The 117,844-nt window shown below is 57.0% G+C and overlaps 5 protein-coding genes and 1 pseudogene across 12 annotated transcripts; 3 read left to right on the plus strand and 3 right to left on the minus strand.

Annotated features, from left to right (window-relative positions):
* The first annotated feature begins 6,302 nt into the window (after positions 1-6,302).
* Positions 6,303-22,596, plus strand: RTN4RL2 (reticulon 4 receptor like 2). The gene is made up of 3 exons (XM_061142130.1): positions 6,303-6,333; positions 11,984-12,462; positions 21,847-22,596. Exons 1-3 carry the CDS (start codon positions 6,303-6,305, stop codon positions 22,594-22,596), a joined length of 1,260 nt encoding a protein of 419 aa, XP_060998113.1.
* Positions 22,597-29,396: 6,800 nt separating this feature from the next.
* On the minus strand, positions 29,397-62,397 carry SLC43A1 (solute carrier family 43 member 1). 5 transcript variants are annotated; one of them, XM_061153924.1, is made up of 15 exons: positions 62,167-62,397; positions 60,715-60,783; positions 48,248-48,425; positions 48,081-48,136; positions 47,873-47,949; positions 44,528-44,620; positions 42,363-42,496; positions 39,297-39,472; positions 37,504-37,650; positions 37,376-37,411; positions 36,960-37,077; positions 35,794-35,935; positions 35,489-35,562; positions 31,609-31,732; positions 29,397-30,079 (listed from the first exon to the last, which is right to left on the minus strand). In XM_061153924.1, exons 2-15 carry the CDS (start codon positions 60,752-60,754, stop codon positions 29,873-29,875), a joined length of 1,602 nt encoding a protein of 533 aa, XP_061009907.1. In that variant the 5' UTR covers positions 60,755-60,783; positions 62,167-62,397; the 3' UTR covers positions 29,397-29,872. The 5 variants fall into 5 exon arrangements, with proteins under 5 accessions (XP_061009907.1, XP_061009899.1, XP_061009914.1 ...); XM_061153916.1 differs by having other exon boundaries at positions 60,715-60,881; XM_061153931.1 differs by lacking the exon at positions 62,167-62,397 and adding an exon at positions 61,536-61,742.
* A 14,947-nt stretch (positions 62,398-77,344) lies between these two features.
* TIMM10 (translocase of inner mitochondrial membrane 10) lies at positions 77,345-80,070 on the minus strand. 2 transcript variants are annotated; one of them, XM_061153963.1, is made up of 3 exons: positions 79,991-80,070; positions 79,380-79,496; positions 77,345-77,768 (listed from the first exon to the last, which is right to left on the minus strand). In XM_061153963.1, exons 2-3 carry the CDS (start codon positions 79,448-79,450, stop codon positions 77,567-77,569), a joined length of 273 nt encoding a protein of 90 aa, XP_061009946.1. In that variant the 5' UTR covers positions 79,451-79,496; positions 79,991-80,070; the 3' UTR covers positions 77,345-77,566. The 2 variants fall into 2 exon arrangements, with proteins under 2 accessions (XP_061009946.1, XP_061009938.1); XM_061153955.1 differs by lacking the exon at positions 79,991-80,070 and adding an exon at positions 79,615-79,889.
* Positions 80,071-82,829: 2,759 nt separating this feature from the next.
* On the plus strand, positions 82,830-84,595 carry LOC133073546 (large ribosomal subunit protein uL4-like; annotated as a pseudogene).
* Positions 84,596-91,346: 6,751 nt separating this feature from the next.
* On the plus strand, positions 91,347-99,925 carry SMTNL1 (smoothelin like 1). The gene is made up of 7 exons (XM_061167330.1): positions 91,347-92,119; positions 92,185-92,366; positions 92,582-92,633; positions 94,457-94,615; positions 94,838-94,952; positions 95,080-95,231; positions 99,741-99,925. Exons 1-7 carry the CDS (start codon positions 91,347-91,349, stop codon positions 99,883-99,885), a joined length of 1,578 nt encoding a protein of 525 aa, XP_061023313.1. The 3' UTR covers positions 99,886-99,925.
* A 2,146-nt stretch (positions 99,926-102,071) lies between these two features.
* On the minus strand, positions 102,072-114,521 carry UBE2L6 (ubiquitin conjugating enzyme E2 L6). 3 transcript variants are annotated; one of them, XM_061153970.1, is made up of 4 exons: positions 114,093-114,521; positions 109,237-109,332; positions 105,935-106,121; positions 102,072-102,802 (listed from the first exon to the last, which is right to left on the minus strand). In XM_061153970.1, exons 1-4 carry the CDS (start codon positions 114,504-114,506, stop codon positions 102,651-102,653), a joined length of 849 nt encoding a protein of 282 aa, XP_061009953.1. In that variant the 5' UTR covers positions 114,507-114,521; the 3' UTR covers positions 102,072-102,650. The 3 variants fall into 3 exon arrangements, with proteins under 3 accessions (XP_061009953.1, XP_061009959.1, XP_061009965.1); XM_061153976.1 differs by lacking the exon at positions 109,237-109,332; XM_061153982.1 differs by lacking the exons at positions 109,237-109,332; positions 114,093-114,521 and adding an exon at positions 108,651-108,840.
* Between the last annotated feature and the right edge of the window lie 3,323 nt (positions 114,522-117,844).

Below are 117,844 nucleotides of genomic sequence, written 5' to 3' on the forward strand. Positions count from 1 at the left end.
GGCAGATTCATTTTGGGACGAGTTGAGGAAAGTGAGCTGGGAGACCGAGACAGCCGCCCGCAGGTGGGCCGCCGGGGCTCGATCCCGGAGCAGGGGCCTGACCGCCACCGCGGGACGGGGACCCACACGAGGGTCTGCGTGCCGCGTCCTGGAGCTCGAGGTTCCCCGCATCGTCCCCCACGACGCCCGTCGTGCTCCCTGGCGAATTCGGGGGCTTCGGCGCCCGGAATGGCCGGGGAAAGGGCCGGTTTGTGCCGTGCAGACGAGCAGAGTGTGTGGTCCGCGGGGGAACTCGCGGTGAGGGCGTGCCACGAACACCTCCCTCCCCTGGGGTCTCCAAGGGCTGGGGGAGCGGTTGGAGAATTAGGGCACCTGGGAGAGGCGAGGCTGGAGACTCTTCTGTCCACAGCGCAGCCGCCCCGGCTAACGGCGTCTAGGGCAACTCGGCCGACAGCCACCGCCCGGCAAGGCCTCCCAGTCCTTGCCCACAGCCGCCGCCAGCCCAGCGCTCTCGCCCCCTGCTCGGCCTGACCCCGCAGCGCCCGGGCGCCACGAGGGCTGACGCGCGCCCTCCGCACCAGCGGCGGCCCGGCCGCTCAGCCGCCTCTGCCAGGGGCCTCCTCTGGGCCGAGCTGAGCCGGGCGCACGAAGCAGGCTCGGTCAAGGACACGGAGCTCACTCTCGCCGGAAAGGGAGGCTCGCTCCACCGGGAGGCGCGCTCCCGCAGACACAGCGGGACAGCCTGCTTTTTCTTTGAATAATTGTGTTCACTTTTTTGGCCGTGCTGGGCCTCCGTCGCTTTTCTGGCGTTGCAGGGGGCGGGGGGGGGCTCTCGGCCGAGTGGGCTTCAGTAGTTTCTGCACGCGGCCTCAGGCGTTGCGGCTCCCGGACTCTCAACACCGGCTCGAAGCTGCCAGGCTTAGCTGCCCTGGGGCCCGTGGATCTTCCCAGACCAGGGATCGAACCCGTGTCTCCTGCCTGACAGGCGGATTCTTTACCACTGAGCCAGCAGGGACGCGCGGGACTCAGCCTTCTAACGAGAGAACTGCAGGGAGCCCACACCCTGGCTGTTGCTCTGGAGTGGCCCGGAGCGTCATGAAGGAAAGTCAGACTCACACAGACCTGGATTCAGAGCCTGACTCCAGGCTTCTTTGTCATGACACCTCTGATGAAGCCATGTGACCGCTTGGTCCAGCGGCCCTTAATCCTTCTAAACAGAGGCTCTGGTACCATAGGCCGGCAGGGTCCACGCCAGGCAGCCCCTGCCCACGAGGTACCCCCAGCCTCCTACCACACCTGTATTGTTCTGTCGTGTTCTTCAAAAGAACCTGACATTGGACGCCAAGTTCAAGTTTAGAATGACCGACTTCTCGGAGGTCTATACAGAAATACAGCCAACTCCTCTTCTTCCCAAACACAGCTCCATCCCAGGCCAGGGGCCTCACCCAGATGCATGGGCATATTCCTCTTACATGTCCAAGCTCCACCCACAGCCCCTCCAAACAGCTGCCTCCTAGCCAACCTACGGGTACACACAGGGGTGTAAAGGTAGATGGGAGAAGCTGCCCACACAGGTACTGGAAGTAGGCTCGGGTCATTTGATCGGGAGATTCCAGGGCTCTGGATACCCAAAGCACGGTCTCAAAGGGGGATCCAGGCAGTTCTCTTGTGGCCCCGCGGTCAGGATTCCAGGCTTTCACTGCGATGACCTGGGTTCAATCCCTGGTTAGTGAACTGAGTTCCCTAAGTTCACACAACATAGCCAAATAAATAACTAATAAAAAATAAAAGGGGAACGCAGACTCTCTGAGGACACAACTGCTTAGTTTCTGGAACTTTTTCCCCCATGGAAGGATGCTGGCTGGAGGAGGACCACAGCAAAACACTCTAATGCATGAGACCCAGGGCAAGACCCTTCTCGCCCAGATCTAAAAGTAGTGCCACCTCTCCGAGTTTGTATCTCCATCTGTGTAAAGTGGGTATCAACAGACTCCCGTTCCATTGAGCTGCTCTGAATCTTAAATGAGCCAGTGCACATAAATTCATGACACGGAGCAAGTAGTTAGTAAAGGCCAGTTATCAGCACAAATGATGGAGATGAACAGAGACCCTAGAAACCAAGCGGGGGAGAAGGCGTCCTCTGACACCCTCGCCCTTAAGCGCGTCTCCTTTCGGTGTTCTCCCTGTTTGACTTGTTTTCTGTGTTTATTGGCTGCAGGGGGTCTTCGCTGAGGGGTGGGGCTTTCCCAGTTTCCGTGTGTGGACTCTAGCGTGCACATGCGCAGTAGCTGTGCGGCAACGTTGGGGATCTTGGTGCCCGCACTAGGGATGGAACCCACACCCCCTGCATTGAAAGGCAGATTCTTAACCACTGGACCACCAGGGAAGTTCCGGGAACTACCGTGGCTTGCTGCCGTCCTCCACCCCCATTGTTCGGAGGAGGAAATGGAAGCTTAGGAAATTTTAACTGCTAGCCTAAGGTCATCTAGCTGTGGCCACAGCAGAGCCAGGAGGTGAACCCAGCAAAGCTCTGCTCTTGACCACTGAGCCAGCCCACCCTGTAGGCCCACCAACCAACAAGCGTCCTACAGGGAGGTTGCCAGATAAGTGGAGAAGAAGAACCAGCGAAGTTCCGTGAACTCACCAGACGGAACTGCCCAGAAGGAAGAGGGGGCCCTGAGGCGGGGGTCACACTGAGAGTTGGGGCGATGTTGATAGGAGGGCACTCTTGATGAAGTCAGCACCCATCTAGTCTGTGTCCGTGTCCTGCTCCTTCTACGCGACCTCCCAGGTCTCCACCCAGGGAGCCCTCCTTCTCAGGGAAAACCCATCCATCAGCTGCTTTGCTTGAGCTCCTGGGCGTCCCTTGGGGCTGCAGATCCGCCTAAGGCCACCAGAGGGCGGGCCAGCCCTGTGCCAAGGCGCGGGGACACAGCACCCTGCAGAGCCCTGCCTGGTGCCGGTAAGACGCCCCCTTTTCACTTTGCCCCGAGGGCCATCAGCCTGGGCTTCCCCAGGGACTCAGTAGGCAAAGAATCCGCCTGCAAGGCGGGAGACACGGGTTCCATCCCAAGGTGGGGAAGACCCCCCTGGAGGAGGAAAATGGCAACACACTCCAGTATTCTTGCCTGAAAAATCCCATGGACAGAGGAGCCTGGTGGGCTACTCATCCAAAGGGTCGCCAAGAGTCAGACACCACTGAGAAACCAAGCATGCATACCTACATCAGCTTCCATCCCTTAGATCCCCAAACTTCTAACTGCAGAAGTTTAGTTCAATGAGACACGGTGTCTGATTCTACTGAGATAAAGACCTTAAGGATCACCACCCAAATAGTAATGACAACAGCTGCCACCCCCAACACTGGGCAGAACCTCATTTCACCTTGACTCGCTGTAGACTTCCTGGTAAACTGAAGCTTAACTGCGAGTGGTATAATCCCATTGTACAGACGAGGAAACTGAGGCCCCAGGAAAAGGAAGGCATTCCCTTTGGGTCACCCAGAGGACTCTGGTCTTCCGGAAGAGCTGTTTCCAATTTCCCGCCTGTCCGTAGGAGAGGCTGGGGGTTGGGGGGTAATGCCCAAGGGAAAGGAGGAACAAGGGGTGGAAAGCTTTCCTGGGAAGATGGTATTTCCTGTAAACTGAGACTCCCACCGCCCGCCCACGCGCCATTCATCCCCCCGACCTGTTCATTGAGCACCTGCTGGGGATGCAAAGATGGATGGGGCGAATTTCCTGCCCTCACAAAGCTGGCGGTCTAGTAGGGGAAAGTGGTGAGTCAGCAGGTAATTATAGACAACCGACGCCTGGGTAGTGGGGTGGTGAGCACAGGGGATGTGCACCGACTGGGGCACACCCAAGTTCGGGGTGTCTCTTGGGGCTCCCAGGCCGGGATCATTGGCAGGGGCGCCCCCTTTCCTGCGAGTCACCCTGAGATGGGGGCTCCCCTCCCAGCTCGGGGACCCGCCTGTGTCGGAGGTCCCAGGTCCCCCCCAAACACCCCCTCTCCAAGAGCGCTGAACCCGGGACCGATGACAGCGCACACCTGAGTCAGCCCGCCGCCCACCCGCCCCTCTGCGTCTGTCTCCGCCTCGTGTGATATTTCGCTCCCGGGAGCCAGCCCCACCGCGCTCCGGAGGCAGCTCGGCAAACAAACCCAGCGACAGATTGTGCCGCGGCTCATTCCGGGGAAGGCCGCCAAATCCCACCCTGCTACCCCCAACACTCCCTCCCCGCCGCCCCCTGCGGGTCCCGCTCCCGGGCGCGGGCGCTCCGCGGGGTGGGCCCCGGGACGCGCAGGGACCCTGCTTTCTAGAGATGGGCGGGGGGGAACAAGGCCCCGGGGCCGTCCCTCGGCACTCCCACCCCACCCGAAGGCTGAGACGCGGGGAGAGGGCATTTAGATGTTGGGAGCCCGGGAAGGGCAGACAATGGAGCCAACTGGGGGCGGGGGGGGGGGGGGGCGCCCGAGCGCAGAGAGGCAAGAGGGCTGGGAGCCCGCGACTGAAACCGGGCGGAAAGGGAGCTGGGAGACAGAGAGACACGAGACCCAGAGATGGAGAGACAGGGGGTCACGAGGACCGGAGGCGAGCGACAGACATACGGACAGAAAGAGGCAGACGCGGAAAGGGAGGGAGAGAGAAAGGAGACGGGGAAGGGTGGGAGGGGACGGAGTTTGGGACCGTGAAATGTGAGTAAGAGTCGGGGGAGACAGGAGAGGAATCGGACGGGAACGAGGGAAGGATGAGATTACGGGTGTAACAGAGTGCAAGGAAAGATGAGGTCACATTTATAGAGCGCCGACTGTATGCCAGGCGCTAAGCTGTTGTTCTGGCCCGGGAGGGAGGGGAGGAGCCCGGCGGACCGCCGAGGGCATCTGTCGCTTTGTCGCGGGCGGTGCTGTCCAGGACGCCTGCGGGTCCTGCGCCGCCCGCCCCGGGCGTACGCGCCGCGCTCACAGCCCCAGCCCGACCTGCGGCCCCGAAACGGCGACCCCGAGGCCCCCCACCCATCCCGTGCTGGGGCGCTCCCGAGTTCCGGGTGCCCTTCTCCCTGGAGCAGCTGAAGGCCAGGGTGAACCCCACCGCCGCCTTTATGAGAAGACGCTTCGGTGTCGGCCCCGCAGGGATCGCCCCGAACGAGGCCATGAGGGGCGCTCAGGGTCCAGAAGAGGTCGGAATGCACCCCTCTTGAGAAGGAAGTCCGCGCGAGGGTTCCATCGCCCTCGGGAAGGAGACCCGCGCGCACCCAAACTTGCCCCCGCTTGCGAGCGCATCAAGGGGCGTACACACGCCATGGCACACACACCCCTGCCACCCCGTCCTCAAGCTCGCTCGCGCCAAACTCCCTCGGCCCCAGGTTCCCCAGCCGCGCTCACCCGCACGCGGGCGGACACTCGGCGACCCATCGGTTCGCCCACTCAGGTGCCCGGGCCAGCCCCCGCCACCGGCCCGTATGGAAGATCACGTGCCAGCCCTAGCACACCTGCACAAGCATCCTGGCGCGCGCGCTCTCACGTGCCCCGGAGCTTGCACCCACTGACACTGTTCTTACACACTCAGGGCTCGGGGTCTGGAAACGGAAGCGAAGGTGGAATCTCGGAGCTCTCCCGGAGGGAGGAGCGTCCGAGGCCGGCGCTTAGGGGCCCGGGGCTGCGCGAGGAGGGGGGAGGTGACCCAGGAGCCCTTCGGGGGAGTTGGGGTGCGGGGGGGGGGGAACTGGGAGAGTCCACAGGGTTCCCGAACACGACCGCATCCCCTCAGGTTGGGATTCCTCCACCAGCGGGGCGCGGCGAGGGCGATCGAACACTGCCCTCCGGGCCCCCCAGGCAAGGAAGGGGGCCGGACTGCCGGGGGGCGGCGAGCCGCTCCGCCTCCCAGCGGCCAGGCAAGGGTTAAGCCGGCCAGCCGGGAGACGAGGGAGGAGCCAGCGAGCGCCGGGAGGAGGCGGTGGGAAGAGCAGCCTCGCCGTCCGCACTCTCGCTCGGCGAGCGGCCGGGGCGAACGGACTGACCGACGGACGGACGGACGGGCCCGCGCGCTGCCTGCACTCCCGGGGGCGCGGGCCCCGGGCGTCGACGGCCAGCCCCAGCCTTCCGCGCCCCGCCGCGCCCCGTCGGGGCCGATGGCTGCTCCCGAGGCTCGCAGCCCGGGGGGCGCGGGGTAGACCGCCGCGGCCCGGCCACGCCGCGCGGGGCCCTCCCGGAGCCCCGCGGGGTCCCCCACCGTCCGTCCGGCGGGCTCGGGGAGCCCGTGGAGGCGCCCTCCCCCCGCCGCCCCCTCCCCCGAGCGTCGCGACAAGATGCTGCCCGGGCTCGGGAGCCTGCTGCCAGGTAGGGACCCCCGCGGGTGGAGGGAAGCCGGGCGCCCTGGCCCCCAGGGCGCGCGGGTGGGGGGCGGCCTGGGGGGGGATGGGGGGAACACGCAGCCCCGGGCCCCGCCCCCGCCCCCGGAGCCCGCCGGGCTGGGCGGGCGGCTCGTGAGCGAGGGGGGACCCGGGCCGGGGCGGGGAGGTGCTCCGGTCCCGCCATCCCGGCCCCACCTGCTCCGGGCGATGCTGAGGACTCCGGGCGGCCGGGCAGCGCCGACTCAGCAACTTCTGGCGCCCGGTGCCTCAGCACTTTACAGTCGCCGGGGGGACGGGGGTGAGAGCGGGGCGCTGTCTGGGAGGGGCGGGGGCGCGGGGGGCGGGGAGACCCCGACGGCCCTCCCCGGCAGGACAGCGGAGAGCGCTACAAAGGGCATCGCTCCACGGACGGTGTGGCCGACCGACCAGGGTGTGGGCTGGGGTGGGAAGGGGCTGGCGGCGAGGGGCAGGCAAGGAGCAGCCAGAGATGGAGAGGGGTCCGCGGAGGGCGGCAGGGAGGAGGCGGAAGAAAGGTTAGACGGGGAAAGCTGGGAGGGAAGGGGGACCCGGGTGAGGACGAAGGGCGGGGCGGGAGAGGGGAGGGCGGGTCAGGGACGAGGGGGGCAGACCACTAGGGTCCGGGCCGGCTCCTGGGGGTGGGAGGGACGAGGATGCGCTGAGGACTGCGATCTAGGGATGCCGAGGGCGCGGGGAGTGAGCAGACAGCCCGCGAGCGGAGGAGGACTGGGTGGTGGACAGAGGTGCGGGGTCAGGGACTGTGAGCTCCAGGCTTGGGTTTGGGAAACCAGAGGGGAGAGGCGGTCGGGGTTCATCAGGACCGGGCCGAGGGCTGGGAAGGGCCGAAAGGAAGGCGGCAGAGGAACGGGAGAGAGAGACAAAGAGACTTCTGGTGAGCACGTCCACGTGGGGAGCCCTCCATTTCCAAAGCGCCTGCCCATCACACCGCTCCTCGCAGGGAGTGGCCGGCGGGGGGCTGGCCCGCCGGGCTCTGGGGGGGGGGGGGGGGCAGCTGTGAGGGGGATTTGGGGGAGACACCGGCGTGGGGTGGCAGCCTCCAGGGGTGGGCGCCCTGGCTGACCGCACGCTGCCATTTATATCTCTGGGCTCCGCCGGCCGCCGTCGGAGGAGGAGGATTCTGCCGTCTCCGCCACCACGGTGGCTGCTTATTTCGGGGTGTTACATTCTGGCGGGGTGAGAAGCTGTTTGCGGCGGCTCTAAACCTCCGGCACCCGCGCCTGTGCCTCCCGGGCCCCTACGTCACGCCATCGCCTCCCACTTCCTCGGCCCCTACCCCCTCAGTATCTGCCCGGCAGGCCCCAGCCCTTCCCAGCCTTTTCTGGTGTCAGAACCCCAGGCCTGGACTCCCTTCCCAGGGAGCATTTTCCCTGGGGCCACTCTTCCCCGCCTCCTCCTCCAGTTTGTTCTCTCCCAGCGATTTCTAGACCAAAGGGTGACTCCTGGGCTGAGAACTTTGGGAGCCTTGACGCCCCAGGGCGATGGCCTGGCGTCCTTGACGATGAATGGATCATTTCTGGCTCTGGGCCCCTCTGCCTTCCGGGATCAATGCCATGTTCCGATCTCTCTCCCTTCCCTCCCCGGGTCAGTTCTGGCCTCATCTTCTGGACACAGGGCCTCTCTTCCCGCCTCCTGGATGGGATGTCACCTCAAACAACCAGAGCCTGGAGCCCAGGGAGCCAAAGTTGCAGAGAGCCGGGTCCTCCCTTCGCCTCGACCCTGAACAGGCAAACAGAACAGGCGTCATTGCTGGCCCGGCCTTGTGCACCTGGGCGCAATTTCTATGCTCTCTTTCCCCCAAGCCCAGCAACTCTCACACACAGGGGTGGCTTCCGTGGCTGACATGGGGTCTCCCAGAGAAAGATCAGAGAGTCCCTTTAGACAGGAACTCGTGCCATCCAGGTTCTGCCTTGTACCAGCTGCATGACCCGAGGCAACTCATTTCACGTTTGAGAGCCTCCCTGTCCTCACTTGCAAATAGGGGCCCAGAATCTTGATCTCACGGCGGGGGGCGATGCTGTGTTGATTCTGTGCACAAAGATGTGTCCGAATGCTGTGGCTGGCACACAGTAGGTGTTCAGTCACAGATGGTTTCTGCCCATCTCTGCTCTACACTCCCCTGCAACTCAAGCATCACCTACCTACTGACTTCAGGGAAAAATGAAACAGAGAAAAGATAGGATGAGATGAACAGAGAGGGTGAGGGGAGCTGCTGGAATGGGCTTTCCTTGGGCCAGATAGTGGCGAGGGGTCAGATGGAGCTTTGGAGAAAGGGGCTGATGGCAGACTGAGATTCGGCTGCTGGCCTGGGCTGCTCACTGATGGCGTGGCCACTGAGATAAGGGATCAGCCCCTGATGGCTGACAAGGTGTCCGCCGTTCCTGCTCTGAGACTCTGCGCCTCTCACCGCGGTCCTCACCAGGGATTCACAGTGGGGCTGGAGTGGACCTGTGGTCCTCAGGGGGAGAAGGTGGGGCCTGGAGGGGAGAGGCAGGGGGCGGGGAGGGGGGTGGTGAGGAGACCTGCAGGCAGGGGCTGCAGGGGGCTGCGGGGGGCAGAGGAAGGAGGAAGGCAGCGCTCACCAGGCCCCGGGGGGCAGAGAAGCCCAGAGCCCCCAGCCTCCCCTGCGCCTGGCTTCCAGTGTGAGCCGCAGCCTGAATTATGGATGAGGCTCCTTGGGTTTCAGCTGCCTTGCATGGCGGCAGCCAGGGCCAGAAATGGCAACAGAGTCACTGTTGGGGCAGCTGTCACGGGGGCCCCCAGCCCAGGGCCCTGCATCAGAGAGGCCGCAGGGAGGTGGGCCAGGATGATGGGGGCGAAGGGGGCCGGCAGGGGGGCGGGGAAGTGTGGGCTAAAGGGACTGAGGGGGGCCCTGCTGACCCCGCCCCCCGCCCCACCCCAGGCTGGAGAGACCCTAGTGCCCTGGACCGCTCTGACTCTGGAGCACTCTGGAACCACGGGCCATCTCTCCTGGGGGTTCTCTGTTCCCTCTGTCCCCCCCCCCCACCCCCCGTTATCTGGGTGTTCTGGGGAAACAGTCGGCCTGGAGGCTGGGGAAAGAGCTCCTTAATCCTTGGGGATGGGGGGGTTGGGGGGATGGCGGCTTTCTGAACACACACGCTGCGAGGTGATGGATCAGCCGCAGGATTAAGGGCTCAGAGAGGGATTTGGCTTTCTCTGGTGTTGAGTCCTTGGGGAAGGGAGCTGGAGGGGGACCCCACCAGGAAGGGAGCGGCCCTGGCCGGCCACAGGGACCCTCCGCTCTGGTGCTCGCCGGCTGCTCTGCTGTGTGACCTTGGCCGAGTCACTGGGCCTCTCGGAGCCGTGGCAGGCAGGTCAGCAGAACCAGAACCTGAAACCGGATGAGCCTGGAGGGCTGCCCGGCTCTGAGCGCTGCTGTCTTGGGCCCCAAAACTCAGCCCTCCTGAAACCCTCCCCAGGGCTCCCACCCCTGCCTGGTGGGGCTGAGGGGCGAGAGACGCACCCCTGCAGCCCACGTGGCTCCCAGAAACCCCGGGAGGAGAGAGTGATCGTGAAACGCCGCTCGGGGGAGGGGTGAGAAGGGCCAGCAGCGCGGAGGCGGTGTGAACGAATGGAACAGCGGCGGCTGTGTCACTGAGTATTACATCACACCCGGCCCACACACGCACGGGGCCCGGCACTCACATACGCGGGGGGCCGCGGGCACACGCCTGCACGCTCACGGGGGGCCGGGCGCCGGGGACAACCGCGCCTTTGCGGTCCTCCAGGGAGGAGGTTCCTCCAAGCATCCTTGACGTTGGCGCCACGCACGCGGTCTGTGTGCCGCCCCGGGCGTGCACCGTGTGCCACCCCGAGTGTGCGCTGTGTGCACTCTGTGTGCGCGCTGTGTGCCACCTCGTGTGTGTGCACCGTGTGCGCGCCGTGTGCCACCCCGTGTGTGTGCGCCGTGTGCGATCCCGAGTGTGCACCGTGTGCCACCCCGTGTGCGTGCCGTGTACCACCTCGTGTGTGTGCTCCATGTGTGATCCCTAGTGCACGCCGTGTATGATCCCGAGTGCGCGCCGTGTGCGTTCCATGTGCGTGCCGTGTGCCACCTCGTGTGTGTGCACCGTGTGCCACCCCGAGTGCGTACCATGTGCATTCTGTGTGCGTGTACCGTGTGCCACCCCGAATGCACGCCATGTGCCACCCCGTGTGCGCACTGTGTGCCACCCCGGGCCCAGAAGTGCTCCATGTACAGAGCACCTGGCTCACACATGCATTCACACCTCTGACACCAGGGGTCACCGGCAGGCAGGGACCCCCTCAGGCTCTCCCCACGACCCCAGGGCCCAAGATCTCAGGTCCTTGGGTCCAAGGGAGTGGGTCTTTAGGCTTCCTAGCTCTAGCACACTGCCTGGAGCAGACGGTGCCCTTTCCCCATGTGCCCAGAGAATGAGCACTTGGCTTTTGGGGGCTGCAAAACCTGCCAGGAGAAAATCCCAAGAGTCATCGGGAAGCCAGGATCAAGGGTAGAGGTCAAAGTGGTTCCAGAACTTCCTCAGCTGCAGTGAGGGTCAGAAGGCCAGGGTCAGGATGGCAGAGGGGCCCACAGCCCCGCTGGCGCTCGAGGGTGTGGGGGTCTAGACGTGACTCTTTAGCCCCCAATCCCCTGGACCTGCCTCTCCATCTGAATCATAGCCAAGCTTCAAGAGTTACTTTGAAAAGAAAAAATTTTTAAGTGACTTTGAAGAAGAGCCTGGGGTGTAAAAAGTGAGTTTCCTGGGCTGTCCCCCTCGGGGCGCTGATTCTGCCCAGGCAGGGCCCAGAAGCGGCATTCCTTCAGGACACCCCACTCCCATTCTCCTGCAGATGGCTGCTGGCCCCAGGGAGAAACCCCCTGCCCCTGGTCCCTGAGAGCCCTTCCAGGGTGGAGAGGTGAGGGAGGAGGCCCACGGTCACCAGGGGGCCTTAGACTCACAGAGGGTCTCGGTTTAGCGCCAGCTGTTCCCCATGGGGTCAGTTTTTCTTCCCAGGTGATACTGGCAGTGATGTCTGGAGACCTTCTGGTTCTCATTAGAGGGGAGGAGTGTTACACGTCTAATGTGGAGAGGACAGGGATGCTGCTAAAGCCCCGTATAGCCGCCATCCCCAGCCTTTTTGGCACCAGGGACAGGTTTCGTGGAAGACGGTTTTTACGCGGACCAGGCGAGGGGGTGGTCCGGGGATGACTCAAGCACGTTAGGTTTGTCGTGCGCTTTATTTCTGTTATTGTTACATCAGCTCCACCTCAGATCATCAGGCATTAGGTCCTGGGGCGGGGAACCCATGCTGTATAGAACGTCATATAGGACCGCCCCCCACCCCCGGACCACAAAGCAGTGTGGTCAACACTGAGTCATCGTCAGACCCACCACAGTGAAAACCAGAATGGAAGTAGAGGGCCGCTCATCAAACAACTTTCAACCCATCAGAGTGTCCTCTGGGCATTTATTTTAATGTACCAGGAGGCTCCAAAAGCGGAAGTAGCCCAGAATCCGGGCCCCTCCAACCTGGGAAGGCAAGGCGCTCGGCCTAGGTCTCCTTAGGGGTAGGCGGGCGGGGTCTGCTAACCCCTCCGGCAACCCGTCTGCCCGCAGGTCCCCCGGCCTGCGTCCTGCTGCTCCTCCTGGCCGCAGCCCCCGTCGCCGCCCGCTGCCCCATGCTCTGCACCTGCTACCCGGCGCCGCCCACCGTGAGCTGCCAGGCCAACAACTTCTCGGCAGTGCCGCGGGCCCTGCCGCCCGGCACGCAGCGCCTCTTCCTGCAGAACAACCTCATCACCGCGCTGCGGCCCGGCTCCTTTGGGCCCAGCCTGCTCACCCTGTGGCTCTTCTCCAACAACCTCTCGGCCATCTACCCGGGCACCTTCCGCCACCTCCAGGCGCTCGAGGAGCTGGACCTGGGCGACAACCGGCACCTGCGCTCGCTGGAGCCCGACACCTTCCAGGGCCTGGAGCGGCTGCAGTCGCTGCACCTCTATCGCTGCCAGCTCAGCAGCCTGCCCGGCACCATCTTCCGCGGCCTGGTCAGCCTGCAGTACCTCTACCTCCAGGAGAACAGCCTGCTCCACCTACAGGTGAGTGCCCGGCTCTGCGGTCGCGGGCGTGGGAGTCCTCCCGCCTCGCCTCTCTCCCCGGGACCCTTCCTGCCTCGCGCCCAGCGCCTCCGTGTCTCCGCATCTCCGTCTCCGCCCCTCCCTCCGTGTCCCGGCCCCTCCCCCCGTGTCCCACCCCTCCCCATGTCTCACCCCTCCCCCTGTCTCACCCCCTCCCCCCGTGTCCCGGCCCCTCCCCCCGTGTCCCACCCACCTCCCCATGTCTCACCCCTCCCCCCGTGTCCCGGCCCCTCCCCCCGTGTCCCACCCACCTCCCCATGTCTCACCCCTCCCCCCGTGTCCCGGCCCCTCCCTCATGTCTCACCCCCTCCCCCCGTATCTCACCCCCTCCCCCCGTGTCCCACCCACCTCCCCATGTCTCACCCCTCCCCCCGTGTCCCGGCCCCTCCCTCATGTCTCACCCCCTCCCCCTGTCTCACCCCCTCCCCCCGTGTCTCACCCCCTCCCCCCGTGTCCCGGCCCCTCCCTCATGTCTCACCCCTCCCCCCGTGTCTCACCCCTCCCCCCGTGTCTCACACCCCTCCCCCCGTGTCTCACCCCTCCCCCCGTGTCTCACCCCCTCCCCCCGTGTCTCACCCCTCCCCCCGTGTCTCACACCGCTCCCCCCGTGTCTCACACCCCTCCCCCCGTGTCTCACCCCCTCCCCCCGTGTCTCACCCCCTCCCTCATGTCTCACCCCTCCCCCCGTGTCTCACCCCCCTCCCCCCGTGTCCCGGCCCCTCCCCCCGTCTCACCCCTCCCCCCCTGTCCCGGCCCCTCCCCCCGTGTCTCACCCCTCCCCCCGTGTCTCACCCCCTCCCTCATGTCTCACCCCCTCTCCCCGTGTCTCACCCCTCCCCCCGTGTCTCACACCCCTCCCCCCGTGTCTCACCCCCTCCCCCCCGTGTCCCACCCCCCTCCCCGTGTCTCACCCCTCCCCCCCTGTCCCGGCCCCTCCCCCCGTCTCACCCCTCCCCCCCTGTCCCGGCCCCTCCCCCCGTGTCTCACCCCTCCCCCCGTGTCTCACCCCCTCCCTCATGTCTCACCCCCTCTCCCCGTGTCTCACCCCCCTCTCCCCGTGTCTCACACCCCTCCCCCCGTGTCTCACCCCTCCCCCCGTGTCTCACCCCCTCCCCCCGTGTCTCACCCCTCCCCCCGTGTCTCACACCGCTCCCCCCGTGTCTCACACCCCTCCCCCCGTGTCTCACCCCCTCCCCCCGTGTCTCACCCCCTCCCTCATGTCTCACCCCTCCCCCCGTGTCTCACCCCCCTCCCCGTGTCTCACCCCTCCCCCCCTGTCCCGGCCCCTCCCCCCGTCTCACCCCTCCCCCCCTGTCCCGGCCCCTCCCCCCGTGTCTCACCCCTCCCCCCGTGTCTCACCCCCTCCCTCATGTCTCACCCCCCTCCCCCCGTGTCCCACCCCCTCTCCCCGTGTCTCACCCCTCCCCCCGTGTCCCGGCCCCTCCCTCATGTCTCACCCCTCCCGCCGTGTCTCACACCCCTCCCCCCGTGTCTCACACCGCTCCCCCCGTGTCTCACCCCCTCCCCCCGTGTCTCACCCCCTCCCTCATGTCTCACCCCTCCCCCCGTGTCTCACCCCTCCCCCCCCCGTCTCACCCCTCCCCCCCTGTCCCGGCCCCTCCCCCCGTGTCTCACACCCCTCCCCCCGTGTCCCACCCCCCTCCCCGTGTCTCACCCCTCCCCCCCTGTCCCGGCCCCTCCCCCCGTCTCACCCCTCCCCCCCTGTCCCGGCCCCTCCCTCCGTGTCTCAGCATCTCCCTCCCTCCTGCAGGCTTCTGCTCGTCCCACTTGGTCCCGGGCCTTCCTTTGCCCCTTCCGTCTTTCTCTGCGCCCCCACTGCCCCGTCTGACTCCTCTGTCTGTCTGTCCCTCGCGGCCCCTCTCCTCTTGCTCACGGACTCGCCGCCCCCGTCTGTCTGCCTCTGCCTCTTCTGTCTGTCTCCTTCACGCGCCCACTCCACACACACCCCCCACGTCTGTCTGGGTGGAGGTGTGTGTCTCTTCCCGTGATCTCTCCTCTCCCCCTTGCCTCCGGGGGACTCTGCCTTTTCGCGGGCACTGCAGCCCGAGGGGCGTCGTGGCGGCTTTCCTCGCCCACCCGCACGCCCTCCCACGTCACGGGCAGGGGGGCGCGGAGGGCGGAGCCGCTGCAGCTGCCTCCCCACAGGAGGCTCCGGCTCACTGGGTGCGGAGACCAGGGGAAACCCTACCCTGCCTAGATCCCATCCCCCCAAACCCACTGTCTCAGCGCAATGGGAGAAGGAGACAAGGAAGGGTAATGAGCTGTGAAGTAGCTGGGAAATGGATGCTCAGAAAAACGGAAGGAATAACAGTAATGGTTATTTATTGTTATTATTATTGATCTAAATATTGTTCACTGTGCTTATGCTGACTGTCTGACAGTCAAGTCCTCCCACTGTTTCCCCAGGAAGCAATAACAGACCCTCCAAACCATCCGAGGAGAAAATCCTCTCTTTCGGTTTCAGGCCTCTGGATTTCCAACTGCGACCCTCTCCCCCCACCCACCTGGACGGCCCTTCTCCCTCCCCACCCCCCGGCTGGGGCCTGATTGCTCAGCCTGTGTGCATCTGATGCTGATAATGACAGTAACGCTAGCACTAATAATCCAACATTTATTGAACACCCAGTAAGTGCCTGGTGGTGAAAAAAGGGCAGTGAACAAAACACAGGAAACCCCTGCCTTTGTGCAGAGCATCCTAGGGGCAGGGAGAGACAGGAAGTAAAATAGATAGTATGCTGGCAAAATATGTTGTGTTTTATTCTTACTATATGTACTGTGCTGAGTTGCTCAGTCCTGTCTGACTCTTTGTGACCTCATGGACTGTAGCCCGCCAGGCTCCTCTGTCCACAGGGATTCTCCAGGCAAGAATACTGGAGTGGGTTGCCATGCCTTCCTCCAGGGAATCTTCCCAACCCAGGGACTGAACCCAGGTCTCCCACACTGCAAGCATATTTATTGCATAAATAATGATAGTAATAGCCCACGAGCCCTCAGCCTAGTGGCTCAGCTGTAAAGAAAGCAGCTGCCATTGCAGGAGACTTGGGTTCAATCCCTGGGTGGGAGGATCCCCTGGAAAAGGAAATGACAACCCACTCCAGTATTCTTGCCTGGGAGACCCCGTGGACAGAGGAGCCTGGTGGGCTGTAGTCCACGGGGTCACGAAGAGTTGGACAGGACTTGGTGACTAAACAAGCCATTAGCAGGCACACGAAGTGTGGGGTGCTGTGCTGAGGACTTTACAAGTATCGGCTCTGTCATTTACAAGTGTGTGAAATGTATGACCTCCCTGAGCCTCAGTTTTCCCATCTGTAAAATTGGGGTAGTCATAGCATCCACCTCCTAGGGATTTGAGAAGCGTTAATTGCATGAATAATTTGTAAAGCACTTGAGATGGTGCTTGGCATACGGTAAGCATGCTATAAATGCTTGTTAAGATACTATTTTAAAAAGAGAAACCCGCCTCATTGAATGCTGGTCTTGGTGAAATGGCTCATCTTGGGCCCTATCCTGAAGATATGGGTCAACTTCAAGGATTCTGCTGAGACCACGGCGGGGTGCCAGAACACTCCTTTTTTTTTTCCTTCCTGACTTGGCAGCTCTTGGTTTCCAAAGTGTGCTCAGTCACCTCATCTCATTTCTGCAGCCCTGTTGGGGGACTGCTCACACCTCCTTAAGATAAGGAAGCTGAGACCGAGGGTCCCAAAGACTTTGTCCCAAAGTCTGGTAAACACTGTCCTTGTGCTTGGGGACTGACATGTTCTCAGCATCACAGGCCTCACAGCAAGAGGGCAGCGGGGACATAGAATGAAGCTTCTGAGGCTCCACCACCAGAAAGACCTGGTGGCACTTGAACCCTCGTGATCTGATGACATTTCAGGCCATTTTCATCACTCAGAACGCTCCACGGGGGTCTGACCAGGTGCGGGGGGCGGGGGGTGGCACTCATAAGAACAGCAGAGTGGGCTCATTTCTGAAAGCACCTGCTTTAGAAACTGCCAGACCAGAATTTAAATCCTGGCTCACATGTGACTTTCGACAAATTACTCAACCTGTCTTCACGTCCATGTCCATTTCCTCTCTGGCAATCATGGTAGTACTTAACCATATCAATACTGATCTAAGAAGTTTTATAAGGACTAAAATGTAGGGAATTCCTTGGCAGTCTAGTGCTTAAGACTTAGCGCTACCCTTCAAGGGGCACAGGTTCTCCCCCTGGTGGGGTATTAAGATCCCGCGTGACGTGCTGCAGCCAGTAAATAAGAGAAAATAAAATTTAGCACAGGGCCGCATCAGTGTATGGGCACAGTCATTATTATTGTTGTTAATTATTACTACTATGGCACCCCACTCCAGTGCTCTTGCCTGGAAAATCCCAGGGACGGAGGAGCCTGGTGGGCTGCAGTCCATGGGGTCTCGAAGAGTCAGACATGACTGAGCGACTTCACTTTCACTTTTCACTTTCATGCATTGGAGAAGGCAATGGCAACCCACTCCAGTGTTCTTGCCTGGAGAATCCCAGGGACGGGGTCGCACAGAGTCGGACACGACTGAAGTGACTTAGCAGTAGCAGTGTGACAATCACTATTACTGAGACTCTGACCTCCTTATCAACATATATCAGTTATGCTATGCAGGCTTTTTAAATGATCAAATCTTTTAATGATTAAATTTTTTTTAATGATTAAAAAAGAGCTGGGTGTCTCTACCATCCAGTTGCACTCCAGTAGGTTAGGGAATCTAGGGTCAGCAGACCTGAGTTTGAATCCTCACTCTGTTATTTTCTCACTTGATTCCGGCAAGTTGCTGCCCCCCACTCTGAACCTCAGTTTTCCCATCTTTAAGATGGGAATAGTAAAAAGAATACCTTCCATCGACAGCTGTAACGAGTCAATGAATCCGTATTTGTAAAGTCCAGTGCTGAATCAGTTTGGTTTAGAAATGCCAGTTGGCAGTTTAGAAACTGCCAGACCAGAATTTAAATCCTGGCTCACGTGTGCCATCACAAATGGCAGCCGGGTCAGAAGCGACCTGGGCAGAGGCACCTTGAGGGGTGCTGGGCTCTTCTGAAATGGGGCAGGCCGGTTCTGTACGCCCCTGGCATGAATGGCACAGGCGTCGTGGGAAGGAAACACCTGGCCCCTCACAGACGGGAAGGAGGCAGCCCCTGCCTGTGAACGGCCGGGAGAAGCTAGCCGGGGAAGAGGCCACAGGCAGGTGGGGCGCACGCGCGGGGTGAGGCGCCCGGGGCGCAGGAGTGACTCGCGATGGCGCGGGGCTTCCCGGGAGGGGCGCTCTGGTGGAGAGAAGAGGACCGCAGTGTCTCAGGAGGGCGGTGGAGGTGGAAACGGGGTGGGGGGCTCCCCCGCGGCAGGCGCTTGCCGCACGGATACTCACTGAGCACACGCCAGGCTGTGTCCTGGGTTCAGACGTGAGCAAGGACAGGGTCCCTGCTCTCCCGCAGCACCGCTCCGACTGGAGCCGAACTGGGTGATGGAGACACGGACCCTTTTTGGAATCATTAGGGCAGCCTGCGTGACACAAAAGAGCAGTCTTTCCATCAGGCAGATCTGATTTGCCCTGTGGCTTTGGGCAAGTTACTTAACCGCTCTGAGCCTCAACGGACCCATCCGTGAAATGGGGACAATGACCTAAACCCCAGGAGTCTGTTGTGAGGATTAAAGGGGGTGCTGCTTGAAAAGGGCTCCGCATGCCCAGTCCAGTGAAGTGAAGTGAAAGTCGCTCAGTTAGTCCGATTCTTTGTGATTCCATGAACTATACAGTCCGTGGAATTCTGGCCAGAATACTGGAGTGGCTAGCCTATTCCTTCTCCAGGGGGTCTTTCCAAACAAGGAATCGAACTCGGATCTCTCGCATTGCAGGCAGATTCTTTACCCGCAGGCAGATTCTTTGCCCGCTGAGCCATCAGGGACGCCCTGTCCAGAGTAAGCATCGTTTCCCCCATTCAACGGCTAAGGACACCGAGGCTCGGAAAAGTTAAGGCATCCCGTCCAAGGTCGCTCAACTCACGAGCAGCACAGCCTAGAATCACCCCAGGTCTGTCTCAGTCCAGAGTGCAGCTGTTCGGAGGCCTGGCTCCAGAGTTCACGTCTGCACTCCACTACCTCTTGGCTGCTGCACCCTAGGCCAGTCGCTTGCCTTCTCCGAGCCTCCCTCCCCTAATCTCTGAAAGGGGGAGGATAATATTTTCTGCCTCAGAGGGCTGTGAGGATCCGGTTACTACATGGGATCTGTGTAGCACAGAGCCTGGCACACGATAAGCGCTCAGTTACTCAGCTGCTGACGCAAATGATGGTGATGATAACCCGGCGTAGATGGGTGAAGCTGGCCGTGGGGGTGCCTGGCACAGGGCAGACACTCAGCGCAGCTTTGTTGAATGAATGAGGTACATTCCAGGACTCTCTTGCTCATTAATATCAGATGAGGATGGATCTTAATGATCAATGACCTCAAGTCCCCTGTTTCACCAATGAGGGTAAAAAAAAAAAGAACTGAGGCTCAGAGAGGTGCCTGCAGCTGCCCAAGGTCACACAGCCCAGCAGCTGATTGGAGGCTGGATGGGGAGAGGCAAGGTTAAGAACAGGATGCTGACCAGGGAAGGGGGCAGGGATGCTGCGTTGAGATTCCAAATGGATGCAGAGAGCTGTGAACCGGCCGGGGGGGAGGTGAGGGAAATGTGGTTTTTCCGAAATGGAAGAGGATGACTTTAGCAGATGCTCTCTGCCCAGAGGGAGGGGGTGAGAGGGAGGGTGGTGGGGGAGGGCGAGGGCTGTGAAAGTCAAGAGCTTATTAATGCACAGAGAACCGTTTTCACAGCGGGGAGGGGAAGGGCTGCATCTGAGAGCTGCAGCCTAGGATGTGGCAGTGGGATTTGGCAACAGCTTGGATGGGGTGGGGGGGTATGGACCTCCCCCCCCAGGCTGGGTCTCAGAAAGGGCAGGGGCAGGACTTTCGGGGGGGGGGGGGAGACAAAGAGACCGGATTCAGGGAATTCTGTAACGGAATTCTGGGGCTGCGGGTCAAGGGTGCCTGAGTTCCCTGGGGTCTCTGAATTTGGGTCGCCCCTTCTCGACCTCCGGAAGCCCCCGAAATGCCCATCACCTCCGCGCCCTCTGTACCCCTCCCTCCCATATCGATCCTCGGACCCGGCATCTCTGGGTGCATCTTACTCTTGCTGACGCTCCATTAAAAAGAGAAATGCTCATTAGGTGTTTGAGTGGAAGCCATGCAGCCCCCTCCCTGGGTGAGCCGAGAAGAGAAGAGAAGGACAAGGACGCCAGGCCCCGCTGGACTAGGCTCGTGGCCCCTGGAGGGAGACCTGAGCGGGGCGGGGGGCGGGGCGGCGGCGGCCGGGAGCCTCAAGGTGGAGGGGGGCGGATCTCGGTGAGGCCGGGAGGAGGGTTCTTGGCAGCCGCGGTTCCTGTAGCGGAGAGGGCGGAAGCCAGATGGGAGGGGGCGAGAGGACGCGGGAGCACAGGAAGGTGGAGGCGGGGGGGGGGGGGGGGGGGGGGGGGGTTGGGAGTCAGCGCCCGCCCCCCGCCCGAGAGCCTGAGACCGGGGGCCTGGCAGGGGGGCGGGGGGGGGGGGTGGAGCTGGGGGGTCATCTCAGTGGGAGAGCCACTGCCAGGAGCCCGGAATCCAGGGGGAGCTGGCCTGATGGTGGAGGAGGCTCCTGTCCCCCACAGCCAGACCCCTTGGGTCTGCGGACCACAGTGATGTCTTCCACAAGAAGGGGGAACCTCAGGACTGAGGCTCTGGTCCCCTCTCTGGCAAGCCCTTCATCTGTCTGGGTCTCAGAGCTCTCTGTAAAAAAAAAAAAAAAAAAGTAGGTTCGGCTGGTGCACCCAGAAGCTGTCACTCCCTAACCAGGTTGCCCATCACCAGTACCTCGGTCAACTGGCTAAAATATAGAGCCTGGCCCCCTGCTAGCTCCCCTCCATGGAGCATACCCACCCCTCCCCTCCTGGAACCACAGTTCAGGGCCCTTCCAGCACTAATACGATCTGATTCAGAGACTCCCCAGACTTGGGCAGGGGGCAGACTCTGTCCCTGGAGGGTGGAGCTGGCATGGTCCCCTTAATGTCCCAGCCTAGTAGCAGAACCTTCAGGCTCCGGGAAAGTCCTCTGTTAAAGGACGGGATGGAACCTAATTCTAACTAAGACCCTATTGTCATAATGTTCTTGTTTAGTAGCTAAAGTCTCGTCCAACTCTTCTATGACCCCATGGACTGTAACCCACCAGGCCGGGGTTCTCCAGGCAAGAATACTGGAGTGGGCTGCCATTTCCTTCTCCAGGGGATCTTCCTGACCAGGGATCCAACCCTTGTCTTCTGCGTTGGCAGGTGGATTCTTTATCACTGACCACCCAGGAAGCCCCCACTGTCATAATAACCATCATTTATTGATGGTGGTCTGTGTGCCGACTGGGTACCACATGGTTACCGGATTTCATCTAACCGCCCCCCCCCCCCCCCCCCAGTCTGCTGAGAGAGTTGTTCTCTTGAGTTACACACACTGAGGAAACAGGCTAAATAACTTGCTGAAGGTAATGCAGCTGCAAAGAGGGCAAAGCTGCATTGAACCCAGACTTCACCCATCTCATCTGCACATGGATTGTCTTCTTTAAGGCTCAGAACAAACCCAGGAGGAGGTACACTCACCCCCATTTTACGGATGAGGAGACAGATTGCTGGCCAAGTTCACAATAATGGCTAACTCAGGCAATGCCCGCCCCATGTATTAATATATTGATACCTGTCGTTTCATTTAACCTCACATCTTACAGATGAAGGACTGAGTCACAGGGATACTGAGCGACTTGCTCAAGGGTCAGCTAGTAGTAGGGTCAGGATTTGGAATCAGGACGTCTGTAAGATGTGCAGATGAAATGAAACATGGCAAATGCTCAACCAAATCGTAAGTTCCTCTCCAAGTGTGGCCCTCCCACCTGCAGCGTCTGTGTCACCTGGGAACTGGTGAAGGCATGCTGCATCTCAGCGCTCCCTGCCCCCACCACCCCTCCCCGACCCCAGACCTGCTGAATCGGAAACTCGGGGGAGGGGGGCAGGGCTCAGGGATCAGCAGGGGATTCTGATGCACCCCAAAGTTTTAAGAACGACATTGCTTTCCCCGCACAAGTAGGTTAAAGGAGGCAGGTTCGAAGCCAGGACTCTAGAAGGCGGCCCCTTATTGGTCTGCCACGCTGCTCCCCGCGCTTCCCCAGCGTCCTCCGAGGCCGTCTCAAGGGCACTCACCCTTCTTCTCCACCCCGCCCCCCCCCCCCCCCCCCCGCCCCTGCCCGCCCAGGATGACCTGTTCGCGGACCTGGCCAACCTGAGCCACCTCTTCTTGCACGGGAACCGCCTGCGGCTGCTCACGGAGCACGTGTTCCGCGGCCTGGGCAGCTTGGACCGGCTGCTGCTGCACGGGAACCGGCTGCAGGGCGTGCACCGCGCAGCCTTTCGCGGCCTCGGCCGCCTCACCATCCTCTACCTGTTCAACAACAGCCTGGCCTCGCTGCCCGGCGAGGCGCTGGCCGACCTGCCGGCGCTCGAGTTCCTGCGACTCAACGCCAACCCTTGGGCGTGCGACTGCCGCGCGCGGCCGCTCTGGGCCTGGTTCCAGCGCGCGCGCGTGTCCAGCTCCGACGTGACGTGCGCCTCGCCGCCCGAGCGCCGGGGCCGCGACCTGCGCGCGCTCCGCGAGGCCGACTTCCAGGCCTGCCCGCCCGCCGCGCCTACGCGGCCCGGGGGCCGCGCGCGCGCCAACAGCTCCTCCAACCACCTGTACGGGGTGGCCGAGGCCGGGGCGCCGCCGGCCGACCCCTCCACCCTCTACCGCGACCTGCCTGCCGAGGACGCGCGGGGGCGCCCGGGCGGCGACGCGCCCACCGAGGACGACTACTGGGGCGGCTACGGCGGCGAGGACCGGCGGGGCGAGCAGACGTGCCCCGGCGCCGCCTGCCAGGCTCCCGCGGACTCCCGCGGCCCCGCGCGCACGCCCGGGCTCGCCGCCCCGCTGCTTTGCCTGTTGATCCTGGCGCCCCACCACCTCTGACCGCGGTGCTGAGATTGAAGCGGCCGGAGTCTCCCGGCCCCCGACCCCCGCCCCTCACCCTCAGTCCCCAGTGCCCACTGCGGGCTGGCGGCCTGCCTTCTTCTCCTCCCAGCGCCTCGCATCCCCAGGGACGCGGCCACCTCCCGGGCCGCCGGCTGATGGCAGCCCCCGGAGCGCACGTCTGGTGGCCCAGCCACCCGAAGCCATGGCCGGGATCTTCTCCCCACCTCCGGCCGTCAACCCGTGCCCATCCCGAGGCTGAGTGGGCACCCCGGGCCGCCGCGGACCCCGTCCCCCAGCGCCCACGGTGGACTCGAAAGGGGCTTTGTCTGAGGAGCAGCGCCCACCAGCAGAGCCCTCGTATGCTCCGAGAAGGGCGCCGCTCTCGGGAGCCCTTTGGAGGGACGCCAGGCCAGCCCCAGGCCTCTGCTTATCCTCACCCCCCGCCTCAACTTCCCGACACTGGAGAAATACTTTTCTCCTAGGTCTACTCTGGACACTTTTGAGGGTGCCTGGAGAGAACGCTTCCTCTCCACCATGGCCCCTGTGTGGTGAAGATCAACAGACATTGTTTGGGGGGGGAAAAAAGTTTATTAAAAAATTCTATTATTTTATCTCCTGTAAAGTTTATTGGCTCAGGATCTCAAAAGTGGGAGAAGGGCTTAGAACCATCATGCTTTCAGGGGCCGGGAGAGTTAGAAAGCAATCGGGAGCCATTCCACAGCATCCAAGTGCTTCCTGCTGTTGCCCCTACCAGAAGAAAATGAAGGCAGAGGAGGAACGGGGTGACCCTGGGGTCCCGGGCAGGTCAGGTGAAATCCGAAAGCCAGGAGTGTGCTGATCCCACCTCGCCTCCTCATTGTCCAGGAGAAGCAGCTGCAGCCCACCCGAGTTGTCAGTGCGGGAGGAGCCAGGCCTGGCGAAGGCCTCCAGCCTGGCTCATGGTTCTCTCCCAGGTCCTGTTCCTTCAGAAAGGAAAAAGCAGCATCTCTCACTTCCCCCTGCAAGGAGGAGTAATAACATGGGCGGCCCAAACATGGCTTTGGGTAAACCTGAAAAAGACACCTCTTCCTTGGGGCACCACGGCTTCAAACTGCAGCAGACACTTTAGCAAACAGCATAAGGCTGGAGTTCGGCTCACACTCAGCTCTTGTGCAGGGTACAACCTGCACAGCTGTACACAGCAACCCTGTAGACCAATGGGCTCTTACCCTTGGCTCCTGTGAGGCAGAAGACGTTAGGGAGGAATCGGGTCAGAGAAGCAGTTCTCCAAGCGGGTTAGTGGAGAAGCCGAGAGATTTTTGGTGATCAGGGGGATGAGAATCCCAAGCTGGGGTGCCTTGCTCGCTTGAGGTATGATGAGAAGCTTCATCTTTCCAGTGTGTGGAGGAGAGGCTAGGGAAAGGGGAGAGCCTTGGCTGAGAAGGACTTGGGTGAGTCTCGTCTGCCAGAAGCAATTGGGGGAGACTTGGATGGTTCAAATTTAGGGTTAAGAATGTAACTGGGGAGCTGGGGATGGAAAGAGGACATCACGATGCCAGGGCTCAAGGATGCTGAGGGTCTGTGGCCTTGGCCAGGGGTGTCAGAAGGATGGTGGAGAGAGGAGGATGAGACTGGAAAGAGTTAACATCTAAGGCCTGAAGCAAGTGGACTTTGGATAAAGGTGTGAGGTTGGGGTGCAGTGGATAGTGCTGAGTCTGGGGTCTCACGGGGGCGCGTGTCACCCTGCCTTTGAGGAGGCTGATGAGTGGGCTTAGGGGGCCAGCCCTCAAGAGCTCTGAAGGAGGAGGGACTGCCGGAGCCTGGGCAGGGAGGGGGTGGGGGAAGGATGCTGGTAAATCAGAAGCAGGCGGTCCAGGTCACAGAACTATCGTCGTGAAATATTCATGGGCCTTTGGTCCAGATGCTATTTCAGAACGGTGAAAGCGAGGGGGGTGTGTGAGCCTCAGGAGGAAGCCGACAGCAAGGCCACTTTCCCCCACCTCCGCCCCCACCCGCCCAGACAGACCCATGGACGCCCATCACGTGCACACCCACGCTCACATGCTCCCTCACACACACTCGCACCAAAGCGGAGCAAGAGAGAGCACATGCAGGCACGCCAACACCCACGGGCCCCACAAACAGGCAGATGCACCCCAAATACCGACAGGCGTGCACAGCTGCTCCCCTGACGCCCCGCACAGAGACCGCCCCGAGATCTCACACGCCCAGACCCCAGACAACCCAGACGGATAAGCCTGAGCTTCACACCCTGAGACAGGAGGGCCTTGCACACCATCCAGTCCAACACCCAGGGACAGAGAGGGGAGGGGGTTTGTGCAAGACTGCCCAGCCGGAGAGGAACCTCCTGGACCCCCCTCCCCGCAGGCCCGCCCCCAGCCTGTGTTCCCTGCGTTCTGTGGTCTCTGGCTGCCGGATACCAGTGGCAGTGAGTTTCTTCCTTGAATCTCCCCTGGGCTCACCCACCCGGCCCCCACCTAGGGCCCGCCCAGCCCTTCCTTCCCATCCCCTCCCCGGCTGCATCTCCTCATTACCTCATGCCTAGAACGTGGAAGGAAATAGCAGTAACCTCCTCTCCCGTTTTCCTGCATTCGCTCTCACTGCCTCCCACTCCGCTGGCCCATGTTGCCCAGATCCATCAGACCAGAACTCGCATTATGTCATTCTGTTACTCAGGCACGCGCCGCGGGCTCCCCGTTCCCTTGCAAGTTAAAGATAAAACATCTCAGCAAAGCCTCGGAGGCCCTGCAGCGTCCGGGCCCCGCTGCCTTTCTATCTTTTTCTCTCCCGGCCTCCCCCCCACACCTTCACTCCAGCTGGAAAGACTGCACCATGTGGGCCTTCCGTTAGCATGAACGTGAACCCCACAAACCCACTTTGCACCTCTCCTAAAGTTCCTCAGTCTCCCCCAGACGTGGGACCCTCGCCCCCTGCTTCAGAAAACAGAGTCCAGAGCCCCTCCCAAAGGCCAAAGCTCCATCTTGCTGACCTTAACCGTGGGGTTCTGTTCCTTCAAAGCTGCTGGGAGCAGCTCAGGCTAGGGCCGGCTCCCGGGAGGTGGCTGCCCCTTGCCGGCCACCGTGGGTATCACAGTCAGGCGCGGGGATCCTAACCTGAGCATGAGCATCTCTCTGCCTGGGGAGAGGCAGAGAAGGATGCCAGATGACAAGGTCTATAAGCCCTTAAACCTCTAAGGTTCTTACACTCAGAGTGGGGGGAGGATTGTCATCCCTGGTTTTTGAGCTGCTGACTCCCGATGTTAGCTCCCAAATCCACGAGAGAACCCCTCTCCTAGGAAAGGCGAAGACTTGCAGGGTGAGGGTGGGAGGGGGCTCCCAGGACCCTGCGGAGGTGACATTTGCCCACCAGGCTCTGGGAGGCCGCCAGGCCCGGGACAGTCCAGGTGGCAGGCCCAAGGTCCAGCCAGGGTCAGGTTTCAAGATGAATTTTTAATGCTTCCAGCCAGACTTATCAGATGTTCCCCTTTCATCTCTGCACGGTCCCCTCTCCCGTCCCCACGACCCCCGGGGCTGGGGCCGGCAGGGCAGGCCTGGGGCAGCTCCCAGCAGCCTCCTGAGAAAGGCTCTGGAAGACGCAGAGGTGTGAATGACCGAGTTATTTTCCCACTTGCGATGTGACCTTGAGTAAGTCACTTAACTTCTCTGAGCATCCCTTGTTTGGTTTTGCATTTACAACCTGGGGGCGACAGCTCCTGCCTTAGGGAGTTGTCGTGGGGAGTAAGTGCTGGGCCCTTGGAAGGTGACCCATCTTTTGCTGTTATCTTTCCCTGAGCCCTGCCCCCCTCCTCTGGTTTTCTTTCAATCCCAGAGGTGCCTTTGCCTCTTTCTTGGGGAGGTGGGGACTCGGGCTCACCCGTTCCCTCCTAAGACCCAAATGGCCCACCCCAGGAGTCTTTGGCCTTCCTAGAAACTTCAGATGAGGTGAGGAAGGGAAGGGAGATAGTGAAGCAAAGCTGGCGGCCTGATTGACGACGGCTCCCCGCTGCAGCAGAGGGCCGGGAAGCCCGCTCAGAGGGAGAAAGGCTAGGGAAGGCCCAGCTCAGAGGGGCGCAGCAGGTGCAGACTCACTGGTTACTCCTGCCTCCTCCCTCTCTGCCTCCTTCCGTCCGTTCTGGCGCCTCCTCGACCCCTGGAAGCCGCGGTGGCCACACCGAGCCGGGAGGGCAGGACCGTGGAGAGGGGCTGGGAGCCGCCCTTGAGGAAGGCTTGTCCAGTCTTCCCAGCCCCTGCCCAGTGTTTCTGAAAGTGAGGGTCTTTCCCATCTGATTCGGTGGCAAACAGTTAGGACGCAGGTTCCCGAGCCCCTCAGACCCAGTGGACCAGTTTCCCCCTGAGTCCTGGAATCTACATTTTCACACGTGAGGGTGAGTTAGGAAGCTCTCTGAAGGCGGAGAAACAGCTCCTCGGCGGTGGTGTGGGCCCCAGGGGGGCAGACAGGAGAAAGCCAAGGGAGGGAAGTTAGATCCTGGCGGAAGCCACGGGCAGGACTCGTGCGTGAACAGGGTGATGCGGCTGATGGGGGCGGAGAAGGATTCAGGAGGCAGACCGGGCGCGGCCGCGGTGAGAGTCGCGCCCGAGGTGAGCCGCCACTGGCGGGGACACTCACTTGCACGCTGCCGGCCCCCTTCGTGGGGCCTCTGAGACCCCGACCGGAGGTTGAGAGAGCCGCGTCCTTCTGGGGCACAGGGTCGGGGGCCGGCCTCCTCTGCAAAGACCCCCGGACCTCCGCGGCGGTCCCCGTCGCTGCCCTGGCCGGAGCCCCCAGCCCACCCCTCGGGTCCCTCGGCCCGGCCCCCTCTCTGTGCCCTGCCCAACCCCCACCCCAGCTCATCTGCGTGAGGTTCCAATTAGCACGTTTTCCCCCAGAAGTCTCGCCCCGCTCACGCCTCCCCCTAGCCCCTCGGAGCGGGAGTGGGGACCCCCATTAACCCTTGCGTCCCGGCGGCCTGGACGCCGCCCGCTCTGGGGGGTCCTGGGGGCCCCTGGGGGGACGGCGGGGTCTGTGGGGGGGTTTTCGGGGTGGGGGGAGAAAGGGCAGGCGCTTGCCCGCCCCCTCTTTCTGGGAAGAGGTGGGGAGGGGCGCTTCTCCCGGGAGACTCGGGGCGTCGAAATCCCGCGTTCCTCAGCCCCCGGCCCCCGCAGCCTCCTCCTCCCCGCCACGTACCCTCTCCCCCTCTCCCAGCCATCTGTTCCACTCGGCGGCGCCGCGACAAACAGGCTCCAGCTCGCGGCCGCCCCCGCCAGCCCCCTCCCCAAGCGCCCCCGCCCCGGGGACGCCGGGCGAGAAGACACGCCGCCCCAAGGAGGCCGAGATCCCCGCCTGCGTCCCCCACTCGGTCCCACGCCCTCTGGGCAGGGGCGGGGGCGCGGTGGAGACCCCCTCCTTCAGCCTCGAGGGTCGGTGGCGCCGCGGTCGGGGGGCACGGGGCTATCTCAGGGGAGGGGTCTGGAGATGCGACCCAGGAGAGCCGGCAGGGGCTGTCGAGGGAGGGCGTGGGGTCCCCCCGTTCCCAGTCTCCCACCCCGTCCCAGCCGCAGCCACGCAGCGCCGCCTGCAGAGCAGTCGGGGGCGCACAGCCGGGCCGTCCCTCTCCCCTTCATCTTCTATGATCCGCTTCCACCGGACCGGACGGAAAGTCGAGGTCCCCGGGCACAGAGGGGAGCGAGACCCGGGCAAGGCCGCTGGGAGCCCGTCCAACCCGTTGGCGGATGCGGTCCAAATCTGGTTTCCTACTTTGCGAAAAGGACACCGTGGGAAGCCAGGAGCCTGGGCTGCGAGCAGCCCTGGATGCGCCGTGTGGCTTAGCCACGTCTCCAGACCTCGCTGGACATCAGTCAAACGGGGGGGTCAGCCTACTGAATCAGCTTCTAGAGAGAACTGCAGACAAAGGGAGGGCCTCTCTGTAATGCTGTCCTGCAGGGCCATTATTTCGGGGTTCTCCTAGGTTTTGGGGGAGTAGGGTGGTGCATAAGGCCGTTGTGGTTCCTTTCCACCCTGAGAGGGCAGCAGAGAGCTGGGCTGACAATCGCAGATCCTCCTTTCTGCCGCTGATTGGCTCGACAGACCTGAGCTTCTCACTCAGCGGCCACAACGCCCAGCCCCACCGCCTACCAGCTCTGTGTCCTTGTGCCTTAACCTGTCTGAGCCTTCCTCTCTCTACAAAGCGACCTGGAGACACCGACCTCTACGGTGAGGACGCAGTGAGGTACCTGTGTAGCTGGGCCCCTCCCTGCCGCGTCTCTCCCTTCTGTGAGTTTCAGGTTTATGTCCCAGGACAGAAAGAGAGGCAGGAGTGGGGTAAATGAGGTAGAGCTTCCTGGAAGGCCCCTTGCCCTCAAAGACGGTGTCTGCCCTTGATGCAGGTAACTTTTAAAGTCTCCCTTTATTCCTGAAAGTAAATATAAATATAGCACAAGATGAAGCTCGAAATTTGCATGAAGTTTTAAGTTAAACACGACCCCCCCCCCAAAAAAAAAAAAAAAGTGTTACTTTCAACAGACCGCCCCAGAGACGCCCGACAAGAAAGATTGAGAGGTGCGCCTTAGCATTGTTCCCAAAGTCTCCTGCCTTGATCATGGGTAGGCAGAAATGCCAACCTCCCTCCTGCTCCAGGGCACGGCTGAGAACAGGAGCTGAAACAGGCAGCTGGGGGTGGACAGGCTGGCACCTTAAGTGTCCTAGTTACTGCCCAGCTGAGCCCGGGTGAGGAAGGGGGATGGAGGTGTGGGAAGACACCGCCCCCCCACCCCCCTACAGACACAGGCAGGCACACCGCAGCCAGTCTCTCACTTCCCTTTTTATTTCCTCTGAGATCTGCAGGCAGCAGCGGCAGGGATAGAACCCGCCCTTCAGCCCCCAGGAGAGGTTTCCCTCCCACGCAGCAGCCTCAGGACGCGGCGGGCACACCTCTGGCCCCTTTCCCCGGAGGAGAAGGGAGTTCCACACGCGATCGCACATACCCTGGGCCCTGCGTAACTGAGGGGTCACCTGTTCGCTGACCCCACAGGCCCCCAGGGGGCAGCAGCGGGCAGGCCCCTTGGCGAGGCCCAGAGGAAGCCCAGGGCCGCACCCCAGGCCCTCCAACCCCAGGCTTGGGAAGGTTAGGTCCTGGCACGGGGGTGTCTTCGGTCAATGGAGCATGGCTTCAGGGATTTCTTTCTTTTTCCTTTTCACCTGTCCCCACAAAAATAGAACTTCTCCCGGTATTTATAAATCCACGGTCCCTGGCGCTGTGCGGAGGTCACAGGGAGAGTCATAGTCCCTCTGACCCGGCCACGGCCGCCTGTGGTCCAGGCTCCGGGACGCGGGGGGCTAGGCCGCCGCCTTGGGGCCGCTGGGCGCCTTCAGGGCCCCCCCCGCAGCGGGCGACATCTGCCCTCTGGAGCTGGGCACGGTAGTAGAAGAGGTAGGATGGTAGCAGGAACCCCAGGAGTGAGAAGAGCAGGAGGCCCAGATTCACCTGCAGAGTGAAGAGAGAGAAAGAGAAAAAAAGAGTCAAGCTGTCCACCCTCATCACCCTCAGGGGCCGCTCAGCCTCCCTCAGGGAGGAGAAGGCCGCTGTCTGCACCCCGGGTCTTGTTCATTGCAGTTCGATTCAGTCACTCAGTCGTGTCTGACTCTCTGCGACCCCATGGACCGCAGCATGCCAGGCCTCCCTGTCCATCACCAGCTCCCGGAGTTTACCCAAACCCATGTCCACTGAGTCGGTGATGCCATCCAGCTTCTGTCGTCCCCTTCTCCTCCCGCCCTCAATCTTTCCCAGCATCAGGGTCCTTTCCAATGAGTCAGCTCTTCGCATCAGGTGGCCAAAGGATTGGAGCTTTAGCTTCAGCACCAGTCCTTCCAATGAACACCCAGGGCTGATCTCCTTTAGGAGGGACTGGTTCTGGGCTGGAAGATACACAGAGCGAGCCCTGGCTGTGGGCAGTCGCTCTCTGCCAGCGTCTCACAGGATGCCCGTAAAGCTCCAGAGCCGGGTCTGAACCCCACCTGATGCCAGGGCCCAGATGACCCGGTGTCAGCTGGGAGCCTGGGCCTCTGAGGACGTGGGCGGTGGGGTCCTGTGGGGGGATGCTGGGGGGCGATCACGGGTGCCGTGTGCAGCAGGGCAGCAGGCCCAGGAGGCCCTGCTCAGACCCCGCACACAGCCTGCCCGGTTCCTCACGGGGTGGCTCACAGGCCAGTCACCTCGGGTCTCCACTTCTCCTCCTCTGGGCCGTGGTGGCCGCGATCAGTATAAATACACTAAGGACTGATGCTGAAGCTCCAGTGCTCTGACCACCTGATGCGAAGAACTGACTCACCGGAAAAGACCCTGATGCTGGGAAAGAGGTAAGGCGGGAGGAGAAGGGGACGACAGAGGGTGAGATGGCTGGACGGCATCACCGACTCGATGGACATGACTTTGAGTAAGCTCCCGGAGTTGGGGATGGACAGGGAGGCCTGGCGTGCTGCAGTCCGTGGGGTCCCGGAGAGCCGGACCCGACTGAGCGCCTGCCCTGCCCTGATGTGCTAACCGGCGCCTGGTGAGCGCTCGGGACACAGCGGCTGTCGTGGTCTGGTGAGAGGGTTTAGGGGAGTGCGTGGACCCCTGGGGCAGATGTCAGCTTTAGGGAGGTGAGGGCGGTTCAATGCGAGGAAAAGCCTTTCCAACAAGATCAAGGGCTGGTGCCCCAGTACAAGGGGTGTTTGAACTCGGAGGGTTTGGAGGAGCCCCTTTCTAGGAGAGAAGGTCCCTGCCTTGGATGAGGACTGGGCCAATCCCCAGGTCACCAGGGAGATTACAGCGTCCTGGGCCCAGGCTGGGGCATCTATAAGGAGGTCTGCCCCACCGCCAGTTGGGAACCCCCAGAGGAGAGACCTCCCAGGTGCCTCCTGCTGAGATAAGAATGAACGATTCCACCTCAGGTGAGAGCCCCCCGCCCCCAGCTCCTCAGCTGCACCCAGGCAGGGAGCGTCCCGTGGCCCCCACGCCCCACTGCGGCTCACCCAGAAGGGCTCTCCTTTCAGGGGCCCCACCATGGCCATGAAGAGCAGCTGCTGCAGCAGGGCAAACACGGCGCTGAGGAGCGACTGCAGGCCCGTCAGCGTCCCGAAGTGCTTGGAGGGGTACCTGCGGACGGGCAGGACCCCGCGTGAGGCGTGCGCCTCTCCAGCCCGGCGCCCTCCCCCCAGACGGCACGCTCTGTCCACCAGGCGAGGCAGAGGTTAAGAATTCAAGCTCAGGGTGAGCCTGACGGTCCAGTGCTGAAGACCGCGCTCCCAGTGCTGGAGGTGAGGGATCCATCCCTGGCTGGGGAGCTAACGTCCCAAGTGTCATGGCACAAACATTTAAAAAATCTCAGGCTCTCCGCATATGCCCTGGCCTCAGGGGTATATGCTATGACTTGAAGGCTCCAGAGCCGGTTTCTGGCACCTACTAGCTGTGTGATGCGCTTCCCTCCTAGCTCAGTTGGTAAAGACTCTGCCTGCAGTGCAGGAGACCTGGCTTCGATCCCTGGGTCGGGAAGATCCCCTGGAGAAGGAAATGGCAACCCACTCCAATATTCTTGCCTGGGAAATCCCATGGACAGAGGAGGCTGGCGGGCTACAGTCCATGTGGTCACAAGAGTGAGACACTGACTTAGCAACTAAACCACCACCACCACCAGCTGTGTGATAGCAGCAAGTAACTCAGCCTCTCTGAACTTCACTTCCTTCCCTAAAAACAGGGAGAGTGCTAACCTCACAGGGCTGATTTGCTTTTGACACATTATTTATTGAGCTCCTACCATGCGCCAGGCACTGTTGTAGGTGCGTGGAGAGAGAGCAAAGAACCACAGCTGGAGGTGGCATTCTGGGGGGCTGGGTAGTAATCACACCACAAGCAAAATAAACACATCGTTGGGACTTCCCTGGTGGTCCAGCGGTTAGGGCTCCGAGCTTCCACTTCAGGGGGACACAGGTGAGATCCCTGGTCAGGGAATTAAGATCGCGCGTGCCACTGGGTGCGGACAAAACCCAAGAAAGCACAGCGTGTTAGAAGGTGATAGCGCTGAGGAACGAAGCTAAGCAGAGCAGGGGGGTTTCTAGGGAGGTGGGGAGGGCTCAGAAGAGTCCCTCTGGGTAAAGCCCCAAGCAGCGTGTGACAGCTTGTGGACGTCTGGGGGGAGAATGAGCCAGGAAGAGGGGTGCTGGGGGGTGAGCACGTGAGGTTTCCGCAGCATGTGGCAGCTGCAGCGGGAGACGGGGGTGAGCGCGGTGGGGAAGGGAAGGGAGAGGCCCCCGGGGGCCAGACCCTGCAGGGCCTCTTTGTGTTCATGTATTTATGTTTGGCTACAGCGGGTCTCCGACACGGTACGAGGGCTCTCTGCTGTGTGTTTCACTGTGGCACACGGACTCTCCAGTCCGTGACAGCTGGGCTGAGCTGCTCCACAGCTTATGGGATCTTACTTCCTTGCCCTGGGATCAAATGCGCATCCCCTGCACCACAAGGCAGATTCTTAACCACTGGACCACCAGGGACGTCCCCCAGCATGACATTTGGAGCCATAACAGAGCTTTTGGCTTTCACTCTACGTGAGACGAGAGAGGCAGCCGTGGAGAGACGGGAAGAGACGTGTGTCCTAACGGGTGTCTCCAGCTCCTGTGTTAGAAATCCCAGAGGAGGCAAGGGCGGACTCGGGGAGACTGCTGGGAGGCAGCAGCCATTCAGGACGGGCGTGGCATCGCCAGAGGTGTTGAGTAGGGACGTGCGTGGCATCTGTGGAGTGTGGAGCGTGACTCAGGCTGTGAGCAATGCGCATCTGGAATCCAGGGTGACCCCCGGCCCAGGTGCAGCCTCCCCCCGGGGGTCGGGATAGGGGAGGGGGTCAACGTCTCACCGTGTAGATCACAGTAAACTGTGGGAAACTCTGAAAGAGATGGGAATACCAGACCATCTGACCTGCCTCCTGAGAAACCTGTATGCAGGTCAGGAAGCAACAGTTAGGACTGGACATGGAACAACAGACTGGTTCCAAATAGGAAAAGGGATCATCATAGGAAAAGGCTGTATATTGTCACCCTGCTTATTTAACTTATATGCAGAGCACATCATGAGAAATGCTGGGCTGGAGGAAGCACAAGCTGGAATCAAGATTGCCGGGAGAAATATCAATAACCTCAGATATGCAGATGAACCACCCTTATGGCAGAAAGTGAAGAGGAACTAAAGAGCCTCTTGATGAAAGTGAAAGAGGAGAGTGAAAAAGTTTGCTTAAAGATCAGCGTTCAGAAAACTAAGATCATGGCATCTGGTCCCATCACTTCATGGCAAATAGATGGGGAAACAGTGGAAACAGTGGCTGACTTTATTTTTCTGGGCTCCAAAATCACTGCAGATGGTGACTGCGGCCATGAAATTAAAAGACACTCACTCCTTGGAAGGAAAGTTATGACCCACCTGGATAGCATATTAAAAAGCAGAGACATTACTTTGCCAAGAAAGGTCCGTCTGGTCAAGGTTATGGTTTTTCCAGTGGTCATGTATGGATGTGAGAGCTGGACTGTGAAGAAAGCTGAGCGCCGAAGAATTGATGCTTTTGAACTGTGGTGTTGGAGAAGCTCTTGAGAGTCCCTTGGACTGCAAGGAGATCCAACCAGTCCATCCTAAAGGAGATCAGTCCTGGGTGTTCATTGGAAGGACTGATGCTGAAGCTGAAACTCCAATACTTTGGCCACCTCATGCGAAGAGTTGGCTGATTGGAAAAGACCCTGATGCTTGGAGGGATTGGGGGCAGGAGGAGGAGGGGATGAGAGAGGATGGCATCACCGACTCGATGGATGTGAGTTTGAGTAAGCTCAGGGAGCTGGTGATGGACAGGGAGGCCTGGTGTGCTGCGATTCATGGGGTCACAAAGAGTCGGACACGACTGAGCGACTGGGCTGAATTGAACAGCATCTCACCTGTGCCCGCTGTGGAGTAAGCGCCCACAGCCGTTACAGTGTTACCGCCCTTCTTTCGCCATCACACGTAGAGCAGAGACACTCGGTGTGGAAACCAGAAGCTGCAGGGGAAGGGGAACGGGGCGCCAGGGAGGGGGCTGTCCCACATGAAGCAGGGACGTTATGAGGCAAAGAGACTGCGGTCTGGAGATTCCAGCAGGGCTGACGCGGGCAGAGGGGCCGCTCCACGAAGGGGAGCGGGCGTTGTGGAGGGAGACGCAGGGCCAAACCAGAGATGTCAGCTGCCCCTAAAGGAGGATGCTCTGACGGCAGAGTCCGTGTCCCAAGAGGGTGCAGGGAGCGCCCCGTCACTAGGGAGCTGGGAGAGAGCAGTGAGCTGGACCACCTCCAGATCCTCACGCCCTGCAGCTGCTGCTGCTGCTGCTACGTCACTCAGTAGTGTCCGACTCTGTGACCCTGTGGACTGTAGCCCACCAGGCTCCTACGTCCATGGGATTCTCTAGGCAAGAATACTGGAGTGGGTTGCCGTGCCCTCCTCCAGGGCATCTTCTCAACCCAGGGATCGAACCCCTGTGTCCCACATTTCCGGTGGATTCTTTACCATCTGAGAAACCAGGGAAGCCCAAGAATACGGGAGGGGGTTGCCATGACCTCCTCCAGGGGATCTTCCCCACCCAGGGATCAAACCCAGATCTCCCACATTGCAGCTGGTTTCTTTACCATCTGAGAAACCAGGGAAGCCCAAGAATACCGAAGGGGCTGCCATGCCCGCCTCTGGAGGATCTTCCCCACCCAGGGATCGAACCCGCATCTCTGACATCTCCAGCACTGGCAGGCAGGGTCTTCACCACAAGCGCCACAGACGCCCACGTTCCAGGGAGGGAGGCTGGGGAAGGGTGCGCTAAGGGGAGCCCTCGGGAAGACCGCCGCCCTGCTGACTCACACCGCGGCGTAGAGGCCCCCGCAGGCCGAGTGGTAGAAGCCGCGCACCATGGTGTGCAGGACGAAGGTCAGAAACTGCAAAGGAGAGAGGGCAGAGGTGAAGAGGGGGCGGGGGCGGGAGGGCGAGGAGGGCGACAGAGCCAACGGCCGGTCTCCTCGCCCAGCTGACCTCCCGGAAACACCTCTTGGAGAACCCAGCAAACAGACCCAGAGGGTGGGAACCCGGCCGCTGGAGGCAGGCGCCGGGGGAACCGTGCCTTCAGCCGTCGGGAGCACCGAGAGGCAGGGTGCGCCTGGAAGTTGTACCTGGAGGTGTAGGTTGTTGATGAGGCAGGTGATGCCGAAACCCATGAGCAGCAGGTTGGTCAAGGTGAAGGCATTGATGGCGTTGGTGAGCTTCTGGATCTCGCGGTAGCGTGGTCGGACGGACTTGGTGGCCGCCCCGTCCCTGCAGAGGACAGGCCGTCACTGGCCACCGCCCTGACCTCCTCAGTGGCCCTCCCTCCCATTTCAGGGCACCAGGAAAGGGAGAAAGTCTCCCTTCCAGCCACGTGCTTCTCAAAGCATGGCTCCTCCAGCACCATCTGGTGTGCGTGCGTGCCTGCTCAACACTGTCTGACTCTGCGACCCCTTGGACTGTAGTCCGCCTGGCTCTGCTGTCCATGGGATTCTCCAGGCAAGAATACTGGAGTGGGCTGCCATGCCCTCCTCCAGGGGATCCTCCCCACCAGGGATCGAACCCAGGTCTCCCGCTTTGCAGCTGGACTCTTTACTGTCTGAGCCACAAGTTCTATGGGACGATAGTGAGAAATATGCCACCTTGAAGAAGGCCCTCACCCACCAGTGCTGGCACCCCGATCTCGGACTTCCAGCCTCCAGAACTATAAGAAATAAATTTCCACCGATCCTAAGCTATCTTGTCTGCTATTTTGTTATACCAGTCTGAACAGACTCAGAAAGACTCTGAGCCAAAACCACCCCGCTAAGCCAGTCCCAGATTCTTGACTCTCAGAAACGATGAGATAATAAATGTTGTTTAAAGATGCAAAGTTTGAGGGTACTTTGTTACACAGCAGTAGATATCTAACACACTGGATCTATCTCTTCCTAACCTAACTCTAGAGTGTGCTCATCATAACAAAGGTTCTGGAACCTCCTACTAAAAGCTGTGTGATCTTGAGTAAGTTCCTGAACCTTTCTGCGTCTCAGCTTCTCTGGGAAGCGAGCATAATAATGTGTGTACCTAGCTCAGGGAACCGGTGCAAGATTAAATAGGGCAATGCAGGTGCGCAGTGTACAGGTGGCATTTACTGCCAGCTAAGCTCATTATCAAGGCAGCCACATGCCCTCTGGGTCTCAGTTTCTCATCTGTAAAATGCACACGGGCCCCCCCTCTCCCAGGGCCCTGGGGAGATTGAAATAAGACACTTGATGTGAAAGCATAGGGCTGTCCCCACCCCAGGGCGGGTCACCTGGGAGTGGGGGCATCCACGCAGTCCTTGATCCGCCAGTCCATGACGTAGCCGATGAGAGGGCACGTGAGAAGGCATAGCAGCTGCACGGCCCCAAAGACAGAGGAGTAGAACTCCACTGGGGGCGGGAGGGGAGCGGGCTCAGGGGCTGGCAGGCGGGAGCTGGCAGCCCAGCCTCAGAGGGGGGAACGCCAAGATCTCCCCCTCTGACCCCCAGATTCTCAGATCGCCCACACAGCCAGGCAGCCCACTGGGTACTGTCACCCGCCTCCAGCAGAGGCAGGAGGAACGCCAAGATCACCCCCTCTGACCCCCAGATTCTCAGATCCCCCACACAGCCAGGCCACATGACCCAAGGATGGGTAACCCAGCGACAGGGCAGGTGGGGGCCCGGGCCCAATCTTCTGTTCTCCTACCTGTCTCTTTGGCCCTTTGCTTCAAGTCGTCCGTCTCTGTTGGGGGTGGGAGGGGAAGCCAGGGTGAGGGGAGCTCAGCCAGTGTGTGCCCCCACCCGCAGCCCCCCGGGGGCTCAGCAGCACCTCACCATGCTCCTGGCCGCCGGTCACCAGGTACTCCAGCATCTTGTTCATGGCGGCCATGTAGAAGATGACCCGCAGCTGGGTCATGCCCATGGTGAGGAGGCTCCACAGGAAAATGGGGGAGCAGAGGCTCTTGCGCAGGGGCACAGACTCTGGGGGGACAGCGGGGGGCGCCCCTGAGTCCCTGAGCTCCAGCGTGCCGCAAGTCCCAGCGGGTGCCCCAGTGGGCGTGCTGCCGCTGTGGCCTCAGAGAGGGGCAGCTTTAGCCTCTCCAGCCTCCGAGTCGCCCGACTCTGTAATGGTCTCACTAGGAGACTCTTTTATTTTTTTGGCCTCGCTGCGTGGCTTGTGGGATCCCAGCTCCCCGACCAGGGATCAAACCCAAAACCTCCACAGGGAGAGCACGGAGTCCTAACCACTGGACCACCAGGGAACTCCCTCACCAGAACATGCTGAGGTGACCTCCGGGTGTGTGCCCCAGGCTTGGCATGGTAGTCACTCCAGCTGCTGTTTACCAAGCCCTTGCTGTGTGCTGCACATCTGACATGCGTCATCCCATGTTACAAAAATGTGCTGTGTTCAGTCGCTCAGCCGTGTCCGACTCTGCGACCCCACGGACTGCAGCCCGCCAGGCTCCTCTGTCCATGGGATTCTCCAGGCAAGAACACTGGAGTGGGTAGCCTATCCCTTCTCCAGGGGATCTTCCCAACCCAGGGATCGAACCCAGGTCTCCCGCACCGCAGGCGGTGTCTGTCCTACAACCCAGTGGTCAGCACATCCTACAGATCGGGAACTGCAGCTCAGAACAGCCAATGACCTGCCCAAGGTCCCAGGGCTGGGAGCCGCAGGTCCTCGGACTCAGCTCATGCCCGTAAGAGCTCTGCCGGGGGTACCCATCAGCGGGGACCACGTCATAACCTCACAGCATGCCTCAGTTTACAGAGAGTTCATGATCCTCCCTTCCTTCAATCCTCCCAACTAACTTCCCTGTGAGGTGGGTGCACTTCAGTTCAGTTCAGCCGCTCCGTCGTGTCCGACTCTCTGCGACCCCATGGACTGCAGCACACAGGCCTCCCTGTCCATCACCAACTCCCGGAGTTTACTCAAACCCATGTCCATCGAGTCGGTGATGCCATCCAACATCTCATCTTCTGTCGTCCCCTTCTCCTCCCGCCCTCAATCCCTCCCAGCATCAGGGTGTTCTCAGCTAGTTTAACGGACGGGGAAGGTGAGAGTGGGGTTAAGCGACCCACTCAAGTCACGTGGCCTGGAACTGGGGAGCTGGACTCAAACCCCCTTCTCGGGACTCCCATCCGTCTTCCCGCGACCTCATGGCTTACGCCGAGCCAAGCGGCCAGGGCGGGAGGCAGGCGCAGCTCCCCGCCGCGGCCGGCAGGGGCGCCCACCAACGCGGCGCGCTCGCGGACTCAGCCTGGAGGCCGGCTCCCCGGGCGGCGTCTGACGCAAGAGGCTTGGCGGTTGCAGGGAGCCCCGCGGAAAGAAAAACCCAAGAGGCTTGGCGGTTGCAGGGAGCCCCGCGGAAAGAAACCCGCTCTCCCACAGGCCTGGAAGGGACCTGCCCCGTTCCGGAAGCGGCCGCCGGGTTCCAGGAATCCGACCGAGGACCCGTGAACCAGAGCATCCTGGAGTTCTAGAAATGGGAGGCGGGCCCACCTGTCCCGCAGCGGGGTGGCGTGAGAACTCAGGAGGGAGCATGACCACCCAGGCAAGGGTGCTCACGCCCCGTGAGGCCCCGTCCTCTCCACCCCCCGAGGCCGGCCCCGGGACGGACACTCACTCTCCGCAGAGCTCTCTGCACCGCCGGGCATGTCCTGGGAGGAGATGAAGAGGACCCCCTCCTCCAGGCTGGGGGCCTTCTGGCTCAGCCGCTGGCCCACCGTGCTCACGTAGGAGTAGAAGCGGTCCCCCGTCACCCTGTGGTCCAGGGCCAGCTCTCTGAGTTTGGTCTTCTCCCTGCCGGGAGCCGGGCATCAGCTCGTGGGAAGCAGCCCCACGGAGCCCACCCTCCGCAGCCTGCCTCTGGCGGATGCTGTCCAGGGGATGCCAAGTCCCCTCTTCCCAGCACTGACGTGCTCCCCAGCGTGGGGCTTGTGTCTGCGCAGCTCGGAGCCCAGGGCCCGGCTCAGCACCCGCTAAGTGGAGGGTGGATGAAGCCGCTTTCCACATAGGCTGTTGCCCTTGAGGCCGCGCTAAGGACCCAGATTCTGGCTACGGCCGGGGCAGAGGGAAGGATAGATTAGGAGTCTGGGATCCACATATACACACTGCTCCGCATCAACATAAAACAGCCAGCAGAGACCCACTGCGTAGTACAGGAAAACAGACCCAATATTTTATAACCACCTAGCAGGGAAGAGAATCAGAAAAAGAATATATGTACATCTGAGTTACTCTGCCATACACCTGAAACCAACACATTGTAAATCAACTACACGTCAATAAACGCATTTTAAAAAAAGAACTCCAGCTCTGAAGCTCTTTCTTCCTTTTGGCTGCACCATGCAGCTTGTGGGACCTTGGTTCTCCGACCAGTGGTTGAACTCAGGCCCTTGGCAATGAAAGCATGGAGTCCAGGGGAGCCCCAGCTCTGGAGTCCTGCCCCCACCCCCGGCCCGCTCCAATGGTGCAACTCCAGGAAGGGTCACTGTGTCCCCCGGCGCCTGTTAGGAGTGGAGCTAATAACAGAGCCCACGTCCCGAGCCAGAATGACCGCTGGGCACAGGGCCTGGCACACAGAGGCCGCTCGACCAGGATCGGCTACTTGACTGGAGCCGAGGGGCTTGGGTGCGGAGCATCACCCCAGCGCCCTAGGGAACTGACAGGGGCGGGGTGTGTGTGTGTGTGTGTGTGTGAACTGACAGGGGCGGGGTGTGTGTGTGTGTGTGTGTGTGAACTGACAGGGCGGTGTGTGTGTGTGTGTGTGTGTGAACTGACAGGGCGGTGTGTGTGTGTGTGTGTGTGTGAACTGACAGGGGCAGGGTGTGTGTGTGTGTGTGTGTGAACTGACAGGGCGGTGTGTGTGTGTGTGTGTGTGTGAACTGACAGGGCAGGGTGTGTGTGTGTGTGTGTGTGAACTGACAGGGGCGGGGTGTGTGTGTGTGTGTGTGTGAACTGACAGGGGCGGGGTGTGTGTGTGTGTGTGTGTGTGAACTGACAGGGGCAGGGTGTGTGTGTGTGAACTGACAGGGGTGGGGTGTGTGTGTGTGTGAACTGACGGGGCAGGGTGTGTGTGTGTGTGTGTGTGAACTGACGGGGCAGGGTGTGTGTGTGTGTGTGAACTGATGGGGCAGGGTGTGTGTGTGTGTGTGTGTGAACTGACGGGGCAGGGTGTGTGTGTGTGTGTGTGTGTGTGAACTGACAGGGCAGGGTGTGTGTGTGTGTGTGTGTGTGAACTGACAGGGACGGGGTGTGTGTGTGTGTGTGTGTGTGTGTGTGTGTGTGTGAACTGACAGGGCAGGGTGTGTGTGTGTGTGTGTGTGTGTGTGTGAACTGACAGGGCAGGGTGTGTGTGTGTGAACTGACAGGGGTGGGGTGTGTGTGTGTGTGAACTGATGGGCGGGGTGTGTGTGTGTGTGTGTGTGAACTGACGGGGCAGGGTGTGTGTGTGTGTGTGTGAACTGACAGGGGCAGGGTGTGTGTGTGTGTGTGTGTGTGTGTGTGTGAACTGACGGGACGGTGTGTGTGTGTGTGTGTGTGAACTGACAGGGGTGGGGTGTGTGTGTGAACTGACAGGGGCAGGGTGCATGTGTGTGTGTGTGTGTGAACTGATGGGCGGGGTGTGTGTGTGTGTGTGTGTGTGAACTGACAGGGGTGGGGTGTGTGTGTGTGAACTGATGGGCAGGGTGTGTGTGTGTGTGTGTGTGTGTGTGAACTGATGGGGCAGGGTGTGTGTGTGTGTGAACTGACGGGGCAGGGTGTGTGTGTGTGTGTGTGTGTGTGTGTGTGTGAACTGACGGGGCAGGGTGTGTGTGTGTGTGTGTGTGTGAACTGACGGGGCAGGGTGTGTGTGTGTGTGTGTGAACTGACAGGGGCAGGGTGTGTGTGTGTGTGTGTGTGTGTGTGTGTGAACTGACGGGACGGTGTGTGTGTGTGTGTGTGAACTGACAGGGGTGGGGTGTGTGTGTGAACTGACAGGGGCAGGGTGCATGTGTGTGTGTGTGTGTGAACTGATGGGCGGGGTGTGTGTGTGTGTGTGTGAACTGACAGGGGTGGGGTGTGTGTGTGTGAACTGATGGGCAGGGTGTGTGTGTGTGTGTGTGTGTGTGTGAACTGATGGGGCAGGGTGTGTGTGTGTGTGAACTGACGGGGCAGGGTGTGTGTGTGTGTGTGTGTGTGTGTGTGTGTGAACTGACGGGGCAGGGTGTGTGTGTGTGTGTGTGTGTGAACTGACGGGGCAGGGTGTGTGTGTGTGTGTGTGTGTGTATGTGTGTGTGTGTGAACTGACAGGGGCAGGGTGTGTGTGTGTGGGGGGTGGGTGTGAACTGACGGGGCAGGGTGTGTGTGTGTGTGGGTGGGTGTGTAAGCTGCCATTCAGGCTGCCCCACACGGGGTAGGACATCATTCCTTCGCAGGCGCCTTTTCTGGGTGCGTCCCTGCTCCTCTGACCCCGTCCTCCAGCCTGGACATAGGGTGACGCTCCCCATGTCTGGCTGCCGGCCTCGTGCCCCAGCTACACAGAACCCAATCCGGGTCGGATCGGGCCCGGGGCTCAGGTGGGAAAGCAGAGCTCGGTTTCCCTGACCCCGAGCTGCTTCTGCGCATCGCATCACCACACCCCGGCTTCCAGGTCTGCAGCGGGGGGTCCCCTCCCATCTCCCCCTCCCCCCACTGCCACGTAGCTCACTTGTAGTTGACTTCCTCGGGGGAAGGAAAGGCTTCCCTGGGCCAGTTGACGGCACAGTTCAGAAAGATGAGGCAGGCCAGGGCCGACCAGGCGAACATGATGGCCATGAAGGACACTCCGGCGTCGTAGATCAGCTGTGGGGGGAGTGGGGAGGCCCGTGGCGGAGGCTGCCCGGCCCCAGGCCCACGCCCTCCAGCCAGAGTGTAACCCGGGCCCCAGAGGCCTCCAGGAAGGTCTTTGCGAGCCCACCCTTTTTGCCCAATTTGCAAATGAAGGCACCAAGTCCAGAAGCTAAGACCGGATCTAGAAGCCCCACCGCCTTCTCCCTTTCTCACCCCCACCCCTCCCAAGAGACGTGAGGTGATTCCAAGCAGGTGCCGAAGAGGCTGGCCACAAGCTCGACAGGTCTTTGGAATCTCAGTTTTTATCTTAAGAAGATACACCGGTGTTGCCTTTGACTGTACACATGTTCTTATTTTCACCAACACGTCATTTCACTTTATGGACAAGAGAGGAGGGTGGAAGCTCCCAGCTGCGTTCCTCCTGCCCCTTCCTGCCGCCCTCCCTGGGGGAAAGACAGACCCTCCACCGGAGAAGTCTTAGCTCGGCTCTCACAGGTGCGGCGACCCGGGGCGGCGGGGGGAGCGGGGCGCTGTGCAGCCTCAGGGCCAGCAGGCTCTGTCCTGACCGATTCTGTGCCCGCGGGTCAGCCCCGTGGGGGAGGCAGCTGGTGGGCGGAGCTGTCCTGCCTGCCACCCTCTGCCCGGGAGGACCGCTGTCTGTCCTGGTCCCAGGTCCCTGCTCCGAGCTCCGGCGCTGCCCGGGAAAACCGCTCCTCCTGGGCTCCAGCTTCAGGGCTCTTTCTTCCCCGGGAGCAGGACAGAGCTTCAAAGGGCCACACCCCAAGGGTCTGGCTCCTCAAATGGCTCTGCCTTAGTGGAAGGAAAGGAGACCCCCCTCTCCAGGCCTGGTCCCGCCTGAACACCCGTCAGCACCCCCAGCAGTGCACACCGCACCTCCACTGGGATGGAGGCTGAGCAGAAAGTGAAGGCGCTGTCGTGTCCGACCCTCTGCGACCCCATGGACCGCAGCACGCCAGGCCTCCCTGTCCATCGCCAGCTCCCGGGGTTTACTCACACTCACGTCCTCGCGTCGGTGATGCCATCCGGCTGTGGCACCTTGCCTGCCCACTCGGTGCCAGTCCCTGTGTGCCAGCTACTGCCCTGTCCTGTGGTGCTTTTCAAGCTACTGCACTGTACGGTTAAAAATGGCTTTCTTTCTTTTCTGTCTGTGCTTGTTTTTTAATGTGTTATTTGTGTGAGAAGTATCATAAACCTATTACACACCTGTTACATTACTATACAAATACTATCAATCCTATTTCATGTACAGCCAATTGTACTAGTTGGCTGGCTAACTTTGTTGGCCTTGCAAATAAATAGGACTTACACACGTGCTCTTGGAATGGAACTCGCTCCTTTGCAGGGGACTTACTGTAATAAATTAGCTGCCTGGGGCAGACTCTGAAGCGCACGCTCTGGCCCTGCTGAGAAGGTGATTTATCAGAGGCGGGAAGGAGGCCCCAGACTTGCTCAGAGTGAGGATGCAGGCTGTCTGGCTCTAGGTGGACCTGTCTTACAGCTGGCCTCACCTGGACTAGCTTGGCAACCTTGGGACCCAAATCGCCCAGCCTCTCCAGAACAGGGACAGGAGGTGTGGCCTGAAAAGTGGGGTGAGGTCCAAGAGCCCAGGGCCTGGAAGGCTTGTAAAGGGGTTGTTTTTGATTCCGCAGGTGAAAGAGAGCAGGTGGGTGAGCTAGTTCTCCATTTAAGATCATTCTGGAAGTCATGTGGATGACCGCTCAGAGAGGGAAAACCTTGGAGGCAGGGAGAGCAGCTAAGAAAGCACTGGCCTGGGAGACAGGACGAAGGCCTGGACTCGGACGACGGGAAAGGAAAGAACAGAGACCCGCTGATCTGCAGCAGCGCTGGGCTCTTCCCACAGCGCCGCCGGGCTTGTCCCATTGGAGGCGGGCGCTGACGTCCGCCTGGCAGGAGATGTGTCACCAGACATACCAGCCACCAGGCACCCAGTTCTTGTGTCAGGGCAGAAAGAAGACCAAGCAACCTCATGGACCACCACCCCCTCCCCAAGCAGCCTCATACCTTGATTCCTGGGTACGTGATGGCAGAGGAGGCGTAGGAGCCGATCATGAGGGCCATGAACGTGGAGCGCAGGTTCCCAAACAGGTTGGGCAGCTGAGAGAGGAGGTGGGTGCCCGTAAGCAGGGAGACCCTGACACCCACCCAGGGCTCCCCTTGCCCCACCTGGAAAAGCTTGGAAGCTTCTAACCCTGGCAGTCCTCAAAGCGAGCTCCAGGAACATGCGCCCCAGAGTCGCAACAGAAAAATTCTAAGCCAAAATCAATGAGGGAAACTGCTATAACCCCCTCCCACACACAGCACGTGTGCTAAGTCACTCAGTCGTGTCCAACTGTTTGCGATCCTATGGACTGCAGCCCACCAAGCTCCTCTGTTCTTGGGACTCTCCAAGCAAGAATACTGAAGCGGGTTACCACGCCCTCCTCCATGGAATCTTCCCGACTCAGGAATCAATCCTGCGTCACCTGTGTCTCCTGCATTGGCAGGCAGATTCTTTACCACTGAGCCACCTGGGAAGCCCCCTCCCCCACCCCACCCTATACACACACACACACACCCACACACACACAGAAGTGCCTGCAAAGAGAAATTCTGTTTAACCCCAGGGTTCCCGAAGTTAGGTACTTACGGAGTCCCTTAATCATGACTTGCCTCTTAATAAGCTGTGGTTAGGTATTTAAGAAATACCACTCTAGAGCAACTCCTTTGATAGCTGAGCACTGGGACTCGGAAAGGGAAAGAAATGTACTTGGAGCTCATTAGTGACTTTCTCTCCAGTTCTGGCCATACAAGCTCTATCCCAGACCCCAAGGCTGTGACTACCAGGATGGTGCCTTTTAACCTTCTCAGTAGCCCCAAAGGCCACAGTCCATGGTTTTAACTGAGCCAGGACAGGTAACAGGAGGGCTCGGGAGCTGAGGATAGCAGTGAGGGAGGGGATAGGGCCAGAGCCAGGCTTGTGTCCAGAAGAGGAAGCCGACACAGAAAGCAAGCCCAGAATTCCCACCAGTAGAGAACTGGTCGTGCTTTTTCCGGTAAGTGGCCTGAGGTGACCTCTAAAAATGGTGCGCTATTCCCTAGACCCAGAAAACCCCACCAAATCATGCAAATCAAGAGGTTCAGATCTGCAATTCACTTTAAGAACACTCGTGAAACTGCTCAGGCCATTAAGAGAATGCACATCTGAAAACCCCCAAGTATCTGAAGGATGTCACTTTAAAGAAACAACATGTACTATTCTTTCATTACAATGGTGGAGTTGGTAGGTGTCCACGGGCCAAACGGCGGGGCTAGACTCCGGTCGTTGGCCCCACAAGAGTGCTGAATTTTTACTGCACAAGCTCAGAAATGCAGAGTAATGCTGAACTGCAGGGCTTAGGTGTAGATTCTCTGGTCATTGAGCACATCCAGGTGAACAAAGCCCCCAGGATGTAGCAAAGGACTTACAGAGCTCCTGGTCGGATCAACCCCATACAGGAGCTCTCCTTGCCACACTGAGAAGATCCTTACTGAAAAAGAACAGATGGTTCCTAAAGCGGAAGAGGAGGCTGCACAGAAGGAAAAAAAATATCCCAGGAGAAACTGAAGAAACAAAAGCTTATGGCCCGGGGAATAAATGCCACAAAAAATAAATGCAAATAATAGTTTAAAAAAGAGAGAGAGAGAGAGAACTGGTCTGTTCACTGGCCTGAGCCAGGCCCTGGAGTGAGGGGAAAGTAGAGCCGGGTATCCCCTACCCCGACCCCTACTCCTCACTGCCAGTCGACAGAGCCCCCAGCTGGAAGAGTCTTAGGCGCCACACAGCGCTAAAACCCTGTCCGCAGAGGGAAAAACGGAGGCTCAGAAGGGATCTGAAACAGCTCCGGAGAGGAAGGGGAATAAACACAGAGACATCCACGATCTCCATCAACCTCCACGCGGCTGGGAAACAGAGGCGGGGCCGGGATGACCCCACTCGAGCAGGGGTTTCCCCAGCAGCCTGGCTGTGTAAGGCACGCTTGCCAAGGACGCCAGGGAAAGCGCCAGGGCCTGGCGAGTGGCCGAGGCCGCGGTGCTCCTCAGTCGTGAGCCCCCACCCGCTTCCCGCCAGAGTCCGAGCGCCTTCTCCGCCCAGCACGGCCTGGGCCGGCCTAGCTAAGCCGACGCTGCACTGGACTTCCGGCAGGGATCCGGCGGGCGGGCCGGCCCCCAAGGCCTGAGTCGGATCCCGGCCCTGCCATTGGCTGGAGATTACTAACGGCGGGGCGGGGGCGTGGCCGGATCGGGCCCTGCCATTGGCTGGAGAATTAGTAACGGCGGGGCGGGGCGGGGCGGGGCCGGAGTCGGGCCCTACCATTGGCTGGAGATTACTAACAGCGGGGCGGGGGCGTGGCGTCCTCTGGCGCGTGGCGTGCCCTGAGCCACAGGGCAGGGTTCGAGGTCAGGCCCCAAGCGGAGGGGAGGGGAGGGTTTCGGGGCCCTGAGCCAAGCTGCACGGAGTGGAAGAGGGGCTGCGGAGCGCGGCGGGGAGGAGGGGACCCGCTTCCTCAGGGAGTTGTGAAATGTCCTGGGCTGGAATTAAAGGCAGCTGCTGGTTGCGGTGAAATTCAGCCAGAACACCCAGTCTGGCAGTCAGGCGCTCTCCGTGAAGATAAACAGCCTGGGGCAGCCCGGTCTGCAGCCCCTCCCGGCACCACTCACGCTACCCATAAGCCTCCATCCCTTCCGCTCACTCACACACACACACACACACACACACACACACACACACACACACTCAGAGAGCCAGGCGAAAAGGCCCTCTTTGAAAGTCAAGCACCGACAAGCGTGGGCAACTTTGCATGGTTCAGTCTAACAGACCGATAAACACATAAAGCTGCCACGGACAGCACCGTACATACACCACGCAGCAAACACACACCGCAGTCTCAAGCTGCGGCCCCCTCTTACTTCTGCATCACCCAGGTTTATTCTTTCCAGCACTCAGGACAGCATGCATTAGTTTACTTGTTTTTAGGGTTGTCTGTTCCCCCAAGCCCTGAATGTAAAGTTCCAGAAAGGGGACGTTATCAGTTCTGTCTGTGCCATGGCCCCAGTGCCTAGGATGGAGTTCGACAGATGTATGGGCTTGGGAAACACACACACATACACACACACCCAGCATCCACCCTGACAGCCTCATCTGTATACACAGCCTCACACCCACCCTTCTCTCTCTCTCTCTCTCTCTCACACACACACACACACACACACACACACACACACACGTGCCTTTGATCTGCGTCCCTCTCCACCCTCACCCTCGCTCGCCCCTCCCGCCCACCCCACTCCTGGGTGCCCTGCGGCCAGGTCAGGGCCTGTCATACTCACCGTGAGTGACGAGAAGGTTAGGCAGATGCCACCAAAACCATTCATGGACAATGCCAGGAATATCAGTGGAGACAGAACTGGGAAGGGAAGAAAGATGGATGAGGGCCTCTGGGGAGCTGGGGGAGGCTAAAGGCAGGAGCTGGGGCACCATCCACCTTCATCCCACCCATTTTCTTCCTGTGGGGGCACAAGATGCCAGACATCTCACCTTTTGTGTTCCAAGAGGCCAGGGCCATGAGGGAGCAGGATGCAGCGAAGCAGGCGCTAAGGAGAAGCAGGGAAGGGGGAGCAGTTGCCTCCCTCCCCCTGCAGCACCATCCCACCGTCCAGGCCCCCGCAGCCCCTTCCAGCTCCCCCACAGCCCAACCGCCTCACCTGCCCATCAGCCGCGTGGGCCGGGGGCCGAAGCGGTCCATGAGGACCCCCAGCGGCAGAGTGGTGGCGCTGAGCACAAAGGAGCCGATGGTGAAGCCCAGGTTGAGCATCTCTTCCTGCTGGTTGCAGCTGGGCCACCCGCGTGGCTCGTCCTGGGTGGTGTTGGTGGTGTTCTCAGCTGAGGAGGGGGGAAGAGAGGCAGCACGTGACGGCGGGAGCCGCAGGGCCCAGGAGCGCATGCTGGGATCAGGGGTCCGGCCCTCCAGTGCCCGGCCTCTGCTTGCCTGCTGACCAGGGGACTTTGGAGTCATACCTACTACTCTGATGGGGAAGGGGCTCCATAAGTGGTAGCGATGGGTTTGGGCTTCCCTGGTGGCTCAGTGGTAAAGAATCTGCCTGCCAATGAAGGAGACCTAGATTTGATCTCTGGGTCAGGAAGATCCCCTGGAGTAGGCACAGGCTACCTGCTCCAATATTCTTGCCTGGAGAATTCCATGGACAGAGCAGCCTGGTGGGCTACAGTCCCTGTGGTCGCAAAGAGTCAGACATGACTGAGTAGGCATGCATGCAGTATCTGACCCAGGAGGGGTCATACACCCAACCTGAGGCCTCAACTAACTCGAACAGGATAACAGACATCGAAGTATTTACTGCACTGAAATATTCATTCAGTGTCCAAGGTTAGGGGGTGGTAGATCCCCAACAGGAAGCATCCTTGAGTCTGGGACAGCTTCAGTGAGTGACGCTCGAATAATGTAACAAGAATTCCCTTAAAACTTAGAGGATCCTTTCCCCATAAATGACATTCTGATAAAATAATAGCTCGTATTTTTAGATTAATTAATTTGGCTGCCCTGGGTCATAGTTGCGGCATGCAGGTTCTAGTTCCCTGACTGGAGATTGAACCTGGCCCCACTGCAGTAGGGGCATTGAGTCTTAGCCACTGGACCTCCAGGGGAGTCCCCCAAGAGCTAATATTTGTTGAGAATTTAACCACGTTCTAGGCATATTCTCAACAGTCACTGTATTAACTCATGACAGCCCCAGGAGTGAGCTAATAAAGTTACCTCCACTCTCCAGATAAGGAAACCAAGTTACAGAATTAGGATCACAGCAGTGCCCTACAGACTCCTCCAGAAGTCATCTCCCAGGTAAGATGCCAGCTGGGAGCTGAGACAGGTTAGTGAGGAAGGCTGACGTGAGGGAAGGAGGGGGTTTCCACTTCATTCATGCTGATGGTGAGGGAAGGAGGGGGTTTCCATTTCATTCATGCTGATGGTGAGGGAAGGAGGGGGTTTTCATTTCATTCATGCTGATGGTGAGGGAAGGAGGGGGTTTTCATTTCATTCAGTGCTCAATGAGGCTGGGACTCCCCTCTGTCCTATTTTCACTTAGGCGTCGTGGCCAAGGGCAAAGTCAGGGTGTGCCTGGAGGACCCACAGACCAGGGACTGAATTCCCACCCCCATCCCCACTGGCTGTGCAACCTTGGCCAAATAACTTCCTCTCTTTGAGGCTCGGGCCCCTTGCCTGAAACAGGGAACAGAGAATGGCTAACCCAGGCTCCTTAGGAGACTGAGTTGGAGAAGGGGCGCGAAGCTCTGTACATGGCCTGGCCCCGAGAAGATGCTCCCGGAAGAGCTGACAAAGGGGTTGATGGTGGTTCATGATCTGGGAGCCTCTCCTCTAGGTGCTGGAGACCCCACAGTGAATAAGACAGCTCTCAGCTCTCACGGGGTTTGTACTAGGTAATAGTCAAGTGGACACTGACATACAGAAAGTCCCCGACATACGAACCTCAAGTTGCGAACGTGCGTTCCATAAATGTCAGGTGTGAGTGACCTTGCACTCTGCCCTCTGTCTCCTTTTGCTGTCGACCCTTCAGCTCTACCATCTCCCACTTTTTCTCCCTCCTCCATCTGTAGCTTTTCTTGCCTGCTCACTCATGGCCAGCCCCTGTGTGCCGGCTGTTGCTCTGTAGTACTGCACTTTTCAAGGTCACTAAGTCCCTTCCACTCGTGTCCGACTCTTTGCGACCCTGTGGACTGTAGCCCGCCAGGGTCCTCGTCCACGGGATTCTCCAGGCAAGAATACCGGAGAGGATTGCCATGCTCTCCTCTGGGGGATCTTCCCGACACAGAGATCGAACCCACATCTCTCATGCCTCCTGCATTGGCAGGCAGGTTCTTTACCACTGGCGTTACCTGTACTGTATACATTCAAAACATTTTCTTTCTATTTTGTATTTGTTTTTTACATATTATTTGTGTGAAAAGTATTACAGACCTGTTACACACAGCACTACATAGCCAAGTGTGTTGGCTGGGTGCCTCGGCTGACTTCTGGACTCACTAACAAGTTAGACTTAAGAGCGTGCTCTCAGAACAGAAGTCGTGGGTAAGTGGGGGGCTTACTGTAAAGAGCAACGGGTGCTGTGCGTGCTAAGTTCTTCAGCCGTGTCCGAGTCTCTGCGACCCCGCAGACTGCAGCCCCCAGGCTCCTCCGTCCATGGGCTTCTCCCGGCAAGAATACTGGAGTGGGTTGCCATTCCCTTCCCCAGGGGAGCTTCCCAACCTGGGGACAGAACCTGCACCTCTGGGTCTCCTGCACTGGCAGCCGCTTGCTTTACCACTAGCGCCACCTGGGCAAAACAGGAAGATGCGCTAGTGTGGGCTGTATCTGCCCCTCCCCCCTCAGCCCACCCCCCTCCCCCATGAGCACCGTGACCCCTGACTTTAGGAATCCAAAGGGCATGCAGGTGGCCGATGGCTGAGATCAGAAAGAGAATGAATTATTGTCAGAGCACCAAAGGACAAGCAGAGGAGGAAGTCCCTTGGGCAATGGTCTGCAGGAATGCTGGTGGATGAGCTGGGGGACCAGTGCGGGTACCTGGAAGAAGGGGTTGGCAGGTTAGAGCAGAGTCTCCCGGGGTCAATGCATGCGTGTTCTAAGTCACTTCAGTTGTGTCTGACTCTGTGCGACCCTATGGACTGCAGCCCACCAGGCTCCTCTGTCCACGGGACTCTCCAGGCAGGAGTACTGGAATGAGTGGCCACGTCTTCAGGGAGCTTCCCGACCCAGGGACTGAACCCGCATCTCTATGTCTCCTGCATTGGCAGGCAGTTCCTCACCACTGGCACCACCTGGGAAGCCCCTCTGGGGTTCAGGCTGGCCCCCTAATTTAGTGATCTTCACTGTCTCTGTTTACTTCCCCACCGGGTTGCTTTGCATCTGTCCATTCCATCTCCACACACTTCAGTGACACCTACTACACGACAAGCTCTATGATCCGACAGTAGGTAAAACAGGAAGAAATGCGATGATAATTTAGACCGGAGGCTGCAAAGAGGTGATCAGCAACGAACCCTACAGGTATTTTGCTTGGCTTGCAAATTTTAATCGGGTGCCCGTCTATTTATCTATTTAGCTGCACCGCATCTTCGTGGCGACATGTGGGATCTAGCTCTCTGACCAGGCATTGAACCTGAGGCCCCTGCATTGGAGGTGTGGCGGCGTCTTAGCCACTGGACCACGAGGGAAGTCCCCGGGTGCCGGTTTAAAATCAGGAGTTATCATCTAAAAATCACAAAGTCTGGCTTTTCTTTACTATGTCAGGAGATCTGGCCACTGCTGGAGGTGAGTGGCAGCCACTCCTTTTCGTCAGGGCCCGCCCTCAGTCACCCAAGTCCTCACCTCGCTATTAGCTCGCCACCATTCACCATCCCGTAGCTGCCCTGATTGGCCTAATTATTATTATGGTTTTTATTGAAGTGTGCTTGAGACACAATGTATCAGTTTCACATGTACAACATAGTAATTTGAAATTTATATACACTGCAAAATGTTCATGACCATGTCCAGTTACCATCCGCCACCATACAAAGTAATGTACTACTAGTAACTGGATTCCCCTGCTGGATATCAATGCCCAGTTGTTATTAACTGCCAGGCCTCTTGAGTCTGCAGCCCCTGAATTAGACACGGGTCCTGCGCCTAAGTCTTTCACAATCAAATGATACTTTCTCTCACTAGCTCTCAGCTAATCCACTTTGTGCCAGGCTTTTCCATATAATGTATCATTTACTCTTCACCACCCCAAGAAGGGAGAGTAGTGACCCCCGCAGATAGATGGTGACAGCAAGTCACACCGCTTCTTACAGGCAGGCCGAGTTCCGGCTCAAGACCTTCTCCAAAGTCAACACTTCCTGGTTGCCCCAAGGGGCTGCTCTCTCCCGAACAGAGCAGCTTAGTAAGTCTCTGAAGCCAACACTAGTGCTGGCAAGGACAGGCGTTCTTCCATGGGTGGAGAATTCTAGCCCAGGGATAGCAAATAACTGAAGGTCCACTCATGCATTCACTTCTCTGGTTTCAGTTGGTCCGCCTCTTGTGAGTTTGACTCACAGGAGCTAGTTCCTGAGGCCTGATCGTTCTGGGTGGATGCATAAAGCCAGACCTTTTTTTTTTAATAATGTACTTTTTATGGCAGTATAGCTGAGTTAGTTTCTGCTGTGTAACAAAGTGAATCAGCTATACATATACATATATCTGTTCTTTTTAGAGTCTTTTCCCATGTAGGTCATTACAGAGTATTGAGTTGAGTTCCCTGTGCTATACAGTAGGTCCTTGTTAGTTATCTATTTTATATATAGTATTGTGTATAAATCGGTTCCAGTCTCCCAACTTACCCCCGGCCAACCCTTTCTCCCTAGTAACAGTGTGTTTTCTACAGCCATTTCTGTTTTGTAAATGAGTTTGTTTATACCACTCTTTTAGATTAAGCCAGACTTCTGAACCAAGAGGGGAGCCGACCCAGGATGCAAAGACCTCTTAGACCTCTGTCTGTGTCAGTTATAACAGGAGAGGTCTTTGAAATCTAATTTCTCCCGTTTTATAGACAAGCGAAGCATGAGGTGTGATGAAAGAAACATATGCAGGAAGTTAATGATCAAATTGGGCTCTGAAGTCAGAGAAAACAGTATTTCCCAAGTGTGGTATGCATGGCATGTGCACACTCAAGTTGGGTTTAGAGGTACAGTTGACCCTTGAGCCACAGGGGGTTGGGGTCTCAACCCTTCCTCCTCATGTTAGAAAATCTGCCTGTAATGAGTCAGCCCGACATACTTGGGGTCCCTCTGTATCTGCGTTTTTTCAGCTGCAGATTCAACCCACCAGAAAGTGTGTAACCTTGTCCGATTTACTGTTGAAAACAACCCTGAGCGGTTCAAACCTGTGCTATTCAAGGGTCAACTGCACATGTTTCACAGTTATTAGTTATTTAAAAGTATATCTTTTTTATAGTTATTGGTTATTCAAAAATATATCAAACACATACATGTACATATGGATTGGAAATACATACCCCTTCATGGATCACAGCCTCATCGTGGGAAAGGGGTTTGCATAACTCAGAGAAGCTGTGAGCCATGCCATGCAGGGCCACCCAAGACAGACGGGCGACCTGATGCCAAGAGTCGACTCATCAGAAAAGACCCTGATGCTGGGAAAGACCGAGGGCGGGAGGAGAAGGGGGTGACAGAGGATGAGATGGTTGGATGGCATCACCGGCTCAATGGACATGAGTTTGAGCAAACTCTAGGAGATAGTGAAGGACAGAGGACCCTGGCGTGCTGCAGCCCACCAGTTCACAAACAGTCAGACACAACTTGGTGACTGAACAACAACACAGAGATATATATGTACGATGTGCATCTGTGAGTAACATCAAACCCAAGGTTCCAAGAATGTCACACTTCAAGCTGAGGCTTTCTAGGGGGCTTCCCTGGTGGTCCAGTGGTGACAACTCTGCTCTTCAATGCAGGGAGTGTGGGTTCGATCCCTGGTTGGGGAGCCAGGATCCCACATGCAGCGTGGCCAAAAATAAATAAATAAAATGAGGCTTTTTAGTATGTATACATACAGCTGATTCACTTTGCTGTACATCGGCAACTACCACCACCTTGTTAAGCAACTATGCTCCAACAAAACATAATTTAACAAAGGAAAAGAAAATGAGGCTTTTAAAACTTTGTTTCGTGTTTCTCTGTTTTCATGAGGCTTTTTAAGTGGACTGATTTAAAAGGAAATAGGAAGTAAATAATAGTACCTATGGGCACACAGAAATGGTAAAATCATGCAGGTGAACTGCAAATGACGAGGTCTGGGAAACACTGGGGAAGAGGATGATTCTCGTTCCACTAGCTGTGAGGCTGAAACTCTGAGGCTCTGTTATCCCATCTGTGAAATGGGTTCACTGGCCGCAACTGTAGGAGAGGAGGGCTGTATGGACCGCTGCACGCACACACAATACTCACAGAGAGATCCCATTTTCTTTGTCTCCCGGGTCTGTGAGCCCTTCCTCACCATCACCCCCTCCCCCCAGCCCCAAGATTTACCATCCTGCAGCTGACACAGCCAAAGTCCTCCAAACACACACAGGTCTGGGCTCTGGCTGGCTGTCTTGTCTGTAACAGGACTCCGCCAGAGGACTCTTGAGCTAAAGCCAATGGGAAAAGGTTCTTGGGTCCAATCTGGGGCTGACTACCCACTCTGCTCCTTATTTATTCACTGTGTGACCTGGGGCAAATTACTTAGCATCTCTGAGCTTCAGCTTTCTCCTCTTTGCTTTTAATATTTATTTTGTACTTGCATGCTCAGTCATGTCCGACTCTTTGCGACCCCGTGGACTATAGCCCTCCAGGCTCCATTTTATCTGGCTGTGCCAGGTATTAGCTGCCGCATAAAGGATATTTAGTGGCAGCATTCAAATGCTTAGGTGCAGTATTTGAGATCTAGTTCCCCAACCAGAGGTCGACCCAGGCTCCCTGCATTGAAAGCACGGAGTCTCAGCCACTGGACCAGCAGGGAAGTTCCAGCTTGCTCTGCTACAAAAGCAGAGTTGTGAGGATCTCACAACATTGTGAGATCTCTAAAGATCTCACTAGCAACAGTCAATGCTTGGTGAACGTTAGCTACTGTTTTATTATTGTGGCATTTATGCGGCATATGCAACTGTGTGTCATCAGCTGAATCGCCTCTGCCTACCTTCTGAGTAACAGAGTCCTCTTTGGCTGTGATGCCTCTACAGGTGGTGAGCCATCCACCAAAGCTGAGAAGACAGGAGGTGTGGTTGGAAACCCCAAAGCCGACGCTAACAAGTACCTCGATAATGAACTCAACGTCTGTTACACGGCATCACTGGTCCTCACGTCATTTCCCCAAAGCAAGAAGGATGAGGGTTGTGCACTCCGCTCTACAGACTTGGACATGGAGATCCAGAGAGGCCAAGGACCTCGCCTAAGGTCACACGGCAAATTAGACATGGAGATCCAGAGAGGCCAAGGACCTCGCCTAAGGTCACATGGCAAATTAGACATGGAGATCCAGAGAGGCCAAGGACCTCGCCTAAGGTCACATGGCAAATTAGACATGGAGATCCAGAGAGGCCAAGGAACTCGCCTAAGGTCACAGAGCAAATGCTGGGAGAGCTGGGCGCAGAACAAGATAATGCCCAGCTGGAATCTGAGATTTGTATGCTGGCTCTCATTCCACTTTCCCAACAGCCTCAGGAGGTAGGTCCCGAGGTCCCGCTTTATATACAGGGTCATGGAGATGTAATTGGGCTTCCCGGGTGCCTCCATGGTAAAGAATCTGCCTGCCAATGCAGGAGATGTGGATTCGATCCCTGCGTCAGGAAGATCCCCTGGAGAAGGAAAGGGCAACCCACTCCAGTATTCTTGCCTGGGAAATCCCATGGACAGAAGAGCCTGGAGGGCTACGGTCCATGGGGTCGCCAAAGAGTGGGACGACGTAGGGATTCAACAACAACAACAACATTAAGAAAGGTAAGTAACTGGCGGCAACCCGCCGAGCAGCACAGAGCAGAACGGGAAGCCACGCCGTCTGTGTCCTTCCACGCATAGCGGGACAGAGTCCCGGTCGAGTGTGGTCCTGGGACCCTGCAGAGGGAAGCTTCAAGAAGCAGAAAGCAGGTGTGTTGGATGGAGCCGCGGGACTGACGCGAAATGGACTCGCAGCCCCAGCAGCAGGTGTCTAGAGGCCGAAGTCCTCTGAATGAAAGAGAGCCCTCCTGTACCTGCTTATCACAGCTCATAAAGTTCTGAAACAGGGAGGGTTCACTTTGGTCACCACTAGTGACCCCAAGGTACCAGGCTCCAACACACACTCACGTCTGGGCAACCAAAAACACCAGATGGCTACCTCACACCGGCCACAAAACATAAGTTCAAATGGATTAGAGATCGAAATGTAACAGCTAAAACTTTAAAACGCCTAGAAGAAAACACAGGTGTGAATCTTTGTGATCTTACATGAGGCGATGGTTTCTTAAACATGACACCAAAACACAAATGGCAAAAGAAAAGATGGTTTGGACTTCACCAGTATTAAAACCTTTCATGCGCCAGACCAAATTTATGGTTCAGTTCAGTTCAGTCGCTCAGTCCTGTCCGACTCTTTGCGACCCCATGAATCGCAGCACGCCAGGCCTCCCTGTCCATCACAAACTCCTGGAGTTTACTCAAACTCATGCCCATAGAGTCAGTGATGCCATCCAGCCATCTCATCCTCTGTTGCCCCCTTTTCATCCTGCCCCCAATCCCTCCCAGCATCAGGGTCTTTTCCAATGAGTCAACTCTTCGCATGATGTGGCCAAAGTATTGGAGTTTCAGCTTCAGCATCAGTCCTTCCAATGAACACCCAGGACTGATCACCTTCAGGATGGACTGGTTGGATCTCCTTGGTTACCCATAAACTAAATTTAAGGTTGCCAAAGGGGAATGGGGAAGTGGGAAGAGGGATAAATTAAAAGAGGGTGGGATTTTAAAAAAAAAAAAGAGTGTGGGATTAGCAGCTACAAAATATTACCTATAAAATAAACAACAAGGACCTACTGTATAGCACAGGGAACTATATATTGAATATCCTGTAACAAACCATCATGGAAGATAATATGAAAAATAATTATATATGTGTGTGTATGTATTAACAGATAAAACTGCATCACTTTGCTATACACCAGAAGCTAACAAAACACTATAAATCAACCATACATCAGTTAAAAAAAAAAGTTCTCTTCTCCAAAGAACACTATAAAGAATGTGAAAAGAGGGCTTCTCTGGTGACTCGGGGGAAAGAATCTGCCTGCCAATGCAGAAGACATGTGTTCGACCCCTGGGCGTGGAAGATCCCACCTGCCAGGGAACAGCTAAGCCAGTGTGCGCGGTGACTATTGAGACTGCTCGAAGCCCAGGAGCCGCAACTGCTGAGCCCACACACCCCAGAGCCTGTGCTCTGCAACATCACTGAAGTGAGAAGCTCCCATATCTGGTGAGGGACTTGCACCTGTAATACAAGGAACTCTTACAACTCAGGAATAAAACATAACCCACTTCAAAAATGGGGAACAGATCTAAATAGATGTCTCCAAACAAAGACACATTCGTGGCCGAGAAGCACATGAGAAAGATGCTCAACCATCATTAGCCACCGCTGCTGCTGCTGCTAAGTCACATCAGTCGTGTCCGACTCTGTGCGACCCCGTAGACGGCAGCCCACCCGTCTCCCCCGTCCCTGGGATTCTCCAGGCAAGAACTCTGGAGTGGGTTGCCATTTCCTTCTCCAGCGCATGAAAGTGAAAAGTGAAAGTGAAGTCTCCCAGTCGTGTCCAACTCTTCGCAACCCCATGGACTGCAGCCTACCAGGCTCTTCCATCCAGGGGATTTCCCAGGCAAGAGCACTGGAGTGGGGCGCCATTGCCTCTTCCCCATTAGCCACTAGGGAAATGCAAATCAAAACCACAGAAAGATAGCAATGTCCACAGTAAAGCAGGTGAGAAATAACAAATGTTGTCTAGGACATGGAGAAGTCGGAACACTCGTGCACTGCTGCCAGGAATGGAAAATGGCAAACAGCTAGCAGTTCCTCAAATGTCAGAGTTACCCTATGGCCCAGCAATTCCATATGGAAAGAAAGTACATGTCCACCCAGGACTTGAACACGAGTGTTCACAGAAGCATCACCATAATAGCCCCCAAAAGGAGACAACCCAAATATCAAGCAACTGTTTGACGGAGAGATAAACTGTGGTAGCAAAGGACTTGGAAAGGAACTGTGTCTTGATACCCTTGCCAACACGAATGAACCTTGAAAACATCATGCTAACCCTAACACAAGAGCACCTGTTATAAGATGCAATTTACATGGGACATTTGTCATAGCAAACCTGTAACAGAAAGCAGACAAGGGGCTGCCTCGTGCTGGGGGGTGAAAGAAGACGTAGGGAGGGGTGGGTACGCTGGTGGGTCCAGGGTGACTTTGGGGGGCAAAGGAAATGTTCTAAAAGGGTTGTGGTGATGGTGGAACAACTCTGAATAGATTAAAAACCATTAACTTGTATCCTTTTTTTCTTCTGGCCACACTGGGTCTGTGTGGCTGCATCGGGCTTCCTCTGGATGCGGCGAACAGGGGCTACTCTAGCGGCCGTGCGGGGCTTCTCTCCGCAGAGGCCTCTCTCGTTGGGACCAGAGGCTCCAGAGTGTGCAGGCTTCAGCAGTTGGGGCCCGCGGGCTCACCAGCCCTGCGGCATGCGGGATCTTCCCAGACCAAGGATAGAACCTGTGTCCTCTGCATTGGCAGACGGACTCTTAACCACTGGACCACCCAGGAAGCCCCAACTTGGGTACTTTCAATGAGCGAATTGTAAGGTACGATACTTCTATCTTAACCAACCTCTTACCCGTATTTTTTAAAAGCTGGACAATGGGCAGCGAAAGGGAAGGAGTTTTGCAGGTGACGGAAATATTCTAAATATTGAATGTAGTGATGGTTCCTAAGGTGTATAAACTTGTCCAACCTCATCAGAATGTGTGAGGTAATCTTCAATAAAGTTGATATAAAAAGAAACTAAAACAGGTGCAGAGGGCTGCAAGAAGCCACTGGACAGGCAGAGACAGGCATCAAGGCCACGAGGCAGCAAAGGGCAGGTCTCCCCGGTGTCCAGGGAAAACAGCTCAGCAGAGACCTGGACCCCTGGCCCCCCCTGGCGCAGGGATGCCTGGCCCTCTGCCTGGTTCTCCCAGCCACCCTGGGACGCCCAGCACGCCACCCCAAGCCAGCTGCCAGCTTGTATCCCCACCTCCTCGGTCCCCCCATCAGGCTGTGCATGCCCACGCATCCTGTACCCACCTGCTGCTTACAGATTAGTCGGGCAGGGAGCTGAGAGGGTGCAGAAATCAAGGGCGCCCCAGTTCCACCCCCGCGAGGGCAAGCGTTTTCTCCCACAGCCAAGGCAGACGGCTGCGGGGAGTGAAGTCAGGAGCTGGGAGAGGCCAGGAAGGACACTCGCACGGATCACGCACTGTTCCCTCTCACCGCATAGACACTGCTCTTCTTCCCACTTTGCAGACCAGGCGTCTGAAGCTCGACGGTTTAGCCTGCGTTCCTGCTCTCTACAGTCACGCCCAACTCTTTGTGACCCTGTGGACCGAAGCCCGCCGGGCTGCTCTGTCCACGGGATTCTCCAGGCAAGAATACTGGAATGGGTTGCCATGCCCTCCTCCAGGGGATCTTCCTGACCCAGGGATCAAACCCTCGCCTCTTAAGACTCCGGCATTGGCAGGCGGGCTCTTCACCACTAGTACCACCCGGGAAGCGCTCAGCGCTGTGGAGACCTGGCCACAGTCAGCCAGCTCCTGGGATTCTAACCCAAGCTGGCCCTTCTCCAAAGCCTGTTCCTCGGCCAGGCGTTTGGAGGAAGAGGATAAGCAGGCCAGGAACAAACTCCACATCCCTCCAGCTCCTTGGGCTGAGCCTGTCAGCTCAGCGCTCTCCTTCCCAGAAAGGAAAGATCCCCGTGTCAGACAGCAGGAGAAACTCAAGTCCCAGGCAGCAGGAGGGGCGACTCCTTGTCTCCGGGCACTTGAAGACTGCCAGGGTTCCCCAAGATTGCCAGAATTCTCACTCCAGCCTTCAGAGCCCCTCATACAAAGCCCAGGTGACCAAAATGGAAACAAAGACCCCCATGAGCTGGGGCCCTAGACAAAATGAGGCTACTAATTGTGTAAGAGGTGACCTGAGGCCTCCAAGGGCCTGGAAAAGGAGGCGCACCAAACCCCGCCCCCCACCCCGCCACCTTGATGATCAAACCCAGCTTGAAGACTGTCCTCTGCCTCCTTCAGCCTGACAATAGCCCCAGCAAGAAAACCCTCATCCAGCTAGCAGCTGCTGTGCATCTTGCTCTAGACCTGAGGTTGCCAAAGGCTCCCACCCCGAACCTGAGATGCCGGCAGGACGCTTGGGTTTCGGTGCAAACTGAATTCGGTGAGTGGGTTCTTCTCTAGAGAAAGTGTGGTGGAGAGTGGGGTGCCCAAGCCCCTGCGCGGTGCTGGGTCTCCGACCTCGGAGGCGCCCCCCGCCGGCCCTGCCGCCTCCGCCGGTCCCTTCTCGGGGTACCTGAGCACATGCTGGAGTAGAAGCCCTCGTTCTTGAGCATGATGAGCAGGGAGCTCCAGCCCAGGAGCACTGCGGAGAAGAAGAGGTTCTCCAACACCGCCGAGCACGCCATCCACCAGCGCCGCCGGTAGGCCTGCTCCAGCGTGGGGGCCATCCCGGCGGCCAGCCTGCCGGGGCACAGAGTGCTGAGCCTGGCGCCCAGAGGACCCCGAGAAGCGCCCTTTATCGTGGGGGCTCTAGAGACCCCCCTCGAGCCTCCCGCGACGGAGGCCCCCATCGCGTCCTGGGCTTCCCAGCGGGTCTCGACGGGCTGGCTCTGGGCGCACGGGCAGCGCCGGGGCCGCACGCGGCGCTGGGGTCCCCCCCGACCCCGGGTCACTATTAGGGGCCGGGAGGTCCTGCCTGCGCGCCACGGACTCCTGGCGCACCGCCAGGCTCCTCCACCGAGGCCCAGGCACGCGGTGCCCGGCTCCCGGCGTCCAAAACCGCGCTTCCCGGAGTCCCCAGAGGTCAGCAAGGGGCAGGGCGCGCTCTGAAGCCGCCGCCGGCCGCCAGCCAGCCTCCAGCTCCAGGAAGGACCCCCCGAGGAGAGCAGGAGGAAGGGGAAGTCGGATGGCAGCCCCAGGACACCCCCCGCCTCCCTCCGTCTTCCCGTGGCCCCGGGAAGACAACTCCTCTCCCCCGGGGCCGGGCTCCTGCGGGCCCTGCCCCTTCCCGCGCCGGGCGACCCAAGTGCCCGCGGGCTCTCGCTCCCAGCCGGCAGCTGCCACGTGGAAGGGGCCCCAGGCGGGCCCTCCGCGCCCCCGGCGCCCCCCGCTCACCCGAGGCGCCTGCCCGTCCTCTCCGGTCCGGGGAGGGGGCTCGGGTTCCCGCAGGAAGTCCGGCGGCCGCTGACTCAATAAGGGCCGGGGCGGCGGAGGGGCTGGCGGGCAGGCGTGTTTACCAAAGGGAGACAAGCCGCCCGCGCTCCCCGCCCACCACCTCCGCCCCCACCCCCGCCAGCCCCAGCCTCGGGCACGGCCGCCGCTGAGGGAGGGGACGGCATGCGGGCGGCGCCGGGGCGGAGAGCGGCCGGGGGTGGGAGGAAGGAAAGCCAGAGGAGATCGCAGAGGAGAGGGGCGGGCCGGGCAGCAGAGAAAGGGTGGGAGGGGGCGGGGGGAGGCGCGAGTGCCTGCGCCCGGGAGCCTCAGTATTCCCATCTGTGAAATGGGCCTGGGCCTTCGGGCGCACCCGCAGGTCCGCACGGCCTCCGACACTAGCGTGCTCCGAGCAGGGGAAGCGTGGCCGGACAGGGCGCAGAGGGGCCAGACCCAAGGGGCGGGAGGACGCGCTGGGGGAGGCGGGAGGCGCGCGCTCAGGTGACAGGGTTTCTTGGGGAGCCTGGAAGAATCGATAGGAGCTACCCGAGCGGCTCTCAGGGACCCCCGCAGCCCAGCACCGCCGGCCGCTCACCTCTGATCCCGGCAGACGCGCCTCGCGTGGCCGCGGACCCGTCGGCGTCCGGCGTCAGGTGTCCGGGGGGCCCAGCTCGGGACCGTCCCGGCGCTCGCGGCCTCGGAGATTCCGCCTGGGGCTCTCACCGCCCCTGTTCCATCGGAGGAGGTCGGGGGACACGACGCCTCCGAGCGGTCCCTGTCCGCGCGGCGAGGCTGGGACGAGGTGAATCGACGGAGCGAGCCAACAGCTGTATTGACGCCCGTCCGGGGCTGCGCCCCGAGCTGGGGGCGGGGGTTCCCTCCGCAAACCCTGCCCCCAGGTCGAGTTTCACGCGCACGTGACTCGATCCCGGATACCCAGACACTCTCCCCGGCACACGGCCCTGCGCCTAAAATGTCCACGCATCTCCCTGGCCCTAGCCTCTGTCCCGGCCCCCCAGGAGAACCGGGCAGCCCTCTCTGTATCCTCGGCCGCAGCCAAGAACACCTCGGCTGGAGCGCAATGACCGCGATCCCGGGCGGACGGGTGGGGTTTTGAACTGTGCAGTTGGGGAGCGGACTTTTCGGAGAGAGAGGCAGAGTGACACGGATTTCCTTGCAGAGGTAGTCAGATCGAGCTCTGAGAGCGCACGTGAACACTGCCCTGGGCTACCTTGAGCGAGTTGCTTGGCCTCTCTGAGCCTCGGTTTCCGTCTGTAAGTTGTGGTAACAACAGCACCTACTTCACAATGGTACCGGCAGTAGGACTGCTGGAGAGCTGGGGGCTGGAATTGGGGGTTCAGAGGCGGGCAAAACGCTCACGGCAGTGCTTGGCACAAAGGAAGCATAATCAGCTGTTCACTGCCGTTGTTGCTGCTGTCATCATTATTATTATAGAAGACGTGGTGATAGGAGCCCTCCAGACATTTACTGATTCCTGGGAAGTCTCTGGACCTCCCGGAGCCTCAGTTTCCCCATCTGTAAAGCAGAGGGTCAACTGTGTGTGGACTCACACTCATCCTGTGGATGAGGACGAGGGCCCATCAGTACAGATGCCGAGTTCATCGCGGTGTCTGGAGAGAGACGTTGATGATGTTCACGAGGCTCTTTGGGTGTGTGAGCAACTGCCCGGGACGTTCCAGGCCCCAGACAAGAGGGACTCTAAACAGCTGAGCCGCTTCGCCCAGGGAGGAACTCACATCTGCTGAGTGGCTAACACACGCTGGGCACTTTGCAGGCAAAGTGTGTGCCGGTCGCTCAGTCGCGTCCGACTCTTTGTGACCCCCTGGACTGTAGCCCTCCAGCCTCCTCTGTCCATGGGATTCTCCAGGCAAGAATACTGGAGTGGGTATCCATTCCCTTCTTCGGGGGGTCTTCCTGACCCAGGGATCAAACCAGGGTCTCCCACATTGCAGGAAGACTTTACTATCTGAGCCTCCAGGGAAGCCCATATTTTTCCAAGCAAAAGTAATCATTAAATCCTCAAAACATCACAGGCTCATTTATGCCTCGGAGCTTGTCACAGGGGGACAGGCCTGGGGGCTAGCAGCTGGAAAATGGTAGGTCTAAACGGGATGCAAAGTCAGGACTGGCTGGCTTTGAAGTGTGGGCCTTCCCATTCCTCCGGTTCCGGAGGAAACAGCGAAAGCAGACGCTTAGCAGCTGAAAAGGCTCAAGGACTTCTCTGTGGCAGGGGTGCAGTGGGTGTCAGGCGCTGAGGGTTTCGTTTCTCAAAATTCACGACTGGCTCCCAGAACGTCCAGATCAAGGTCAAACTCCTTAGCTTCGCACCAGGGGCCCTAGAATAAGGACCCGGTGACCCAAGGCGGTCATGGACAGGTCGCTTCGAGAATGTAATAAAATGCCATGAGGCCTCTGCCTGTGAAAAGGCCTGTGTGAACATGCACACACACAAACATCTACATTCAAATTCCAGGGGGTTTGTGGACCCAGCTCCAGAAACTCTAGGGGTCCACGGGCTCCCCTGTGGCTGTTAATGCTTGCCTTTCTCTCCAATCCACATGTGCATCTTTTCCTCTGGGGAGCTGTCAGCTGCATGGGGACAAGGGTCTGGTCTGCTGTGTTCACTGCGGTGTCTTCAGCACCAGAAACAGCCCCTGGCAGCTAAGAGGCCTCAGGAAGCACCTGTGGAATGAAGTGTGAAGCCGGCTGCTTCCACATCGCCTTCCCTTTGCGTCTGTAATTCCTTCTTGTGGGAAAGACGGATTCCCTCCTTCATCTCCGGTGCATTCGTCCTTCACAACTCTCCTCCAGTTTCCCCTTTTGGCTGGAAGCTCTGCTCTTCTAGGCTGGGTTAGAGGTGCTCCCCCCGACCCCTGCCTTCCCCCTCAACACTATTCTACCCTGAGATGAAGTGCTCACCCTGATCTGGAATCAGCAGTATCGCTGCCTGCTCCCTCCCCAGGAGCTAGAAGTCTCTGGAGGGCAGGCACTGTGGGACCCACGATGTGGCTGGTTTGCATTATGCCTGCAACCCATCCCAGGACCTGACCTGTAACAGCCAGTGGTAAACGTCTGTCCAATAATGGGGAAAGGGGAGTGAGAAAGGACGGCTGGGGTCAGTTTAGAAGGACCTCTGCCAGGCCAGTTCACTTCAGTTCAGTTCAGTCACTCAGTCGTGTCTGACTCTTTGCGGCCCCGTGGACTGCAGCACACCAGGCCTCCCTGTCCATCACCAACTCCAGGAGTTTACTCAAACTCACGTCCACTGAGTCAGTGATGCCATCCAACCATCTCATCCTCTGTCGTCCCCTTCTCCTCCCACCTTCAATCTTTCTCAGGGTCTTTTCCAATGAGGCAGTTCTTCTCATCAGGTGGCCAAAGTATTGGAGTCTCAGCTTCAACATCAGCCCTTCCAATGAATATTCAGGACTGATTTCCTTTAGTATGGACTGGTTGGATGTCCTTGCTGTCCAAGGGACTCTCAAGAGTCTTCTCCAATACCACAGTTCAAAAGCATCAATTCTTTGGCGCTCAGCTTTCTTTATGGTCCAATTCTCACATCCATACAGGACTATTGGAAAAACCATAGCTTTGGCTAGACAGACCTTTGTTGGCAAAGTAATGTCTCTGCTTTTTAATATGCTGTCTAGGTTGGTCATAACCTTTCTTCCAAGGAGCAAGCATCTTTTAATTTCGTGGCTGCAGTCACCATCTGCAGTGATTTTGGAGCCCAAGAAAATAAAGCCTCTCACTGTTTCCACTGTTTTCCCATCTATTTGCCATGAAGTGATGGGACCAGATGCTATGATTTTAGTTTTCTGACTGTTGAGTTTTAAGACAATTTTTCTCTCTCCTCTTTCACTTTCATCAAGAGGCTCTTTAGTTATTCTTCGCTTTCTGCCATAAGGGTGGTGTCATCTGCATGGCTGAGGTTATTGATATTTCTCCCAGCAATCTTGATTCCAGCTTATGCTTCATCCAGCCCAGCGTTTCTCATGATGTACTCTGCATATAAGTTAAATAAGCAGGGTGACAATATACAGCCTTGACGGACTCTTTTCCCGATTTGCAACCAGTCTGTTGTTCCATGTCCAGTTCTAACTGTTGCTTCTTGACCAGAATACAGATTTCTCAGGAGGCAGGTTAGGTGGTCTGGTATTCCCATCGCTTGAAGAATTCTCCACAGTTTGTTGTGATCCACACAGTCAAAGGCTTTGGCACAGTCAGGAAAGCAGGAGTAGATGTTTTTCTGGAACTCTCTTGCTTTTTTGATGATCCAGTGGGTGTTGGCAATTTGATCTCTGGTTCCTCTGCCTTTTCTAAATCCAGCTTGAACATCTGGAAATTCATGCTTCATGTACTGCTGAAGCCTGGCTTGGAGAATTTTGAGCATTACTTTGCTAGCGTGTGAGATAAGTGCAATTGTGTGGTAGTTTGAGCATTCTTTGGCATTGCTGTTCTTTGGGATTGGAATGAAAACCGACCTTTTCCAGTCCTGTGGCCACTGCTGAGTTTTCCAAATTTGCTGGCATATTGAGTGCAGCACTTTCACAGCATCATCTTTTAGGATTTGACATAGCTCAAATGGAATTCCATCGCCTCCACTAGCTTTGTTCATAGTGATGCTTCCTAAGGCCCACTTGACTTCACATTCAAGATGTCTGGCTCTAGGTGAGTGATCACACCATTGTGATTATCTGGGTCGTGAAGATCTTTTTTGTACAGTTTTTCTGTTTATTCTGGCCACCTCTTCTTAATATCTTCTGCTTCTGTTCAGTTCAGTTCAGTTCAGTCACTCAGTCCTGTCTGACTCTTTGCGACCCCATGAATCACAGCACGCCAGGCCTCCCTGTTCATCACAAACTCCCGGAGTTTATTCAAACTCATGTCCATCGAGTTGGTGATGCCATCCAGCCATCTCATCCTCTGTCGTCCCCTTCTCCTCCTTCAATCTTTCCCAGCATCAGGGTCTTTTCCAATGAGTCAACTCTTCGCACCAGGTGGCCACAGTACTGAAGTTTCAGCTTCAACATCAATCCTTCCAATGAACACCCAGGACTGATCTCCTTTAGGATGGACTGGTTGGATTTCCTTGCAGTCCAAGGGACTCTCAAGAGTCTTCTCCAACACCACAGTTCACAAGCATCAATTTTTCGGTGCTCAGCTTTCTTCACAGTCCAACTCTCACATCCATACATGACCACTGGAAAAACCACAGCCTTGACCAGACAGACCTTTGTTGGCAAAGTAATGTCTCTGCTTTTTAACATGCTATCTAGGTTGATCATAACTTTCCTTCCAAGGAGTAAGCGTCTTTTAATTTCATGGCTGCAGTCACCATCTGCAGTGATTTTGGAGCCCAAAAAAATAAAGTCTGACACTGTTTCCACTGTCTCCCCATCTATTTCCCATGAGGTGATGGGACCAGATGCCATGATCTTAGTTTTCTGAATGTTGATCTTTAAGCCAATTTTTTCACTCTCCTCTTTCACTCTCATCAAGAGGCTTTTTAGATCCTCTTCACTTTCTGCCATAAGGATGGTGTCATCTGCATATCTGAGGTTACTGATATTTCTCCCAGCAATCTTAATTCCAGCTTGTGCTTCATCCAGCCCAGCATTTCTCATGATGTACTCTGCATATAAGTTAAATAAGCAGGGTAACAATATACAGCCTTGACGTACTCCTTTTCCTATTTGGAACCAGTCTGTTGTTCCATGTCCAGTTCTAACTGTTACTTCCTGACCTGCATCTGCTTCTGTTAGGTCCATACCATTTCTGTTCTTTATTGAGCCCATCTTTGCATGAAAAGTTCCCTTGGTATCTCTAATTTTCTTGAAGAGATCTCTAGTCTTTCCCATTCCGTTGTTTTCCTCTATTTCTTTGTATTGATCGCTGAGGAAGGCTTTCTTATCTCTCCTTGCTATTCTTTGGAACTCTGCAGTCAAATGGGAATATCTTTCCTTTTCTCCTTTGCCTTTCACTTCTCCTCTTTTCACAGCTGTTTGTAAGGCCTCCTCAGACAGCCATTTTCCTTTTTTGCATTTCTTTTCCATGGAGATGGTCTTGATTCCTGACTCCTGTACAATGTCATGAACCTCCGTCCATAGTTATTCAGGCAGTCTATCAGATCTAATCCCTTGAATCTATTTGTCACTTCCACTGTATAATCGTAAGGGATTTGATTTATGTCATACCTGAATGGTCTAGTGGTTTTCCCTACTTTCTTCAATTTAAGTCTGAAGCTGGCAATAAGGACTTCATGATCTGAATCACAGTCAACTCCCAGTCTTGTTTTTGCTGGCTGTATAGAGCTTCTCCATCTTTGGCTGCAAAGAATATAATCAATCTGATTTTGGTGTTGACCATCTGGTGATGTCCATGTGTAGAGTCTTCTCTTGTGAGAAGTCTTACTTTGTGAGATAGGCGATGGGAACTCCCAACTTTTGTTTTCTTTTGGTTTAGTTTGTTTTTAAGGAAGGAGACAGATATGGTTGGGTTTGTGTGTTTAAGGAATGGAAAGGAAAGGGACTTGAGAGCAGTTAAGAAGCCACTGTAATGGTTCAGATAATAATTTTTAAAAAAAACAGGACTTCTCTGGTGGTCCAGGGGTCGAGAGCCTGCCTGCCCATGCAGCAAACACAGGTTCGATCCCTGGTCCGGGAAGATCCCACTCGCCAAGGAGGAATCAGGCCCCTGGGCCACAGCTGCTGAAGCCCGCGTGCCCAAGGCAGCTGCTCTGAGACAAGAGGATCCACTGCGATGAGAAGCCCTAAAACAACCAGGGAGTAGCTGCTGCTCGCCTCAGCCAGAGAAGACCCGCTCACAGCAGTGGAGACCCAGTGTAGCCCCAAATCAATAACTACATTTTGAAAAGAGAGAGACTTTGCGGGGGTGGGGGGGTAGGGAGCACACGGGAATGGCATGTAGGGTCCTAGTTCCCAGACCAGGAATTAACCCCCGCCTCCTGCAGGGGAAGCCTTAACCACGGGGGCCCCCTGGGAGAGGCTCAGAGAAGAAACCAGAGACCCACTCCCGTATCAGAATCATAGGATTCACTGGCCCCTCCTCCCGCCCCATAGTAACCCCTCTCTAGACTCTGTTCCAGAGCATGAGGACAACAGGGCTGTTGGGTTGCCCATCCTGTGAGCTGCTGGCTCACTCCCCTCCCGCTGGGGTGTCAGGAGTGGTTCCCGGGTCACAGTCGGGGTCCCCTTCTCACCCTGCAGCCGGTCACGTGGTGGGTTTGCCCGAGGCACTCGCAGTGCTGAGCATCCCTCTTGCAGGCTGTCGTGTGCTGGAGATAACAGTATCTAGCTCACAGCAGAGAGAAGATTTATTCAGCCCCACAAATAGTCACAGTAAACCTTTGCATGAAGAATGTAAATAAAATGCTGCAGTGACTTTGGGAAAAATGGTTTGGCCGAGCCTCAGATAGTTCCAGAGTCAGTGCTGAAACCCAGCAGTTCCTCTCCTAGGTGTATACTGCAGAGAACTGAGAACATTCAGTTCAGTTCAGTTCAGTCACTCAGCCGTGTCCGACTCTTTGCGACCCCATGAACCACAGCACCCCAGGCCTTTCTTGTCCATCACCAACTCCTGGAGTCCACCCAAACCTGTGTCCATTGAGTCGGTCATGCCATCCAATCATCTCATCCTCTGTCATCCCCTTCTCCTCCTGCCCTCAACCTTTCCCAGCATCAGGGTCTTTTCCAATGAGTCAGTTCTTCGCATCAGGTGACCAAAGTATTGGAGTTTCAGCTTCAACATCAGTCTTTCCAATGAACACCCAGGACTGATTTCCTTTAGGATGGACAGTTTGGATCTCCTTGCAGTCCAAGGGACTCTCAAGAGTCTTCTCCAACACTAGAGTTCAAAAGCATCAATTCTTCAGAGCTCAGCTTTCTTTATAGTCCAACTCTCACATCCATATATGACCACTGGAAAAACCATAGCCTTGACTAGATGGACCTTTGTTGACAATGTGATGTCTCTGCTTTTTAATATGCTGTCTAGGTTGGTCATAACTTTCCTTCCAAGGAGTAAGCGTCTTTTAATTTCATGGCTGCAATCACCATCCTCAGTGATTTTTGGAGCCCAAAACCATTATGTGGACACAAAAACTTAGACACAAATGTTCATAGCCCTGTTATCCATAAAAGTCAAAAAAAAGTGCAAACTACTCAGTTGTCCAGGAATAAATGGACAAAAAAAACATGTGTCGCGGGAATCCCAGGGGGTCAGTGGTTAGGACACGCCTTGCTGAGGGCCTGGGTTTGATCCTTGGTTGGGGAACTAAGATCCCACAAGCCCTGCACGGTGACCAAAACTAAAATAAAATGAAAAATGCATAAGTAATATTCAATGTATTATTATTTGGTCATAAAAATGTGCTGATATATGCTACAACATGGATGAAACTTGAAAACATCATGCTGAAGGAAAGAAAGCAAATGCAAAACATCACATATCATAGGACTGCGTGCATACGAAATGCCGAAAACAGGCAGATACATTGAGACTGAAGGTTAGCCGTCAAAAACCAACAACGATTAAAGCTAACAACAGGGGAGGGAGAAATGGGAAGTGATTGCTAATGAGTGTGGGGTTTCTTCTGTGGGGGTGGGGTGTAGAAAATGTTGTGGAATTAAACAGTGGTGATGATTGTACAACTTTGTGAATGTACTAATATTCACTGAATTGAACACTTCAAAAGAGTGGATTTTCTCATCCTGTGAATGATGTCTCAGTTTAAAAAAATTTTTTAAATACTTTCACAAGCATCAGGCACTAGGGAATTGGAGGATGAGTAAGACACCGTCTATCTTCAGAGAACATGAAGTCCAGTGGAGGAGAGGCCACGATGAATCAAATTATCACATAGCAAGTGTAATTGCATCTGAAAGAAGTACCTTGGGGGACAGAGATTCTGTGCTGTTGTGAATTACCCGGGAGGGGCTGCGATCTAGACTAGAGAGCAGGACGGAGTCCCCAAAGAGGCCGCGGTGCGGAGATCGGAAGATAAAAGACTTCCCCTCTATAATTTATCAACGCTGGAAAGGAAGACGGGCCTCCCAGGCGGCTCAGGAGATGCAGGTTTGATCCCTGGGTCCGGCAGATCTCCTGGAGAAGGAAATGGCAACCCACTCCAGTACTCTTGCCTGGAGCATCCCAAGGACAGAGGAGCCTGGGACAGGCTACAGTCCATGGGGTCGCAAAGAGTCAGACACGACTGAGCGACTGAACCACAGCAAGAGGAGGACACGGTGCAGAGGAGGACGCCCGAACCATCGCGGGAGCGGACGGTGAGCCCGGCCGCAGGCGCAGGTAGGAGGAGGTGGGCTGTGGCGAGAAGCCACAGCTGGAAAAGACAGGCCCGTGGTGCGGGATCCTCTAAGACGACGAGAGCTCAGTGATGACGGAGAAGGACCCTCCCCCACCTCCCTCGCTCTTCCGCCCTTGCTGCCCGGATCTGTAAAAGCGCCCCCCTGGCACGCAGTCTTTTAAGCCCAAACCGGAGTTATCCGGTCTCTGCGCCCAGCCCCGCCGTCCACCGGTGGGCCTGTGGTTCCCACCTTTGATGCTTGACTTCCTGGTGGCCCAGAGACTAAGACCCTGCTCTTCCACTGCAGGGGCATGGGTTCCATCCCTGGTGGTGAGTGACACGGGCAAACAATTTAAAAGAGAGAGAGAGAGAGATCTCTTCTCCACCCACCACTGTCCCACAAGCCTGGGGCTCAGCAGATCCAACGTGGACTCCTGCAGCCTTTCCACCCTGACCTTCCGGATTCCACTCATACATTCAAGTCCACCTTCCCGGGGGAACAGGCCACTCCCCTCGAAGGTTTCTCGTGTCCGTGGAGCAAGCGTCCAGGCTCCCAGCAGTGCCTCCTGGTCCATCTGGGCCCTGCTGCCGCCCCCTCCCCCCTTGGGCATCTTTCCCCCCTGTCCTCATCCATCAACACCCCGTGTTCCCCCCTGGGCCTGGAACATTCTTCCGTCCTGGTCTATCTCCTGATCCTCCAGATTTTGACTTAACCGTCAGTTCCTACAGGAAGGCTCTTTGACTCCAACAATAAGTCCCTCTGCTATATGATTCATGCGACATCTGAGCCGCCCTTTGATACGTCTCATCACGATGTGCGTCTCCCCTGATGGACTGTGTGGGCCGGCAGACAGGGACCAGCGCCCACTGCCCCCACCACTAACAGTAACCTGCTACTTAACGCAGAAGCCACCCCACACCCCCACCCCCCCGCCCCCGGCAAATTCCTACCCAACCTTCAGGTGTCTCTCACCCGTATCGCTTTCAGGGTGACCATCTTCTCTGAGCACTCGGACCTGGGGGGGAGGCTCATCCCTTTACATAGCACTTATCACAATTATAAGAGGGACACATTTTATGGAACTGCCCTGACGACGGTCCAATGGCTAAGACTCCACGCTTCCAATGCAGGGGGCCCAGGGTTCAATCCCTGGTCAGGGAACTAGGTCCCAGCATTCAAACTGATGCTTGTCACAAGATTTCCCTCAGGTCAGCCCACAAGAATTTTTATGAAACTTCCTGAAATTGCATACAAAACTCTATGTGCGCGTACAATTTTCCAAAGAACCAGTCTGTGGCTTTTGTTGGGAGTTTCACAGTGGTCCAAGAGCTGAAAGGTTAAGAACCTTCTTTCCTTCAAAATAGCATGACGCCTATGTAAAACCATTGCCCTAGAATGTAAATTCCAAGCTGGCAAGGATCTTTATCTGTCCTGTTCAATGGTGTGCCGCAAATGCCTGGAATATGGTGCCTCAGTCCTTCCAGGCGTGGGTGGAGAATGACCAGGCATACTCTCTGACAGTCGTAACGGTTGTGAGAACTATCTGCGTAGTGGTTGTTAACGCTTGCTGCGTAACGAATGACCCCAGAAAATAATGGTTTAAAGCAACCTTTATTATCTCAGCTTCTCTCGGCTGGGAGTCAGGGTGCAGGCTCATTCCGTCCTCTGCTTCAGGGGCTCTCGTGGGGCTGCCATCATCTGACAGTTCGACTGGGGAAGGATCTGCGTCCCAGCTCACTCAGGCGGGCGCTGGCAGGGTTCAGTTCCGTGCTGACGGAGGCTGCAGGCCGCCCTGAGTTCCCCACCATGTGGGTCTCTTCCTAGGGCAGCTGACAACATGGAAGCTTGCCTCCTGAGGGTTTGCAAGCACAAGGAGAGGGGGAGGACAGAGGGGAGGGCGGGGAGCGAGAGGAGCACTACAAGGACGGCCATGACGATCTTTTGTCCCCAAACCTTGGACGCAGTTTTCATCACCTTTACTGTGTTCTGTTTGTTAGATGCAAGCCTCTACTAGGAGGAGTGAACACTGCTGTATTTAAAATGGATAACCGACAAAGACCTGCTGTGGAGCACGTGGAACTCCGCCCCTGTGATGGGGCCTGGATGGGAGGGGCACTTAGGGGAGAGTGGACTCACGTCTGTGTACGGCTAAGCCCCTTCGCTGTTCACCTGAGACCATCCCCACGTTGTTAACCAGCTATGTTGTTGTTTAGTTGCTAAGTCGCATCTGGTGCTTTTGCGACCCCATGGATTATACATAGCCCGCCAGGCTCCTCTGTCCATGGGATTTCTGGGGCAAGAAGACTGGAGTGGGTTGCCATGTCCTTCTCCAGGCAATCTTCCCAATCCGGGGATCAAACGCACATCTCCTGCGTCGGCAGGTCAATTCTTTACCCCCAAGCCACCAGGGAAGCCCATTAATTAGTTATACTCCAATGCAAAATAAAAAGTTTAAAAAAGGAAAAAAAAAATCCAACAACCAAAAGCCTCTCTCGAGCTCAGGTGTACAAGGGAAGGAGGTCGTCCTGGGGATGAACAGGCCTGAGCAGAGCAGGTGGTGAGGAGCCACCTTGGAGACTGCCTGCTCCCGGACAGGACGACACGTTTTCTCCTTCAGCGTCCACTGGCTGAAAACCCAGGGAGCGTATGGAGCAGCCCAAAGGCCTCTGGGGCAAGCAGCTGAGGAGGGGGGGAGGAAACGGGCGATGCAATGTTCGCTGGACAGCGGAGCCTCTGCCCCATCCTCCAGCAGACCTCGCCAGGCAGGAATGGAGGCTAACATGTGAGATCTAACTTTTCAAAAGAAGCCAAAGTCCTGGTTTTTCATGAGACATTCATGATTTGTAAAATTGACAGTCTAGTGACCGCACACAGGATTGAGTTTTTGACCCTTCTCTTCAGCAGAGAAGGCGGGCCTCGCCTAGTCCACCACCCTCCACAGGTCTGATCACCTCTCCACACCTGTCCTCCCGCCCCCCCATGCTGTTCACTGAAGGGAGCGTGCGTGCCAACTCGCTCAGTCGTGTCTGACCCTCTGCGACCCCATGGACTATAGTCCACCAGGCTCCCCTGTCCGTGGGACTCTCCAGGCAGGAATACTGAAGAGGGTTGCCATTCCCTCCTCCAGGGGATCTTCTCAATCCAGGGATTGAACCCGCATCTCTTACTGGGATTCCTTACCTCTAGCGTCACCTGGGAAGCCCTCACTGAAGGCAGTTCAGTTCAGTCGCTCAGTCGTGTCCGACTCTTTGCGACCCCATGAACCTCAGCACCCCAGGCCTCCCTGTCCATCACCAAGTCCCGGAGTCCACCCAAACCCATGTCCATTGAGTCAGTGATGCCATCCAACCATCTCATCCTCTGTCGGTCCCTTCTCCTCCTGCCCTCAATCTTTCCCAGCATCAGGGTCTTTTCAAATGAGTCAGCTCTTTGCATCAGGGGGCCAAAGTATTGGAGTTTCAGCTTCAGCATCAGTCCTTCCAATGAACACCCAGGACTGACCTCCTTTAGGATGGACTGGTTGGATCTCCTTGCAGTCCAAGGGACTCTCAAGAGTCTTCTCCAACACCACTGAAGGCAGCAACCTAGCTAATTCACTTTGTACACTTTCTATAGTTCTCCTCACGTGGCAAGGCAACAGGAGACATTGTTGAATGAAATATGACTTTGCGGACATATTCTTCACTAAGGCAGACTCCGCAGGCCCACCTTCCCCTCCACCCGAGAGGAGTGGGTAAAAGTGGGCTCTGGGGTCTGAATTAGCTGCAATCCTGCCACTTGCTTGTTCTAGGACACTCAGGAAGTTACTCTTTGGAGCCTCAGCTTCTTCGTCTGTGAGAACCATCGTACCTGCCTCAGAGCTGTGGTCGGATCTTAGTGCAATGATATACTCACTAGCACAGTGTGGCAACAATAGGTTGTTTGTTTTTTTAATTTCTTGTTCTCAGCCGTGCTGGCTCTCGGCCGCCCCGCGCAGGCTTTCTCCAGCTGCGGCCAGCAGGGGCCCCTCTCTGCTTGCAGCGCACGGGCCCTAGTCGCCCGCGGCATGTGGGATCTTCCTGGACCAGGGATCGGACTCGCGTCCTCTGCTTTGCAAGGTGGACTCTGAACCTCTGGATCCCCAGGGAAGCCTTCAGCTGGTACTTGCACTCGAATGCACACACACAGACACACACACACACACACCCATCTCCTCACTGGATCCTTGGCACGTCTCCCCCGAATCCATGTCATCCATCTACCGCGACCCACCCGGCTGGCAGCTAGAGGGAGCCTTTAAAACGCAGAGCTGTCATTTTCACCGCCAGGGTTCACCTCCTTCCAGTTTGCTGATGCCCTCCGGAGACCACCCAGCCTTTTAACACAGCACTTCAGGCTCTTCGGAGCTGCGCCCGCCCGCCCGGACAGTCTCTTCACCTCCCACCTCCCATCCCACTCCACACTCCACCGTGAGCTTTCCTGCAAGCACTCTTCTCTCCACCCCGACCACCCCTGCTTCTAGTATACGTTTCAGCGATGCGCCCTGGAAACTCCTGACACTTCCTGCTAAACCTGCGGGCAGGCACGGTGTATTTTCCTCACCACTGACCCTTCCTAGCACAACCCGCCCTGAGGACCCGAGGAACGCCCACGGACCGGCCGCAGCGGGCGGACGGGGCCACCTGCTGGCCCGCACCGGCACTGCAGCACCCGGACGCGGGCTCCGCCCACCCTGACGGTGAGGAGCAATGATTTTTAGCTTTTCTGGGAGAGGATCTCATGTCTCCTTACATCCAAGTTAGCAATTTAAAAAAAAAAGGTAACATTACGAGTATTTAACATGGGAAAGGGAGGCACTTTCCCAAGTGCCTTAGTTATTATTAACACATTTAATCTTCACAACGACTCGATGAACTGGTTTTATCACTTGATAGACAAGGTGACTGAGCTGGTGCTGGCGGTAAGGAATCTGCCTGCCAGTGCAGGAGATGGAAGAGACGGAGGTTCGACCCCTGAGTCGGGATGATCCCTTGTAAAAGGGCACGGCAACCCACTGCAGTCTCCTTGCCTGGAGAAGCCCACGGACTGAGGAGCCTGGTGGGCTGCAGTCCACGGGGTCACCAAGAGTCGGACACGACTGAGCACACACACCTGAGGCACAGAGGGGTCGGATGCCGCCCCAGGGGCTCTGACTCGAACCTGGGCTGTTTTTCTCCCGGATGCACTGTGCAATTTGTGGGATACTAGTTACCTGCCAGGAAATGAACCTGGGCCCGTGGCAGTGAAAGTGACAAGACCCGACCGCTGGGCGGCCAGGGAACTCCCCAAACCTGTCCTCTGCCAGCCTGACACGGCTGCCTCTACTTGTCCTGTGCGCCCGGCGGCCCGGTGAGGTTCCGTGCCAGACGCTGCCCTCTGCCATGAAGCTTCTACTACGGCGGCTTTGGGGTCACCAAAGGTCCCTGTGCAGTGAGCGCCCTACCCGAGAGCCGCAGTTCTCCAAGGGCACCCTCAGCCTAGGAGCCGCTGCGGCCTCTCCTCTGCGAGGCAGCACGTGCAGCAGTCCATCCCGGCCTCCAGGCCACTGCTCCTCTCCTGTGACCCAGAAACCACCACCTCTCGGAGCCCCCATTTCCTAAGAGGGCCTCTAGCCTGCTGGGTGGATTAGACCGCAGATCCCGCGAACGGTGAGTTCGGTCCCGTGTGGACTCAGGTGAGCCCCGAATGGCTAATGGCAGTTATCACTCAGGCCCTTCCCTGGATCACACAGTGCGTGACACTGGGTCCCTTCGCGTGTTCCACTATGGCCGTTTGGAACCAAGACGTTGTGGCTACTTAAGTTGCATCGACTTTCCACCCGCTCCTCTAAAATCATTCCTATTCCATCGTTTGGGAAAACACCGGCCTGCACTTAAGCTGTTAAACATAAAAAGCTGGCACCTGCGAATGCAGGAGACGCGGGTTTGATCCCTGATCCGGGAAGATTCCCCCTGCCGCGGAGCAACTGGGACCATGAGCTGCAACTGCTGACGCCCCCGTACCTACAGCCTGTGCTCTGCAAGGAGAACCCCGCACGCCACAACCAGAGAAGGCCCGCACCCAGCAACAACGACCGAGCACATCCAAACCAGACAAAGCATGTGCTTGTTAGGAAAACCTAAGTGTCGTGGGAACCTTCTCTGGCCGTCATTATTGTAAGTGGTTTATTCACGTTAACTCTCTTAACCTTCAGCCCAGCCCTATGACTGTCCCCCCACGTTACAGATGAGGAAGCCAAGCACAGTGAAGCGACAGTCAGGATCCCACAGCGAGCGGCTGCCGGGGACTGCCCACCTGAGCCACGGGACGGTCTCTGCTTTTAAACACATCAGACTCCCTCTGCTGGTAGAGGCTGTGTCTGCCACCCTCACTCCCAAGTGCCAGGCACATTGCTTTGCACACTGCGGGTGTCAATAAATTTGTTTTAATATATAATATATACATATACACTCACACACACAGTCACAGCCCGGGGTGACAGACACCCTTCTGCGCCTGGGAAACGGCTCCTGCAGACTCTCCGGAAGGAGCCCAGGCCTTGCAGTCTTCACAGATGACACCCAACGGGGGCACTTTTATTAGACAAGTGGGAAGGGATGGGGTGCTCCTTAGGGCGTACTGTCTGGCGCCTCACACAGGCCCAGCACTCTGCTGCACCCTCTTCATCAGCTCCTCATCCTGCATAGACAGCTCTGTCAGCTTCTTGCCCATCCGCTCATGGATGTCCAGGTACTTGGAGACACACCGGTCCAGGCACACGGACTCGCCCTTGGACAGCTCTGCTTCCTTGTAGTGGGGAGGCACGCACTTCCGGTGGCAGGCACTGGTCATTCTAGAAGGAAGGGCAAGGTCATATCAGCAGCCTGCTGTGGCAAACCAGGAACTCTCGACCACTCCTGCCCTGCGGCCCTGTTCTCACCCGCCAAGAAGGCGGTGTAAACCCCCAATCTGCACCCTCACCATCTTGGGAGGGCCTTGTCTGAGCCCACGTTTGCCCCATGTTTTTGACTCATCAGACAGGAACCATCAGTTGAGTGTTGGCTATGTTCCAGACATCATGCTAAGTGCATGACACGGGCTGTCATGCAGTCCGTAGGATAACTCCGTGCAGTGAGCACGATCGTCACCCCCTTTTACAGAGAAGGAAGTGGAGGCACAGCCAGCCTCGGGATCACGTAAAGCTGGGCTACGAACCCTGGGAACTGACTGGGGGCCTCCTGGGTGGCCCTAGTGGTAAAGAACTCACCTGCCAATGCAGGAGACGCGGGTCCGATCCCTGGGTGGGGAACATCACCTGGAAGAGGGCATGGTAACCCACTCCAGTGTTCTTGCCCAGAGAATCCCACAGACAGAGGAGCCTGGCGGGCTACAGTACTCCATGGGGGTCGCAGAGTTGGACATGACCGAAGCAGCTTACATGCACGCACGAAGCCTGAATTCACAGCTTACTTTAATAAATTATTCTCACGTACAGCCTCCAAGATAAACCCAACTAATCAAGAGAGGATACCAGAGTTTTAGCCAATAAAAATAGCAAATACTGTTGACTGCCTACTTGTGTTGGGCTTGATAAGTCTATCTTATATTTTAACATTTAATATTTATAATGTCTCTATGAGGAAGGTACTATTATGAACTCCACTTTATAGCTGCGATAACCACCAGTCTACAAGTCCAAGTAACTTGCCCAAGGCCACTGTCGTGGTGGCTGGCGTGGCTGTGATTTGTTCCCAAACTGCCAGGTGGTTATGGGCACTCGTTAGGAGTCAGACCGAAGTCCTGGTCCTGAGGTTGCTACTGACAAGCTGTGGACCCTGAGAAAGCTACAGAACCTCTAGAAGCCTCAATGTCCTCACCTTAAAAATGAGACAAGGGAACTCAGTGGAGAGTATTAAAAAACCATGCCTATAAAGTGCTCCACACTTGACTGAGATGGAGGAACCACTTCAGAAACGCTGACTGCTAAATGGGTTACTTGCGATCTGTCAAAAGGCAACTAACTGCTCTACTGTTCCCAGAACCCAACCACAGCCAGGGCTGGACTTTCTCTTTCTGCTCGGCTCCTCCATCATCAATTCCATCCCAATCCCAATGTCCAAGTCCTTCTAGTGAGTCCACACTGCGTCTGCATTAGCCCTTAACCATGGGGGTGGGTGGAGAAGGAAAGGGCAACCCCCTCCAGTCTTCTTGCCTGGGAAATCCCATGGACAGAGGAGCCTGGCTGGCTACAGTCCAAGGGGCGGGTAAGAGTCACACACGACTGAGCCATTGGGCATGCATGCGTGGGGGTGGGGGGTGGGTGCTGGGAAGGTAAGTATGGACCTCAGTTTATCTTATTATCTAGATTGAGACGAAGATTTTTCGGAAGTCGCCCATCTCTGCCCTTGGAAAGGATGACCCGGGAGCATTCTCTAAGACAAAGGAGCGGCAGGATCGGCCTTACCTGTTGTACATGTCGGCCATCATCTCTACCTCCAGCTCCGCGGCCAGCTGCTGGGCCCTGAGTGGGTCCATCTCAGCCGTGCGCCCTGGAAGAGATCTCCTGCCGGCCTCCTAGTTCCTGGGGGAGGAGGGGGACATCACGGTCAGCAGCCAGCCCTCCCAGTCGCTTTCCCGTCGCAGGGGCTGCAGGACGTGGAAGAATCGCAAGGGGCATCCGACCAGGAGGGGCCGCTAACCTCGGGGAGCTCAGGCACCCCGCGACGGACGTGGGAACCGAGGCCCCGAAGGGGAACGCGGCCCCGCCCAAGGTCGCAGAGCCGGCGACGGCGGGCCTGCAGAGCGGGTCCCGGCGCCTTGACGCCCGGCCCCTCGAGGTGGCGTCTCTACGGGAGAAGAGGGGGGAGTCCGGAACTGGGCCCCAAACGGCCGGCACGAACGCGCGGGGCCCTGCGGATCTGATGCGACGCGGCCCTGCGGGGCCGGGCCCGGGGCGACGGCCCTGGAGCGGCGGCGCCGTCGTCGAGGTCGCCGCGCGCTCGGAGCCTCTCCCCGCGGCCCGGGCCTCTCCCCGCGCCCCCGGGGCCCCCGGCGTCGTGCACACGCCACACTCACCGCGCGCGCGGCCGGGGCAGAGCGGAAGCACGTGGGGCGCGGCCAGCGGGAAGTCCCGCCTCTCTTCCGCTCAGGCCGCGCTTCCGGAGTGAAAACCCCGCCGCGGGCGGCGCCGGGAAATCCGCCACCATAGAGAGGGAGCGGCCGGCTCCGGCCGGAGGCGAGGAAGTCCTCCAGGTGCTAGAGAGGACTGCAGGGTACCATAGAGGCTGCGGCGGGGCGTAGAGCGCCCGCAGCCCAGGTAGAGTTCGCGTCCCTAGCGGGGATGGCAGAGCGATTTGAGTTTATCGGTTTTGTCAGAGCGGGCAGGGGTACCGAGCTCGGTGAACCTCACCCTCCGCCCCCGGGAGTGCTGAGGTCGGAGTGCAGGTCTGGTGCAGAGGAGGAAGGACGTCCTCACACTGCAGCTCTCAGATGCATGTAACCCCACCTGGGCCGCCTAAAATCACCCCAGTGTCCAGGGCCCACGTCGCACCAAATAAATCGGAGTCCCTGGGGCTAGGACCCAGGCATCGGTATGTCGTGGGAGTGTGTAATTTCCTCGGTTCTGCCTCGTAACAGCAATAATTTGAAGCGACGGAGGTTAAAACCCTTGGACAACTCCGTGTTACAGCTGTTTTATTTAGAAAATAAAGGAAAATACATCTTCCAGGCGTGAGGGAATGCCGACCCAAAGGGCGCGAAGAGGGGAGAGAGGAGGAGGGCTCCGGCCCTTTGGCTCCTCTTTTTATGTTTTTTCCTCCCCCCTGGGCCTGCCCTATGTAAATTGGGCTAGCCAGGAGTGCTGTTTGTTCTACCTGAGGTCCTCACTCTGGTCTTCAGACTTCCCTTTGTTCAATTTTCGCGGACTTTTCCCTCCCTTGCTCCTTTTTCCTATTCTAACTACCTAACAGGTCCGTTGTAGGATTCCCCAGCGATTCCCCTGTGCAGCCAGGTTTGAGAACCAGAGCTCAACAGGGCTTTCGGGTGAATACAGCTGTGCGGAGGTCCCTGAACCGTCTCTGGGGTTGCAGAGACGTGCGAGGTTCCTTCTTGCACAAAGAGGAGTCCAAGTACACAGTATGTTTAATTCAACTCCTGTTAGACGCCCCGGGCCATCTCTGCATAAGATGATTAGGCAGCCATTACAGCTGCCGCCAGAGCTGACCTAGCATTTTTGGGTGAAGAAGAAGGGTGTTTGTGAGTGTGTGTGAGTGTGAAGGGTATTAGTCGCTCAGTCGTGTCTAACTCTTGGCGACCCCATGGACTGTAGCCCACCAGGCTCCTCTGTCCATGGGGGTTCTCCAGGCAAGAATACTGGGGTGCATTTTCATGCCCTCCTTTAGGGGATCTTCCCGACCTAGGATCAAACCCAGGTCTCCCACACTGCAAGCAAATTCTTTACCATCTGATCCACCAGGGAAACACAAGAATACTGGAGTGGGTAGCCTAGCCCCTCTCCAGGGGATCTTACCAACTCCGGGATCGAATCCCGGTCTCCTTCATTACAGGCAGACTCTTTATTGTCTGAGCCACCAGAGAACAAGAAAATGTGTTTCTCCTCTGCGTGCCTGTCTCCTGCCCCCCCCACCCCAAGAAAAAAATCCACCTCAATCGTGGATTTTCAAGGGATGTCCCAGTAAACAAAATTTAAAGATGCAAGGGTACATGACCCATAGGAGAAGTTGGGTCAGACACTTTATATGGTTGGTCACAGTATACTTCCCTGAGAAAGTCACTATTTTAAATATTGGGTCTCATTACAGCACTGCTTTAAGGACTGAAACGCTTTGTCGATCCCCGTGCTCTGATACTTTAAAATTGAGGTATAGGACTTCCTTGGAGGCACAGTGGATAAGAATCTGCCTGCGACTGCAGATGGCATGGGTTCAGTTCCTGGTCCGGGATGATTCCACATGCCTTGGAGCAGATAAGCCCTGAGCCACGACTACAGAGCCGGAACACCTACAGCAGATGCTCTGAAATCAGAGAAGCCGCTGCAGTGAGAAGCCCGTGCACCACGATGAACGGGATCCTACCCTCTCTGCAGCTAGAGAAAGCCGGCATACAGCAACAAAGACCCAGGGCAACCAACAGTGAATAAATTTTTTAAATTGAGGTATAAAATTCAGACAGTAAAGTAACACGCAGAATCTTAAGCTTAATTTTTAAACATATTCATTTTAATAACCATTACCCAGATTAAGATAGAAAATACTTCCGGCACCCTAAAATGTGATCTCATGTCCCTTCCCAGTCCATATCCCCTCCCCTGCAGTGAGCCTCTATCCTGACTTCTATCAGCATCAGTTAGTTCTGCCTGCTCTTGAACTTCATGTAAGCGAAATTACACATTACTTTCTGTTTGTGCCTCACCTCTAACTCAATGTAGCATCTGTAAGATTTCGGCCATACAATCGTGTCTCTCTTGTGCACTTTTCTTTATTGCTGTCTAGTGTGTGATTGTATAAATCAGCCGTAGTGCATTTGTCTGTGCTCCTGTTGATGAAGTTGTGGGTTGTTTCCAGTTTGGGCTATTATGATAACACTGTGATGTATATTATTGTACATATGTTATCCTGGTTTTTGCTTTTGAAAACATTATACATATATGGAATATTAAGAAATTACATGGAAAAAGGAGATGGGTTCTTAGAGAAGAATCTGCTTCCTGGATGGGATTTTTTTTTATTAGATTTTATGAATAATTGTGTAACTGCATGATTCCATTTAAATCACATTCTGAAAATGACAAAATTATAGCAATGAGAGAAAGGGTTGCCTAGGGTTAGAGTTGGTGTGGAGAGGGAGGGAAGTGTGCCTGAGGGAGTAACACGAGGCGGATCTTTGTGTGGGAGAAATGGTTCCCTGTCCTGACTGTGGGTGGAGGTTTTACACAAATCTAAGCTGTCATAATACCATACAAGCCATCATATCAAGGCCAATTTCCTTGTTGTGATATTGCATATAGTTATGTAAGATTTAGCGCTCAGTGGATAAATCTTGGGTAAATTGTAACCTTCAGTACCCTTTCTGTGTTGCTTATGTAACTTCCTATAAACCTAGAGTTATTTCAAAATGAAGTTTTAAAAATCAGTACAAAGCAAACAGAAAAAAATAACATATTTAACACACCTAATCCATGACAGTTGCTCAATAACAATGAAGTGTTGTTTTCTTTTTAGATTTCTATTTATTAGGGCAAAGTTTAAAAGTACAGAAAACTTTTCCTGCGGGAGCCGCCGGGTTGAGAGGAGCGTGGCCTTCTCCTCCCCCCACGACGGCGTGTGCTCATCCACTGATACCAGTGTACTCCCAAAAGGGGGGGTCATCTGGCAAAAAATGCCACTTTGCCTGCTGTGTTCCAGGCTCCCATTAGACCCGATATCGTGAACTTGGTTCACACCAGCTTGCGCAAAAGCAACAGACAGCCCTCTGCTGTCAGTGGCTCAGCAGCTCATCAAACCCTCGGGGTACCGGCAGAGCTGTGGCTCGAATTCCCAGGGTTTGAGGTGGCGGGACTCCCCGTTCCGGCCAGTGTGCTGCTGGAAATGTGGGGCGTGGGGGCCGCCTGTTTGCACCAACCAGGACCTGGCGACGTTGGCACCGCAGAGCAAATACATCTGCGGTGGATTCCGTCTGCTCTGCGCCGGCTGCCTCGGCCCCACCAGCGCTGGTCATGCCCAAAGGTCATCGTGTAGAGGGAGCTTCTGCACTCCCTTTGGTGGCTGAAGATAAAGCTGAAGGCTACAAGAAGACCAAGGAGGCTGTTTTGCTTCTGAAGAAACAGAAGGTCTGGAATGATATCACAAAGGTCTGTGCTGCTCGGCGAATGGGAGCTGGCCAAGGTGAAATGAGAAGCCGTATCCAGCGCAGGGGCCCCTGCCTCATCGATAATGCAGACAATGGTATCATCAAGGCCTTCAGAAACATCCTTGGAATCATTCCGCTTAATATAAGCAAGCTGAACAATTTTGAAACTTGCTCCTGGCGGTCATGCGGGACGTTTCTGCATTTGGACTGAAAGTGCTCCCCGAAAGTCAGGTGAGCGGTATGGCACTTGGCGTCAAGCAGCCTCCCTCAAGAGTAACTACAGCCTCCCCATGCACAAGATGCTCAATACAGGCCTCAGCAGACCCTTGAAAAGTCCAGAAATCCAAAGAGCACTCCAAGCACCACGCAAGAAGATTCATCGCAGAGTCCTGAAGAATCCACTGGAAAACCTGTTGACGCTTAACCCACAGCAAGGACCGTGTGCCCGAGCGCCACTGCTCGGCAGGCTGAGAGCCGCAAAATCCGCCTGGGTGGGGCGGCGGCAGCACCAGGAGCCACGTCAGATCAGAAGGGGGCTCCGGGCAAGGAGCCTGCGGTGGGGAAAAGGCTGCAGGGAACCAAGGAACCAGCAGCCGAAAAGAAGCCCGCCCCGGAGGAAAAGTAGGCTGCTGCGCACACTTACATTTGCTTATTCCATAAACGCCAACTTTTTTGGGAGCAGCTGATTTGGAATAAAGACCTGAACAGAGAGGCAAGGAGAAACATGAAAAATAAATAAATAAAAGTCCAGAAAAGTGGCGAGCACAGTGTACTGAACCTTCACATACAGTCACCCGTCACCAGGACTTGACCATTGTCAGCATTTAGCAGTATTTTCTCCATCTAACTATATCTCTAAAAGATGAAGTCTTTTTTCCACAATGCAATTTTCATGCCCTTAAAGTTATAGACATCTTCACACTAAGGACGGCTGGCAGTCAACAGCATTGCACTGTTCAACCACTGGTACCCAAATCTGGCTTTCAGATCATGCCAGGCATAAGCCTCCAAGTTTTCATTCCATATTTAAGCTAACTAATTAAACTGTTTGCTTATTTAATATCTATTTATTGAGCACCCCATGTGACCCAGGCAATTTGCTGGGCCCCGGGCATATAACCATGAACAGGAAACAAAGCTGCTGCCCTCGTGGAGCTTAGAGTCTAGAGAGAAACTCCAGTGACAAAGAAATGGATAAGGTGATTTGGGATTTCAACAAATAGTATACAAGAAGGAAATAAAATATGTGGAGATGATGGAGAGGAACTCAAGGTCATGGGAGGCCTCCAGGAGGAAATGACATTTGAGAGCAGAAAGTCTTGCAAAGAGCAGGAGCGGAACGGTGGTAGTCCTGAGTACGGAAAGGAATCAATTTATTGAAGGAATTGGAAGGAGGCCAGGGTGGCTGAAGTGGTGGGGATGGTGGGGGGGAGGGGTTGGGGGAGTCCCCAGCTTTGTCACAGCCCCCCTCGCACATTCTCCGAAAGCAGTACCCTTCTTAGACCACAGGATCCCCGGAGAAGGTAAAGAAAGATGTTCTGTTTTTCGGAGCAAAAATCTCAATTCAGCGCAAAAATTTGTTCCGCGCCTACTACATCCCGGTCACTTCGCTCAAAATAGAGCTCGGTTTGGTATCATCTGGACTCGTGAGCCGTCAGCTTGGACCTTCTCCCTTCTCTCCGCCCCTCCCCCACTGCATCCATCGGGGGCCCCGAGACAGGTCCCCACAGCAGCTGTCCCCTCGCCCCCTCCCTCGCCCAGCCTCCTGCAGCTGCTTCAGTCCGAGGACGGGTAAAGGGGCTGTTGGAAGGCGCGTGGAGGGCAGGGAGGTGCAAGACCTAGGCTCTGCACGGTCGGGGAGGCCGGCCAGCCGGTGGCCAGGCTCCACAGGGGCCCGCAGACGCCGTGAGGGCCGCCGGGCCAGGCGAGGACGTGGGGAAGGAGACGGGCACAGGACGGACGTGGGCCCGGGCAGGCGGGAGGGCCCGGCAGTGATTGGAAGGTGCCACCTGTCGGCGCTCCTCGGGAAACCTGAGCCTCCCCGTCCAGGGGGAGTGTTGTACCAACAGGATAGTAAACAATGCTGGTCCGTGGCCCCAGGCCCTTGCAGTGGGGGGGTGGGGGGAAGGTGGGGGCTAGAAGCCCGGGGGCTTAAAGACAGCCCGGGAGAGACAGCGCTCAGCTCGAGGAAGGAGGCGGCTCCAGGACCCCAGACAGAGGCCCCGCAGGTAGGTGAAGCCCTGCTCCCCTTTCCAAGTGGCCCCTCCGTCTGCCAACCCCTCTGCCCACCTCCAAGGGCAGGAGCCTCTGAGCAGCGCCCCCCGGTTGGAGAAATCCTCTCCGACTGTCCATCACTATGTCGACTCTTTTGAGCCAGAGGTTGGAGACTCAGCCCTGGGGTGTTCAGCAGAGTCGCCCGCAGGTGGCCACCCACCAGGACCTGATGGGCAGAGAGGGCCTCGCAGACTTCCGAGTCCAGTTGGGGTGGGAGGCGGCATCTCTAAGCAGCTGAGACAGGCATCTCCGAGGGATGTCGCTGGCTGGAGGACCACCGGGAGGCAGGCCGAGCGGCAGAGGTCGTGAGGTGTCAGCAGAGCCCCCAGCACTGTCTCCACTCTGTGGGGCTCGGAACTCGGGCTCCTGGCTCCTCTGCCTTCCCTTCTGCCAAGACAAACAGGAAGAGACGGGAGCTGCTGCAGGGGACACAAAACCGGGGCGGAGTGAAGGCTTCCTGGGCAAGGCAGGGGGACAGAGGCTACCGCATACTTGGAAGCAAGAGCCGACCTCCTCAGCCACGTCTGACTGCCCTCCTGGGGTCCCCCTCACCCCCGCCGGGCGCCTCCCACGGGACGCTGGCTGAGGAGCTGGTAGGGGGCAGCATCTCCGGCAGAAGCTGTGGACTGGTCCTCAGGGGACCTGGGTTCTACATACAGTTTGGCCATTTAATTGTCCTAAGCACCACTGTAGTCAAGGGCCTTCCACTCCCCAAGCCTCAAATTCCTCCATCTGTAAAACGGGGCCAGTAAGGCCTATTCCAAGGGGTTAGAGTGAGGAACTCCATCTGTAAAACGGGGCCAGTAAGGCCTATTCCAAGGGGTTAGAGTGAGGAAGCAGGGAGGCATAGGAGGGTGCCGCAGTAAGCTGTAGAATTGTTCATGCTGCGGTGTGTGTTAGTCACTCAGTCGTGTGTGAATCTTTGCGACCCCGTGGACTGTAGCCCGCCAGGTTCCTCCGTCCATGGGATTCTCCAGGCAAGAATACTGGAGTGGGTTGCCGTTTCCTTCTCCAGGGGATCTTCCTGACCCAGGGATCGAACCCAGGTCTCCTGCACTGCAGGCAGATTCTTTACCATCTGAGCTATAGGGAAGTCACTGCTGGGGTGGGTGGTGTTATCCTAGCATCTCAGTATTCTGCATTTCTTCACTCCTTGGCTGTTTCTGACAGGCCTGGAGGGTGGAGAGCTGAGGTGAGGAACACGCAGGATGGCTGAGGGGCGGTGTGCGCGTGTGTGTGCGTGTGTGTACACCTGCCCTTCCCCTCCACCGGACTGTGTGTGGAGCCTAGATGAAGGGTAAGACGGCTGCGGGGCTCAGCTGTGTCTTAGCCTCTCACTGCCACACTTTGAGGCATGAAGAGGGCTCATCATCTTACCGGTGTTCAGTTTTCTTTGCCTTGTCTTACCAACTAAATGCCCTCCTGGCTGAGTCAGGACCTTAATCTGGCCCAGGGCAGGGCAGAAGCCAACCTACACCGTTCAAGCTGATGTAGGCTGAGTCCTCCTTCCGTGCCAGGAACGCCCCCAAATCCGTTCTATGCATTGGCTTTCTTAACCCTCCATCATCCCTGTGAGGTGAGACCTATTTTTATCTCTAGAAGTCAAAACCCAGGCAGGGTAAGAAGCTTGTTCAAGGTCGCAGTGGGAGCTGGGAATCCCCTCGTAGGAAGCTGAAGAATCAGTGATTTTCAGTTGTGCACCATACCACCTTCCCAACAAGAGCACAAGGCAGGGATGGGGTGTGTGGACCATTTAGACCAGCATCCGCTAAAGTTTCTTCTGCTAAAGGGTACCTTGCTCAAGAGGGCAGCAGATGCGTCTCAGGGTGGTTGTTCAGTCGCTCAGTCGTGTCTGACTCTTTGCGACCCCATGAACCGCAGCACGCCAGATCTCCCTGTCCTTCACCATCTCCCAGAGTTTACCCAAACCCATGTCCATTGAGTCGGTGATGCCATCCAGCCATCTCATCCTCTGTCGTCCACTTCTCCTCCCGCCTTCAATCTTTCCCAGCATCAGGGTCTTTTCCAATGAGTCAACTCTTCGCATCAAGTGGCCAGAGTGCTGGAGCTTCAGCTTGAGCATCAGTCCTTCCAATGAACACCCAGGACTGATCTCCTTTAGGATGGGCTGGTTGGATCTCCTTGCAGTCCAAGGGACTCTCAAGAGTCTTCTCCAGCACCACAGTTCAAAAGCATCAATTCTTCGGTACTCAGCCTTCTTTGTGGTTCAACTGTCACATCTGTACCAGGGAAGCCTGTGGAAAACTAGGGCCTCCTAAGACATTAATAGGGCTTCCCAGGTGGTGTCAGTGGTAAAGAACCCGCCTGCCCATGCAGGAGGAGAAAGAGACTCAGGGCAGAGACTACCTCAGGATAGATAAAGCAAAATGAAAAGAAAGCATGAAAAAGAAAATCCAAGGCCAAATATGTTTGGAGAAAAATGAGTTAAAGGAAGCTAAACAAACTTAAGATTTCTTTACTACGGGGTATCTGGACTCTAAGTGCTAATGAAGCTCTAAGACTCTAAAATGGTTAAGAGTAGGCTGTTTTTGGAAGAATCATAGCCAGTGAACACCCTCCTGTCCCCAGTGCAGCCCTCATTAATGTCTTATTCACTCACTCAGTCACGTCCGACTCTTTGTGGCCCCATGGACTGCAGCCCCTATGGACTGTAGCCCACCAGGCTCCTCTGCCCATGGAGTTTTCCAGGCAAGAATACTGGAGTGAGGTGCCAGTTCCTTCTCCAGGGGATCTTCCAGACCCAGGGATCAAACCAAAGTCCCTTTCGCCTCCTGCATTGGCAGGTGGGTTCTTTACCACTGGCACTAGCTGGGAAGCCCTATGAATGTCTTAGGAGGCCCTAGTTTTCCACAGCTTCCCTGGTAGCTCACCTGGTAAAGAATCGACCTGTAACAGAGGAGACCCGGTTCAATTTCCTATGTCAGGAAGATCCCCTGGAGGAGGGAACGGTTACCCACTCCAGTATTCTTGGGCTTCCTTGGTGGCTCAGCTGGTGAAGAATCCGCCTGCAACGCAGGAGACCTGGGTTTGATCCCTGGGTTGGGAAGATCCCCTGGAGGAGGGCATGGCAACCCACTCCAGTATTTTTGCCTGGAGAATCCCCACGGACAGAGGAACCTGGTGGGTTACAGTCCATGGGGTTGCAGAGTCGGACACGACTGAGCACAGTGCAGTTTTCCATAGAACACAGTTTGCCAACTCAACCTCAACCGGTCCCATCTGTGTTGGAAATGAAGACTCTCCAGAGAGGCAAGGAGATTCGCTCCGGTCCCAGGCTTGGGGCCGAGGTGAGGGCAAGCCCCTAGCTCCCTGCCAGTGGGCGCTCCGTCTCCCAGCTTCATTGATTTCCCTCCAGCTTTAATTCACTGCTAGAGCTGTGAACCGTGGGCCGTAGTAGGAGCGGTGGAATTGAAGGGCAGCGTGAACATCTTTGAAAATCCCAGCCCGCTTCCTGGGGAAACAGTGGGAGACTAAACCAGGGACCCCAGGACCCGAATGGCTGGCAGGAACAGGGCCCTGGCCCTCGTACCTGAGTCTTCCTGCCTCCGTCCCAACTGCTCAGGTGTCAGGGGTACTGTACCCAGAGTGACGGCCCTGCAGAGAGCGGGAGGTATTTTTAGCCAGTGACAGAAGTGTCTGCTTCTTTTACTGCCTGAGTCATGCTCTGAACATTATTCGGGGATTATTTTCTCAGTAAACAGAGCCCCCAAGAAGGGCAGAAGGAGGAAGGAGCTGGCTCTGTCCCCCTACCCAGCTATTTTCGTAGACTGGACAGCATAACCATCCTTCAGTGTCTGTGGGGAATCAGACCCAGCCTCCCTGGAGGACACTAAAAGCTGCAGATGCTCTTGTCTCTTCTATGAAATGGTGTAGCATTTGCTGTTAACCGACACAGTCCTTCCTCATACTTTAAGTCAGCTCTAGATCGCTTGTAACACCCAGGACAATGAAAATGTTACGTAAACAATTGTTAATAACAATGTAAATGCTACGTAAATAGTTGGAGCGGCTGCAGATTTAAGTTTTGCCTTTTGTACTTTTCTGTTTTTTTTTTTTTTTGTTTTTCAAATATTTTCCATCCGAGGTTGGCTGAATCCACAGAACCCAAGGATATGGAAGGCTGACTGTACATACAGTACTTGAAGAGGAAACCTCACATTAAAGTGTCACGCGCTCCCTTTCCTCCCACCCCCAGCAGCTGGAGGATCAGACTTGCCTGCGGAGGTTAATCAGGGAGAGCACATATCTCTTCTTCACCGAAGGGAACTCTGCCATGCCCAGGGCCAGCTCTTCGGAGCTGGCAGAGACCCAGACCCCATGCAGGCCCAGGGCTCCCCAAATCTCAGGCATCTTTACGCCATCTCCGCAGCTTAGGTATCTTGTATCCTGCTTTCCTGAACATATTCCTTTGAATTAGCTGATTTTAACTTCAATAAGTGTATTTATAACAGAAACTTTATATCACTATTGGAAATGGAAACTCCACGTCAGCAGCCAGAAATAGAATGTAACTGTAAAAATAAATCCAACTGGAATCAAAGCAGTCTTATTTGATTCTATCTAGAGATTCCTGTCTGCTTTGGGCTCTGGGCCTGCGGGCCCAGCGGACAGCTATCTCCATCGAGAGGGAAGAGGAGTAACTGTCCAGGGATGCCAGTGTCAAACTGTAACCACCTTGCTGACTTATCCAAAAAGAGGCCAAATCATTGAAAAGGCATGAGGGGACTCAGCGTTCTTGTTTCTTTAAGTGTTTTTATTTATTTGCCTTTAGCTGGGCTGGGTCTCTGCCGCTGTGTCCAGGCTTTCTCTAGTGGCAGCGAGTGGGATACTCTCCCCTACGATGCCCAGGGCTTCTCCTGTGATGGCTCTCGGGCTCAGGAGTGCGGGCTCAGGAGTCCTGGTCCAAGGACTTAACTGCCCCTCAGCATGTGGAATCTTCTCGTACCAGGCATCGAACCCGTGACCCCTGCATTGGCAGGCAGATTCTTAACGACTGGACCACCAACCAAGTCCTGACCCAGTGTTGTTTAAAGCCCAAGTCACAACCGGCAGAGGACCGTTCGGTGGACAGCAAGTGAACATAGCCGGCCCAACACCGCCTTTGGGGGAAGTGGTGCCCTCCCCTCATTTAGCCAGACGGAAAGTGGGTGTTGTTGCCTCATGTCCAAGCAATGGGGACCCCGAGACTGAACTGAAGGTGTCCAGACTCCAGGGCCTTCACCTGGAGAAGGGGGGCGTGACCGGCTGTGTCTGTCTTCTCTTTCCAGAGATGGAGCAGAAGGCGGGGAAGCCCTCTGAGGACGGGGCCACTGTCCCCCCAGCCGCGGAGGCCCCGGAGGCCGCGGGAGGCGGCGGCTCTGCGGAGGAGGCGGCCGCAGGCCCCGCCGAGAGCGCCGCCAGAGCGGGCGATCAGGAGCGGGCCCCGGCCGAGGACGGCGTTCCCGCTGAATGCCAGGCAGACGGGCTGGGTGAGGTCAAGGCGGAATCCCAAGGGGAGGCTGGCCTTCAGCAGGAAGACAGGGGGCAGGGAGAGACCACCGCGGCCCCTGGGAAGACCGACAGGAGCGACCAGACCCACTCTGAGCCCGCGGGGGCGCAGAGAGAAGGGGAGACCGCGTCGGCCTCTGAGAAGCCGAGGGCTGACGAGAAAGAGGCCAGGCCTGGGTCTAGGGAGAGCGTCGACGCGAGCGGAGAGGCCCAGGCCGAGCTGAAGCACGCTTCCGCGGCGCAGGAGGCCGAGGCTGGAGGCAGGGAGGCCGAAGGGAAGGGCGAGGCCGCCGCGGCCCCTCAGGAGGCGGGCGGCAAGGCGGAGAAGCCCCAGGCCGCAGCCCAGGAGGAAGCCGGCGCTCCAGCGGCCCAGCCGGACTCTCCGAAGACGGCCGCCGGGGCGGAGGAGGCCACGCCCGAGCCACAGGAGGAGGAGGCGACGGAGGGGGTGGTGAGTGCGGAAGCGGGGAGGAGGGCGGGGGCCCCACGGCGGCCCAGAGTCGCCCCCAGAGCCCCCGGGCCGCTTTATTCCTCCGGGAAAGTCTCAGAGCCTGGGTGGGAGGCGGGGGGCCGGGGGAGCCGCGCTCTGGCCCCGGGCTGCCTTCCAGATCTTTCTGAAGCTCGCAGAGCCTCGGGCAGGCACGAGCCCACCCAGCGCGTACCTTCCAGGAGCCGGGAGGCCCCGCTGACGAGCAGGACGAGGGTGCAGGGGCCGAGGCCGAGGACGGGGCGGGGGGGCCTCCCAGCTCCCCGGAGGTATGGCCCGAGAGCCCCACGGAGGAGGGCGGCAGCGCCAGCCCAGGTGAGGGGGCGCCCCGGGGGGTGTGGGGGGCGTCCGGGGCGTGCGGGGCGGGGAGCGTCCGGGGGAGGGGGCCAGGACCCCACTTGCTTCAGGGCCCACCCAAGGGCGTGGGGGGCATGGGGGGCCAGGACCCCACCTGCTTCAGGCCCCCCGGGGGGTGTGGGGGGGCGCACCACGATTGCCCTGCTTCCCTCCCTCCTGTTCCTCTCCCTCAGAGGGGCTGAGCCCAGACACCGCGGCTTCTGAAGAGCCAGGTCCTTCAGCCAGGTAATGTCCAACGCTGGAGCCCCGGCTCCCCCCCAGCCATCACCACCTGCTCCCTTCAGAGCCTGCTGTCCCCTGAGACTGGGCCTCCAGCGTCTGGGCTCCGGATATGCCAGAATATTGCTGCCCCCTAGCTCAGGGCAGAGCCGGGGAAAGGAGAAGCGCTGGAGTGGGGAGCAATGGGTGGTGGGGCCTCCCTGGTTGGCCCCCCCCCCCACCCAGTGCTGAAGGAGCCTCCTCCCCAGCACCCCCAGGACTCTCCATGGGAGCCCCCAGCCTTGTCTGTCCCCGAAGTCTCAGCATCACCGGTCGGGCGCGAGCAGAAAGCCTGCGTTTGGACAGCGACGCTGCCTGTTGCTGTGTTGGTCGCTAGGCTGGTCGTGTCTGACTCTTTGGGACCCCATGGACCCTAGTCCACCAGGCTCCTCTGTTCATGGGATTTCCCAGGCAAAAACACTGGAGAGGGTTTGCCATCTCCTCCTCCAGGGGCTCTTCCTGACCCAGGGATGGCACTCGAGTCTCCTGCCTTAGCAGACAGATTTTTTTTTTTTTTTTTTTTTTTTTTTACCACTGAGCCACCAGGGAAGCCCCGGCTGTGTGACTGTGGCTACATCACTTCCCGCTCCTCCCCTGGGAAGTGGGCACGGTCAGGGTACCTGCCTCATAGGCTTCTTGTGAGGCTCAAATGACGTTTGTGTATAAAGCACTCAGCTTGACTCCTGATGCCTGAAAGGTGCTGGATGACACGAGAGCCTTCCTCTTGCCAGGGCACAAATTTTGTTGTTAGAAGCTGCTGCTGCTGCTAAGTCGCTTCAGTCGTGTCCGACTCTGTGCAGCCCCATAGACGGCAGCCCACTAGCCTTCTCTGTCCCTGGGATTCTCCAGGCAAGAACACTGGAGTGGGTTGCCATTTCCTTCCCCAATGCATGAAAGTGAAAAGTGAAAGTGAAGTTACTCAGTCGTGCCCGAGTCTTAGCGACCCCATGGACTGCAGCCCACCAGGCTCCTCCATCCATGGGATTTTCCAGGCAAGAGCACTGGAGTGGGGTGCCATTGCCTTCTCCAGTCATTAGAAGAGTCTTCCTTTATTTCGAGCTGAAAGTCACCTCCATGTGACCTTCTTAGGGAAAGGTACCTGATGAGCGTTCACATTCCCCTTCTTACAGAGCCTTAGACCCACCTTGCCAGGTACCTATTCCCATTATACAGACAAGCAAGCTGAGGCTCAGAGAGGTGACATGACAGTCCCAAGCTGTTGTTCAGTCACTAAGTCATACCTGATTCTTTGCGACCCCATGAACCGCAGCACTCCAGGCCTCCCTGTCCTTCACCAACTCCTGGAGTTTTCTCAAACTCATGTCCATTGAGTCAGTGATGCCATCCAACCATGTCATCCTCTGTCATCCCCTTCTCCTCCCGCCTTCAATCTTTCCCAGCATCAGGGTCTTTTCAATAGTCAGTTCTTCCCATCAGGTGGCCAAAGCATTGGAGTTTCAACTTCAGCATCAGTCCCTCCAAAGACTATTTAGGGTTGGTTTCCTTTAGGACCGACTGGTTTGACACTCCCAAGATTACATGGCAAATAAGAGGCCTAGGCAGGATTCGAACTCAGGTCGACCTCAGATGTGCCCTAGTTCTGACCTAGGCAGTCCGACTGAACCTGTCTTCCTTCTCAGCGCCTCCCAGGGCTGGGCCCGAAGGCACGTATGTGAGGTGGGCCGAAGCTCGGTAGCCTCTTGGGCGGTAGGGACCACTGCCCAGCCAGCCTCCTCCCTGTAGGGGCGGGTTCCAGCCCTTCTCACGCTCCTCTGAACGTTTCCAAGCAGTGACTCTTCGCCCAGTGATGTGCCCCAGAGCCCCAAGGAGGCCCCTCCGCCAGAGGAGAAGAAGAAAGAGAAGGCACCAGAGCGCAGGGTGTCCGCCCCTACCCGGCCCCGTGGACCCCGAGCTCAGAACCGCAAGGCCATCGTGGACAAGTTTGGGGGGTAGGATTCGGGCGAGGGGCTGGCGGGGCGGAATTGGTGGGAGGATGGGCTGGGGGAGAAACAGCCCGAGCCCCAGAGGGACATCTGATGCCCTCCCTACCCGGGGAGGACTGCCGTCTGATGGACCCCGCCCCCCCGGGAGGACTGCCGTCCGATGGGAGTCCCCCCCACACACCGGGAGGACTGCCGTCTGATGGACCCCCGCCCCGCCCCGGCGCGCAGGGCGGCCGCGGGCCCCACGGCGCTGTTCCGGAACACCAAGGCGGCCGGCGCGGCGGTGGGTGGCGTTCGCAACATGCTGCTGGAGTGGTGCCGCGCCATGACCAGGAGCTACGAGGTGCGCGCGGCGGGGACGGCGGCCAGGCCGGGGGTCCGGGGGGCCGGGACGGCGGCCGTGCCGGGGTGGGGGCGGGGTGTCCGACGGGGCGAGGCGCAGGCCCCTGATGCGGCTCCCGCCCCCGCAGCACGTGGACATCCAGAACTTCTCCTCGAGCTGGGGCAGCGGCATGGCCTTCTGCGCGCTCATCCACAAGTTCTTCCCCGACGCCTTCGACTACGCGGCGCTGGACCCCGCGCAGCGCCGCCACAACTTCACGCTGGCCTTCTCCACCGCAGAGTAAGCCGGGCGGGGGCCGCCGAGCGGCGGGGACTGGGGCCGGGGCTCCGGGAGGGCGGGTCAGGCCGAGCCCGTGGCCACACCTCCTTGAATCCGACAGGTGCTTCTCGGATGCGGGGAACTGGCTTGAGGACGGGGTAGTGGGCGAAACCCACAAAATCCCCTCTGTCCATGACGCCTATTCTATTTTATAGTATTTTATTTTTTGGCCGTGCCCCGCGGCATGTTCTTCAACCAGGGACCAAACCTTCACTCTTGGCATTGGAAGCACAGAGTCTAAATCACTGGCCCACCAGGAAACTCCCGTGACTCACATTCTAAAGAGACAGATAGCAAATACACATACATGCAGAATAAACTATGAGGAGACAGGCAGGGAACATGCAGGCGGGTGAGAGACAAAGGAGGGGAAGACTGGGAGTTTGCGATAGGGACTCCCTATCACAGTGCCTAACCCGTGGCAAACATTTCAAATAAACAAGAATCTTAGCTGCTGTTCTATACTAAAATGAATGATATCACAATTGTTATGTATTTTTAAAATTTACTTATTTTTGGCTGCACGGACTTTCTCCAGTTGCGATGAGCAGGGTTTCCTCTTCCTCATGTAGTGCCCAGGCTTCTCTTGTCCAGGCTCTAGGCTCTTGGGCTTCAGCAGTGTGGCTGGCCCACAGACTTAGTTGCCCCGAGGCATGTGGAATCACCCCAGACCAGGGACTGACCCCATGGTCCCTGCACTGACAGGCGGATTCCCAATCACAGGACTGCCAGGGGAGCCCCTGTGATGATCCTTGTTATTCGATATGGGACCCGGAGGGAGATTTATTATTGCTGAGGTTCGAACAGCTGGGTGCCAGGACTAGACAGGCAGGAGGGGCGTGAGGAGCAGCGGAGCCCAGGGAAAACCCCGAGAGGCGAACACAAGGCTGCCGGGTGGTGGGGAGCGGAGGCACCCTCCCCACCAAAGCCCCAAAGCCGGACTCGGCCAAAGGCTTCCACCTCTTCCCCGGGGAGGCCGGCCGGTCCCCCAATGGCCTTGAGGCTCCCAGGGGGCTCATCCTGGGCCACTCTTCCTTTCCTGCCTGGGGGAGGCTTCTGGGCCACCTGGTCTGGGCAGAGGGTGTTGTCCACAAGGACAGCTCTGGGGCCTAGGAAGGGACTGCTGAGGGCGCTTCTGAAGGCCCGGAGGAGGGAACAAGTCCCTGGGGATGCTGGCAGCGTCTTGGTCCGGGAGGCTGAGCCCTCTGATCGATTGCAGGCTTGGCCACCAACCCGCGGGGAAGCCCGGGGCAGCCACCCTCCCCTCTCTGGGTCTGCGTGTCCCCACAGGCAAAAATACTGACTGGTGCTTTTCAAATGGGTCCCCCACCCCACCAGCAGCTTCCTCAAACAAAACAGTAAGTGGATGCCCAACACAGAACACAGATTTAAGGGCGGCCTTTTTAGGCTGGGAGGGGCTCCCGGGGCACCCCAGGTCAGTCCAACCCCCTTCCTAAGATGGTCCTGAAGCACGTCTCCCGGCCCTCAGGCACTGAGGAGCCCATCTGAAAACTCCCAGACTTGGTGCTGCAGAAGGGCTTCCCAGGTGGCTCAGTGATCTAAAAAAACCCGCCTGCCAGTGCAGGAGACGCCAAGAGACCCGGGTTCAATTCCTGGGTTGGGAAGATCTCCTGGAGGTGGTGGTTTAGTCTCTAAGTCGTGTCCGACTCCTGAGACCCATGGACTGTAGCCCGCCAGGCTCCTCTGTCCATGGGATTCTCCAGGCAAGAGTACTGGAGTGGGTTGTGGTTTCCTTCTCCAGGGGATCTTCCCGACCCAGGGATTGAATCTGGGTCTCCTGCACTGCAGACAGATTCCTTACCAAAATGGCAACCCACTGCATTATTCTTGCCTGGAGAATCCCATGGACAGAGGAGCCTGGTGGGCTACAATCCATGGGGTCACAAGGAGTCGGACACAACTGAGCACGCACGCGTGCATGCGGAGTTGGTGCTCTGGAAGGTCCCTTCGGTTTCACTTTATCCTGCCGTGGGCTGGGGGTAGTGCCCTGGGCTGGTGGTCGGGGTGAAGGAGTTGGGAGCCCTGTGTCCTGCTCTGAGCTCAGAGCACCTTTAAGGGCCATGACAAGCCATGGGAACCAAGCGTGATCAGATGCCAGGCGTCCTGCTAAGCGCTTCTCTTGGATCGTCCGATTTGACGGTCACAACGATGTGTGTGTGGCTGCAGCAGGGAGTTATGGGAGGCTGGTGCAGGAGGGTGTGGCCGACCCGGCCCTGGAAAGGGAAACCACCGGCCGGGACTGCGAGCTCTCGGTCACCATCAGAAGGGCGTATGGCTGGGCCCTGACAGGCGTCCCTGGCCTCTGGGCCACGGGTCACTGTCCTCCTGCAGCTGCCAGGCTGTGTGCGTGTGGCCATGCTGTGAGGTGTGCGGGATCTTAGTTCTCTGACCACGGGAGACCGGGGGTCACACGTGCACCCCCGCGCTGGGAGCTCCAAGCCCTGACCGCTGGACCACCCAGAAAGTCCCCCTGCCTCGCTCTCTGACCCTCGGCAGCTGACGGAACCTCTCCTAGGGCTGGGTGTGCAGACGATGTGTGCAAAGTAAGGGGCCCGGCCACAGCTGGCTCCCTTCTAGAAGGCTTCTCTGACTCCTCTGGAACAGTCCCGCCCTGGCTCCCCAAGCCCAGGCTCTTCCGAGTGGAAACCGCACCCGGACCCAGAGCCGGGAGCCGACAGCAGGCGTTGGTGGCGGGGAGCTCGTCCTGTTCCTCGAAGCCCCTCAGTCTGCGCTCCTCGCCTGCGCCCAGGCCCGTCTGGCTTGGCTGTCGGTCCAGCTGACTCAGCCCTGAGAGGACTCCCGCCAGGACATGATGGCCCCTCCTGCCAGCACCCGGGCGGCCTGCTGGGACCCAGCTTCAGGGCTGGGATGCCAGGCGCGTCAGACAGGCCCACGGTGGAGTCCCCACTGTGCCGCTCGCTTTGGGCAAACCACCAAGGTGCTGCGAGTCTCGGCTCCCCTTCTGCCGGCTGAACACAGAGGAGTGGAGGAAACGAGACCAGTCGAGAGAAGGCATTTGGAGCTCCCTGCCGGCCCAGGGGTTCGGACTCCAGGCTTTGCCCTGGGCTGGGCTGGCTCAGTCCCTGAGTTGGGGAGCTGAGATCCTGTAAGCTGTGCAGAGCGGCAAAAAAAAAAAAAAAGAAGGGTAGAGAGAAACACTTGATAAGCCTCCTGGCATGTGGTGGCAAGGTCCCGACAATGCTCAGATCAGATGGTCGGCCTCGGCGAAGCCAGGAGTAGCCTGTGCTCCCAAAGAGCAGCTGGGAAGTTAGAGAAACAGGACTTGCTGCTAAGTTCATGCAGTTGCTCAAGCACTGCTGCCTCAGGACGTTTGCACCTGCTGTTTTCTCTGCCTGGAACCCCCTTCCTGCAAATATGTACCCGATTTACTCTCTTTAGGAGAACTTTCCTGAGCTTAAAAGTCCTCTTAAGAGAACTTTTCCTATTAAAAACCTCTTTGAGGAACTCCAGGCTTCCCTGGTGGCTCAGATGCTAAACAGTCTGCCTGCAGTGTTGGAGACCCGGGTTTGATACCTGGATCAGGAAGATCCCCTGGAGGAGGAAATGGCAACCGACTCCAGTGTTCTTGTCTGGAAAATCCCAGGGATGGAGGAGCCTGGTCAGCTATAGCTCATGGGTTGCAAAGAGTCGGACATGACTGAGTGACTTGTCTCTTTCTCTCTCTCTCTTTTCCGGGAACTCCCTAGGGGTCCAGTGGTTAGGACTCTGCACTCTCATTGCCGAGGGCCCAGGTTCAATCCCTGATGGGGGAACTAAGATCCCAGAAGCTGCGAGGCACTGACAATAAATAAGTAAATGCCATCACCAACATAATATTACAAAAGCAAACCCCCTTGAACACAGAAACATGTCCTGTCCTTCCCTGCCTTCTTTTTCTCTGTAGTATCTCTCATCCTCTGATGTACCATCAATTTCTATTTGACGACTGCCTGTTTTCTGCCACAAGAACGTTGATGAGGATGGGGGATTCTTATTTTGTTCAGTGTTGAACTCCCCAGAAGAACGCCTAGCACGCGGCGCCCCTCAGCACACACAGAGCCTGTAGAAACTGGAGGAGTTGAGGCTGCACGCCCACACTCCAGCCGGGATTAGGGGTCTGTGCTTTTAACTCTTCCTGCGGGGCCTGTCCTTCTGGATGACGGACACGGGCGCACATAGAAGGGTGGTTCACGCAGAACCCCAGACCAGAGGGTCGCGCTCCCACGTGCAGACACGTGGGGCAGTGAAAACACGGCTCTGGAGTCAAGCCACGCTGAGTCTGAGTCTTGACTCTGCAGGACCGCAGCTGTCTCATCTGTACAGTGGATGGTTGCGCCAGACGAAGTCCCAGCGCTGCTGCACGCAGTCCTTCGGGCTTCATCCTCGGGGGGGCTGCCCCACCCCGCCCCTTAGCCCCCCACCTCTCACCCGGCCCCCTCTGCCCCTCAGGAAACTGGCCGACTGTGCCCAGCTGCTGGAGGTGGACGACATGGTGCGGCTGGCGGTGCCCGACTCCAAGTGCGTCTACACCTACCTCCAGGAGCTGTACCGCAGCCTCGTGCAGAAGGGGCTGGTCAAGACCAAGAAGAAATGAGGGGCTGGCCAGTGCTGGCCCGGAGGCGCCCTTCAGCTCCACGGAGGCGGCGGGGCTGGGCAGGCGGCCCCAGTCTTAACTGCATTAAAGGCTGTTTTGTAAAACCCCGTCTGGCTCCTCGGGGCTCCCTCCCTACCCCGACGGGAGCCTCTCTCGCTCTGGGATAAGCAGCCCCGGCCTCCCACTTTCCTCACCTGATGTGATTTTCTCAACAACCGTGACAGGCATCTGGGACAGGAGTGTGCTGGGTCTCGTCGCCAAGAAGGTGTGTGTCCCTGGGCCACTGAGCGAAGCTCTCTGAGCTTCAGTTCACCATCTGAACGGGGATAATAGCGGCTCAGAATCCCGCAGGTGCTGTGAGGGTTAAATGGGATCACGTAGACAGTATCACCGGCTCAGTGGTCATGATTTTGAGCAAACTCTGGGAGACAGTGGGGGACAGAGGAGCCTGGCGTGCTGCAGTCCACGGGGTCAAAGAGAGTCAGACACGACTTAGCAGTCTAGCGACTAACAACGGATGACAACAGAGGACAAAAGGCCTCGCCTGGGGCCTGCCACACAAACGTTCTCTAAGCGGTGGCCCAAAGCAACGACATCCTCACGTTTCCAGCCACGGGGGCGGGGGGGGGGGGGGCACTTGGCCACAGCTTTTTCCCTCTCTCCACACTTCTAGATTAGGGAGTTCCAGGACAGGGACTGCTGTAGAAGATTCTCTAGAACTCCCACTCAAACTAGGCTCGTGGGACCTGGAGGTGATGTCTTTGACTCAAAGATACTCCACGTTCTGTCTCTGAAAAGCCCATGGTTTGGGGATTTCCCTGGCAGTCCAGTAGTTAAGACTCCACACTTCCACTGCAGGGGGGCACGCATTCAATCCCGAGTCAGGGAGCTAAGATCCTGCATGCTGTGTGGTGAGGCCCAAAAAATGGGAAAAAAAAAAAAAAAGCCAGTGGTTTTAGAACCACCGCACCCAGAAGCTCCTCCCTTGTGCTCAGGTAATCCCTCAACGCTGGCTGAGGTTTTGACTGTTTTCCCACTGCTCACTAGAGATGAGCCCTAGAGCTGAGTACACTGCTGCAGCTGCTTAGGTATTTCTGTCGTGTCCAACTCTGTGCGACCTCGTGGACTGCAGCCCGCCAGGCTCCTCCGTCCATGGGATTCTCCAGGCAAGGATACTGGAGTGGGTCGCCATGCCCTCCTCCAGGGGGATCTTTCCGACTCAAGGATGGAGCCTGGATCTCCTGCCTTACAGGCAGATTCTTTACCGCTGAGCCACCGGGGAAGCCCAGAGCTGACTCTTAATTTCCTGCTAACAATCCTGTCTGGCTTTATCGGCTGTTGGGAGCATATGCGCTGATGAGAACGGCTCGTGAAAACACAGAAATGGAAACCCGCCCGCTTGGCACTGCGGCCAGAGGTGCGGACTCTGCCCAGATGAGCGGGGTGGACGTGGCAGCCCACCCGACGGCTGCGTTAGCCTTGGCTGCCTCCTGCCTGAACGGGGGCGTCACTCCTGTGGGGGGGTCGACGACCCCTCTGGCTGAGGGTGGCCGGGCCCCTCACAGCCAGCTTTCCCCACAGTGCTTGGGGGTCACACAAGGCTCCGCGCCCTGCGAGCCCTCCGTTGAGGCGGAAGCAAGCTAAACCCCAGCCTCCTCCGATGAGCCACTTGCCCCCTGAGTGAAGGCTCAGGTGGACCCTTGTGTTTAACGGCTGAGCAGACACACAGTCTCCACGGCTCCCCGTGGACTCAAGCTGGACGGGAAGCCCCTCCCGGCGTAAAGCCCTGAGAACCCGCCACCGAACGGGGACAGCAGTGGTTTAAGAACCAGGCAGGCAGGGCCCCCCTGGTGGCCCAGTGGTTAAGACTCCGCCTTGCAGTGCAAGGGACCCCCGTTCGATCCCCCGTCCGGGAAGACTCCACAGGCCGCGGGGCAACTAAGCCCACGTGCCGTAACTACCGAGCCCATGAGCTGCAGCTACTGAGTCCGTGTGCCTGCAGCCCGTGCTCGGCAAGAGAGGCCGTGCGATGGGAAGCCCGGGGCTGCGACTCGCGAGGAGCGCCCCCTTGCCGAGACTCCAGGAACTGCCACTAGCGTGTAGCTCCCCCTTGCGGACACTACAGGCACAGCCAAAAAACGAAACGCAGAAGTAAATCTTAAAAAAGAAAGCGAAAGACCGCACAGTCAGATTTCTGGGGTGGAGAGGAGAGTCTTCACTTTATGGGTCATCAGTGGAAACGGAAAGGTTTTGCACCTAAATCTATACCTGTCTATGATTAAACCGCTCCATCCCCAGAGCACGTGGTAAGAGGCCCTCCTCCCCCAGACCGCTCCTGTCATCCCACCTGAGCTGCCCCCCGCCCCCCGCAAGCAGGGCCCTGTGGGGGGCGGGGGTTCGGGTTGGCTGCTCATCCGGCTGGGAAGGTGGCTGAGTCTCTAAGATGGACCAGTCGGTGGGACCAGGAACCCCCATCCCAGAGCACTGGAGAGCTGGATTTCGAGTCTGCAAACGTAAATGCTTCTGGCTCCGGGGCAGAGAAAGGGGCTGGGGAAAGCATAGCTGTGGCCAGTGGGTCCACACTCATAACGGCAGTCCCCGCCCGCTACACACACACACACACACACACACACACAACCTAAGAAGGAAATCTTGGAAGGCACGAGCAGGTGCAAAATCGCCAAGGGGCTCTGGCTGCCCCCCCACCCCCCGTCCACGAGGGGCGTCCATCCGTCACACAGAAAGCGGCAGGGTCAGAAGCCGGGTTAGCAGGGCCGGTCCACTCCAAACTGGAGGGTGAATTCTTGGGCCGTCCGGTCAAACAGCTCTGGGTCCTGTATCAGCTGCTCTGCAAGCTCTAGCCGAACGGGCTCTCCCGGCTCCGGGTGATTCACCAGCACGTTGAGGGCCTCCAAGACTGGGGAGAGAAGTCGGATCAGGACATCAGGAGGGAGAGAAAAAACTCCTGGGAAGGGAGCGATGCTGCCCACTCCCAGATCCCCCCGACACCCCACACCAGCCCACATCTTAGGACGGCTCTGCGACCAAATCAGATGCCACTCTGTCGCGGATGACGCTGTCCAAAGCTCTCACGAGCAGTTGCCTCGGTGGTTTTCAACCTGTGTTCCACGGTGTCACAGAGGCTGTTCAACAACCCCCGTCGTGGGGGTCGGTGAGATCAACGCGGTTTCTGGGTTCTGTTCCCTTTTCAGCCAGAACCGCTCTGCTTTTGTTGCGTCTGACTCTGAGACCCCGAGGACTGCAACACGCAGGCGCCTCTGTCTTCCACTATCTCCTGGAGTTTGCTCAAATTCATGTCCGTGGAGGCGGTAATAGGATTCCAAAAATTTTTTATTTGTGGAAAAAAGGGTTCCGAGGCTCAAGACTGGAAACCACTCCTGCCCCGTGGCTCAAAATCTTTCACGGGTGACTTTGGGAGCCTGGCGAAGGCGGTGCCCCCCCCTTGTGCACGTCGGCATGCACACAAACATGGGTTTCTGGGTCAGAGCACGCTGCTCACCGAGGACCACACCTCCCCCTCTCCCCAGCCCTCTGCTTTCCAGGGTTAAGAACTCCCGAGCTGATCCAGAGGTGGGATTTTTTTTAAAGTATTTATTTGGCTTCTCTGGGTCTTCGTTATGGATCTTTAGTTGCGGCCTGTGGGATCTAGTCCCCTGACCAGGGATCAAATCTAGGCCCCCTGCGTGGGGAGTGTAGCGTGTTAGCCACTGGACCACCAGGGAAGTCCCGACACAGGACTGATCACACACTGATCACGTCCGCAGTCTAGGCCCACAGTGCCCGACATGTAGCTGCCAGCCATGTGTGGTCATCTCAATTTAAGTTAATTGAAATTCACGACAATTAGGAATGCAGTTCACGGTCACAACAGCCACACTTCAAGTGCCTGAAAGCTGCATGGGGCCAGTGTCTGTGGCATTGGACAGGGCCGCTATGGACCGACTCCATCAGTGAAGAAAGTTCTGCTGAGCCGCGCGGTTCAGAGCCGGCCGAGGGAGGCTTCCCATCCCAGCTCTGCTGTCTGCCCACTCGGGTGAGTGCTCACCTCTCACGCCTCAGTATCCCGATCTATTAAATGGGGCCAGTGAGAGCACTGTTTCAAGGGGCTTCTCAGGGGCACTGAATGAGGTCGGTGTGTTAGAAATGACTGATTTCCCTGGGTTAGAAAGTTTGGGTTCTCAGTGGTGCAGGGACGTATCTGAGACCAAGTCCTCAAGGGCCACCCAGCTCCACTTTTGTATTCCTGAATTATGATTAATCCATTATAATTTCAATTTGTCATCCATGGATGTATACAAAAAATACCATATGGAATAAAAAAGTGAATTTTTATGCTGGAGAGGGTGGGTAGAAGAGAAAACCCTCCTACACTGTTGGTGGGATGTGTAAATTGGTGCAGACACTATGGAAAATAGTATGAGGTTCCTTAAAAAACTAAAAGTAGAGTTGCCGAATGATCCAGCAATCACACTCTTGAGCAGATACCCAGAGAAAATGCTAATGCAAAAAGCTACGTGTACCCCAGTGTTGGCAGCAGCACTATTTACAATAGCCAAGACATGGGTGCAACCTAAATGTCCATCGACAGGGAAGTGGACAAAGAAGATGTGGTAGACAGGTACAGGGAAATATCAGTCAGCCATAAGAAAGAGTGAAAGGATGCCATCTGCAGCAACATACGGATGGACCTGGAGATTACCGTATGAAATGAAGGAAGTCAGGCAGAGAAGGACAAATACCATGTGATATCACTTACATGGGGGATCGTAAAAAGATACAAGTGAACTCATTACAGACCTGGGGGAAAGCAGGAGAGGAGGGTTACACTCGGAGTTTGAGGTGAGCGGATACAAACTACTGTAAGTAAAATACAGAAACAGCGGGCCCTGCTGTGTATCACAGGAGACTGTACTCAATACCTTATGATAAACGGCAGTGGGAAAGAATATGAGAAGCATACGCATGCATGTGTACACCGGGGTCCCTTTGGTGTGTACCATAAACGAACACAACACTGTAAGTGAGTCATAAAAGCAAAGTGAAGTCGCTCAGTCGTGTCTGACTCTTTGCAACCCCACGGACTGCAGCCCGCCAGGCTCCTCTGTCCATGGGGTTCTCCAGGCAAGAATACAGGAGTGGGTGGCCATTTCCTTCCCCCCAAATTAACCATACTTCAGTAAAAAAAAAAAAAAAAAGTGAACTAAAAAGAGCGTGTGAATCTTAGCGCAGTGTCAGAGTACCTAATGAAGTGATGTACTTATCGTCATTAGGCCCGCCCCTTCATCTGTCTTTATAGCATCGGACCTTGCTTCCATCACCAGTCACATCTACAGCTGGGTGTTGATTCTGCTTTGGCTCTGTCCCTTCATTCTTTCTGGAGTTATTTCTCCACTGATCTCCAGTAGCATATTGGGCACCTAACGACCTGGGGAGTTCATCTTTCAGGGTCCTATCTTTTTGCCTTTTCATCCTGTTCATGGGGTTCTCAAGGCAAGAATACTGAAGTGGTTTGCCATTCCCTTCTCCAGTGGACCACATTCTGTCAGACCTCTCCATCATGACCCGTCCGTCTTGGGTGGCCCCACACGGCATGTCTTAGTTTCATTGAGTTAGACAAGGGAATTCAGCAAATTCAGTCATTCAATCGTGTCCGACTCTTTGCAACCCCATGGACTGTAGCCCACCAGGCTCCTCTGTCCATGGAATTTTCCAAGCAAGGATACTGGAGTGGGTAGCCTTCCCCTTCTCCAGGGGATCTTCCCAACCCAGGGATCAAACCCGGGTCTCCCGCATTGCAGGCAGATTCTTTACCCTCTGAGCCCCCAGGGAAGCCCTAGTAGTTTTTTGCCTGGGAAATTCCACGGACAGAGGGGCCTGGAGGCTACAGTCCCTGTGGTCACAAAGGAGTCGACGTAACTTAGCGACTGAACAACAATAAACAGGAACGACCGACACGAAAGTGGTCCCGTGACTCCACCCCCCACCCCCGTTCAGCCCGGGCCCCCGGCCAGGCACGACCCAGCCTCACCTTGGCAGATCCTGGTGCTGGCTTTCCAGTTCTTCTTGCTAATGATGGGCAGGCACACCCTCCCGTCCCTGTCCACGTTGGGGTGGTAGATCCTGGTGGTGAATTTCACCGTCGGGGGCTGGAACGGGTACTCCCTGGGGAAGCTGATGCACACGCTGAAGGCCTTGAGGTTGTAGGGTGGCCTCTCCTGTATGAGAGAGGGGTCATGCTCTGGGCCGAGGCACAGCTGCCCTCTTCCCCCAGGACCTGGGCCTGGTGTCCCCGCTCCCCGCCCCGCCCCAGGGCCCAGGTTTCCTCTGCTCCACTCCAAGGAAGGACCGTGAACGCAGACACAGATGGCCCCTGCATTCACTTAGCAACCGGGCTGTGGGTCAGTGGGGCCCTGGCCTGGGGCCTGCACGAGTCGGATCCTGGCTTCTGCTGTGCGCCCGAGGGCCGGCTGCCTCCCACCCCTAAGCCTCAGTTTCCTCGCTTGAAAAACGGGTACAGTTTGACTGGAGGTGTCCTCAGGACCTCCTTAGCTTCTTTTAATATGTCGGTAATTAACATCTTTCCAGTTTTATTGAAAAATAACTGATACACATCACTAAGCTTAAGGCGTCGAGCTTGATGGTTAGATTCACATATGCTGTCAAAGAATTACCAAAATAGGTTCAGCTGACACCCATCTTCTCACATAAAAAAATGAAGACAAAGAATAGGAAAAAACTTCTCCTTGTGATGAGAGCTTTCAGGCTTTTACTTTCTTGGCCATTTTTCTAGGACTCGCCTGGGGGCCCAGTGGTTAGGAATCCACCTGCCAGTGGAGGGGATGTAGGGTCGATCCCTGGTCCAGGAAGATCCCGTATGTCCCAGAGCAACTAAGCCCATGAAAGTGAAGTCGCTCAGTCGTGTCTGACTCTTTGTGACCCCATGGACTGTAGCCCACCAGGTTCCTCCATCTAGGGGATTTTCCAGGCAAGAGTACTGGAGTGGGTTGCCATTTGTTTCTCCAGAGGATCTTCCCGACCCAGGGATCGAACCTGGGTCTCCCGAATTGCAGGCAGACGCTTTACTAAGTTTACTAGTTTACTAAGTCAACTAAGCCCGTGCGCCACAAGTACTGAGTCTGTGCTCTAGAGCCCGGGAGCTGCAAATACCGAAGGCCCCTCGCCCTAGAGCCATGCTTCACGACAAGAGAAGCCACTGCAGTGAGAAGCCTGAACACGGCAACTGGAGAGTAGCCTCCGCTCGCTGCAACTAGGGAAAAGCCCTTGCAGCAACAGAGACCCAGCAAAGCCAAAAAAAGATAGTTAAGACGGTACATACTGTTATGGGGATTTTACCATCTTAAAACAGCAACAGTTCGGAACTGGAGTGCCTAAGCGTTGCCAGGAGCCAGCAGAAGACCCTCTAGACTTTAGCAACTGGAGGGCTTTCCTGGGATCCGCTCTGTGCTGCCTGCTGCTGAGGCTTGGCACGCATCAGCCCAGGCGTCACGCTGTAGGGGTTACGTGGACTTCCGGCCGCGTGGCTTCAGTGTGGATCCTGGCTCTGTCCCTCCACACCTGTGTGACCTTAGGCAAGCAGCTGAACATCTCTGTGCTTTCCCATACGGAAAGAATCACAGCCTTCTTCACATGGCTTGCGTGACGATTACATGAGTTAATTCACTTTTTTTTTTTTTTAAGGTAGTGAAGAGTGCACCCGCTTTCTTTCTTTTTTTTACTATTTATGTATTTGGCTGCCCCGAGTCTTAGTTGCAACATGTGGGATCTAGTTCCCTGACTAGGGATTGAACCCAGGCACCCTGCGCTGGGAGCAGAGTCTTAGCCGCCAGACCACCAGGGAAGTCCTGAGTTAATTCACGTTAGGGACCTGGAATATCAGGCATATGGCAAGGACTCCATATGTGTCAGCTATTGTGGTAAGTATTATGAGAACTCATGGTATTAGCATCGGGATTTCCAGATGAAACAAGTTCAGTGCATACAAGTAACCTGCCCAGGGTCGCAGCAGCCGTGCCTGGATGGAGACCCAGCACGGTTGACTGGACTGTTCCCCACGGGAGCAGTAACCCACACCCCTATCGGGGGGACCCAGGGACTCGGATGAGCCCAGCACAGCACACAGGGGCCTCCAGGCTGCTGCAAAAGCTCCAAACCCTTTCAGAACCTTCGTGACAGAGCAGGCAGGAGGATGACCGTCAGAATGCCATACGTGGGACTTCCCCGGTGGCCCAGGGGCTAAGACTCCGTGCTCCCAATGCAGGGGGCCCGGGTTCGATCCCTCGTCTGGGAATCAGATCCCACAGGCCGCGCTAAGACCCGGCACAGCCAAAGAAATGAAGTTTTTTAAAAAAGAATGATATACGCGAGTTCAGAGTCAAGGGTTTAAGAAATTTCCTCTTCCTGAGCAGAAGGCAGAAAGGAAGCTTCAGTGGTCACGGGTGTGTCTGAGCAAATGCTGGGCAGATAAAGAAAACGTGTTCTCGGTGATGTGAAGAGGCTGGGGCTGGGACACAGACCAAGACCATGGGTGCGGGCTCAGCGAAGGGGGGGCTCTAGGGCGCTGGGCTTCAGCAGTCGGGGCAGGTGGGCGCCAGCATTGTGGACCCGGGCTCTGGAACACAGGCTCAACAGAGTGGCACACGGGCTTGCTTGCTCCCGGGTATGTGGGATCTGCCCGGGTCAGGGATTGAACCCATGTCTCCTGCACTGGCAGGCGGATTCTTTACCTCTAAGTCAACAAGGAAGCCTTTTTGTGTTTGACGCTCTTTGTCTGCCGAAGCTTCCATGACGGGCTCAGTGCTTACTGCTTGAAGAAGGGGTCTCCCACCAAGTCCGAAAGCCTTTTAGCCTCTTCATCAATCGGCTTGGACCTCAGAAGCAATCAATGTAGAGAGAGACACCCCCTCTGCCAGTGATCACCTCCAGTGGAAAAAAAGAATCCTATGACTTCCCTGATGGGTCAGTAGCTAGGGCTCCACCTGCCAATGAAGGGGACGCGGGTTCGATGGCTGGTCCGGGAAGATCCCATATGCTGAGGGGTAGCTAAGGCGGTGTGCTGGTTATTGAGCCCGCGCTCTGAAACGAGAGGAGCCGCTCCAATGAGGAGCCTGGGCACCCCAGCTAGAGGGAGCCCCCGATCGCCGCAACTAGAGAGAGCCCGCGTGCAGCAATGGAGACCCGGTGCAGCCAAAATTAAAAATAATAATAAAGAAGGATTCTCCGGCAGGGAAAATCCTCGCCAGGTCTAGCCCTCCCTGCCGGGCCCCTGCCCTGAGTGGTGCGGTCCAGCAGCGCCTCCCCGCGGACACTCACCGGCAGCAGGAGCGCGTGCCACACCAGCACGTCGTCCTCCTCGCTGCGCAGGTTCCGCAGGTACTGGGGCAGCTGCTTCTGGAGTTCCTCCAGCTCCTGCAGGGGGCACAGAGCGGGCAGTCAGCCGGGTCTCCCCCGCCTCTGGCCCCTCCCCCGCCCCAGCAAGCCGTCCCGAGTGCCAAGCAGGACAGAGGCCGGCAGAGCGGGAGCCGGCATCCACTGCGCATTCAGAACCTGTCCGGCCCGGTGCTCAGGGCCTTAAGTGAATCACCGGATTCTTAGCTTCACCCCAGCTCCGTAGGCACCAGGCCGAGGGTGATGCAAATCAGCGGGTCTAAATACTGTAATGTGGGGTTAAACCTCGTAACGCTTCCCAGGTGGCTCAGCGGTAAAGAATCTGCCTTGTAATGCATAGGACACCAGTTTGATCCCTGGGTCGGGAAGACCCCACGGGGAAGGAAATGGCAAACTGCTCCAGTATTTTTTCCTGGAGAATCCCGTGGACCGAGGAGCCTGGCGGGCTACAGTCCACGGGGTTGCTCTCTGAGGAGCCTCTTCTCCAGAAACCAAGGTGCTTCCCGTCTGTCCTCTGGTTCTTTCCTAGGGAGCCATGACGCCCGGCCTCCCTTCTCCCCGCCGGCGAGCAGCATGGCGACGCGCCCTCATCGAGCTCGGGGCAGGGCGGGCGGCAGAGTCATCAGCCTGTCCCGGTCAGGCTGCCCCAGGGCAGGCCTGGGGAGGGGGCACCGCTCAGGCAGACGCGGCAGATGACAACGCCACACGCCAAGCAGAGAAACCAGAGGACAAGCGACGCTCGCCTTCCCAGGAAGGCGGCCCATCATCTGAGCATCCCCGAGTTCTCCCAACAGCGTCTTCTGTGGACACGTCACTGAGACACCGGCGCCCTCGAGAACGTCACTGGAGTGGTGGAAGAGACACGTGTGATTATGTGAATGAAGTGTGGACACACAGTAGGAGGGGAAAGTGAAAGGTGGTCGCTGAGTCATGAAAGATGCTGGGATTCTTGGCCTCCGGAGGAGACAAATTCAATCCCGGGCCTGTGACCAGGCTTGATTGCTCAGAGCTCTTGTGTCATAAAGTTTTATTAAAGCATAAAGAGATAAACAAAGCTTCTGAGATAGACATCAGAAGGGGGCAGAAAGAGTGCCGCCCTGCTAGTCTTCGGCAGCACGTTATACTCCTATCAGCAGGCTGTTAACTAGAGAAAGGAGATGTCTCAAAACTCAGAGTGGCACCAGGCCCCTCACCCACAGCATGCATTTTGAGATGACCTTGGCACCAGGGGAGTCATCCCGGGCCCTAAAGCGACTGACCTGAGTCTTGAAGAAAGACAGGTTTCCAAGTAAATACATAGTTTCATTAACATCGATGAGGAGAACAATGTATGAGCAAAACATACAGGTTTGTTGAGCTCTTATCGGTTCTGAGTCTTAAGCAGAACCAACTTGAAGAAAGAGTCCAGGGTAAATACATAGCTCATAACGTAGCTTAAGAAAAACATTTCCATAAGAAAATGCGTTGGTTAGCTCAAGGTTTGAGAAAAGTTAACTTCAGGTGGAGCCAGGGGGTGTCATGGCAACACAGAATTTTAAGAAAAACCTCCTTTTAAATTTGTATAAAGAAGGGGGAAAAAATCTCACACTTGTTTCCTCCTGCTGCTTAAGAGAGAGAAAAAATGCCTGACGCTTGCAGCCTGCTTCCTCCGTTTGGAGACCCCTGGCCTTCCTGCCTGTTACCCTCTCAAAAGGAGAAGAGAGGACAGGGGAGGGGAGCAGGAAAGCTTCACACGGGCAACACCGCGCCGGGCCCTGCAGTGTGAATAGGAGTCCGCCGTGCAGAGAGCTGGCGAAGCACCAGGGCGGAGGGCCCAGTTAGAGCAGGGGTGTACGGCATGTCCCGTTCAAAGTTCACAGTTGTTACGGGAAAAGGATTCCACGGTCAAGCACATTGGGAAACACTAGGCGGCTACACTGGGTTCTTTCCTGAAGGACTTTCCAAAGCCTTTAATGCTCTGTTGCACGTTGCCATTCTCCGAGATGTGTGCCCAAGTGTGCAGCACATCTCAAATTTAGTATTAGACCAAGGAATCCCGCTCTCCATTTTGGGGTGCTTTTTGTGGGACAACAGACCTTTTTAAAAATGTATTTTCTTATCTTTAAAAAAATTTTTTTAATTGAAGTATAGTTGCTGGGCAATATTATATGTTACGATAGAGTGATTCACAATTTCTAAAGGTTATACTCTCTCTATAGCTATTATAAAATGTTGGCTATATTCCCCATGCTGTACAGTATATATATCCTTGTGGTTTATCTTATACCTAATAGTTTGTACCTCTTACCCCCTACTCAATGCTGCCCCTCCCTTTTCCCTCTCCCCTGGGCAATAGACCTTAAAAAAAAAAAAAAGATAAAAAGACATTTAGGGAATTCTCCGGCTGTCCAGTGGTTAGGACTCCAGGCTTTCATGGAGTTTGATCCCTGGAGGGGGAACTAAGATCCTGTAAGCCACATGACAGCCAAAAACTAAATAAACGTGTTTAAAAAAAGACCTTCAAGGGCAGGTCATGTTTTCCTGGGACTCTGAAGGGGTGTAAATCAGAGGCTCTCAGCCGGGGGTTCCTTTATCTACCCGCCCCCAGCACTTCTGGCAATGTCTAGACCCATTTCTGGCTGCCACACGTGGAGGAGTGCTGCTCCCTACAGGGAGTGTGATAAACATCCTTCAGAAAATGATCCAGCCTCAAATATCAGTGGCTACAAAGTTGCAAAACTCTGGTATAAACAAAGGCGAAGAGAAAGGTCCCCAAAGACCTTCCACAGCTGGGGGAACCCTTCACACTGTGCCCCCCCAAACTTTCTCTGAGCCCCAAAGTACAAGCACGCCATTATTCCCTGTTTCTTATCTTTCTACACCCCACCTCTGTTCATGCCCACAGACGGCCCAGAGCCTATGACCCCTCACTGATCTGTTATCCCAAAGTAGAAGCATCTCCTGCTACCAATAACAGGATCGTCTGTGACTCCCGAGCAAGAAGGAAGCCCCATGCTGCACAGAAAAGCCCTGGAAGAGACATTTTCCCAACTTTACCAAAACTGGAGGAACTTGGACTTTACCTGTCATGCATGAGTTCTGTCAAGACTTTCGCAATGCCTGGGGATGTTGAAACCCACACTAGAACACAGCTGTTCCCCAAGGCCTGCTCAGAAATCATCTGACTCAGAGGAACAGAAAATGAAAGTAGAGAAGCCACTGAAAGAACCTCTGGGTTGGAGCCTCACCAACCCGGGCTCAAATCCCAGCCCACCATTCCCTACCGGGTGACCCAGGACAATCAAGTTAGTCTTTCTGAGCCTCAACTTCCCCATCTGTGAAATGGGGGCAGAGGACTCATCTCTCAGGGTTACTGAAATGACTGATGTAAACTCCCCGACAGTCAATGGTGCCGGGGAAACAAATACTGGCTCCCGGCTTTCCTGCTTAGTTGGAAAAACTCTGCCTCATTTTGCTGCCAACCTCCAGAGTTCAATCCTTCTGGGCTGAGCCTTCTCTGGGTGCCCCAGCCTGTGATCATTTTCTTCCCAGAGGCTGAGGGTAGCACCTCCTGTTCACCCTTCTCACGCCTGCACACAGGAGGGGCAATTCTGAGAGACTCAAAGCCTCAGGGGTATCAGACCCACTTCCCCAGAACTGCTCCACCCTCAGGGAGATTCTTTACCATCTGAGCCACCAGGGAATCCTCCCCCACCTTCCCCATCTAAGTCCAATCCCAGCCACACCCCAGTCCCCCAGATGCCTTGGGTTTTCCCTCCTGGGGAAAATCCCTCCCTCCCCATCCTTCCCGACCTCACTTCAAATTGTGTCCCTGATCAGAATGAAGATAAGACTTTTTTGGTTTTCTCTGCCTCCCCACTTCCTAGAGCAGGAACCAGCATGTGGGAGGCATTCAACAACATCTGTAGACCAGACGACTGCACACCATTTACTCCAGGTAACCTTCTGGGTTCGCCCTGGCAGCTTTTCTTCAGGAGAAAACCCTGAGAACTTTGCTCTCAACTCCTACTTAGCGTCCCATACTTCTTGGGCTTTTTGTTTTTGTTTTTGTTTTTTTTTGCAGGGGGCGGGGTCGCTGCACGACTTGGGGATCTTAGTCCCCGGACTAGGGATCCAACTGTGCCCCCTCCAGTGGAAGTCCTAACCGCTGGACCACCAGGGAAGTCCCCCTTCTCGGGGCTCTAATGTGGGCACCAAAGCACGGGGATCCTGGTTATCTCTGCTTAAAAGTCACCTGCACCACTGCCAACAAAGCGCCTGGCTCCAGGAAGAGGCCAGGGAACAACCCTTCCCGCACCTGAAAGTGAAGGCCGCTCAGTCGTGTCCGACTCTTTGCGACCCCATGGATATACAGTCCATGGAATTCTCCAGGCCAGAAGACTGGAGTTGGTAGCCCTTCCCTCCTCCAGGGGACCTTCCCAAGCTAGGAGTCGAACCCAGGTCTCCTGCATTGCTGGCCGATCCTTGCCCAGCTGAGCCACCAGGGAAGCCCCGCCCCGGGACGCACGTAACTGTCCCAAGTTTCTGGCAGGAGAAATGAAACTGAAACCAATGCTGGGGGAGGCGGCTCAGCACAGCTCAGGGGACCGGCGACACCCCCATCCATGTCCTCCCACCTCCCGAAACTGCAGACCCTCTCGCAGCCCCACTGATCCTCGGGGAGGGGGCAGGGACGCAGGGACTCAGCAGGCCCGGGTCCCCCAAACGCGCTCGGGGAGCAGAGGGCAGGATGCGGGGAACGGAGCCCGGGAAGGCGCGGGGAGCCGGGCGGGAGGGGTTACCTTCGCCACCCGCTTGCTCGCCGTCATCTTGGCACCGAGAGCTGGGCTCTGGGGGACGAGCCAGACTGGAGAGCGGCCCGCGGTCTCGGCGCGCCCCGCCCCGGGGCCGCGCCCCCAGGGGCCCCGCCCGCGCTCCGCTCCGCTCCGCCCTCCGGGGCCGGGCCACCGAGGAGCGGGGCTCGCCGGGGCCCCGATGGGCTCCGGAGCCCGGGAGCTCGAGCGTTTGCTTGTCCGGAGCCCGGCAGGCCTGGGAGCGCGCGGCATCGCGGGGCCCCGCGGTCGCGCTGTGCGGCGCGGGGCCCGGGCCCGCCCATCCGGGGTCTCCGGTAGCCCCGCCGCCCGAGGCCGCGCCGGGGGCTCCTCCCGTGTCTTCTGCCCGCTCTGCTCCAGACGCGCGCGCGCCCCGAGTAACATGCGATGCTCGCCGCGCGCGCAGCTCCCGGACCGGCCGCCTGGGGTCCCCACCTGCAGACCAGCGCCCCGAGCTCAGCCAGCGGATTCCCGGAGCCCGCCCTGGGCAAATCGTTAACCCTCTCTGGGCCCCGGGTCCCAACTCTACAAAGGGCTGGGAGACACCGGAGACAACGTCCGCCCCCAGGGCCACCGCCCTGGGAGCTTGGGGTCCCTTGTGCCGTCCGGCACTGGGTGGGGAGGCAAAGACGCCTCCCCAGGTGACCGCTGGGTGCAGGGCCCCGCGAGGGGCGCCCTCAGACGCATTCTCTAGCTTCGGGGGTCTGGTGGGCCTTCAGTCCTTCTCTGCTGCTGCTGCTAAGTCGCGTCAGTCGTGTCCGACTCTGTGCGACCCCATAGACGGCAGCCCACCAGGCTCCCCCGTCCCTGGGATTCTCCAGGCAAGAACACTGGAGCGGGTTGCCATTTCCTTCTCCAGTGCAAGAAAGTGAAAAGTGAAAGTGAAGTCGCTCAGTCCTGTCCGACTCGTAGCGACCCCGTGGACTGCAGCCCACCAGGCTCCTCCATCCATGGGATTTTCCAGGCAAGAGTACTGGAGTGGGGTGCCGTTGCCTTCTCTGTCAGTCCTTCTCTAGGTTTTGTATTTGGTAGTCATGTATGGATGTGAGAGTTGGACCATAACGAAAGCTGAGCGCTGAAGAACTGATGCTTTTAAACTGTGGTTTTGTAGAAGATTCCTGAAAGTCCCTTAGACTTCAAGGAGATCCAACCAGTCCATCCTAAAGGAAATCAGTCCTGGGTGTTCATTGGAAGGACTGATGCTGAAGCTGAAACTCCAATAGTTTGGCCACCTGATGAGAAGGATTGACTCATTTGAAAAGACCCTGATGCTGGGAAAGACTGAAGGCAGGAGGAGAAGGGGACGACAGAGGATGAGATGGTTGGATGGCATCACCGACTCAATGGACATGAGTTTGAGTAAACTCGGGGAGTTGGTGATAGACAGAGAGGCCTGGTGTGCTGCAGTCCACGGGGTCGCAGAGTCGGGCAGGACTGAGCGACTGAGCTGACTGACTGAAGTACCTCCTACCCTGCAGGAGGGCACACGCAGCCCACTGCAGTGTTCTTGCCTGGGGAATCCCATGGACAGAGGAGCCTGGTGGGCCACAGTCCCCGGGGTCACAGAGTCGGACACGACTGAGCGACTAAGGATGCTCACAAGCACCTATTGGGGCAGATCTGGGAGACAGTTGGGTGGTGGCACCCCGGCATAGACCTCAGGGGCCTCCCTTACCATCGGTCCAGTACACGCTGCGGGCCTACTGTGTGCCCCAGAACGCAGGCAGGGCTCTCCGCCCCTGCACAAGGGCAGGGGCTCTTTCCCCCAGCATGAAGGTGAGGCCCCCCGGGGGCTTGAAACCCCAGAGCACGGAGCAGCATCTGGGGAATAATCGCCTAGTAACAATGAGCCTGGTAGACCTGTCTCCCTTACCCTCGACTCTTTTAGCTCAGAGGAGGAAGAAAACCAGACAATATTTTGAGCACATATTTTGAGTTCTGAATTCACGGCCTCACTTTGTTTATCTAGGTGTCTTGATACCAAACAACTTCTCTGCTGGTGTGTAGGATGTGTTTGCAGAATGATTTATTTTCTGTTTCATTGAATTCAGTAAGTTTTAACTGGGAATCTTCTTGTTTTCTTTCTCTCTCTCTCTCTCTCTTTTTTATGTAGTTCCCTGAGCAGGGATCAAACCTGAGCCCACAACAGTAAAAGCACAGTCTTACCCACTGGACTGCCAGGGAATTCCCAAACAGGGCGTCTTCTCTCTGCCAGAAATGAATGGGGCGCCGTCCACAAGCTCTTAGCACAGGTTGAGATGAAGGAACTGAGGCCTTTGAGCCCGTCTCTGGTCGCTCATCTCAGTTAATAAGCATTTACTAGGGAGCGCCAGGCAGTGACCGCAGTGGGAACGTGGGGTCCTTGTACTTGAGAAGCTCTCCTACTACTGAGATGGAGAAAGAATACAGTCCCTGGATTTTTAATGCAAAGTGATAAGCATTAGGCTACAGGCAATCATCTGATGCTGTGGGAGCCTGCAAGAGGGTCTCTGGATCCAGCCTCAGAGAGGGGGAGTGGTTTCCTGGAAGAGACAAAGATCCAAGTGAACTGCAGACATTAGCCTATGAAATTACTCAGCCCATAAAAACTAACCACACCAGGTTTCAAGGCCACTCTCTCCTGAGACGGCTCCCACTCTGTCTGTGGAGTGTGTTGCTCTCAAAATAAATCCACTTCTTACCTATCACCTTGTCTCTCAAAATAAATCCACTTCCTACCTATCACTTTGTCTCTCACAGAATTCTTTCTGCGATGAGACATCAAGAGCTTCATTAAGTCTTGAAATCAAGGTGTGTGATCTCAGCTAAAAGACCATGGGTTCAAGTCCAAGTCTGAGTCACAAGTTTTCGGAAGAACTGTTTTTACTTCTCTCTAATGTAATTGGCTTGTATTCATTTCTTCCACAAAATTTATCCAGCGCCTGCTTCTGTGAGGCCCGTGCTGAGCTCTCTGCAGACGTGGAGAGGACTGAGGCCAACCTTTGTCCTTACCATTGGGTCAGAGATGTGCGTCTGTACAGAGAGCAAAAGGCTTCTGGAGAAAGGGCTCTAAGTCACTTCTCTGTGGGATCTAGACAGGCAAACCAAACACCAAACTCATAGATATAGAGAACAGATAGGTTGGTAGAGGTTAGGGGTGGAAAGTGGGGGAAATAGGTACCAACTTCCAGTTATAACTAAGTCTTGGAGAAGTAATGTACAGCCTAGTGACTAATAGTTAATGATGCTGTATTTTATATTTGAAAGTTGCTTAGACAGTAGATGCTGTTGTTCAGTCGCTCAGATGTGTCCGACTTCTTGTGACCCCATGGACTGCAGCAGGCCAGGCCTCCCTGTCCATCACCAACTCCCGGAGTTTACTCAAACTCATGTCCATTGAGTCAGTGATGCCATCCAGCCAACTCATCCTCTGTCGTCCCCTTCTCCTCCTGCCCCCAATCCCTCCCAGCATCAGAGTCTTTTCCAATGAGTCAGCTCTTCGCATCAGGTGGCCAAAGTATTGGAGCTTCAGCTTCAGCATCAGTCCTTCCTATGAGTATTCAAGGCTGATTTCCTTCAGGATAGACTGGTTGCATCTCCTTGCAGTCCAAGGGACTCTCAAGAGTCTTCTCCAACTCCACAGTTCATTTCTTTGGTGCTCAGCCTTCTTTGTGGTCCAGCTTTCACATCCATACCTGACTACTGGAAAAAACACAGCTTTGACTAGACAGACCTTTGTCAGC

Source organism: Dama dama, chromosome 1, assembly GCF_033118175.1.
Source record: "Dama dama isolate Ldn47 chromosome 1, ASM3311817v1, whole genome shotgun sequence".
Taxonomy (NCBI): Eukaryota; Metazoa; Chordata; class Mammalia; order Artiodactyla; family Cervidae; genus Dama; species Dama dama.

Bases quoted from the DNA above. Each gene is read 5' to 3' on its own strand.
- RTN4RL2 (XM_061142130.1), top strand. From the start codon at position 6,303: ATGCTGCCCGGGCTCGGGAGCCTGCTGCCAG. The intron at 6,334-11,983 runs GTAGGGACCCCC...GTCTGCCCGCAG, and splicing joins GCTCGGGAGCCTGCTGCCAG to GTCCCCCGGCCTGCGTCCTG. The intron at 12,463-21,846 runs GTGAGTGCCCGG...CTGCCCGCCCAG, and splicing joins ACAGCCTGCTCCACCTACAG to GATGACCTGTTCGCGGACCT.
- SLC43A1 (XM_061153916.1), bottom strand. From the start codon at position 60,868: ATGGCCCCCACGCTGGAGCAGGCCTACCGGCGGCGCTGGTGGATGGCG. The intron at 48,137-48,247 runs GTGAGGCGGTTG...GCTTCTCCTTAG, and splicing joins CCCACGCGGCTGATGGGCAG to CGCCTGCTTCGCTGCATCCT. The intron at 35,936-36,959 runs GTGACCCGCCCT...TGTCCTCTGCAG, and splicing joins GTGGATGCCCCCACTCCCAG to GGACGGGGCGGCCACCAAGT.
- TIMM10 (XM_061153963.1), bottom strand. From the start codon at position 79,450: ATGGACCCACTCAGGGCCCAGCAGCTGGCCGCGGAGCTGGAGGTAGAG. The intron at 77,769-79,379 runs GTAAGGCCGATC...CCTTCCTTCTAG, and splicing joins ATGGCCGACATGTACAACAG to AATGACCAGTGCCTGCCACC.
- SMTNL1 (XM_061167330.1), top strand. From the start codon at position 91,347: ATGGAGCAGAAGGCGGGGAAGCCCTCTGAGGACGGGGCCACTGTCCCC. The intron at 94,616-94,837 runs GTAGGATTCGGG...CCCGGCGCGCAG, and splicing joins ATCGTGGACAAGTTTGGGGG to GGCGGCCGCGGGCCCCACGG. The intron at 95,232-99,740 runs GTAAGCCGGGCG...TCTGCCCCTCAG, and splicing joins CTGGCCTTCTCCACCGCAGA to GAAACTGGCCGACTGTGCCC.
- UBE2L6 (XM_061153970.1), bottom strand. From the start codon at position 114,506: ATGTTACTCGGGGCGCGCGCGCGTCTGGAGCAGAGCGGGCAGAAGACA. The intron at 106,122-109,236 runs GTGAGTGTCCGC...TCTCTCATACAG, and splicing joins GGCACGCGCTCCTGCTGCCG to GAGAGGCCACCCTACAACCT. The intron at 102,803-105,934 runs GTGAGGCTGGGT...TTCTCTCCCCAG, and splicing joins CAGCACCAGGATCTGCCAAG to TCTTGGAGGCCCTCAACGTG.